Source organism: Lontra canadensis, unplaced genomic scaffold, assembly GCF_010015895.1.
Source record: "Lontra canadensis isolate GAN:19392208 unplaced genomic scaffold, GSC_riverotter_1.0 scaffold5, whole genome shotgun sequence".
Classification (NCBI taxonomy): domain Eukaryota; kingdom Metazoa; phylum Chordata; class Mammalia; order Carnivora; family Mustelidae; genus Lontra; species Lontra canadensis.
Window position 1 is genome coordinate 24,761,006 of NW_022630999.1, and position 121,896 is coordinate 24,882,901.

Consider the following 121,896-nt stretch of genomic DNA (forward strand, 5'->3'; position numbering starts at 1 on the left):
AAGTTTGCACCCTTTCACAATATGGTGTTTCTGAATGACAATCTTGTCTACTGAGTCATGGTCCTCAAAAATTCAAAAGCAAAGCCCCTTTTCTTGCCACTGCCTTGGTCAGTCATGATTTCATCACTTCAATTTTCCCATTCTGTCCAAAATAATCTCTGGGGTGATGTTCCTCAGTGTCTTCTTGAAGGCCACCAATGAAAAAATTTTTCCCAGTTTTAAGTGGGTGCCTGGTCTTTGAGAATCTTCTCTCTCTCTCTCTCTTTTTTAAGATTTATTTATTTATTTGACAGAGAGAGATCACAAGTAGGCAGAGAGTCAGGCAGAGAGAGGGGGAGCAGGCTCCCTGCTGAGCAGACAGCCTAGGACCCTGAGATCATGACCTGAGCTAAAGGCAGAGGCTTAGCCCACTGAGCCACCCAGGCACCCCAAGAGAATCTTCTCTTGAGACAGTCCTCTTTGGTTCCCCCAACACTGCCATCCACATCATATGGCCTCACATTCACAGCCACATTCACCTCCTCCCAGGGGTGACACAGGTGAAAAACCCAAGGCTCCCAGAGCACTTGTTAAATGGGCCTCTCCTTACCACGGAGTCCCTGAGCCGTCCTGACAGTTCAGAATGGCTCCTTGCAATCTGCTGGGTTGTTTCAAAACCCTGCCTCCCAGGAAGAGCTTGTAGAGCCACAGCTGTTCTGCTTTCCCGGAGCCTCTGACTAAGCAGGAAGGCGTTGGAAGGGAAGCCTGTGAGGGTGCCCACTGGCAGTGACCACAGGCAGAAAGTGGACTTGCTGGACTCACAGTCATCACTTCTCTCTTCCTCACTCCTCATTCCCAGCACACAGAGCTGGTCCCCTTCCCCGACTCCTTTAGGGCATGCTGGATTAGGTTTTATCTAAAATAAATTTATATTAACTCTGTTTAAGATATTTACATAATTCCCCTAGAGGACTAGAGACTCTCTTGATGTCCCCCAAACAAGTTTGGGAATCCTCCACCAGAAGCCTTTGGGAGTTTGATGTATTGTTGCTTTTCTGATTTATTCATTGAGTCCATTTTATAATTAATCATGCTGGAAGTTACCATGTATGGTGTCTAGGCATGTGCCAATAAATTTTCACTATTTATCTCTTTTTCTCTTCACAATATGCCTGCAAGGTAGGCATTTTTATGCCAATTTCACAAAAAAGAAATTGAGGATGAGAGAAGTTAAATAACTTGCCTAATAAGGGAACTGAAATTTGAACCCATTCTTTCTTGATTTTAAAGCCCATGTTGAAACTGAAAACCCACAGAACGGGAGAAAATTTTTGCAAATCATATATCTGATAAAGGAGTTATATCAATAAAAAGACAATCCAATTTAAAAATGGGCAAACACATTGGCTAAATATTTCTTGAAAGGAGATAAGCAAATGGTCAACAAGCAGAAGAAAAGATGCTCAAAGTCTTCGACCATCAGGTAAGTGCAAAGCAAAACTACAAGGTATCACTGATACCCACTAGAATGACTATTATATTAAAAAGACAGGAGGGCCTGGGGGACTCAGTCAGTTAAGCATCTGCTGTCAGCTCAAGTCATGATCCCAGGGTTCAGGGATTGGGCACTGTGTCAGGTTCCCTGCTCAGCAGAGAGCCTGCTTCTCCCTCTCCCTCTGCGGCTCCCCCTGCTTATACTCTCTCTCTGTCAAATAGATACCCAAAATTTTAAAAATTAAAAAGACACAGAATAACAGGTTTTGGTCAGGATATGGAGATACCGGAACCCTCATACATTCTTGATGGAAATGTAAGGAAGTCCAGCTGCTTCGGAAAACAATTTGGCCATTTCTCAAAAGTGTAAAATAGAGTTCCCGCATGACACAACAATTCCAATCCCGAGTAAATACCCAGGAGAAATGGAAACATATGTCTACACAAATACTTGGATGTGAAAGTTCATAGCAACGTTATTCCTATTCTCCAAAGAGCAGAAACAACCCGAATGTCTATCAATTGAAGAATGAATAAATAAAAGGTGGTATGACCACACAACGGAATGCTATTTGGCAGTAAAAATAAATGCAGTACCACTGCAAGGACATGGATGGTGTTAGAGAGTACAATACTGACTGAAATAGAGAAAGACAAGTACCATCTGATTTCATTCATATGCTGAATGTAAGAAACAAACAAACAGAAAGGAGTAAAGAACAAAAGAGAAACAAACCAAGACACAGATTTGTAACTGCAGAGAACAAACTGATGGTTACCAGCTCGGAGGTGGGTGGGGGATGGGTGAAATAGGTGGTGGGATGAAGGAGGGCGCTTGTTGTGATGAGCACAGGGTATTATACAGAAGTGTTGAGTCACTATATTGTACCTGAAACTAACATAAGACTCTGTGTTAACTATATTGGAATTTAACATAAACAAACAAAAGCCAGATAAAGGACTGACGCATGCCATAGCCTGGATGGAGTTTGAAAATGGAACGCTAACTGAAAGAAGTCACACAAAGGAACACGTACTGTGTGATTCCATTTACAGGAAATGTCCAGAATAGGCAAGTCCATAGAGACAAAGTTAGATTAATGGTTGCCCAGGGCTGGGGGGTGTTGTAGGGGATGGGTAGTGACTACTGGTGGGTAGAGATTTCTTTCTAAGTTGATGAAAATATTCTAAAATTGATTTCGGTGATAGCCACATAGCTCTATGAATATACTAAAAAACCCTAACCTGTATGCTTTTTTTTTTTTTAAAGATTTTATTATTTATTTATTTGACAGACAGAGATCACAAGTAGGCAGAGAGTCAGGCAGAAAGAGAGAGGGGGAAGCAGGCTCCCTGCTGAGCAGAGAGCCCAATGTGGGACTCCATCCCAGGACTCTGGGATCATGACCTGAGCTGATGGCAGAGGCTTTAACCCACTGAGCCACCCAGGCGCCCCTAACCTGTATGCTTTAAATGGACAAGCGTTACTTGAATTATATCGCAGTAGAACTGTTATAAAAAATAATAATGCTGTGTTACCACCTGGCTTCTTGGGACTTCGTTCCTTATTCAGGGAGCTGCTCAACAAATCTTAATGAGTACGTATCACGTGCCAAGCACTGTTCTGGTCACAGAGGATACAGTGGTTTGTAACGTAGAGAAGGACCCTGATCTCATGAGGCTTACACTCTCATGAAGAAAGGCAAAATATAAACGAATAAGTTTTCGAGATTCTGATACATGCTATAAAGAAACAAATGGGGGTTTTAAGATGGAAAGTGACTAGGTCAAAGGGGAAGTGAGCTTCCCCTTCCAAATAGGATTGCCAAGCAAGGCTTCTTGGAGGGGTGGCTTCTAATTAATTGATTGATTGATTCATTCATTCATTCATTCATTCAGTCGACTCCTCTGAGCTTCCCCAAAATTTACCATAGGAATTTGTTCCATTGCCAGCTCAGCTTCAACCAATGTTTTTTCTGATTGAATGATCTGTTTTCTCGCTCAAGTCAGTGCCCATCTGAGTTGTGAAATGTCTTTATGGCATCTTTCCTTTTCTCTGTCTGGTCGTGGTGGGGGGAGGAATGGCTTTCCCTTGGGACAACAAGTAAAAATTATTCAGCACTTGCAGAGAAAACCCAAATATAAAGCAAACATTTTCTCAAAATCAGTGCCATGGACTAAACACATTGGTTTTGTTGGAATTCCTGGGAATGCCCCTCACCCTCCAACAAGCTTGTCGACAAATGGGAAATGGAGAGCCACAGGGGATGAAACTTGTAGTTGATCAGGCCATGACGTCCGCTCAGTCCCAGGGGCCCTTTTGAAGAGCACTGTGAGTTCAGGGCTTTCCCTGTCATGACGCTACACATCGCCCAGTGGTGCATATAAAACTAGGTAACCTTGAGACCCCTGACCTTGGAAGGCTCACCGCCAAATGGAATGCCACCGGAAGTGGGTACTTCTGAGCTTCAGCAAGCAGTTCTTTTGCCTGAGGCAGAGGGCACAAAATGCAGACTGATCTCAGAAGACAAGGGGAAGAATTGGTTGTCCCAATTCTGGCCTTGGTTCTGCCATTGACCAACCCTATATCTTAAGTACCATTAGTTTGGGAGGTCTTAGTTTCTCCATTTGTGAAGTGAGGGGATTGGACCAATGCTGGGATGGCTAAGACCAGGCTTATATTCTGCCACACATAACCCTCCCATGACAGATGTCACTGACCCATCATGGCCATGGGTGGGTTGGGGAATGGGTGAAATGGGTGATGGGAATGAAGGAAAGCACTTGAGAATCAGTCTCAGAATCCTTTTCTATTTTTTTTAATTTAAAAAAATCTTTAAAGATTTTATTTATTTATTTATTTGACAGAGAGAGATCACAAGTAGGCAGAGAGGCAGGCAGAGAGAGAGAGAGAGGGAAGCAGGCTCCCTGCCGAGCAGAGAGCCCGATGTGGGGCTCAATCCCAGGACCCTGAGATCATAACCTGAGCCAAAGGTAGTGGCTTAACCCACTGAGCCACCCAGGCGCCCTCAGAATCCTTTTCAACACGGATCACTATATTGTAGTGATTTTCTAATCAGCTACCAACAATGGATGGGAGTTAGCACACAGTTTGGTGCCTACTGTCCATGAGCCTAAACTGGGTCATTTCTAAGGGCATAACCAGCTCCGATATTCTGATGAATTTGAACGCTTAGTTTTGTAATCACAAAAGAAGCAAGGCCTGGGAGGCGGTAGGAAAGGAAGATGGGTTTCAATTCCAGCAATGTCACTTACTGGTTATGCAATCTTAGGTGAGCTCGTTCTCTTTGGACCTGAGTTTAGTTTTGTCTATAAAATGGGATCGGAGTCCCTAACACATAAAGGATGGAACACATCAAATTAGGTAATGTTTGTGATGTCCTTTTTACTTGCACCTAAGTGTGCAGAAACACTCAGCATATGTGTACACCAAGAGACTTGACTTCTGTCCTGCTAATGCTACCCTCCCCATCCCACGCTGCATGACAAGTGGTTTCCAACTGGTGCCACCTAGAGTCCCCTCCTCCTAGGCCTGTCTTTTCTGTCAATGTCAGATTGTTCTCTGGCCTCGCAAAGGTCCCTGGGGCCTGCTGGCATGTCAGGGAACTCAGGGCAGCCTCCCAGTCTTTTTTGCAAGGTAGAACCATCAGAGAACCATCAAAGATTAATGAACTGTGGGCTTTGCCTTTGGCTTTCACTCTTGGCCTCTGCTTAATGACAGCAACATCAGATGCTGGATTCCGGTGGGAATATAGTTTCCTAAAAGCAGGACTGTAGCTGGGCTGTTTTTTGTCATTCGGTATAGATACCAGTGGCCATTGTGAAAAAGCTTAGTTTATAACTTCTCTAGGCCCTAGATGGCAAATTTACAACCCAAGTTCCACCAGTCCCTAGCCCCCACCCCTCCCCCACCCTCACCATCACCATGCTGTCTCAGAGCTGGGTTCTCTGGGAAGTAGAGTGTGAGACAGATATGCATGCAGGAAATTTCCTGGAGATGCTTTCAGGAAGAGCAGCTGTCGGGAGAGAGGAAAGCAGGATAGGGGATCAGGGAGAAGTTGCATTATGATGGAGCTCCAGAGCTGGAATGACCCGTGCAGAGTTGCCTCCTCTTGTGGACCCCCACGTTGCCCAGTGGGGTGGTGCTCTTTCAGCCCAGGGCCAGTCCTACCGAGGGGCTCAGCTGAGCTGGCGCTGATAATACTCCAGCACTCCTGGCAGCAGAGTGAACAGTTCAGTCCTAGAGCCGTAAGCCTGCAGCAGCCCCTCGGGATCCACCGCATGGGCTTGTCAGACACTGCGTTCTTCCCTCCAGGCAATACAGGCCTTCAGAATTCTCCCCCGCCTGTGCTCCAGCCAGCCCCCAGCAATCCATGAAGTCTGCGATGCCGGAAGAGACCTATTTGTCATCCCTATCCTAACCTTAATCCTTCATTTTACAAATCGGGAAACTGAGGCTCAGAGAAGGAAAAGCCCTTCCTTGTCCAAAGCCACACTGATGAGTTAAAGTCAGAGATGGGACTAGAATCCAAGCACCTTGACTCTGAAACCAATGCTCTAGACCTGTACAGATTTATTTATTTATTTGTTTATTATTATTTTAAAAAATATTTTATTTATTTATTTGACAGAGAGAGACCACAAGCAGGCAGAAGGGCAGGCAGAGAGAAGGGGGGGAGTCAGACTCCCTGCTGAGCAGAGAGCCCGATGCGGGGCTCAATCCCAGGACTCTGGGATCATGACCTGAGCCGAAGGCAGAGGCTTTAACCCACTGAGCCACCCAGGCGCCCCGACCTGAACAGATTTAGATTTAAATTATACAAAGTTAAATAAGATAAAGAATTTCATTCTTCATTTGTACTTGCCACATTTCAAGTGCTCAACAGCCACATGTGGCTGGTTGGAGACCATGGGTTACTAGAAGAGTTGCATTACCATGGAAAGTTCTATCGGGCAGCACTGCCCTGCATCCACAAGTCATGCTGTCCTTTTGTTCACAACTTCAAAAGTTAGGGCATCCCCCAAACACCTTTGTTTCCCTTAGCAACCCATCTGTCAATAGTTAGTGATGGCAACGTATGACAAGAGATGTCTAAGGTGGATGTTAACAGAAATAACTGCCCAGGTGCAAGCTCTCCTGGGGCTATTAGAGACCCAGAGATGGACAGTTCTCCTCAAAAGGAAGTCACCGTTGTTCTGGAGAGATGGACAGTTTGTACTTCATTTACTCATCCTTCCATCCAACAAATTTTCCTGGGCCCAGTATGGATAGAGCCAGTTACTGAGCCAGGTGCTGGGGACACCAAGGTGAATTAGACATGGTCCTTGCTCTCAGGATGTTCACAGTCTGGCAGTGGGGAAAGGGCAGGGCAAACACAAGAGACAGCTGCATGGGAGCATCCAGTAGAGACACTTGAAGAGTGCGTATGAGTTTGCTAGGTGGGTGAAAGCTTCTACAACCACAGTGGATAGGTGTACGGTGATCTTGTGTCCTAGGGGACCTTTGGCAATGTCTGGAGACATTTTTGGTTGTCACAGTTGGGGGAAGAAGGTGCTACAGGCATCTAGTGAGGAGAGACCAGGGATGCTGCTCAATATCCTACAAGGGATGGGACAGGCCTCTACATAAAGAATGCTCCTACCCCAAATGTCAGTAGTTTCAAAGTGGAGAAGCCTTGGGTTGGAGCTGCATTGGAGATCTGTGCATCCTGATCTTCAGTCCTACTGTCACGGAGAGGGGAAGGTAAGCAGGAACACGCAGGAATGATAAGCCCTTTTGGAGGACCTCAGGAAGACACTGAAGGATCTTAATGGATTCAATGGCAGGCTTAGCCTGGCGCGTTAGCATGCTGGGTAGGAAAATGGGCTGGAGGTGCATGGAAGCTGGGGGACTGCTGGGGAGGCTGTTGATTTTAGCAGCCACAGAGAGCAGCAAAGAAGGGGGACCTGAGAGCTGTGGAGAGGTGAGGGGCTTGGTGACCAACTGTGGTAGTACAAGAGAAGACCCAGCATTTGTCACAGTTGTGACTGAGTAACATTTTGTGTGATTAGCTGCTTAATGTCTTTCTTCTCCCCCCCACTAGACTGGGGAGAAAGCTCCCAGAAAGCTCCAAGAAAGCAAGGATAACATAGCTTTTCACCCACTTCCTGGCCTTGGGAAAACTGATTATTTTGAGCCTTGGTTTGCCCATCTGTAAAATGCAGATGATACTGGTACCTTCCAGTAATTCTATTTCTGGGTATATACCCAAACGAATCGAAAGCACAGAACTGAACAGCTGTTTGTACACTCATGTCATAGCAGCACGATTCACAGGCGCAAAGAGGCGGAAGTGTTCCAAATGTCCATTAACCAACGAATGGATACACAAAATGTAACATATACATATGACAGAATATTATTCAATCTTGTAAAGGGATGACGTTTTTGTACATGCTATGAAATGAATGAAACTTGAGAACATCATGCTAAGTGAAATAAGCCAGACACTAAAGGACAATATTTTGTGTTCTACTTCCATGAGCTGCCCAGAATAGGCCAATTCAGAGACAGACTGTAGAATGATATTTACCAGGGGCTGGCTGTGAATGTACCTAATGCTGCTGAATTGGACACTTAAAAAAATATTTAAAATGGAAGACAATCTGCTGAATGGAAAAAAATATTTGTAGATGATGTATCTGATAAGGGCTAATATCCAAAATAAATAACTTATATACCTCAACACTAAAAATCAAATAATCCAATTAAAAATGGGCAAAGGACATGAGTAGACATTTTTCCAAAGGAGACATACAGATGTCCAACAGATACATGAAAAGATGCTCAACATCACTCATCATCAGGGAAATGCAAATCAAAACCACAATGAGATATCACTTCACACCTGTCAGAAAGGCTAAAACTAAAACACAAGAAGTAACAAGTGTTGGCAAGGATGTGGAGAAAAAGGAATTTGTGTGCACTGTTGGAGGGAATGCAAATTGGCATAGCCACCGTGGAATACAGGATGAAGGTTCCTCAAAAACTAAAAATAGAATTACCATATGATCCAGTAATTCCACTGCTGTGTATTTGCCCAAAGAAAATGGAAACACTAATTCAAAAAGATATATGCACACCTATGTTTACTGCAACAATATTTATAATAGCCAAGATGTGGAAGCAACCTAAATGTCCATCCATAGATGAATGGATAAAGAAAATGTGGTATACATATGTATACATATATAATGGAATGTGTGTGTGTGTGTGTGTGATGGAATATTAGTCACAAAAAAAGAATGAGGTCTTGTCATTTGTAACAACGTGGATGTATCTAGAGGGTATAATGCTAAATGAAATAAGTCGGACAAAGAAAGACAAATCCCGTATGATTTCACTCATATGTGGAATTTAGGGAAAAAACAAATGAACAAAGGGGCACCTGGCTGGCTCAGTCAGTTAACTGTCTGACTCTTGAATTTGGCTCAGGTCATGATCTCAGGGTTGTGAGATTGAGCCCCACAATGGGCTCTGTGCTGGACATGGAGCCTGCTTAAGATTCTCTCTCTCCCTTACCCTCTGTCCCTCCCTACCCCACTTGCACACACTCTCTCTCTAAAACAAAACAACACAAGAAAATGGGAAAAAAAAACACCCAAACAAACAAAAAAGGATACAAGCAACAACAACAACAAAAAAATCAGACTTTTAACTATGGAAAACAAACTCATGGTTTCCAGAGGGGACTCTGGGGGGGGGGAACGAAGAGTACACTTATCATGATGAGCACTGAGTAATTTATAGAATTATTGAATCATTATACTGTATACCTGAAACTAGTATAACACCATATATTAATTATTCCTGAATAAAAGTTTAAAAAAATTTTTTTTCAGCAGTAAAAAGAAAAATAGCTAAAATGGTAAAATTTTGTTATATATATTCTACCACCACCACAACAAAGAAAAATTAAATGAGATCACAAGGCCTCTTAGGAAAGGGCATAATAGATATTCATTATCATCACTTTTTCCCTAGAAGTATTTTTTTTTTTAATTTATTTATTTGTCAGAGAGAGAGCAGAAGCACAGAGGGCTGCAGGCAGAACAGGCAGAGTGAGAAGCAGGCTCCCTCCTGAGCAGGGAGCACAATGTGGGACTCGATCCCAGGACCCTGGGATCATGACCTGAGCCAAAGGCAGATGCTTAACCAACTGAGCCACCCAGGCATCCCCCTAGAAGTATTCTTAAAAAGGGAGGAAGCAGAGCTAGGGAATTGGGAGCAAGCAAGTCAGCCAACCCTGCCTGTGGTCTGCACAGGGACCGTTTCACAGCCGAGCTGACACTGGAATGAGATTTTGCCATAGAGTTGGATGGGGAAGCTGGGGGAGGCCAAAACTACAGCTCCTGTGAGCTTGAAACCACCAGACTGTAAAGCTCTAGAAAGAGGTTCTATACCCTTAGCATAGCTCCTGGTGGCCTGCCTAGCTGAGCCCTTCCGAGACTGTCCGAGGTCCTTTGTCTTCACAAGGAAGGAATTTCTGGGTGGGAGGCGTTTGCACTGGTAACTTGACTGCTGACCTGTTCCAGCAGCTGTTAAATCACTGATATGTTTTCTCCAAAACCCCAGTGCCCAGAGAGAACATAAGTAAGCCTGGACATCCCAGCCTTCTTGCCACAAGGCGTGTTTCACTCCTCGCACATAGACAGAGTAGCCAGAGCACCTGATCTTAGGGCATGAGTTGACACCAGATCTCCTTCGTATGTTCTTCATATGTTTTATTTTATTTCACTTTATTTATTTATTTTTAAGTAAGCTCTATGCCTAGCATGGGGTTTGAACTCACAACCCTGAGATCAAGACCTGAGCTGAAATCAAGAGTCAGACACTTAACCAACTGAGCCACCCAGGTGCACCCACCCCCCACAACCATATATATGACTTCAGAAGAAAGACCTTTAGAAGTCATCTTACTCTAACCCACTCATTTTTTTTTTAAGATTTTATTTATTTATTTGACAGACAAAGATCACAAGCAGGCAGATGCGGGGCTCGATCCCAGGATCCTGGGATCATGACCTGAGCTGAAGGCAGAGGCTTTAACCCACTGAGCCACCCAGGCGCTCCGTCTAACCCACTCATTTTAGAGCAACGTGAACACAACACCAGGGAAGTTATGGAACTTGGAGCACAAGGGAGGTGGTTCGAATCCCAGTCGGCTACTTCTGAGCTTTGCAACAGGGGCAAGGTTTTAAGTTCTGGAAGCCTCATTCATCCTTGGTAAAATAAAGATCATAATACTTTCCTCCTGGAGGTATTCTGAGGAATGCTGGCCATGCTGGAGTGTAAACCCACGGGCAGCCACACTGCCTCACAGAGCCCTCCCCACGCCCACTCGCTGGCAGATCTCACTTCCACGGTGTTTACCCTTACCTGAAATTGCTTATGGAGGTACCTGTTGGTTTCATTCTTCCTCCTCTCTCTGCTAGAGAGAAACTCATTCACTCTGGCCTCACGGCTAGGGCCGTATCCAGCACATAGGGCATTTAATAAACATTTGTGAAATAAAGGGCACTCTAGAGTCACTCTGGGTTGAGATCAAGCTTTGTTTATTCAAATCAGCACACAACAAATGGGCACTTTAGGTGAATTATTTCAGTAGATTTCGAGAAGCCATCAGCCTAAGGGAGATATATTTAGCTGTGTGGACCAAGAGTAGTTCGTATCTCCAGGGCCGAGAAAAGAAGAGAAAATAGAATGAGGGCTTTTGGTCCAGGAGCTCTTTTGCTGGAACCCAGTATCCAGGCAACCCAGAAGTACTGAGGGTAGAAGCAGGAAGAAGAGAGATGTCAGGTGGATAAGCTAGAGTGGGGAGAATAAAATGGCTCAGAGTCAGATTGGCGTTTCTAGGATGTGACTCTGAGCTGCATATGGGGTTGGCATATTGAGGTTTTAGAAATCATTGTGTTAAATAGTGGAATACATAGGCTCTGGGTCCAAAAGTAGCTCCAACCCTTACCTCCTGTGTGCTCTGGAGTCAACCTCTGATCCTCAATTTCCCCATCTGCACAATAGACTGAGAATAATACTAGGTACTTTACAAAGTTATTCTGTGGTTCAGTGAGATCAGTCATGTGAAGGTCGGCACAATGTGCTGTTGAAATCAGCTCCTAGGCCCAGCATGGAATCACTCCTGCGTGGGGGGGCCAAGTCAGTGAGACGAAATTGAGGTGTGTAAATGCTTTGCCAGACCCGAAATGCAGTCTATCCCGGCAGCCAATCCCTGAAAGCCAAGGGAGCTCTGGGCTCTATACTCATTTCCTGTTCCTTATGCATTTTCTATTTTTCTCTTCCTTGTCACATCTTCTCTACCCTGCAAAAGCTTCCTGCCTTCTGCCCCATTTTGCTATTCTCTGGGCCCCTAGGAACAGAGACTGCCTGCTTCATGAAGTGTTAAATAAATGTGCTTGTATCACCTAAATTGTCTCCTTTAATCATTGTAAGCAGTGATCAGCACAAGAGAATGGCTGAATAATTCTTAGCTACACTTTCTTACAAACGAGATGTTGAGATAAAGCAGAGAGAGTGCCAGTTCATGCCAGCCTGGCCTGGAACTCACTGCTCTTGGTTCATGATCTTTCCACCTCCCGCAGTGGCCGCTGTTTCTTGTCCCCAAGAGCCTTAGGTCTAAGAGGGGAGCCTGTATAAGTAAACAGGAAATCTCAGGAACCTACAGGGTGACGACTGGACTCGTATGTACAGCGAGGCAGACCCAGCCCCTGTAGCTATAGGAGCTTGACAAAGAACACCTCACCCAGAAGGAGGGCCTGTCGTTTGCTGAGTGCTTTCTTCTAGGTGCAAGACACGGGTTGAATGCTTCAAATGAATTATGAATGAATTATGAATCTTTAAAGCAACCCTAGGAAGTCGGAGCTGTCCTGACTCCCGTTTTATAGCTGTAGAAACTAAGACCATAAGAAGTTTACCTAACTTTAACTTAGTGTGAACTAAGGTCATGTTAAGAAAGTTCTGAACAGGGAGATCTGGCTGGCTCAGTTGGTGGAGCACATGACAGGGTCATAGTCGAGCCCCATGTGTGGTGTAAAGATTACTTTAAAAAATAATAAATAAATAGAGGCGTAGTCGGTTAAGCGTCTGCCTTCGGCTCAGGTCATGATCCCGGGGTCTTGGGATCGAGCCCTGCGTCGGGCTCCCTGCTCAGCGGGAAGCCTGCTTCTCCCTCTTCCACTCCCCCTGCTTGTGTTCCCTCTCTTTCTCTCTGTCTCTGTCAAATAAATAAGATCTCTAAAAAAAACCAACAACAACAACTTTCTCAGGGTCCTGGGATCAAGCCCCACATCAGGCTCTCTGCTCAGCAGGGAGTCAGCTTCTCCCTCTCACTCTCCGTCTGTGCTCTCTCTCTCAAGTCAATAAATAAAATCTTAAAAAAAAAAAAAAAAAAAGAGTCCTGCCTAAGGATCATAGCCTCACCTCCTGCAAAAACGCAAGACCATACTAAGCCTTGCCAGGTTTGCACACATTCAAGGGACATGAATCTATCTGTTTACAGTAGAAGCTCAGAGTTGAAGGGAGTATTAGCAACAATAATAGTTAATCCTGTGTCAACTACTGTTGTAAGTTCACTTAACCTTTAAAATAAGACTACAAAGTAGGTGCCATTATTTTCCTTGTCTTACAAATGCAGAAACAGAGGCAGAGAGAGGTCAGCTGAGGGGGCTGCTGGCAGGATGCTGCTGATGGCCAATGATGGGGCGGCGGGGGGGGGGGTGCAGACCCCAGGCCATGGGCAGACTTGTGCTCCTCGCTTTGCACTGTCCTGCCTCGTGGCCAGCTACCTGCCCATTTGCACAATAACCTATTTGTTGACTCATGCGAGCCTTTGGGAATCTGAAAAAGAGCCATAAATGCTATCCTCAGACATACAGCTCTTTGTGATTTTAGGGAGTTCCCCAAACCTCCAAATCTTCTCAGAGAACCTCCAAAAAAGTAACTTCAGCCCAATCCAAACTTTCTACCTCTTATCTCCCTACAACATCCCCACAGTAGGCTTCAGTCTTGCTTGGCCATCTCCACGAGCGGGACCTTCTGGCCCTCCCCCCGCAGCTCTTTCTTTGAACCGCAAACTTCAATAAAAACTTATGTCTGGTGAGATGATGTCTGTCTCCCAGAGACCTCTGCACAGAGCCAGCAGCCTCAGAAAACAAGTGGGCTCTCCGCTCCCAAGCAGCTTCTTCACGACAGCCCTCAGTCCATCCCACCTCACCCCTCCTTCCTGGAAGGCTTCTGACAGCAGGCACCCCAGGCCCATCCTGCTGTGGCTGGTCTCCTCAGCAAAGGCTCCCTCTTTAAGCCAGAGGCACAGAGACAAGGGTGATGCTGCTTCCGAAAGGACGTCCTCATCCCTGCTGAGGGGCAGGTGTGGATGGAGGGAACCCAAAGCCCTCTCTATCCAAGAAATACGGGTTCAGATACCTTTCCACTGGCTCGGTATGCATCCTTGGCCAAGACACTAGACTAGATTGCACGTTTCTCAGCCCCGATTTGTCTTTCTGCAAAATTCAGGTGTTGATGAGACTGGGGTTGCAAACCCAAATGCTCACTGGGGCCGGGCTAATGATAGAAACGTTTCTCTTCTGATTTGCTTAAATCAGAAGGACTGCCACTCTGTCAGTCCCTCATTTCCTATTTCTGATGGTGCCATGTAGGTGATCTAAAGTAATAAAAACAAAAATGGCAAGGGTGAAGGAAAATGGAAAGTGGCACTTGGTCTTGGTGGAGAGGACAAAAGGGGACCGTAGGTCCTCCCCGTACACAGGAGCAGCTGACCGTCAGCATTGCCAACTGGGGCCATGTGGACCCACGGGCCCAGTGTTATCAGATCGTAGCTTCCTCAAGAAGCTAGACTGCGAATTTTTATGTAAAATCTCCCAATTTTCAAAATGTTGGCTCAAATTTTTCTTAAACAGTGGGAGGGCCAAATACAACATGTTCTGAACTGTGAGCCGCCAGTCTGCAATCTCTGGAGTTGGTGTTTTTAAAGCACCGTTTTTGCTGGAACATTCTATGTGAGAAGTGAAGGGGGAAGGGAAGCGGGAAGGAGGCCATGAAGGAAGGAAGGATGGCAGGAGCCACAGAGAAATCTCTCTGAGATCCGGTTCAACCTCTGCTGAGCCTCCAAACCTTTGCAGGTTGAGCGGAGGGTTGCGGGAGAGGGAGAGGAAGGCCGGCCTTTCCACTATGTAGAGCTTTGTTTGGGTTAACTGTCTTTTCCTCTTGCTTTCAGCTCTCCCTGGGGAGAAACACAATGGCCCCAAGCCCCAGAAGTGTCTGAACACGTCTGAACAGGATGCTCCAGTTTGTGGTTGAAGTGGCGGGCCCTGGCTCCTAGGGATGGTGGAGGGAGGGGAGGGGAGACTCAGCCACCTAGGTCTGAGCAGGGCCCCAGGCCTCTGCCTCGGGCTGTACTGCTCCCTGTTTCCTGCCTGGCTTCAGCTCCGGAGGAGCAACGGATGTCTTCCCGACTGAGCCTCTGTGTCAAGGAGAGAGTATATAGTCCATGGTCGGCGTGGCTGACTGCCAGGCTGGCAGAGGGCCAGAGTCCAGAGCTCACCGGGAAGGAGCATGAACAAGGGCCCTAGTGGGCAGCTGTGACCCAGAATCTTCCAGCAGAAGAGCAGTGAGGAGGGAGGGAGAATACCAGGGGGACCCTTCCCCCTATACCCTAGGCCAGCCTGGACACAGGCATCAGCCAGTGACAGCACGGAACTCCCTGGGGCACTAGACAAGCAGCTGTCACAAAAAGGGCTTCATGAGCCCATTTTTATGGGGCTTTTTAGCTCCAACCTTCTGCAATTCTGTGATTCCACGACTATGATTCAGCTTTTCTCACTGCAGACTTCTCTCTCTATAAAGGACATCTGTGGTTTTCCCTTGCCTGGAATCCACTCCACTCCTTCTATTAGTAGCACCCTCATCATCCTTCCAGAAACCACCCCTCCTCCACTCTTAGTCCATGCAGTTTGAGTGAGGCTGACCTGGCCTTTTTACCCACCTGGCTCGGCGGGTGGGCACGTGTGCCAGGCCTGGAGTGGCTCGTCAGCTAATTTTTGTGCTTGCTGGATCCAATGAGATCTGATCCAAGGTATTTTGCTGGAACTCTTGGGGAAAAAAAGGAATTGCCAACAATTGGTCTGGTGCACATCTGGAGGTGCTAGAAACCATCTGGCCATGCCATTGGAGGAGCTTTCTTGAGAACGAAGCCATCACAGAAGACAGCATGGGATGAGAGGGAGAGAATTAGAGGAGGAGGAAGGGAGAGTGGAATAGATTAATTAATTAACTGATGTATATAAGAGAGAGACGGAGACCTAAGAGTTGATAAAATGGGTTGAGCCCCTGGATTCAGCTTTAACTGATTCAGTATCTAATTCCTGGACTTCTCTTTTCCTTCCTTCCTTCCTTCTTTTCTTCCTTTCTTTCTTTCTCAGCTAGCTCCATGGCTGATGTGAGACTTAAACTTACAACCTGAGATCAAGAGTCACATCCTCTACTGACTAAGCCAGCCAGGCACCCCATAATCCTGGGACTTTTCAGTGACGGGGTCAAGGATATGCTACTGTGGCACCAAAATTATTTGGGGCAGAAAGCATTTGAGTTCCCAATATGACTTATCAGCTTGAATACATAGCATCCCCAAAGAACTCCATTGTCCTAAATCCCTTCTGGGAAGCAACCAGGAAAGACTGAGTAGAGAATGGAATGACCACACCTAACCAGAAAAAGTCACAAACTATCATCTCATCTGTCTCCTAAGGGCCCCTTTATCTTTCCTTAAAGTCGTTTGTTTTCCCATAAGTGCCTTCTCTCTTCTCCCATTCCCCTAGGAACTTGGTGTGTGAATCCCCAATTCTAACCACTGCCTTGAGTCTTTTTTTTCTGTGAATTCCTGTCTGGATGTGATCAAATCTCTCTTTTTTTTTTTTTTTTTTTCAGTTTAATTTGCAGGCCTCAACAATGAGCCTAACACGGTATAGGAAAAGTTTGTTGTTATTGTTGTTGTTTTTTTGAAGATTTTATTTGTCTATTTGACAAAGAGAGCCTACCATCGGAGGGGAGGGAGAGGGTAAGGGAGAAGCAGGCTCCCTGCCTAGCAGGGCCTGATCCCAAGACCCCAAGATGACAACCTGAGCTGAAGGCAGATGCTTAACCAACAGAGCCACCCAGGCACCCCAAGAAACATTTTAGATAATCGAAAAATCTCCCTTTGACATCGGCTTCCATGACTCCGCCATTCCACATAAGTATGTGATTTACTCTATAAGTTGCCTAAGAACTAAATGTTACTGTATCTATTTTTTAGGGCAAAGAGAAGCCAGCAGAGACCTGGGCCTCCGAAGATCTGCCTCAGTTGCCTGAAATCAGAGGCTTGCCCCCACGAAGGCTCGAAGATCCTGGCTGCGTGCCTGACCTGCCTCTACCCCCAGGCACACCCCAAGCAGTCCCGGTCGGTCCCTAGACCTGCGAAGCAAATGTCACTGGCCCTGGGGCGCCCTTTATTAATTCATCTATTAACTTAACACTCAGTCATGGAGCACATTCAGAAATGAAGTTCTTACCGTGAGAGGTCTGAGGGTTTGGTGAAGAAGACAAACCAGTAAAAAGAATTTCATCAGAATGTGATTAGTGCAAGGCTAGGAATAAGCACAGGGAAGAAGCCCGGATAGCAGGAGGAGAGCAGCAGGCATGTCAAAGGAACTTCCTGAAGGAAGTGACCCGAGCTGAATTCCATATGTTGAGGAGTCAGCCGGATAGAGGGCAAAGGAAGTGTGTTCCAGGTAGGTGAGAGGAACAGCATGAGACCGAGGCTCCAGGAGACGGGAGAGGCTGTGGCCTGTCCGGGGAATTGTCTGGCACAGGGCTGGATCGGGGAGAGGTGTCGGGGATTTCCATCAGGAACAGGGAGGCTAGGCTGTGACACACGGGCCTTGAGGAGGACAGTTTCCCGAATGCACAGATGCACAGACAAGCAACATAGCTCAGCCCCAAACCTGAGCCCAGGGCAAAGCCTGACTCAGGCCCACGGAGTAGAAAACAAGCTGGCAGATCCCTAGTCAGGGTCCTGGGTCTAGGAGGGTGCAACAGAGTCCTTGAGCACAATTACTGGTGAGCTCCTTGCTCACAGAGAAAGCTTGGATCTTCCTGTTGGAAATAAATATAGGCCCCTGAAGGCAGGGCCCAAAGCAAAGTCGGACATCTTCTCTCCCACTTCTCATTCCTCCTAGACTCTCCCCTTCCCACTTGGGCCCTGCTGGGCCTGTGAGGACAGGAACTATCATGGATAAAAGTAGCCTTCTTGCTCAACCTCTCTGTGCTTGACTGTTCCTCTAAAAAATGAAGCTAATGATAGTACAGATTAAATAAAGTAATGCATAACCGGTCACATAGTCATGAATTCATTCATTTACTCTCTTTTTATATTTCCCTTTCCTTGGGATCTAGATTGTTCTACATGGTCTGTTGAGACTTTCAGTCACAGAGCCTTGGCCTCTTCCTGGACCTAGGGATGGGGCATTGGTCATACCAGCCCATTATGATATCCCCTTCTTGGCAACAGCGATTGGTCCCTTCGTTGGACTCAGGATTCCCGCAGGTCGACCAGAGTCGGCCTTGGGGAAGGATCTCTCCTGCCTGAAGTTCCTGAGCTGGGGAACATGAGTTTGGAGAAAGCCCATCTGTCTGTGGATGAAATTACTTCTTAGAAGGAAACAGAGCCAAGATGGTGGCCCTGATGGTGACGACGAAGGTGATGATGGTGTAGTGTACATTGCCATGCACGGCTCGAAACCGAATCCACTCCTGGACTTCCCAGCTCCTGGAGCCAACTCATTAGCATTTTCCTGAAGCCAATCATGGTGGACTTTGTTATACACAGACCCAAAAATCTTAAGTCGTTTGTCATGAAAAACCATGAGCTCGGTATCTGCCACCATAAGAAGCACTCAGTGACTGGTCACAACAATGAAGAAGGTGAAAATGGTCCTATGCCTCCCTTGCCACCACCTTGTTCCCTTCCAGAACACAGACGGTCCCCTTTCTTCCTGAGCTGGGGAACGGGCTGCTGGCTGTGTTGGCTTCTCATCTGCAAAGATGGGCTGGGGGTGAGGGGTACGGTGACAGGTGGGCCAAACCACCCAGGGCCTGCCAGTCAGCTTGGGAGCTGCAGCAGGCCTGCCCGGGTCCTCAGCCTGGCCACCGCATGTGGTCTGAACTGGCGGCATGCTAGAGTGGACATCAACTGGAATCTGACCGGCCTGGTCTGAATCCTGTCGCTACAGCTATGTGGCCTTAGTCCCTCTATCTCTCCGGCCTGTGTTTCCATGTCTGGAAAATCAGGACAACGACAGCCTGGTTCAGAGAAGTTATGATGAGTAGATGGAAGATGGAAAACAAAACAAAAACAAACCCTACTATTATTGTTATGCTTACTATATCCAAGCATTGTTCTAAGCACATTACAAACTATTGGTCGAACAAACCTTGACAATGAGCCAAGGAGGTGGGTACTAGTATCATTCCCACTTTACAGATGAAGGAACTGTGGCATGGAGAGGTCAGGGACTTGCCCAGGGTCTCACAACTAGTATGTGGTTGAGCTGGGATTTGAACCCAGGCCTTCCGACCAGCCTGCCTCCACATGCTCACCCATTCAGCAGTAGTGGTCCAGGCAGGAAATTGAAACCCGGGGCAGAGAGCTCAAGAGAAGGAGTCAAGATAAGCAACCAGTTAGAGAGGCTAGCAGAGAAGGAAACCAAGCACAGGTGGGGCAAGCTAGAGAGTAACAACTATAGGAAACCACCATTCTGAGTCGGTATCACTGCAGCCCATGAGCCATGCCCACCCCCGGGGTGGGAGCAGGGGGCAGCTAGGACCCTGAGGGAAGGGGCCATCCTGTGGAGTCACTGCCAGAGACTGCAGAAGTACTGGTGCTGGGGATACATCCTGCCCAGGACCTCCCATGGGCCAGACCTAATAGGAAACCAGTGGTCAGGGGAGCCTGGGGAATGTTGAGGCCTCGATGCTGAGCCCAGCCAGGGAAGGGCAGGGAACCACTCTGTACAGCTGCCTCATCAACATGCAGGGCACATGAGGACACTTGTGCCATAAATGGGAATAGAAGACACACACTGTGGGAGCAAGGATTCAGGTCCCTGATTCCTGGCTCAGCGCTGTGGTGAGCATGGGAGTAGCACCCAGCCGCTGTGAGCATCTCATGACACTGAAAAGCAAAGGAAGGAGCAACTGGTGCTCCTGATGATACGTCCTCCTCTTGGCCTTTGCACGTCTGGAATCTTCTACAGATAGCTCTGCACCTGCACACAAGAAGCAAGCTCTCATTCTCTTTAGAGGGAGAACAGCCTGATTTTCTCCAACAACTTCTCTGGCGTCTGAGACTGACAGACACAAATGCTGCTCAAGACCAGGGCGCAGATAAGCGGGCGGGGGCCTCCCGGCTCCCCACGTCCTCCTTTTGCAAAGGCCATCATCTCTGTCCCTGCAGAGTCCTCTCCTTCCCGTCCCCGCTGCAGGCCCCCGAACTTCCTACAGGAGGAGCTAGGGGGCAGCTGCCACCTGCTGCCCTCGAAGCAGGCAGGATCCCCCAGGTGACAGCAGAAACAAGGACAGAAGAGCCAGGCCAGGACACAAGAGCAGAGGGGGAGTCTGAGCCTGTGCTGCTGGGATGTAGGAGAGATGTCACAGGAACCCTGCCCTTCCACCTAGACTCTGCCTCTAGGAACTTATCACACAGGTAATCTTACACAAGGCCATAAAGGTCTTGGGACAAGGTTACTCACTGTAGTGTGGATGACGATTATCAGAAGACTGGGAGAAAAAGCAAGTGGCCAATTCGATTAAACAAATTATGGTGCATTTGAACAATGGAATGCTCTGTGCTCTTACAAGGAATGAGACCCCGCTCATACAGTCTGATCTTCTAGATACACTGCGAAGTGAAAAATGCAAGGAACAGAATGGTGTGCCTAGTACGCTCACGTTTCAGGTGGGGGAGAGGTGTTTTCATGTATATTTACACAAGCATCTATTGCTATCCAAATCTGTTTGGTTTCTCAGATAATGAGGGTTCAGATAGCAGAGGATGGTACATCCTTGGAATCTTTGACTCCTGCATTTCATTTCAGAGAGCAAACAGCAAGAGTTTGATAGCAAATAGCTTACCCGAGAGGCTATCTGAATCCATCTGGTTCCTGAGTTTAGGATCGTGTTTGGCTCACCAGAGTAAATACTGTGGATATCTGTGTAGGCAGAGCGCTCGTGTCCTTGTATGTGTGGACTCTCCCTGGGAAGGCACACAGGAAGTGGGTTAGTGGTTGCTACTAGGGACGGTAATTCAGCTCTGAGGCAATGGGATGGAAGGGAGACTTCTTTCTCAGCATATATATATATGTTGTGATTGTTTTAAAAGATGGCCCCAACAGCAGTAGGGTCTGTGTGCCTCCCGTTCAATCTCAGTGGGTTTACATCTGCTGCGACCTATAAAGAATAGTGCGAGTGCCACCCCGTGACATCAAGGTCAGGCAGCTACATCTGGTCCGCTTTCACTGCTTCCTCTGGGACACTCTCAGCCCCCAGCTACCCAAGCTGGGAGAAGCCCAAGCCCCAGGGAGAGACCCCATGTGGGCACTGCGGTCCACAGGCCCATCTGAGTTCCGGCTGACAGCAAATGCCCACTATGTGAGAAAGCCACCTGAGACGTTCAGCTCCTGTCGAGCTTTGGGTGACCGCACCCCCAGCCACAATGTGACCACGACGCCACCACAAGGGAGACCTCAGGTGAGAGCCATCCATGTGAACCGAGTCACACACACCGCGGCAAGAGACGGTAATACGACGTTGTTGTAAGCCGCTCAGTGTGGGGGTGGTTTTTGCCGGGATGGCGGTATTACCTGTAGCCTTCAGATACTACCACACAGATTCACATATGTGAATGGGGAGGGGTTTGGAATAGGTGAGGGGTGGAAAAGTCCAAACCCACTGCAAGCCTGGGAGGGGGCGCAAAGGGCTGAGCAGCAGGGTGGGCTCTGCGGGAAGCCACCTCTGCTCAGGTCTGGGAAAGCCAGCCCAAAGCTGCCAGATCTTTGCATTTTTTAAGACAAACGAGAAATCAGATTTTTATGTGCAATCTATTCCTGTTTCAGTGTTGGCAACTAATCTTTCTTTCTTTCTTTCTTTCTTCCAACTGTGCAGACTGAAAAGCAAAACAAACACAAAAGCCTACCGATTTCCCTCTCTGGACCTGAAGCTTCATCTCTAAGGAATTTTCAGTTCAGACATCTTGACTTTCAGCAGAACCTCTCTAGGGAGAGAGTGCAAATCCCAATCCCAAGCAGTTCCCATCTGGGGAAGGAGAGGGAGGGGTGAAGCTGCAGACTGTCCAGCCTCTCCGGCCACTCCCCTCCCCACCGGGGTGAGGAAGCAGGGGGTGCTGGGAAGCCGAACCCCAGGGCGCCGCCAAGCAGCCGTGGGAGGGCAGCTAAGCCTGCTGGCAATCCTCCCCACAAACTGCCCGCCCGCCCAGAGCTGTCAGTCCGCTCCCTGGGCACCAGGGGAGACTGGATTTCAGTTGCAATGGGAAACTACCCCAGCCCCACCCCAGCCTTTTCCTCACCACTTCTGCTCACGCCCTTGCTTTTCTAAGGGGAACCCTGCCCCTGCTTCCTCTCCCAATCGACCCTCCTTAGCAGAGCCAGGGATGGATCCAGACCTTGACTGTCTCTCTGGGCCTCCTCCCCCTCTTTTTCCCCCCAATACCTTCCATTCCTTCCTGAGCCTGAGGCCCATTCCATCTTCAGCTGACTTGTCTTCCTCAGATACAGCTTAGCAGAGCACGGCGGCGGTGTGATTGATGAGCTCAGAAGCTCTGGCTGGCAGGCGGGTGGACAGCCAGGCAGAGACACAAGATAGCAGAGTTGCCCTGCGATGTGGGGGGCAGGGCAGCCCACAGCTACCAGGATGCTACCTGGGGTCCCCCACTGCACAGGCTGATGGCAGCCATGCTAGGCAGAGCAGAGAACCAGGAGGGCCACTGGGTACAGGACATCACCCACAACAATCCCTCAGTCATTGAGAACGCTCCCTGCTTTTTTCCTGCTTCAAAACAGTGACCCAAGGAGTTAGAGGTGGTGAGCTGGTCTGTCATTCAAGCATGCCACTCTGTCCACGTGACTATCGTTTGCCCATTCCTTCATTCATTCTTACGCCTGGACGGTTTGTTATGGGGATCAGCACATCCTTGTAATTGCTAGTGTGGTCCTGGGAGGCAGACCGGTTTGAAGCCAAGCTCCATGACACCCTCACTGCGTGACCTCCCGTGGGTCACTTCCCTTCTTCAAGCGGCCACTCCTTTCTCAGGGCTGCCACTGCAAGATTCAGTCAGATCCTACTTGCAAAGTGCTTAGAACAGAGCCTGGCATATAAAAGAGAGAAATAAATTCTTTCATTCAACACCCAAACACTGAAAGCCTCTGATGTGCCAGGTTCTGGGGCTACAGCTCTGAGTGAAGCAGATGACTTCTCATATCGTTTAGAGAGCAAGAAGACTGACAGTAAACAAATAACTAAACCAAAAAACAAGAAGGGAACAGCACAGGTAAAGATCCTGCAGCAGGAATGAGCCTCGGAATATGCAAGCATCAGAAGAGAGACAGAGTGATCGGTGCGGCAAAAAAGCAAAGGGGAGAGCGTAGGACAGGAGCTCGGACCCACGCAAGGCCAGATCAGCAAGGATTTGTAGGCCAGGAAAAAGATTTTATTTTATTTTTTTTGCTTTTCAGTCTGCACAGTTAAAAAAAAAAAAAAAAACAACGATGTATTTGCCAACATTCTAAGCAGGGGAGTGGTATGATGGGGAGGTAGAAGAGAGAGCAGTGGAGCAGCTCCCACGGTGGCCCAGGTGACGGCGTGAGATGTTGGTGTCCGCCACAATGCCTGCCTATGTTGGTTGAGTGGTGGAGCCCTTAACTGAAACAGGGCCAACAGGAGAGACAGTGTTTGGCAGCTCTACGGAAGAGAAGTGTCTTGCTTCATGCAGTGAGTCTGGAATCAAGGGTGCAGGGTGGCTGGTGACTCAGTCAGTGGAGCGTGCAGCTCCTGCAGCTCTTGATCTCAGGGTTGAGCCCATGTTGGGTGTGGATTACTTTAAAAAAAAAATGTTTAAAAAGGAGGGGCGCCTGGGTGTCTCAGTCTTTGAAGTTCCGTCTCAATCTCAGCTTAGGTCATGTTCTCACAATTGGAAGATCAAGCCCCCTCTCTGACTCAGCTCCCCCGTCAGAGTGGATGGAGCCTGCTTGAGATTCTCTCTCTCCCTCTGCCCCTCCCCCTCTCCCTCTTTCAAAATAAATTTTAAAAATCTTTAAAAAAAGGAAGGAGGAGTACAACTCTTACAGGAAGAGGTCCTGTCCTTAGGAATTTGTGGTTTCTTTGTGGCGGGGGGGTGTCAGAGAAATGAGCAGTGATGATCCGGTGTGATGTGTGCTGTGATAGGGAAGGAATGGGGGAACACACGGGGGAGGAGTCTTGGCTTCCCCATAAAGGACCTCCAGGCTGATCTGCTCCCGCTAGGCCTTCTCTCCAGCGTCCCGCTTGGCTTCCTCCCTTCCAAAGCTCCAGCACACTGGCCCTTCCACTCTCCTAATAAGCCATTTGCTTTCCTGTCTCCGAGCTGTGCACGTGCTATTGCCTCTTCCAAGAGTGCCCCCACTCCACCTTCTGTCTGAGCCCTGTTTCTGTCCCTCTAACGTTCATTGCGACTTAAATTACTGTATCTTATTTTTTTGTGGAATTAATTGGCTGTTTCCTCCCCTAAGAATCCGTAAGCTCCCAGGGGACAGAGACAAAGTATATCTTGTTCACTCCTGGATCCCAAATTCTTGGCACAGCCTGGCAGATGGTAAATGCTCTAGAAGTAGGGGAGGAAGGAAGGGAGGAAGGGAGAAAGGGAGGAAGGGAGGGAGGAGAAAGGCAGACAAGGTCTGAAAAATAAGTTGAGTTAGACAGGCAAAGCGCAGGGGAGGTGAGACTATTCTAGGCATAGGGAATGGCTTGTGCAAAGACTAGGAGGTGAAAGAACATGGTATCATCAGAAAACTTTAAAAAAAGGAAGATCTCCAGCTCTCTGTTCTTGCTCTGTGCCCTGACCCTGGCAGACAGGAGGTCCTCGGGAAGCCTGGAGGCCTCTCTGCACTCCTCCATTTGCAAAGAGAAAAACTGTAGCAGAAAGCACAGGGCCCAGGAGCTCCTGGGTTAGAACGGTGCTCCTTGGCACACCCAGGCCCCCGTCCACAGTGCCTGGCATAGACCGGCACATTGTAGGTGCTCCCTACTTTGTGGAGGTTCAATGATGCTGGAAGGACATTCAGCTGCGAAGTGTTGGGATTGGATAATTCCAGAATGTCTGCTCTAGCCAGACCTTTACAGCACAACCTTGTATGGGTCACAGATGAGGAAACTGAGGCTCCCAGAGGGGAATGGGTGTGTGCAGGCTCACACAACTGGGATGAGAGCACAGATGTCCTGACTGCTGGTTCAAAGCCTCCCTCATCCTGTCCCTACTTCCATGGAGCCGCCTCCTTCCCTCTCCAGCCTCTGCCTTTCAAGATGTCAGAAACCAGCACATTGGAGCCAACAGGAAGTTCCTGAGTGCCTTTTACCAGGGTGAAGGCATTATGTTGCAGGGAGGGCAGATGGGGCGACCCATTAGTGAGCTAACACTGAGTTCCTGTCGGTTCCATTAGCGCCTCAGCTTAACCCGTTAGCAGCCAGGGGAAGGCGGAAATACAGCGACCCCCGCGGGGATGAGTCACCGAGTAAGCAGAGTAAGCCGGCTTCCGCTTAGAGGGGGCTGAGGCAGCAGAGCTGGAGGGTTGAAAAAGAGGTCTCTTCCTCTTTCCTCGGAAAGTGGGTTTCCTTGGAGACGGTGCCCAGGGGTGTTAGGGATGACAAAGAGCAGGCAGGACTCAGAATCACGGCACTTTGGGGGCTCCTGTGAGGCGCCACCTGAACAGCAGAGAGAAGGAGCTGGTCTCTAACTCACTCCTGGAGAGCCCAGGGTTCCCACCCGCTCCCTGCATCACAGGACTCACGTGTGCTAGTGTTGGCTGCGGCTGAAAATACAGTCGCTCGCCCTCGGGGCACCGTGCTAACAGCTTTACAGCATCTTATTTAATTCTCGCAGCAACCCTGGGAAGGACACACTATCACCCCAATCTATATGGCAAAACTGAGGTTCACATTGGTGAAGTCATCTGCCCAAAGTCACACGGCTAATACATGGGAGTCAATATTTGGGCCCAGGAAGCCTGCTCGCCCAGTCCTTAGCGTCATCCCGCCATCCTGCCAAGCCGCAGAAATAGGCAGAACCACCATTTAATCAATACTGTCTGCAGAGCCCTTCCCACTGGTCACGCACTGGTCACCCACTGGCTTTACTGTAACCACCTGGAGATGATACTATCATCCTACCTTCCAGGTGGAAAACCTCAGGCACAGGGAAGCCAAGGAGTCCACCTGACGTCACCCACACAAATACTGCCAGAGACAGGATGCAAACCCACTGGTCTCCCTCCAAAGCCAAGGCTCTGGGCCATCCCATTGCAGGCATATGACAATCCGACCCTAGGACAACTGTGTAAACGTGCCCACCTCCATGCCTGGTATCCAAACTGATCCTTCACTCGTTCCTCTGTTCATTCACTCATTCGATGCCTATAATGTTGAGCAGCTGCCCTGTCTGCTGGGCCTTTGTTTGCAAGGCCAATGGGATCTCAGCACTTCAGCTTACATTCTGCTTGGGGGACAGGACAGACAGACAAGCAATGCCACCAGGGTAGGGATGAGCATTGGCTGTCACATCATCATCTAGTCCTAGGGCACACAGAAGGCTAAACTGAGACTTCTGGTCCAATTAAGCATTTGTCCAGAGAGAGGAACTGGGACCAGCCCAGCAGAGGCCCAGAGGCATTAAGACAGCTCCAGTGCTCCAATCCCAGCCCCAGCTGCGGCCAGAGCTCTAGCTCCGGTAGGATGGGAAGAGCAAGGTGGAAGTGGAGATTCAGCAAGTGACTGGAACACAGACTTTACCATCATGACACTAGGGAGCTGCTGCAGGATATTACGCATTTAGGAAGCTCAGGACCTGGAGGAAGGGTGCTGTGGGCTGGAGGCAAGTGCCTGGAGGTTGGCTTGGTGGAGTCGCCAAAATAAGGAGGGCTTTGGTGCCGGATTAGATCTGTGAGGCCTGTTTCTGACCGGGATGACAGGCAAATGGAGGCGGGGGTGGTGGTGGTGAAGAGTCATAGAAGAGAATTATGGGGGGGAAGCAAATTCTAGGGACCTGTGGAGTATGAAATGCCTGAGGGGCATCCAGTCGGCTCTGTCCAGAGACTGGCTGGAATTTCTGGCCTGGATTTTGGGTCTTCCTGGTCTCAAGGTTTAGCAGAGAACTGACTCCAGATTTTCTACCATGTTCCTCAATTTTCTCATCTGTAAATTGGGTAATAACATTATGTCATAGAGTTGTGAAGATTAGACGGATATATACAAGTAATGTATATAGCACCTAACATTAGTCCCGGGCACGCGGAGATTGCTTAACAGAGCTTAACTGAATACGTACATGAATGGATGGTTCTCTGGGCTGTGGTGGCTAGAAGTTATTTGGGAAGAGTTGATGAAAAACTCAAGGAACACCTCCCTCTTCACTATTCAGGGCTGGGTTGGAGGGTCAGGGAAAAGTATAGTATTGCCAGTGTTAAGCCCATCTGGTTAGTACTTCCTGAGAGTCTATCTCCCAGTGGTCAGATAGAACAGGGAAAGGAGACGCCAACTTCATCTAGCAGGTCAGGGGAAACAGACACCAGATACACTAGCCGGTAAGAGTCTTCAGGGAAATGTGAGCAAAGCTCAGGCTCCAGCACAGGGAAGAGGCCTTGACTCTGGAGGGGCGCAGCGCTGGGGGACAGGAACTGCTGAGCAAAGGCCCTGCAGCAAGGCTGCAGGGGATTTGGTGTCACTTATTCTGAAAATACTTCCAAAGTGCCTCCTCTTTTCGCACTGAGAAGGTGACATCGGACGGAATGTAGGAGGTGAGGGGATGAGCTTCCCAGGCAGAGGAGACCATTAGCCGATGGCCCTGTGTGGGGAACGAGCATGTGGAAGGAACATGGTAAGGAAGGCCGGTGTGGCTGACTGGGCTAGCAAGAGATGAGTCAGAGAGGGGCTGTGGCCCATGTGCTGGCCTCAAACCTCATGTCGAAATCCTAATCCCCAGGGCTTTGGGACATGCTTAGGTCATGAGGAGAGCCTTCCTGAAGGACACCAGTGCCCTGATAAAGGGGGCTCCAGAGATAAGATTTCCGGCTCCCTTCTGCCATGTGAGACACAGAGACAGGCCCTGAAGAGGACCCTTCGTGGACCGTGCTGCCTCCCTGATCTTGGACTTCCAGCTTCCGGAACCATGAGAAACACACTCCCGCTGTTGATCTGCCCTGCACTTGGTAGTATTTTGTTACAGCTGCCCTCATGGACTGTGTAAGAGGTCACAGGGCCCAGGTCATTAGGCCTTGTGGGCCACTGTAGGGACTTTGACTTGGAAGGAAATGAGACACACGCAGGGTTTGAGCGGGGGGACAGTTTGACCAGACAGGTCCCTCTGGCCGCTATGTGAATAGATTGTAGGGCCTCGAGGAGAAAGCAGAGAGATCAGCGATAATATTGTGATAATCTAGGGGGTGAGTGTTCAGACCTACGGTAGGCAAGGATGCATTTGGAGTTGACAAAGACTCTTGAGAGGCTGGTTGTGGCCATAGAAGGGAGGAGAGGTTTCAAAGATGATGCTTTGTTTGGGCTTGAGCAACCATGGTGTGAATGCCATTTATTGCAGTGGGGGGAGACTGGGGGACACAAGACGGGGGACACAGGGAGAAAATCCTGTCAACACGAAACGAGCAGAGTCACTACGATGAATACATGTTAGCTTTGAGACAACTGCTAGGCCTCCACGTGGGGGTGCCAAGTTAGTGGCTGGACCCCAGAGAAGTCAGAAATGAAAAAAGAAATGTGGGTGTTTCAGCCTAGGGGTGCTGTCACAGCATAGGATGAGATCACCTAGACGTGCCTTGATTTAAGAGATAGTTCAAGGACCACAGGTGAGGAAGGGGCGAGGGGCATGACATTCTGATGCCTGAACGCGTTCAGGAGACTGAGAAGGGTCAGCCGGTGAAGTGCAAGGAAAAGGAAGATATTTCTGCGGGAGAACAAAAGCGTTTCAAGAAAGCATTCTAGGCAAGAGGAAACACTACACACGCAACCAAGACTAGTGGTGAGTCTGGGAAGGAGAACTGGGTGTGTGTGGATGGCGTTGGAAGGAAGGGAGAAGGCGGCCAACAGAGACAGTGGGTTGGAGGTCTGGATGAAGTTGAAGAGATGCTGGAGGGAAGACAAGGGAAAAGGAGGGAGAGGAAGTGCCGGTTAAAGAGAATGAGGACCCTAAAACCGTGATGCTGGTGATGAGAATTAAGGATACCAGGGAGGGAGGAAGAGGGTGAGGTGGGTGGAAGGAGACAAGAGTAGGGGAAATGTTTGACCGGTGAAAGTCACTTTCAAGCAGCTTGCAGGAGAGAGTAATGTAGAGACCAAGGGGAGGTTGCGCCAACATGGGATACTTGGGCATATTGGTGATTTTATTTTTTATTTTTTAAAGATTTTATTTATTTATTAGAGAGAGAGATCACAAGTAGACAGAGAGGCAGGCAGAGAGAGAGAGAGAGAGGAAGGGAAGCAGGCTTCCTGCTGAGCAGAGAGCCCGACATGGGGCTTGATCCCAGGACCCTGAGATCATGACCCGAGCTGAAGGCAGAGGCTTTAACCCACTGAGCCACCCAGGCACCCCATATTGGTGATTTTAAATAAAAGTTACTGAAGGGAGCCTGTGTAAGGAGGACACTCAGAGCCTGCTCTGTCCCCCTTGAGAGCAGGAAATAAACCTCCCACGTGAGAGACACCCGCCCTGTACCAGGAGGTGGAGAGACATCCTTATTCAGAGATGGGAAATTCAGAGCCCAGAAGGCTGTATGAACAGCCCTGGTACTTGTCACTGATTTACTACCCCCCAGCCCAAATTCTGTTTAGCATTCCTTACCGCCTGAAGTTCCCAAAGTTAAATTTTCTTTGTCCTGCTGATTCCTCACAGATTTATTGTCTTTTTGCCTAAAAAGTATAAAAACTGCCTGCCTTGCTGGGGCCTCAATTTCACTATTGGGCCTCTTGGGGGACCAGTACTAAAACTATGGATTTTTTTTTTTCCCTCCTGTCCATATATCCCACCTAAATTTTTAACCCAGCTGTTAGACCTCAGGTGTTTCCTTCCGTGTGGTAACAAGTGGGGCTGGGGCTGTCTGGGCTGGCGGTAGTTAAGTCCACAGGTAGAAATGACTTCGGGAGAAGGGAAGAGAAACGGGTTGCAAGGCTCCCCAAGGAGCAAGCCAGAGAGTGACCTTACCCGCTGCGCCCTGATCTACAGGACTGTGTGGGAAAATTAACAGCTTCCCTTGAAGGGGCTGTAAGGATGGGGCGGCGGCCGGTTTGAGGGCAGTGGGGGTGAAGGCGACATGCAGAGAAGAGGCTGAGTACCCAGCAGTTTGTCGTGGACTGTGGCTCCAAAGGCCCCCGGGGAAGGGTAGTCGAGGGAGGGGCTGGAGATTTGGATCAGATGAGGACTCGTGCGGGGGTTTGTGGCAGCGAGGGTTCCAGGTGACGGTCCGGGGACGCCCTGGGAAGCTCGGGCTTGTGGAGGCAGAGGATCGACCGGTTGCAAAAACGAACTGTGAGCAGCGAGCGGTTCTTGAACCCCGCCCTTAATAAATGTTTGCTATTACATTTCTTATTTCTGCAAGCGACAATTGAAAGGAGCCTTCCGGGGCGGCCCTCCTGGCTCGCCGCAGGGAACTGGGGCGGGGCTCGCCTCCCGGACACCGCGGGAGGCACCGCGCACCCAGGGCTGCTCCGCCCGCCCGCAGGCTCCTGCAAAGTCCCAGCGCCCGCGCTCCCCCGCCGCGCGGGTTCCCCCCCCCCACCTGCTTTCGTAGCCCGGGGAGCAGGGCGTGTCCGCAAGCTTTGCAAAATAGAAAGACAAAAGGCGAAAGACAAAAGAAGGCGGGCAAATCCCTGCGCCAGGTAGCCGCAGGCTAGACACGGCCTCTCCTTAGAGCTGGGGGTGGGTTTGGGGTGGTGCGCGCAGTGGAGGCCCAGAGAGGGGGGTGCGGGCCGGCGGAGGCCTAGCGGAGGCACCTCCTCTTTCCCGCCGTGTAGGCGGGCTGCCCGCTCTCCCCACCCTGCGCCCCGCAGCCCCCCGGGGCCCAACTGAACGGGAGGCCCGGCGCCCCCCACCCGCACCAGCTACTCTTGACTCCTGGTGCTGGCCCGCATCTGCCCGCGGGGAGGGAGGCAGCCCTCCACCCGACCCACCCCTACGCAGCCTGCCCGCCACGTGCTTGGTGGCCTCTGGGGAAGTTGCCGTGTGCCTCTGAGCCTCGGGTTTTTCCACCTAAAAAGCAGCGGCTGGACTCGAGTTCTCCGAGGTCCCTTCAAGTTGGAGGGGTCTATGGAATGACCTGCCTTTTTCGGATTTGATACTCTTCTTCCCGGATGGCCTTCGAGTGGAGCCTGGTTTATTACGGGTGGCATTTATTCTGCCTCCTTGGGGCGAGAACTGTCCAAGTACAGCTGTGCCTCCCAGTAGCGGTCTGCCCGCTTTCTCCCCCCACCCCCACCCCCACAAAGAGCCAGAGTAAATATGGTAGGCCCTACCATGTCTGTCACAACTACTCAACTCTGCCCTTGTGGCAAAAGCAACCATTTAAATGAGCCAGGCTATGTAAAGACCTTGTTAATGGCAGCTGAAATTTGAATTTATCATTCTCACATGTCAAGAAAATTTATTTTTATGTATTTTTTAAAAACGTAGAAGCCATTCCTAGCTAGCCCACTGCACTAAACAGACAACTTCTCCACAGGCAACAATGCACAAAGCCTGGTTTACAGCCCAGGCTTTGCGGTGGGAGCTTTGCAGATGGTTCTTTGGCCTTTCTGGAGCTGTTTCCTCATCTGCAAAGTAGTGACAGATTGCAGCATGGTTGCAGGGATGAAGTCAGACCACAGATGAAGATACTGCATGAATGGGGTGTGATTTTTTTGTGTGTGTTGTTTTGTAGCTGATTATGTGTCCCCAGCAGAACATAGGGACTTAGGGGATAGGCCCTACACTCCCCTCCCCCTTTTTCTGAGCGCTTACTGCGACAGCACTGTGCTAGGTGATCACTGTGTAGTATCTCATTTAAAATCATCTCAGGCCTAGGAGATAGGCATATTCCATATTCCCATTTTACAGGTAAGGAAACTGAGGCTCAGAACTAAGTTTTTAAGTTTGTTTATTCATTTGGGTTTTCTTTCTTTCTTTTTTAGTTATCTTTATACCCAATGTGGGGCTCAAACTCACAATCCTGAGATCAAGAGTCACATGGTCAGAGCTGAGATGGGAAGGGAGTGTTACATTGGCCTTCAGAGCCTCCATTCATCTCGTTTTCCTCTGAGCAAACTTGGAGGTACCTAGTCTGGGTATGGGACCTTAGGACACCTTGTTTTTTTTTTCTGGACATCTGTAATCTCTTTGGTCAAGGTGTTCCAGGACTTTTTTCTGTCCGTGCCTATAATTCTTGGTCACACCAACACTTTGAAGAGGTGGACCAGACAGAATGGTGGGCAGCAAAGCAAGGCTTACTGAGCGATACCAAAGTGATTGTACTGCGCTCCCACGGAGGAGGGGGGACCCGAAAGGGTCGCCACCAGAGTTTCTAAGTCTAGGGGCTTTTATGGGTTACTTGGCGGACTGTTTCAATGTGATTAGCCCTCCCAGCGCCTGTCATCCAATCAGACTTTTGTCACCTATCTAGCCTATGGAAAAGGGTGGAGGGCTTCTTCCAGCGTGGTGTAAAATCCTTTTAAGGGTGGTTTCCTCTTGGGGGGGGGGTGGCATCTTGTCCCTGCCTGCCTTCCAATTATCCTTCATCAAAGGGACAAGCATTAACCCCCTCAATGTGCAACTGTCACTGTAGTTTGTTGACATTTTTCTGAAGAGAAAAACCAACGCTTGAAAACATTAAATACGGATTGAAGTCTGGGGCTATCTGACCCCCAAAACTGAGCTCTTTCTAGTGACAGCAGCTCAAGTAACTGCTACACAGGCCCCAGATCCAGGAACCCTCTAGGACTCCTCCCTTCCTTCCAGCCACGTCCAACATACTGGCAACTTGTTTTCGTTCATTCTTGGAAATATATCCCGAATCTTTGGGGCTGCTGTGATCTTTTAAAAGTTCAGATCAAGGGGTGCCTGGGTGACTTGGTTGGTTAAATGTCAGACTCCTGATTTCCGATCAGGTTATGAACTCAGGATTGTGAGATAACCCAGCATGGGGCTTTGCACTCAGGGGGGAGTCTGCTTGAGATTCTCTCTCTCCCTAAAATCTTTTTTAAAAAGTTAAAGAATAAAAGTGCAGATCAAGTCCTGCCACACCCCTGCTTAGAAACTTGGAAGGTGGGGCACCTGAGTGGCTCCGTGGATTAAGCCTCTGCCTTCCGCTCAGGTCATGATCTCAGGTTTCTGGGATCGAGCCCCATGTCGGGCTCTCTGCTCAGCAGGGAGCCTGCTTCCCCCTTTCTCTCTCTGCCTACTTGTGATCTCTCTGTCAAATAAATAAATAAAATCATTAAAAAAAAAAAAAAAAAAGAAACTTGGAAGGTTTCCTCATGGACTTGGAATAACAGGTGAAACCTTGCCTGGCCTACAGGGTGCTGTTCCCTAGTCCCTCCCTGTCTCTGCCCTGACCTCCCCTCCTGCCCTCCTTCCCTTCACTCCAGCCTCAGAGGCTTTCTTTTTGTTCCTAGGACCCTCCCCTTACCTCGCCCTCAGGGCTTCGTATGGGAGATGGCCCAGGGATACCCTCCTAGCCAGGCTTCCCTGACCACCCCCCACCCCGTTTATCACAAGCCTTGTGTCATCCTCTTCCTCTTTCCCGCAGTCCTGCTATCTGACATTCCGGCACTGGGTCCCTCCCCCAGGGGATGAGCTATAACTCCTCATAGCTGGATCTCTGTCCTCTTCCGTGGGGAGATCATGAACTCGTACCAGAACCATTCAAGAGAACCTGACGGCGTGCCTGGCCCAGTGTTAGCCAGTGCAGCAGGGCAACCACAAAAACATAATCAGTCCCGGGTTAGTGACGCACTGGTCCCCTGGGCAGAGAGGTGCACACGGTAAGACCAGACACTATATATGGGCCCAGGTTCTGCTGAAAGGGGTCCGGGCTCTAAGGCAGCTGGAGATTATTCACATGGCTCCTGAACCCTACCAGAAGTCCCCATACCCTGTCTCAGAGCTGGGTCTCTCACCCAGGCTACCTCTGCACTGCACCCCCAACTCTCCCTGGCGTTGATTCAATCTTTGGACCTCAGTTTCCACACCACTTCCACCGGGAGGCCTTCCTTGGCTCCTCAGACCCCACCTTGATGGTAGACCCATAGTAGGTCCCAGTTCAGCATTTTACACTGTCCACCTGTTTCCCTGTCTACACCTCACACACACGCCATAGGGATGGCTGTTCCAGGGAAGCAGAGAACTTGACCAGCATCCAGCATGGTGCCAAGCACAAAGCAGGAGCTTAAGAAATACCTGTTTCCTGGGGTGCCTGGGTGGCTCTGTCGTTAAGTGTCTGCCTTCTGCTTGGGTCATGATCCCAGGGTCCTGTGATCGAGCCCCATATCAGGCTCCCTGTTCTGCAGGAAGCCTGCTTCTCCCTCTCCCCCTGCTTATGTTCTCTCTCTCACTGTGTCTGTCTCTGTCAAATAAATAAAATCTTAGAAAAGTACCTGTTTCCTGAATTAACAAATGCACAGATAGGGAATTTCTTGGGAAGGCAGAATTTCATATTTCTGAGGCCATGATAAGGGGATGAGACCCAGAGTCCCTCCACCTTTCTAGCATGGGGCCTGCTCTATGTGCCGTTGGCCTGGCCACCTCCCCATCCAGGGGCTCTAGCATCAAACCCCAAACTGGGGCTTTCTCTTCTTCCTCTTTTTTACTTTTTAAACAAACTTCACCCCCAACATGGGGCTCGAACTCATGACCCTGAAAGCAAGGATCTCATGCCAGGCAGGTGCCCCATAAAGATGATTTGTTTGTTTTGATTTATCAGGTGCTTTTTTTTTTTTTAATAAAGATTTTATTTATTTGAAAGAATGAGAAAGAGCATGAGAGGGAGAAGGGTCAGAGGGAAAAGCAGACTCCTCACTAAGCAGGGACCCTCATGTGGGACTCAATCCCAAGATGCTGGGATCATGACCTGAGCAGAGTTGCTTAACCAACTGAGCCCCCCAGGAGCCCCCTGCTTTTTTAAAGTAAACTCTAGGGGCGCCTGGGTGGCTCAGTGGGTTGAAGCCTCTGCCTTCGGCTCAGGTCATGATCCCAGGGTCCTAGGATGGAGCCCCGCGTCGGGCTCTCTGCTCAGCGGGGAGCCTGCTTCCCTTCCTCTCTCTCTGCCTGCCTCTCTGCCTACTTGTGATCTCTGTCTGTTAAATAAATAAATTAAAAAAATAATAATAAAGTAAACTCTTTGCCCAACATGGGGCTCAAACTCATGACCCTAAGATCAAGTTACACGCTCTACTGACTGAATGAACCAGGTGGTGCTGATGCTTTCTCTAATTTTTTCTTGAAAATTGGTCCACTATAGCGCATATCTCAAGAGGTACAAAAGGGTATACATGACGTGTCTCCCTGCATCTCCTCCCTGGTGGTCAGCTGCTGCTGGCCCTTCCCTGGGCTCTTCTTTCTGTGGTACGTGGCCCAGAGAGGCCTGCAGCCTACACCTCCTGGCCTCTCTAGCCACAGACAAGGGAGAACATCCCTGTTGGCAATAGTGGCCTCGCTCTGTAGCTGGGTCCAGGCAGAGTGATGGAGGGGGTGAAGACAGAGGGCCAGGATGATTCATCCCAGGCTGGAAGATTCCCAGGCTCTGGGCCACTGGGGAACCCCCTGCACAGAGAACAGACAGTGCCTGCTGTTCCACATTACAAGGTCTCTGCTGGTCCTCCTGGCCAGACCCCAGGGATGCCACCCGGCTTGACAAAGGGTGGGAAGAAGCCAAGGCCCTGAGGGGGAAGATCTCCCTCCAGTCCCCAGTCTGGCCATCTGGCCCGTTCTGGCTACAAGCCTTTCCCACCAAAGGGTAGTGGAGACGGGGGAAAAAATCTCAATGACAGCCCCTCTCTGCCCAAACATAGGACGCTAGGTCAGTATCATGTGATGTAGAAGCACCCAAAAAAGCAAACCTGCCCGGGTTCTGGGAAAGATGCAGAAGCCTCCTGACCCAGGGGATGCTGGAGGCTCTCAGGTGCCACAGTGTAGCTAAGCCTCCAGCCTTGGGTGGGTTTTTTTCAAGCTGTGGTGATATCTCCATTTTCGAGTCACCACGGAGTTGTAAGGAGTAGAGAGTGGCAAGGCATCTCCTTGTAAAATTCAGTTTCGTGTTTCCCATCTCTTAGACCGGGGAAGGCAGAGCCTCTGCCCCCCTTCTGCTCCTTGTTAGTTACGGCACCTCGTCTAACCAGCAATGCATGTTCAAGACACCACCTGTTTGCCACCCCTGCCCTGGAGGTAGCTCGCTGTAGCCCCACCAGCCCAGAAGTAACCCCCAGGAATGGTGTCCCCCATTTCGCAGAGCACAGCCTGAGCTGCCCTGCACAGGGGCCCCAAGTAGAGAGATGGCCTCGGAGGCTTCATGGGGAGGATGGAAGTGGGGGGATGGAAGGGGCTTTGAGAATCTGGCAGGCTGTTTCAACCTAGGCAGCCCTACTTTATCTCCTGTACCCTGGACTTCCCAGTATGACTTCACTTGAAACAAAGTGTCGCATTGCTAGCAACAGTGACGCACCCTGTGAAATCCCTTCCGTTCACTGGAGAAGGAGGCTGGTTTTGGAGTCTGAGGACCTGCACGGCCTCTCCCTGTGTGACCTTGGACAGGTAGTCCCACCTACCTCGCAGCTGAGAGGACTAAGGGAGCAACACAGCCACAGAAGGCTGCCCCCTGAGTCATGGCAGCGTGAGGACAGCAGTACCTTGGGGAAGAGGACGGGCTCTTCCATTTCTGATGGCAGCAAGCCCACGGAGGGTTGACTTGGGGGCCAGATCCCTGGCCTCTCCCCACTAGATGGCTGTCTCCTTCCCTCCGCATCTGCATAACCAAAATGCTTTCAGAGGCTGCCCAGTGGCCTGAGACAAAACTGCCTCTAGTTGGGAATAGCAGCTCCTCTTGCTGCACCAACCAGGAGGGTGTTACAATAGAGGCAGCAGGAGGATGGAATGTGGAAGCCAGCAAAGGGCTGCCTCCCGCTCCTTGGAAAAGTCCACAGTCAGCGCCTCTCGCTCTGTCCCTGGGGACCCCTTGTTTGTGCTGGAGACTTCCTTCTGACAAGGCTGCAGTAAACTGTGTGTGTGTGTGTGTGTGTGTGTGAGAGAGAGAGAGAGAGAGAGAGAGAGAGACAGAGAGGGAGGGAAGGATGGGGAGAGGGAAGGATGGGGAGAGGGAAAGAGGGAGGAGAGCGAGAGAGAGGAAGGGGGATGCAGAGAGGGAGACCCAGAGAGGAAATGGAGAGCTACAGAAGGCTGAGAGCACCTCTGGTCCCAAAGTCCCTAGTGAACACACCCACCGGCAATACAGCCCTGGGGGGTGGCAGGGGGGGCACCTCTGGCAGTGGAGTGTAAGGTCCTTTTCCCCTACTGGAAGTGAGCTGAGATGACTCAGTAGGCCCTAGACCCAGGCTAGACCCAGGTTGAAAGGGGCATGGAGTGGGAGAGAAGGCACCCATCCCGCTCTCGGCTCTCCCGGCCCCTCCCAAGCAATCCTCCAGCAGGTCCTGTCCACTGCCCACTGACCACTGTGCTCTAAGGTTCATCAGAACATGACTCTTCCTGCCCCACTGCAGAAACCACCTCTGTGTCTCGACACCTGGACTCCCCTCCTAGCTGGCCTCTTGCTTTCACCTCATCCCTTCTATCCTTTACTTTCCACAAAGCAAAAGGCACAGCCTATTAAAGATGCCAATCAGATCTTGCTGTCCTCCGGTTCGGAGCCCTGCAGTGACTACATTAGCCCTCAGAATCAAATCAAACCTCTGGCGCAGTCTTGGAGCCTGTGTGGTTCCTGCCCTCTCTGACCCCAGCTCTTCTTGCTCGTTCTCTCGCCCCACCCTGTTCTTCCTTCTGTTCCTGCCATTTGCTGAGTTGGCCCCCCACCCTAACCCAGCTTTTGTAGAGCTCAACTTTTGCCTTTAGTTCCTGCGCCTGCTATCCGCAGTCCTGCGTCCCAAGCACTGAAGTGTCTGCACCCGGTGTTCTTACCAGGCCTTCCCTGCCCACCAGTGTGAAAATGACCTCCTTAGATGCTGGTGCGTCACCCTGTTGTATAGTGTCCCCAGCACTCTTGACCTTGTCCCTTTGTTGTTTGCCTCTCCCAGCCTGGACTCTGGATTCCCAGAAGTCAGGGACCTTGCCTGTTTTTAATTTCCACATCCCCAGACCCCGTGTGTCTGCACATTGTAGGGATCAATAAGATTTATTAAATAGACAAGTGAATAAGTGATAAGATGGTCTCAGGAGCCCCTTTCTACACTCTGTGTCTCATTGCAGGCTTTGTCCTCTAGCTCAGCGGGGCTCACAGGTTGAGGCTGGTCCAGCCCCTGGTGATAGGGCAACAGATGCTCACCCAGGCAGCTCTGTGAAGGCGCAGAGACGGCATGGGTGCAAATGCTGGGATGTCGCAGGTTACAGTGGAGAGGACATTTGTGAGATTTGTTACACCTTTCCTGTAACTCTGATGCGCCAGTCATGGCTTCAAGAGTCCCCCTTCCTCCTTCCAGTGGTCCCTTTGTGATTCTTTGTGTGAGTGCCTCGTTGTTATTATGCTTAAGCTGACTTTCCTCCAAGGAAGGACACTCCTGGATATAGTGGCAGGCGGGCCAGCCCCCGAGAGATGATAGTGATCGGAAGGGCGCAGCCCCTCTCACCTGGACCCAGACTGCCCCCCGACGGGTGCCTTTCCTGGCCAGGCTGCAGAGTGTGCCACCAGAGGGCGCTCCAGGTCTCGGCATCTGGGGCAGCAGGAGGCTTGAGGCAGGAAAGGGTGCTCCCGGCTTTAGCCCTGTTGTCCTACCTGCTATGGCTTCTCTGTCCCTACCCAGCTTCTCCCCATCCCTCACCTAAACACCTCTCCCTCATCTCCATCAGCCAACCCACTGTGTACCCCGTTCTGTGGTAAGCCCTAGTACCAGATACCAGGGTGCTCACTGCCTTGGCTGAACCACAAAACCAGCGTGAAAAATTGGGAAGACTGCTGAGGATTCAGGCTTTGGGGCAAGAAGTGGAACTTGACACAGTCTTCTCCGTGGAGGAGGCCACGTGCCCACCTGCTCTATCCCAACCAGCTGCTCTTTAAGCCCCTCACTGCACCAAGGCCATAAAACACAGTGTTAAGTCTGGGATCAAATCCTGACTCTGTGATGTAAGGGCTGGACCACCTTGGGTGGGTTCCCTAACCTCTCTGAACTCAGGCTGCAGAAGTGCCAGCTCAGAGCTCTGCCTGGAAATGGCTGTTATCATTATGGAAGGGGCTTGTCTACAGCCCCTTATAAGTGGAGGTGGGAGCCCTGGACCCAGAATCCCATCTCCTAATTTCTAGGCCCCAGCTCTTCCTGCACATGTGGGCAGAGGCCACTGGGCACAGAGGGTGCTGCCTTATCTTGGGGAGAGGTCTCTGTCACCAGCTGATGTCCTAGGACCTTTTCCAAGTGTCTGTCATGTCCCCCCTCCCTCCCTGGGTACACCTCCATCCTCCCTACTGGCCTGGCTATACCTGATCTCCCTTCAAAGACAGCACAGGGGTGGAGCTGGGAGTTGAAGGAGGCTGGGAGGTGCTCTCACCCATGACGGAGGCAGGTGGTGGTGGGGGAATGAACCCTCGCAGGGCATGATCTGCCAGCTTCCAGCACATCCTCTGACCCAACTGTTGTACTTCAGGGGACTTGACCCTACAGATACAATCTTACAGATGTGGAACAGAATAATGCACATTTTCCACTGCTACTTTGTTATACCAAAATGTTGGAAGAAACCTAAACATTCCTTCAATAGGCGACTGCGCGAATACATGATGGAGCCCCAGAATGGAACACCAGGCTGCTGGAAAACAGCAGGAGGACCTCTTTGGCACCAGCATGAAACATTCTTCAAGCTCTACTAAATTTAAAAATCAAAGCATGACCGGCAGGGAGAATATATAAACACATATAAGTGTATACATGTTTGTGTATATGCGTCACATTGCTCTGAAGGATACATTAGAAGGGACTGCTCTGTTGCCTGGGCACGGCATGGGGATCAGAATGACAGAGGGGCCAGGGGTGTGAAGGGGGAATTTGCTTTGTAGCCCTTTTTCTTACTCTTGAATATTGAAATGTAGGAGTATTTTACCTACTCCAAAATTTACTTTATTTATTCATTTATTTTAAGTAGACTCTACGCCCAGCACGGAGCTTGAACTCACAACCCTGAAATCAAGAGTCAACATGCTTTACTGAGTGAACCAGCCAGGCACCCTGATTTTTAAGACTCTCCTTAATGAAAAGGAATTCGTGGCAAAAGAAAAATGATGTGCCTTCTCTCCCTTCCATCCCCCTCTTCTTCACTTCGGTTTGCTCTTTTTTTTTTTCTTTTTATTGTGTTATGTTAGTCACCATAAAATACATCATTAGTTTTTGCTGCAGTGTTCCAAGATTCATTGTTTATGTACAACATCCAGTGTTCCATGCAATACGTGGCCTCCTTAATACCCACCACCAGGCTCAACCATCCCCCCATCTCTCTCCCCTCCAAAACCCTCAGTTTGTTTCTTGGAGTCCACAGTCTCCCATGGCTCGTCTCCCCCTCTGATTTCCCCCCATTCACTTTACCTTTCCTTCTTCTCATGTCCTCCATGCTATTCCTTATGCTCCACAAGTAAGCCATATGATAATCAACTTTCTCTGCTTGACTTACTTCACTCACAGCATAATTTCCTCCAGTCCCGTGCATGTTTTTTTTTTTTAAAGATTTGTATTTATTTATTTGACAAGCAGAGATTACAAGTAGGCAGAGGAGATAGGCAGAGAGAGAGAGAGGAGGAAGCAGGCTCCCCGTCGAGCAGAGAGCCTGATGTGGGGCTCGATCCCAGGACCCCGGGACCATGACCTGAGCGGAAGGCAGAGGCTTTAACCCACTGAGCCACCCAGGTGCCCCCAGTCCCATCCATGTTGATGCAAAAGTTGGGTTTTCACCCTTTCTGATGGCTGAGCAATATTCCATTGTATATATGGACTGGGAAAATTGGACAGCTATGTGTAGAAGAATGAAACTTGACCATTCTCTTACACCATATATTAAGATAAACTCAAAATGGATGAAAGACCTCAATGTGAGACAGGAATCCATCAAAATCTTAGAGGAGAACATAGGCAATAACCTCTTCGACATCAGCCACAGCAACTTCTTTCAAGACACGTCTCCAAAGGCAAAGGAAACAATAGTGAAAATGAACGTTTGGGACTTGATCAAGATAAAAATCTTCTGCACAGCAAAGGAAACAGTCAACAAAACAAAGAGGCAACCCATGGAATGGGAGAAGATATTTGCAAATGACACTGCAGACAAGGTGCTGATATCCAAGATCTATAAAGAACTCCTCAAATTCAACACCCAAGAAACAGATAATCATGTCCAAAAATGGGCAGAAGACATGAACAAACATTTCTCCAGTGAAGACATACAAATGGCCAACAGATACATGAAAAAATGTTCATCATCATTAGCCATCAGGGAAATCCAAATCAAAACCATTTGCTCTTTATAAGGTGTGACTGTGGGATGTTTGAGCATCCTTTCCCTTACCTGCAAAAAGACCCACTGAGTCCTTGCTTCAGAGCTCGCTGTGGCGACTGAGTGAAATTCCAGAGAGGACTCGCAGGGATGGCACAAGGTAGTGCTCCATCCATGTCTTTTCCTCCCTGCTCACCGTCCTTCTGTCAGATTTTCTTTACCGGGAAATGTGTTATGAAAGAGAAGCTGGGGGTCAGCACCACCCTGTGACCAGCCTTGAGCTTGACAGACCCACTGTTTCTGAAGTCCTGTCCTGAGATTTACAGCCCCAAGGGCAGGCCTGGGATAGGAGATCGCAGGTAGAAAAAACCTCCAGATCTCAGGAAATCAGGTCTCCTCCTCTGTGGCTAGCAGTGTGGCTCCAGGGGTATGGAAAAAGGCTGTGCCTTTTGCCTGACTTGAGACCCACAGTCTCCTAGTCAAGGATAAAATCCTAGTAATGATTAGATTGTTACCCAGGCCAGGATTTGCAGGCTCAGCGTGTCTACCCAGAAGTCCACAGCTAGGGCAGGTCCACTCCATCAGCTTTCCCTGCTGTGCGTGCCGCTAGTGCAGGGGGACACGCGCGCCAGTACTCATGGACACCTCTCGTTATGTATGCATGCATGGTGCTCCACACATTGCCACCCGCAGGTACATATGTGCACATAAACAGGCACGCCGGTGTTAACAGACACATGCACACGGACAGACACACACCCACACTCATTTCATGCCCGCAAACAAGGATCCACACACTCAGAAACACCCACCTTTACGTCCAATACATATTCTTCCTGTTGTAGACCACTTCCAAAGATGGCGGCCGTGGATTCCTTTCTTCTCTGCACGTGTGTGCTTTTCTGCCTCTCCAACGGTCAATTCTATTTCTCTCCTCCTGAATATTTGTGGTAGAAGTAACACTCTGAGATTTCTAAATCCAGACTTGAAGAGGATTGGCAGCCTCTGCTTCCTCCTCGTTGGAAGTGAGCTGCCCTGAAGGAAGCTCAGCCTCCGAGGCCACCATGCTGTGAAGAAGCCCAGGTTCGTCACGCGAGGAGACAGAGGAGCCATGCAGAGAAGCACTGTGTCAAACACGGGAGGGAAGCCTCCGCCTTCCAGCTCAGCCCAGTGACTAGTGGAATAGAGCATCATGAGTCAGCACAGATGGTGCCCTGTGGAGAGGACCACCCCCAGGCATACCCAGTCCAAATTCCTGACCCACAGAACTATGGGGACTGATCAGGTTTTGTGTCGGGTTTGGTCAGCAAACCCTGAGACGGCAAATGAAAAGTTCACTCCAGACACCAACGTAGGAGAAAGGAGAGGGCCTGCGGGCCAGACGCTCCAGGGGCAAAAGGCCTCGAGCTGAGCTCTGGCTCTGCTTTTATTGTGAGTTTAATCAATCCGCCACGTGCAAGGCAAGGAGTTCGTGAGGTCCGTGACCGCTGCACGTGCCCGTGTTGACTCCCTAGTCGAGAACCTTGAGCCACGGTAAGAATCTGGTCGCCTACAGCCAAGAAACTTCAGAGGAGGCCCAGGGTTCAGGGCGCTCCTTCTTTGCTTTACCATGAGTCTCCGCTAGGGAGGCATCTATAAGTCAGGTTCTACCCATCCAGGCACTGCGAATCCCCACAGTTTTGCTGTTTTAAACCACTGTGTTTGGGAATGGGTCACTGAAACACCCATACATATTATATAGTCGTTATGTCATACACACAAGCCATGTAGACTCAGAGACGTGCTTGCATACATGCACACACCTGTCTACACAACATCTAATCCCATTTTTCTTTTTTTTAACATTTTTATTTTATTTTTTAAAAGATTTTATTTGAGAGAGAGAAAGAGAGAGCGAGTGGGGGAAGGGCAGAGGCAGAAGCAGACTCCTCGCTGAGCAGGGAGCCCAACATGGGGCTTGATCCCAGGACCCTGAGGCCATGACCTGAACCTAATATAGACCCTTAACCGACTGAGCCACCCAGGTGCCCCTGTTTTTTGTTTTTGTTTTTTTTTTAATTTATTTTTTATGTTTAAAGATTTTTTTTTTTAATTTTTTTTGAGTAATCTCTACACCCAGTGTGGGACTCAAACTCACTATTCAGAGATAGAGTTCCAAGCTCTACCAGCTGAGCCCCGGGCACCCCACCCATTAGCTCTCCTGACAGAACTCTGTCAAATGACTGACATTCCTCTAAGCAGTCTTGTGCTTTTTTTTTTTTTTTAAGATTTTATTTATTTATTTGAGAGAGTGAGCAAGAGAGAGAGAGAGCAAGCACAAGCGGGGGGAGGGGTAAAGGGAGAAGGAGAAGCAGACTCCCTGCTGAGCAGGGAGCCCTATGTGGGCTGGATCCCAGGACCCTGAGATCATGACCTAAGACAAAGGCAGATGCTTACCTGACTGAGCCACCCAGGTGCCCCAGCCTTGTGCTTTAAAAAGCTAATTCTATCCTTAGCTCCAGGAGGGGTGTCCTGATTAGTTTAAGTGGAACTTGGTAGTCTCTGTCCTCTTAACAGAGACTGGTTTAGTTTTGACCGTGTGACCAAGTTCTAGCAATGAGGCATGGCTGCCTGATGGGGGGCAGGGAATAGGATTGGGATTTCTGGAAAAACTTGTGTTTTCCTTCTTAGGAAAGTCACCCCAAAAGCAAAGATGCATTTATCTGTTACTGGATTCTTAGTGTCTCAGTGTGAGATTTGGAAATGCTGCAGTCACTTTGTGACCAGAAGGATACTGCATCCCAGCAGAGAGGTGGAAAGCACAGGTTCTTTTTTTTTTTTTTTTAAAGATTTTATTTATTTATTTGTGATCTTGTAGAAGATCACAAGTAGGCAGAGAGACAGGCAGAGAGAGAGGAGGAAACAGGCTCCCTGCTGAGCAGAGAGTCCGAGATCCCAGGACCCTGGGATCATGACCTGAGCTAAAGGCAGAGGCTTTAACCCACTGAGCCACCCAGATGCCCCAAAAGCACAGGTTCTTAAAGATGTTTTGATCAGTGCGCTCAGTCAGCTTGAGAGTCCTTTCCTCCTTGTCTCTGAAACTCCAGTTATGTGAGATAATAACTATTGTTTGAGGGTTTTTATTTGCTCTATTTGCTTTTACTTGTAGTCTAGGCATCCAATTAATATCTCTCTCCCCTTCAGTAAACACACACTCCCACATGTCTGTGTGCAAACAGATCCAGAGCCGTTCACAGAAAACTACAGCTGAACACACGCGCACTCTGCTTCGTATGTACACACAAGTACATGACACTCCACATGTGTACACACCTTATACACAGGGAGAGCACACATTCTCCCACACAGAGCTACAAGGACACAGCTGTGTACATGCATACACTTTGTCACACATGTGTGCCATTCCTCTTACAGTATCACAGACATACATGCACCTGGGCAATGCGCTTTTCTGTACAGAGAGGCACAAAGACACACATACTGGTCACATTGCTATCAACACAAATTCCCCCATGCCTTCACCATGTCTGAACAGCCATGATGAACATACCCACAGCTCCAAGGGTCTGCTTGGCTGTGAGTGAGATGAGAAACCACAGGCAGAGGCCAACAGCACCTCACCCAGGACTGACAGCAAGTTCTGGAAAGAGTTAGGAAAGAGGGACTTGCAGACCGGAACACAGCCCAGGAAGCAGGAGGTCAATTCCAGTGTGCCTTAGGTGTGTACAGCGGCTCCCTGGTCATGGAAGCCGAACTAAACACAGCACCAAGGAAGGCCGGGAGGAGTCTGTTTCCACCTCAAAGGGGAAGGAAAACCTTTACCCCACCACCCAGCACTTCCTTCCATATTGACACAAAACCTACTTGGCTCTCCAAGGAGTTTTCTTTGCGTACTTCCTAGGCAAACAATGGACTTAGGTATTGCACAAAAGTGAGTTCTCACCATTTATGCCACTGGGCATTCTAGAGAGACAGAAAAGTATGTGTAAAGGCAAGTAGGTGCAAAGTAGCAGAGTGAGTGTAGGTGAGTCCTGTGATAATGAGTTTGTAGCAGAGAAGGAGGGCACAGCAGAAAATGAGGCTGGGGAGGTGGGCAAGGGCCACGTCAGGCCCCTGGGTTTACCTTTAAATTCCCATGGCCCGTTCCCTCATCCTGACCCCTGGTGCCATGTGACTTTGCACTCAGACCTTCCTCCACCACCCATTGCTCTTCTCCTGCCCTTGATATGCACAGTCATGAAGGAGATGCTGTGGAAGATAAGGTAGCAAGAAGCACATTTCCTTTCTGGCTTGTGTATGAGATGCTTTGGGCTTTATTTTCTAAATTCCCCTTCTTCTATATTTTCTCCTAACCCAGAGCAGTTGCCGAGAATATTCTGAAGTTAGTTTTTATTCTTTGACAATGTAAATTCATCTTTCAGAAATTTCATGTTCCCAAGTTTAATAAAAAGCAATTTCCAGGGGCATCTGGATGGCTGGCTCAGTCAGTGGAGCACTGACTCTTGATCTTGGGGTTGTGAGTTCAGGCCCCACATTGGGGGTAGAGATGATTTAAAAATAAAATCTTAAAAAAAAATTTCCCAATAGTACATATACATATAGTATATACAAATATATAGAGTAGAATCCCATTATGAATAAAATGTTCGTATGTATGTTTATATGTGCATATCATGAGGGCTGAAAGATATTTATACCAACTGTTATACAATAGTTCCACCTGAGTGAGAGGGTTACAGAGGATCCTTAATGTCCTTTAGAATTTTCTGCATTTTTCTGAATTTAATGCAAATAGCACAGGTTACTTTTATCTCTAAGAGAAAATTATTTCAAACTTTAAAAAAATTTAATCTACATTTTTTAAAAGATTTTATTTATTTATTGGAGAGATGGAGAGAGAACACAAGTAGGCAGAGCGGCAGGGAGAAGGAGAAGCAGGCTCTCCTCTGCGCAGGGAGCCCAGTGCGGGGCTTGATCGCAGGACTCTGGGATCTCGACCTGAGCCGAAGGCACCTGCTAAACCAACTGAGCCACCCAGGCGCCCCTACATTTTAGCTAAAAGTATAAAGCTGGTTGTGAGAAACCGGGAGAAAATTTCAGGGAGAGGCGAGAAGAGAACTAAATGAGCTCTCACATGAGAGAACACTCCAGGTCTTCAGGGGGTGCGCCCTGCCCTACCAAGGGGGCCTGGCAGCCCATCCTCTAGACCAAGGCCAGTCAAACAGGTAACGGGGTCACAGACACAGCTCCAACCTCAAGGGATGTCTGATCTAGGCAGGAAATGTGAGTCATGTGTGCATGAGAAGTGTGCCAGGCGGTATATGAGAGGTGAGCTGGAGAGAAGGAGCTCACTTGGGGGTCTGGAGATGCGGGTTCTTTTCTCAGAATTTACTTATTTGACAGAGAGAGAAAGAGAAAACAAGCGGGGGTGGGTGGGTGGGTGGTGGTGGTGGCGGCAGGCAGAGGCAGAGGCAGAGGGAGAAGCAGCTCCCCTCTGAGCAGGGAGCCCCATGCGGGACTCATTCCAGGACCCTGGGATGATGACCTGAGCCAGAGGCAGACGCTTAACCGACCGAGCCCCCCAGGCGCCCCTGGAGATACAGCTTCTGTTGCCACTCTGGCACCCAGTGACCTTGGGCAAGTGGCTTCCCCTCTGTGCACTTCAATCTTCTTATCTGTCAAAGGAGTTTAATGACAATAACAGGGATGCCCTGATGTTCAGATAAGATAACCTATCTGTCACCCTTTGTGACCTCTGAGGTGTGGCACAGGTCACCTCCCCCATAGGCAACCGAGCCTCAAGGCCCAAGCATCTCCCCGTGCGTGCGGTGTAAATTCAGATGCAAGCCGGAGACAAGTGGACCGTTTGGGAAGAGGGCCACCTCTGGATGGGGCTTAAAACTCCCACCACACAGGCCAAAGTCGGCGCAGCTCTGACATCCCCGAACAGAAGGTCAGAGAGGGCACCGTTGCCTCAGCGCAAAGACCTGCACAGCAGGCTCCTCTCCACAGGGCAGTACAGCCCAAGGAGAAACAAAAAAAAAAAAAATAGGAGTAGCCACTGGCCAGCCTTCTCCGAATGTCCAATCTTTTCCATAATTTAACTGCCTCCTCCGGATAATTACTTTTCTCCTGCTTATGAGCTTAGAGCAATAGTAGTTTCCAATAACTAGAGACTTAATAAGGCTAAATTATAACGAGTGTCCTGCGGAATTACATACTGCATTAACACCAAATGAGTTCATTAGAAATTCATTAGGAGTGATTCCTATGATGGCCACAGGAATTAATCACAGTTAGCCAGAGGCAGGAGAGGGGAGGATGAATAATTGCACAGGCAACTGGATGAAGACCTTTTGGCACCTGACTTTGGTCTGAAGCCATATTTTCTGAGGGTCATGGCTGCTGGGGTTGCAAGTGTGGAGGTGAGGTTGTTTGGATGTTGCTGGAGCTACTTCCTGCACTTCTCCTCCTCCTTCCCTGCTATGGCCCCAGGCGGGATCAGACCTGCAGATGTCAGGGTCAGCAGCCTTCCTTTCCAGGCCTTAGTAGCTAAGGCATCATAGAGCGGACCTGCAGTTTTTGGAAGAACGTGCATTCCCCTTTCTCCGTAAGAGCAGGTGCCGTCTCCTTTCTGAGCGTCTTGTCTTCATGTACGGGGTTACCAATCCTCCCGGCAGGTGGGTTGGACTGTTAGCCCCATTCTGCCAGCGTGGAAACCCAAGCACAGAAATTGAGTCGCCTGCCCAAGTGATAACGGCCAGTAATTGGCCAAGCTAGGAATTTGAGTCTTCAGTGGAGCGCTGTAAGGATGGGGGACTGTTGAAGGTGAGTCGCTCATCTTACCTTCTTGCTGCCTGGGGTTATGTGCCATCTTGAGATCTGGTGGTTTAGCTTTTCCAACCTTTCTATGAGCTACCCATACCCTCCCCAGAAATTTCTTTTTTGTTCGCTGATCCCTAAGAATCAGTGTCTGTTCGTGTATCTGCAGGAGCCCTGACTAATGTCTGAGTTGATCAGCAAGGACTGGTTGGAGTCCTACCATGGGTCTGCTCTGGGTGGGCTGTGCGGATCACAGAGATGCACGCGGCAAACTTCCTGCTCTCCGGTAGAAAAGCAACAGTAACAGTTGCTGCTTCAATCTCAGGTAGAAAAGCAACAGTAACAGTTCAATCCCCTGCAGGTTATAAGCAGAAGGAAGCCTGGCCAGGGTGGATTACACTGGAGGCAGAAAAAGGCTTCTTGGAGAACACAGCACAGGAGCTGGTAGGATCTTGGGGGAAAGGTCACTGTTGTGGACACTTTCTGGGCACCTGCCTGTTCCCACAGTCCCCTTCCTCAAAAACTGTCCCTCTCCACCGGAGCGAGCAGTGGCCTTGTTAGTGGGATGGAGTGTCTGCAGCCTCATCTATGCAGAACCACTGCATGGTTCTGGTGGAAGGTGGGGTCCACTTCCTAATAGGAAGCTGCAAAGGCCAGATAACTCCTGTGCCCCTCACCCAGTGGCAATGAGGTGCCTGCTTATGACTTCAGATCAATCAGACACTCCCACTGGGACATTTCCTCTGCAGCTGCTGATAAAAAGAAGCAGGGACAAGAAAATCCATTCCCGGGGTGCCTGGGTGGCTTAGTTAGTTAAATATCTGCCTTCGGCTCAGGCCCTGATTCCAGGGTTCAGGGATGGAGCCCCGAGTCTGGCTCAGCGGGAAGCCCACTTCTCCCTCTTCCTCTGCTTGCTGCTCTGTCTACTTGTGCTCTCTGTCAAATAAATAGATAAAATCTCTTTTTTTTTTTTTTTTTAAAGAGAGACTCCATTCTGGTGGGGGGGCACTGGGAGATTGGGAGGGCCATACCCACTGCCCAGGGCAACGATGGTTGCAATGCCAGTGAACCATGTCGCCATCGATAAGGACGCAAACTGCCCAGCCCAGCAGATCCCAACAAAAGCACTGCTGTGATGTCACTGAGGCCATGGTTCTAGCTGCTTATCCTCTTGTGTCTGGGCTTGTTTTCCAAGCCTGACAATTCTGTGATCTAATCTATAATCTTTCAATAACTTTCTTTTCTGCTAAAATCTGTTTCCATTGCTTGCACTAAAGACCCCTGCCTTCCTGCCCCCAGACGGCTGGACTAGAGCAGACATCTGACTCACGATGGACCCATCAGATTACGTCTCCTGACTTAGCTTTTGTTAGTTGCTCAGAAAGCCCTGAAGGTCTGGGTGCAGGCGGGCAGGAGAAAAAGGACAGCAGGAAGCCAGGATCAAGTACACACAGAGAGAGAAGCTGCACATGACGCCGGAAGGGCTGGCTCCTGGAACTTTCCAGTTCCTGGTCCTGGTTCCTCCCTGTCTCCATTTCTACCCCTTGGGTTCTCCAAGTGGGCCGTGCATCCGTACATTAGATTGAACCATATGAAATTGTTGTTTTGTAAGGTCAAGAAGATAAAATATTAGCAATTACGTATGGTTTAATCTAGTAAATTCCCCCTTTTGGCCTAGCCCAACTCAAGTGGGTTTCTTTATTTGCAACCTGGAGGTCTGTGTCTGCAACAGTCAGACATTCCATCAGCTCAAAAATAGAACGGAACCATCAGAGACAGAGCAGAAACAGCAAACAAGGGTTTTCCTGTCTGCCCGATACTGTTTCCAGTGAGGGGCTGCCCTGCAGAAGGAAGGCTATAGGACTTCCCATCTCATCTCTAGTACCGTCTCTGAGGTCACTGTCCTGTGCTAGCTTGCTTATTTATTTGAGAGTGAGCAGGGGGAGGGGCAGAGGGAGACGGAGAGAGTCTTCCCTCAGACTCCCTGTTGCGTCGGATCCCAGGGCCTTGAGATCATGACCTGAGCAGAAATCAAGAGCCAGCCGCTTAACCCATGGAGCCACCCAGGCGCCCTCCCACCCCGGCCCCGGACTGGTTTATGATCCATGGGTATCCTTTTTTTTTTTTTTTTTTAAGATTTTATGTATTTATTTTTTAAGTAGTCTCAACATCCACGGTGGGGCTCGAATTTATAATCCCAAGATCAAGAGTTGTGTGCTCTACCCACTGAGCCACCCAGGTGCCACTAAATTCCTCTTTCAAAGTCTCAAAAATTTTTAGTAACTTACTTAGAGGTATACAAATGAAATGGAAGAGCCAGGATTTGACCCCAGGCCTTTGTGGGATTTAAACTCACATTTTCACTTCACTGATCTTTTTAATAAATTCTCTGGAACTTTCTCATCAGTGCTTATGTTACAAATTATAGACCAGATTAGTGGCCTTTCACTTTTGGGGAGGCCCCCTTGAAACACCTGACAAAAGCCAGGGACCCACTCCAGAACATTCATAAATGTGTTCAGAATGTTGCCTCCTTGCTCGGTTCACTGTCCTCCCTGGAGCTCACTCTCTGCCATAAATCTCAGGACCCATGAACCTCTACCAGAACCTCAGCCTCATCCTGCCTGCCTCAAATAATACTATTCATATTAACTCATGGTCTTCAATAATGTCTTTGTTTTCTCCCCATCGTGGTGTCTCCCATTCATGCATGTACTTTTTCCTGTTGTCCAACAATAAGGACTGGTTGAATAAGTTGGGATACATCCATACTGTGGATTATTATATGGTCATTAAAGTGATGGCTGGGGCTGCAGTGGACTCGGGTGGTGGGAATGATGTACAAGACTTGATAAGAATTGATAAGTATCCAGTGATGAGGGGAAGGACTACTGAGTGTTGGAAACTTGACTGAGGGACAACCATGAATTTGTGGCAGTGTTGCCCTCCCTTCCACTGCACTGGGCCTTTTCTTTTAATTTTAGTCAGCAGTCCTGGAGATGGAAGGTGGAAAAGACAATTTTGGGGGGGGGTGTTCAAGGATGGGGCCCAGGAAGCCAAAGTAACCAATGAACATTGACGCAAACTGCCCAGCCCAGCCCAGTTGATGGTCCTGGCAGAGGACGTGATGCATCAACGGGCTGTATAGGAAAGGAAGTGAGCCTAAAATTAGGGGGTGGAGTGGGGCAAAGGGGATGATCTGGGAGGCTGGAGCTTCATTTATTGGGGGTGGGGACTGCTTTCTCTTGCTGTGTATCGCTGCCCCTAACACACAACCTGGTGCTCAGGAAATGCAGATTGGATGAATTAAAGAACGCATGGGTCCTAACTCTGCCATTAGAACCAGAGACTGACATTCTGCGTCATCGGAGATCTGGCAGGACCCACAGCGGCGTTCAGCACCCTTCAGGTCAGAGAGAACTGAGTTCAAATACAAGCATCATCAACAACAAGCTGTGTGACTTTGGATAAGTCACCTAACCTTTCTGAGCCTAGACTTTCTTTTCTGTAAATAGGGATAATAATAGCTCTTTTGGAATTTCGAGGTGTCCTGTGTCAAACACTCAGCATGGTGCCTGGCGCTTTGGGATCACTCTTAAAGTATGGCAAGAACAACAATGGTCTCCAAGTCCTGGCTGGTTCTGGAAGCTCCGTCTGAACTAAACTGCTGCATTTAGTCAGAGGACATGAGGGCAGGGACCTGAAGCCAGACTGTCATCTCCACTTAACACCTGAGTGTGACATCTCTGAGCCTCTGTTTTTTCATCTACATAGTAGGGATGATATCAGGACCTACCCAACCGCTTGGTTGAGAGAACTGAGTAATAACTCCTGTCAAACATTTAGCACATTGCAGGTTTAGAATAGATGCTGGTCCCTGGGATTCCTCATCAGCTGAGCTGGAGCAGTGCAATCAAGGAGGCTTTGTTGGGGGCTGAAGACCAGGGCTGTGGGACATGTTAAGCTTGAGGTGGCATAAGACATGAGGCAAGGCTATTGGGTAGTCAGTTGGGTGTAAGTCCGCAGGGGAGGTCTGAGATGAGCAAGCAGTTGGAGAGCCATCTGCATAGAGCTGGTCTTTAAAGCCTTGGTCAGGGGAACTCACCAGGGGAGTGAGTGCTCCCAGAACAGACAAGAATGCGAACCAAACTCTGGGGCTTCTGACACCTGGCAGAGAGGGAGAGGACTGTGAATGCAAAGCTGGTGACTAGACACAGTAGCGTTGAAGCCACACAGTTGGCCAGCCCTGGCAACACTGACATAACACTTACACATAGGCAACCCTCACAGACATTGCAGGTTCTGTCCCAGACCACCGCAAGTTGGACGATGTTTCCGGTTTCTGAGCACATATAAAACTTAGTTTACACTATGCTGTGGTCTACTAAGTGTGCAGTAGTGGCTGTCTGAAAAGACAACGTTTTATTGCTAAAAATGCTAGCCATTGGGTGCCTGGGTGGCTCCGTGGTTTAAGCATCTGCCTTTGACTCAGGTCATGATCTTAGGGTCCTGGGATCTAGCTCAGTGGGGATTCTGCTTCTCCCTCTCCCTCTGCTGCTCCCCCACCTTGTACTCCCTCTTTCTCTCTCTGTGTCAAATAAATAAAATCTTTTAAAAAAATCCTAACCATCATCAGAGCTTCCAGTGAGTCATAATTACGAATCACAGCTTACCATCACAAATATAATGGTCATGAAAAAGTTTGAAATATTGCTCGAACTACCAAATTGTGACACAGAGACACAAAGTGAACAAATGTTATTGGAAAAATAGGACTGGTAGACTTGCTTAACATGGGGTTTTGTTAAAAAAAAAAAAAAAGGGAGCATCTACAAAGCAGAATAAAGCAAAGCACAATGAAATGAGATATGCCAGGCTCTGTGAAAAATGCTTTACAAAAATTAACTTATTTTTTTTTTAAAGGATTTTATTTATTTGACAAACACAGAGAGAGAGAGAGAGAGAGCACAAGCAGGGGGAGCTACAGGCAGAGGGAGAAGTAGGCTCCCTGTTGGGCAGGGAGCCTGATGCAGGACTCCATCCCAGGACCCTGGGATCATGACCAGAGCCGAAGGCAGACGCTTAACCGACTGGGCCACCCAAGCGCCTATTAATTAACTTATTTAAGTAACTATGAGAAAACAGAAACACAGGAAGATAAATGATTTGTCCAAGGTCACGCTGCCAGTGAGTGGCAGATCTGGGATTCAAACCCTGTCCTCTTAGCCTCAGAGTCTCCAACACGTCTGCACAGCCTCAGAGTCTCCAACACGTCTGCTTCAAATGGTATGTTAACAAAGTCCTGACTGGGTGTCCCGAGGGAATGCTGAGTTTCTTAGCCTCTGACTCCTGAGAGCACAGCTAGGAAAATCATCATGGAATAAATTGTCCTCAAAGATCCCACTGAGCCTTGACACTCTAGGATCAACTCCAAGTTGCACTTGCAGATTTTTGGTTGAGGAAAGAAGTGGAAGGAGGTTTGGTTAAGGTATGTGTAACCCCAGTCAATCACTTACTCCAAGCAAAGTGCTAGAAGGTCCTGGGGTGGGGAGGTTAGGAGGAGGGCTTCTCCTCCAACCAGGGACTAAAGCACCTGCATTTCTCACTCCCTAGGCTAGTTACTCTCAGAATAATGGTGGCTGATTTGAGGCTAGAGCCAGAGTCCAGGTGGGAAGTGGGGGTGGCTCAGGGGCATTAGCCTTGGGGCTCTTCTTGACCTCCACTGGGGTAGAGTCTCTCTGTTAGCTTAATTGCCCCATAAAACCTCACTGTGATATGGAGGCAGTTTGAGTTCATTTATCCCTCTTGGAAGGTTCACAACGAGTAACTGAAGGACCCCAGCTGAAAAGGGAAAGGGGCAGGGCCTGGGTGGGAGGAGGGATGCAGGGTCAGATGTGCTTGTAAACTCCCACAAAGGGGAAAGGAGCACCGCTGAGTCAGGTGTCCAGGTGCCAATGTCGTCCTGTCCCACACCCCCACCACGCCTGCCTGCATTTGATGCTGACCTTGGATGAGCAGCTATTGAGGAAAAAACAGTTCTGATGATGCAGAAGGAGGTCAATGGGAAAGGAAATTAGGTGGGGCCCTGGGGAGGCTGGCTGGTCCATCCTGCTGGCTCTTTTGCACATCCTCTGGCTTGGAGTTTCTCAGGGTAACTGCAGCACAACCACTGGGAGGGTAGCAAATGCAGATTCCAGGGTTCCCCCCCAACCTGCCAACTCAGAATTTCTGGGGGTCAGAGCCCAGAAATTTCTATTTTTCACAAGCCTTCCTTTCCTTTCACAAGACTGCACTGTGAAGAACACAACCTCAGGGCGCCTGGGTGGCTCAGTCGGTTAAGCGTTGGACTCCTGATTTCGGCTCAGGTCATGGTCTTGGGGTCCTGGGATCGAGCCCCTGCCCCATGCTCAGTGGGGAGTCTGCATCTCTCCCTCTCCCTCTCTCTCTGCCCTACTCCTTCTCCCTCTCTCTGTCAAATCAGTCAATCAATCAATCAATCAATCTTTAAAAACAAAATGTTCCAGATCCCATAACTTTGTGATTCCATCCTGGGGTTTTACTTCAAGGAAATGCTTTCTAAAAAAATCATATAAAGAAACTCACTGTGGTCTCACATTTAATGGAGTAAGCTGGGCCCACCAAAAGTCCAACAGTAAACATTATGCATCTATTTCTAATAATAAACATGGCAGCTCCATGGAAACATGGGACTGTGTTTTCAAACTAATGCTGAGCAAAGAAAAATAGAGTGGTGTATTGCATTTATGTAGTGATTATAGCCCTTATTTATCTGCCATAATTGAGGTCTGTGAGAAAGAAAACAAGGATGAGAGAGGAAACAGAAAAGCAAAAGAGGGAGGAAGAAAGCAGAAGAAAAGGAACACTTATTGAGTCAGGGCGATGGGTTACGGAGGATTTGGAACTTTCTTTAAATGCTGTTGACAGTCGTTGGCACTCTCCACAGGGGCTCTGTGGCTTTGGGCAAGTTACTCCTCTAAAGCCCTGTTTCCTCCTTGGCAAAATGGGGAAAATGACTCTGACTTCATAAACTCCCTTTGAAGAATGAATGAGGTAATCTGTGTAACACACTCAGCAGTGTGCCCAGTGCATAATAAACACCTGATAAATGTAGCCATTATTGCTGTTGCTCTGTCGTCATCAGTATCGAAGAGGGGAAATCCTCACATGCTCGAGGTGCGAGCGGACACGGCTCTAGGCTTTCCGACAGGCAGCAGAGTAACAGATATAAACACAGATACAAACCCCCTTTGTTCCAGGGATTTCCCATCTAGAAATTCATCCTTTAGTAAATAATCTGACATGTATACCAGGGAGTGAAAGAGAACGTTTATTTCAACTTTCCAACCGAGCCCTGGCAGAGCGGCTCCGGCAAAGAAGGGCGGCAGGGGGTAGTGACCAGAGAACACAGCATCACCATTCACAGGAGTGTCCACAGAGTGGGTTTCAGGAAGCGCCCCTCGGGCACTCAAAGAGTGCCATGAAAGAGATGGGAACTCCAGATCCGCACATTCACGCCACGTTCAACAAAGCCATCTGGGCCAAAGGAATAAGGAATGTTCCATTCCGTCTCGGTGTGTGGTGGTCCAGAAAACACCACGAGAATGAAGAATCACCAAACAAGCTCTCTAGGCTGGTTGCCTAAGTACCTGCCACCACTTTTGAAAATCTATAGACAGTTAATGTAGATAAGAACTATTTGCTGACTGTCAAGGGCATAAAACTGAAAAAAATTTTATCTCAGAATTATTTGTTATAGAAAAAGTTTAGAAATAACCTGAAAATCCAGCAATAGCTATGTAAATTACAACATACAGACAATAGAATATGAACTAAAAGGGATACGATTTACCTTCACGTCATGATACAGACATGTACCCATATCATTACAAAAAAATGAGGTTACAGGGCTGCCCAGGGGCCTCAGTGGGTTAAGCGTCTGCCTTCAGTTCAGGTTATGATCCCAGGGTCCTAAGATCGAGCCCCGCATTGGGCTCTTTGCTCAGTGGGGAGCCTGCTTCTCCCTCTCCCTCTGCCTGCTGCTCCCCCTGCTTGTGGACCTCTTTCAAAATAAATCAATAAAATTTAAAAAACAAAGAAACTTGGTTACAGCACAATACAGTCTCATTTACATAAGAAGTATATGTATACATTTAAGTTCAGAAGGATAGATACAAACTATTATCAAGGGCCATCTCTGCCAAGTGACAGGACTGTTAATTGTTCTGACTTATGAAATGTTAATATATATAACTTATCAGAAAATCCGTGACAATGATAAAGATGATGAGGATGTGGGTGTGTGTATGTGTGTGTGTTTATGGTCTTCTAAAAAATAAGGCCCCTGGCAGGAGTAAGGAATTCCAAGACTGGAGACTGAACACTGGCAAAATGGGGCAAAGTAGGTTTCACCTGCTCAGAAATCACTGGGTCCCAGAGCTGTGGTGAGGTCTGCTTTAGACAGAAATGATTGGGATTCAAAAAGAAAAAAAAAAAAAAGAAAGAAATGATGGGGATTCACGAAGAGCTGATTCTGGAAAAAGAGACCGACTTGCAAAAATTTTCATATTTAATAATAAAAAAAGGAAAGTCCTCAGAGAAGTTATGGTCAGTCGAATCTAAGGAGCGGTCCTGTAAGACAGGTGGGACAGGACCTGGAAGTCTGGGGTCTGAACCCCCACCCTGCCCGCTGTGAGATTCGAACAACACAAAATCCACCGAGCTCCTGGCCTGTGGCTGGCATGTGTCGGGTCTTTGGTGCACCCTGGCAGCTCCTGCTCCAAGCTGCTCCCTGGGCCCCTGGGCTGCTGCCTGACCTTACTGGCATTACCAGCACCTTGCTTCTGTTTCTCCTTGCAGGGCTCTTTGCTGCAGTCAAACTCATTTTTCCTTTCGTCATGGCCCTTCCCACCTCCATCACACTGTTCCCTCATCCGAGAGTATTGTCTCCTGTATTTCCCACCTTCTCCAACCCTCTGTCTCTCTAAACATCCAAGTCCTATGGTTCCTTCTGGACCAGCATCAAATGCCATCTCCTAGCAAAGATTCCCCGCCCCCCAGCTGCCGGCTTGCTCCTTCCCTGTGCCCCAGGCCACACATGGGCGTTTGTCTAGGGACTGGTCACATCCTGCCTGCACTAGGGTCCTCCACAGTTCTGCGTTTTGTCTCTGAACTAGACTGGAAGTTTTTGGGGGGGAGGTATATGTTTCGTTCATCCATGTCATCTCGGTGCCTGTCCTGCAAGCAGTAGGTGCTCCAAGCGCTTTGGTGGCTGAGTGAGGGGCTGAACAAGTAAGTAAGGGGTGTGCAGAGCATGGCTAGAAGGTAGGGGAAGGATGAAGGGAGGGAGGGAGGGCAGAGGTGGCTGAGACCTTGGAAGCTCTGGCATTGCCATCGCCCTTGCTGGGAGTGGCAGAGGGAGCACTCCCCCAGGTGAACAACCTCAAGGCTTCGCTGGGCTAGGTCCTGCCCACATTGTAAAACAGCAATTGCTTCCTCTTCAGGACTGGAGGGAGAGGTGGGGTGACTTAGGGGCCGAGCCCCAGCGTGTGACGGCAGAGTTTATAAGCTGGGGCACCGGGCCCCTCAGCACCACGACCCTTCTTCCTCATCCTCCAGCTGTCCCAGCAGCATGGCCTTCAGTGGCAAGTACGAGTTCGAGAGCGACAAGAATTATGACGAGTTCATGAAGTGCCTCGGTGAGTGAGGGCATGAGGACCCCTTCCCTGAATTAGTTTGTCACAGCCAGCTTGGGGCCACCAACCCAAACTCCTTGCGACCCAGAGAAGCTGAGTTACTAGTCTGAGGACACATAGCCAGTAGTTGGTGAGGTGCAGACTTGACTGGTTTACTCATTCATTCATACATACACTGAAGACCTGCTACAGGTGAGGGCCAGCCCGGGTTCCTGATGGGCTGCCTCAGCATGACGTGCCCAAGGTCATGCTGTCAGTTAGAGGCAGAGATCATGAGCACCCAGGACCCAGTGATGAGATGATGAGTGGTGCCTGGGGAGAGGTGACCCAGAGACCAGGTGTGACAAGCCATGCATTCATTTGGCCATTCAACAAACATAGGCCTCTTACTGCACTAGGAACTGTGGGCCAAGATTAGAAAAGCGCTCCCCTTCACCGCTCCTCCGTTTGCAGCGCCCATTGTGAGGAACCCATGGGACCGTAGCTGTGACACTCCTGCAGAAATCCTGGGGCACTCTCTAAGTAGAGGCAGTGCCATTGTCAAGAGTCAGAGGGAGCCCCCAGGGGATGAGAGGCCCTGAGAGCAGAGCATGTGCGCTCTGGGGCCTTGGGGAGACAAGAGCCCTTCTGAGTCAGTTACTGGGAGTGGCCCAGAAGGAACGGTGACTTGGTTTCACCTACAACAGCCTCATGTAGAATTGCAATGGCACCAGTCTCAGTGGTAGACCTGGCTCTGCTGTTAGCCTCCAAGGAGAGGCTGGGAAGCCCTTTTCCTGCTCTGGGTCTTCACTGCCTCATCTGTGAAACACCAGTGTTAGAAGACAGTCTTGATGGTCCCGTTCATCTAGGACCCTGGGAGCGTGGCAGTGTCTGTTATATTTGTGTTATAGTGCTGTCAGAAGAGCAGCTAGTATTTATTGTCAATTATATGCCAGGAGTTTTACAAGACACAATCACTTTAATTTCATCCTCGCAACAGCCTTGTGAAATGGACCTTATTACCCCCATTTTGTTGATGGGAACACTGAGGCTCAGAAAGGTATCCAAGCTCTTGGTTCATGGTAGAACTGGGATTTGTGCTCTTGACCATCATGCTAGCCTGCCACCAGGAAGGAAAGCCTTCCCCCAGAGCCACAGGCTGTCAGCAGCTCTTACATGCTGCTCTGCTCATTCCTGGGCCAGGACTCCCCAGTGATGCTATCGAAAAGGGCCGAAACTTCAAGATTGTCACGGAGGTGCAGCAGGACGGGCAGAACTTCACCTGGTCCCAGCACTACCCGGGCGGCCACTCCATGACCAATAAGTTCACCATCGGCAAGGAGTGTGACATGGAGACCATGGGGGGCAAGAAGTTCAAGGTGAGAGGCCACTAGCTGCCCTTCCTTCTTTCCCTAAGCCTCTGGCTAACTTCTTGGTCTCAAGCCCTGTTCCTTGGGGCTGCACCCCAAGCTGAGGCTCGGCTCTCGAGGCTAGCGTCCAGACTTAAACGCTTGAGTTACTCAGCAAGTTAGCCACTCCCCGTTCTTAATGCTTCGGTCTCTAACAGACACTGTTAAAAACTGTTAACACTTGCCAAGCACTTAATGTATATTCCAGACACCTGCTGAATACTTCACACATGTTAATGCAGTGAATCCTACGAGTTACTATCCCATTTTACAGAGGAGGGAGTTAAGTTGAGCCCTGGGGTTCAGTCACTTGGCCCTGGTCACACAGCACAGGCAGACCTTCACGCCCAGACAGCCTGGCTTCAGAGACCATAATCATTTGCTCGGGCTGCCTTCTTGCATAGCCTACAGATGCATAGCCCTAGAATCAGACTCTCGTGGGTCCCAAACTGTAATCTTACGTAAGAAAGAAGTAAAAGGTGACTGTCCTCTCTTAACCCGACCTGATCCCACAGTTCTTCCACTGATGCTGGGTCCCCTCTATCGCCCCCAGCCATGGCTGCCACGGTACAGAATGAGTGCTCCTAATGTTCATCTTCTGGCACTTGTGGATTTTAACAATTTCTCAGGATGTCCTTCTGTGTCAGCATGGATCAATTTGCCTTATTCTTTTTAGTGCTCACACAGTATCTTACAGTATGGCAATGCTACCCTTCCTTTAACACGCCCTCATTGATAGACACTGGTGGAGAGCTCGGATGGCTGTTTAGGTTGCTTACGATGACAATGCTGCAATCCACATCCCAGATGACATCATCATTATCCTAACAATAAGGATCCTAACCAACTCCACAGTTAACAAGGAGCGATCCTCACGTGTGGGGCACTGTTCTAAGCACTTTCCATATGTCCTATGAAATCCTTCAGTCTTCTTAGGAACTCTGGAGGAGGTACCGTTACTATCCCCATTTCAGAGGTGAGAAATCTGAGGCACAGCGAGGTTGAGGGACTTGTGTGTGTCGTCTGTGTCCTGCGCTTCCGAGCCAAGTCCAATCCCAGAGGGTACTGGTCTGCATCTGGGGGCCTCTGCCAGCTCGGGTTCCGTGTTATGCTTCTCTTCCAGGCCACCGTGCACATGGAGGGTGGGAAGATCACGGTGGAGTTCCCCAACTATCGCCAGACCTCGGAGATCGTGGGTGACAAGCTGGTGGAGGTGAGTGTCTGCTGGCTCCTAGGACGATGATGAGAACACTCTTCTGCCTCCAGCCCTGGCTCTAGGGGCATTTCCCACGTGCCAGGCTCTGTGCTGAGAGCCCAGGGGACATCATCTCGTTCAACCTTCACGATACCCTGCTAGGTAGGGATGTTTCCCCTCCATCTTCCAGGTGAGGGCACTGAGGGGCTGGGAGCTGAGTGGCTAACTGGAGGGCACCTAGCTTCTCTGACAGTGCTGGGAACTGATGCTTGGCAGTGACTCTGCCGCCTCAGTGGCCCAAGCGTGGAAGCCCATGGGACCCTCCCCCGAGTTTAAACCAAGGGGGGTGTCTGGGTGGGCCCCGAAATGGCAGCCACCATGCTGCTCCACTCCCCCAAGGGACTTCAAGCCCTCCCTGCTCGATCTTCTGATTTTTTAAGAGAAGCTGGAACTTTGCACTTTTCTGTGAAATCTTCAGACTACTAAACATTGGCAATGAATTAAACCTTTAAAAAAATGCTGGCAGGGGTAACACACACATCTGTGGCCAGACCCTTTCCACACCCGGTGCTCTGTAAACAGACTGGAGGTGCTGCTCTCCCTTCATCTCACTTCTGTTTCTTCCCCCGGGGTTCCAGAATTTTCCCCAGGTGAAAGAAATGGATGTGAAGTTAAAAGCAAAGGTCGGCTCTTCCACACTTCGTTCTCCCCTTGGGAGCACATGTCCTGGGCCAGAGCTCCCTGGGGTCCAGTCTACCCTCCCCAAGACTCTCCAGAAGGGAAGTGATGCGGGAGGTGGGGTTTGCCACCGCCTTGTCCCCTCTTCTCTTCTTTTTTCTCCCTCGTTTTCTTTTTCCTTCATCTCAAACCCAGCTAGAAGCCGAAGAGTCTCCATGACCTCCCATTATTCCGTTTTTACAGAGGCCATATAGGCTCAGAGATAACACGTAACTTGTTCAAAGCCACACAGCTAGTTTGTGGTGGAGGCAGATTCCAAAGGCTGACTTCTAGACTAGGCTTTTTGCCAGCTCTCCCCAGGCTAGTGGGTCTTTAATTGGAAAAAAAAAAAAAACAAAAACTAAAAATAAAGAGATGCACAGTATTTTAAAATACATATATATAAAAGAACAAAAGTGACTCTCCATTTTTTCCTGGATGGAAATTGACCTCTTAGAAAATCGATAAATGCTTTGGACACATTGTTACATGAAATGTCAGCCAGTGGGTTCTGACTCACAGAAGGAAAGCTCCCAGCTTGTGAGGTGTGTGGGGAGCACCCAGAGCGGGAGAACCAGAAGCAGGTTGTGTCCAAGAGGAGGATCAATCTTCCCGAACTGAACAAACCTGCTTCCTGATTCCAAGAGGCTCCTGACTATGGAGACTGCGTGCTGTGAGCAGTGCCCAGAGTTCAGGGTTGTCACGAGCGCGCACACACACACACACACACACACACACGCATGCACAAGGGCACAGGCATGCACACGGATTAGGTGCCAGAGAAAAGCTGTTTTGCTTGCCTATCTCCCATTTCTAGAGGCCCGGAATCATCTTGGACACCTCCATCCTTCACCAACAGGGATTGCATTAGGCGGGCATCCATCTTCCCCCTCCAGGTCACCGTAGCTCTAGACCAAGTCCCAGCCTCCTCCCGGCTCGCAGCTCCCCCTCCACACCATCTTGCTCCCGGTGCCAATCACATGGCTGCCCTTGACAGAACTGCTTACACAAGATGCCATTTGTCACCCACTCATTTCTTGTGAGAAGGCTTCCTCCTCTGCTGGGTCTCAGGGGCCTCGAGCTGGGACATAGCACTGCACCCTCACTAGACAGCTTCCCCTTGTACCTTCACTGGACAGCTTCCCCTTGCCTGCTTTCCTCCAGGGCAGGAACTCTATCTTCCCACCACCAAGCACAAGTGCCCCATAAATGCCGTGTGGTGAAGTTGAGTGTGGCCTCTCCATCTTAAAGGGGTTACTTGACTCCCTCAGACTGCAGTATTCACATCTCTATAATGGGTACAATCCTACAGCATTGTTGGGAGAATTAAATGGGATAACACAAGGGAAGTGCCTGGAGTAGGTGAACTTCAGTGGACAGATGGAAGGTTACAATACAAAGAGCCCCATCAGCCCTAACATCTGTTTAGCACTTTTGTCTCACTGAATCTACATAGGAGCTTGTGTAACAAATTGGGAAACTGAGGCTCGGAGAAGTGGTGCGACCTGCTCACTTCTACTTGCGGCTGGGACTGGAGGCCTGTCTTCCCCGAGCTGTGTTCCGTCTCACTTAGGGACCCCTGCAGTGACTCCCTCTTTCTGGCTGCTTCTTTCAGATCTCCACCATCGGAGGCGTGACCTATGAGCGTGTGAGCAAGAGGCTGGCCTGAGCAGCCAGGTGGGGGTCACAGGGGGCCCCACAGCCACCAGGAAAGCTGGAATAAGAAAACATTGTTTGCTCTGAACCTCTTTGTCTTTGTTTTTGTTTTCTGGTGTCTTGGGGCAGTTTCTAGCTGGGTAAGGGTGGGAAAGGCCAGAGGATGGCTACACAGGGCAAACCTTGGCCCTGAGACCCCTGTGGGCTCAGCAGTGTGGCAGAGGAAGGCCTGAATGTGGACAGCAATACTCCTGACCCCCTGCTGTTCGAGAAGCAGGGAGGGCACACTTCCCGGCACTCTTGCCCACCTTGCCATCCGCTTCTCTGAGGGTAGAGACACAGGGCTCCTTTAACATGCTGACTCTTCATGTGGGCTGCAGGGCAGGAGTATCAGATGGTGGTGGGGGGCACTTCCAGGAGAGGGGCCTGCTGCTGGCCTCCAAGGCTGGCAGATGAAGGAGGAAGACACCACGACTTGGCCAGAAATGTGTTTTGACATGGCCGTGGCTCTGCTGTTCATTGGCTGTGGAGGCATCCTTCCGGGCCTCAGTTTACCTAGTGGCACAAGAGGGGGCCAGGAGGACCAATAAGGGACTGAGGAGAAATGAGAGAGTATTAGATGGCAAGGGGGCCATGGGAGTGCCAAGAGGGACAAGAAGGACCTGGGATGTCCTAGTTTGGACAGCAGTGCCTGGGAGACACTGTGAGGGGCTTCAGCTGGCTGGGGAAGGTGGTCTGAAGGTGGTCTGACCTCCTGCTGGGTTCCTGGAGCTGAGTCCAGGATTCTGAGGAAGGCTTTGGGTCTTCCCTGCTTGATTTTGTCTGTCCAGGGCATGGGAGTGGGCACGGGGCGGTGGGGGGCGGCTTGTGCCCTGGCCAGAGAATCCCTAACCCAGAGCACTGAACAGTCCTTTTCCCATTCTCCTTCCTCCTTGGACCCCCAAGGACCCCTCCTTGACTTCTTACCCTATATTTTTCTATATGACAATTCACTTATTTTTGCTACAATAGAAACTTTACATCACTTTTACATTTTAACATCTTTTTCCATAAATCGATGAAAACTATCAAAAAAGCCAAAATTGGACAACAGCTACATCCCGTTAGAGCCCCGAGCCTGCGGCCTCCCTAAGTGAAGACAGATGTAACAGGAAAAGCAGCATCAAGTAAGCCACACTGTCCTTGGTGAAATCAAAATTACTGCAAGGCTACTGAAAAGAGAATGTACCCGCTATGAGAGCTGATCATCTAAATTATCTTGATTGTCCAAGTCCCAGATATGGGGCCTTAGAAATTAGGCTTGCTAGTGCCTTGCACAAGGTCTAGCACACAGCAGGTGCCTCATAAGTGCTACCTGACCCAAGGCGCTTCCAGCCCCTGTAATGCACAGCCTTTCACTGTCACAGCCCATCCTTGGTGACATGGCTCAGCTTACTGGCAGCTCCCTCCTGCCTCCTCCCACATTCTGCCCTGAAACTTGTTTATCTTCCCAAGAACAGCACTCAGCCTCCCCCCACCTCCCACCAAGCCAGTACCCGTGCATTCCATCGTTTTGCCAAGACTTATTGCTAATTAAGTGAACTAGGTAAGCATTAAATTAAACTAGCAGTGTTGCTGTTTCCCCTCCAGACTGAATAATTACTCATAATGAGCTTGGATAATAAGTCTCTAAATAACAGAGAGTTAACCATAATTAGGCTGAAAATTGAGAGATTGAGAGAAAGAGGGAGGAGGAGGAAGGGAGAGGAGGGAGAATAGGAGAGAAAGGAAGAGGAGGGAGGAGGGGGGAATGGGGAGAGGGAGGCAGGGAGAGGGAGAGGGAGGACGAGGGGGAGGAGAGGAGAGAGACTGTTCTTACTTTGGCGACTGATTCAAGGACAAATTCAAATGGTTAGCAGGGGAGAAATTCTTAAGCCAGTATTGTTAAAGTCACACACGCATAGAAAAGCAGGACCTCAGAGCTCAACTAGTTTAAACTCTATTTCACAGATACGGAAACAGCAGCTCAGAGAGGGGAAGACAATTGCACACGGTCACATGACAGGGAGTGTCTCTGAGAATAATGTGGGTTTTGGTATTGCCACCTGATGGAGGCTACAGCTTCTCAATCCAGCTTCTGGGGCGGGGGTGGGGGGGGTGGTAGATGTAGTAAAGCAAGCCGGAGGAAAGCATCACTCTGACGGCATCTTGGCAGGGAGGCTTTCTCAGGTTGACAGCTTTGACTCTGGGGACACACTGACAGGGTTTGAAATCCCTCCTCCATGGCCTAGAAGCTTTGTCCCCTTGGGGTAAGTTCACCCATTCCTCTGAGCCGGTTTCTTCACCTGAAAATGGGGATAATAATTGTACTCACCTGTAGAGCTGTCATGCTACAAGCTCACTAAATAGTTAGCTTGACCAGCCACCATCCCACATTCTGCCACCATGAGAGCTATGAGAGCTGATGACCAGCCACCATCACCTCCACCATCACCACCGCCATTCCCAACCAGCAATGTTGAGAGGGTTAGCTGCTTCTTTCACTTGACTCCAGGCACGGGCACAAGCTGCTGGCTTTCTGTGAGTCTTACCTTGTCCGTGTGCAACATGGACCAAAAAGACCTTTCCTTCCTGGGTCATGGGGGAGTTGCAAGGATTAAGGGTAAAAACCCACTTTCATGGGCTTCCAGAAATAAGAGCTTCGTCATTTTGCTGCACTGTCTGAGATGCTATAGTGACTCCCCACTCCACAGGCCTCAACTCGGGGGCCCTGTATCCCAGTCTCTTCGTGACTTCCATCCTGACCCGTGGGAGTCATTTCTTTCACTCTAACGGGGGGGGGGGGGCGGGGGGGCGGGTAACTGCTTCCCTCCCAGCAAGCTCATCCAGCGAAGCGGGGGCTTTCCAAAGCATCTTCATAGACCACCACTAGGTGGCGCTCCACCACCCACCTGACGCGCCGAGGACAAGGTGGGAGTGTCTGTTGGGGGGGCGGGGCGAAGGGCGGGCAGTGAGATCTGAGTGATTGGGTTTTGGTGGCCGAGTGTATGTGTCATCTACGGGTGACATGGCATTGGAGGCTACATGGGTTCCTCAGACAGGCATTTCTAAATTTGAAACCAATTCCTACCACTTGCCCATATTGAGACCTTGAGCCTTCCTGAACCCCAGTGTCTTGGTCTGGAAAATGGTGGTAATAATACAAGCTCTTGAGAGAGCGAGCATGAGCCAAGTGTCAAATACAGGCCCTAGAACATCCTAAGCGCTCATTAAACAGCTCTAAGGGCCTCTCTTGCAGTTCTACTGGGGAGAATGGGCACACACAGGGTCAGAGCATTTAGAGCAGGGAGAAGTGTCCAAACTTGGCTGTGCACGAGCATCTCCTGAGGGTCCTCTTAGAAGGATAGCTAGGCCCTATGCCAGTCCTCCTGAACTGTACTCTTAAGGATGGAGACTAGAGAACTGTCCCTGTGCAGTGCTCCCCAGCCACACAGGACTTTGGAGACTATTCTGGGTCCCAAGCCTCCCATGTTTGCAGAAAGCATGACTTCCTGTGTATCCTGCCCATTGTGTCCATCCAGGGCAGCAACCTGAAATACTGGTCAGAGCTGGCCCAGCAGAAGCCAGACCACTCGAGTTCTTCCTTAGAAGCTAGAGCTAGGTCAGAAGTGAAGCTCAGAAACTCACCTGAGTCCCCGAAGAAGGGAGAGGCCCAATTATTTACACTCTTTCTCATAATACTCACTGTTGAATAATGATACTATACATTCCATGCTTAGTTACCATAAGCCCAAGCTGATAGCCTTCCCACCTTAGAAGTGGGGAGATAAGAGACTCAGAGCAGAGTGGTGGCTTTTTTCAAGGTCATCTAGCTAAGATCAGACAAGCTCGACCTTCCACCTCTGAGGCCCAATGTTCTCACCTATATACCAGAAGTTTCATACTTCCAGCCTAAGAACTATTCTAACTTACAATGCATTTTATTGGTCTTCTATTGTGCTAAGAATTTTTAAAATTTAATTTTAAATTAAATGAAAAATTAGTAGGTTTCCTAGAAAGTACAGATTCCAGTGGCTCTGGAACTCTGAAGGCTCAGCAATGCGGAGCTTATGTCCCTGAAAGGTACTAACTGACCAGAGTGGAGTAGAAGCCATATCCTCTAGGGAGACGCTAGTTTCACCGCAGTACCCAGTGCATCATGCTGTGTCAGTCACCCAGCTGGACTCACTGCGTTACTTGCCTGGTCCTGGTGGGCATCTGGACTTGAGACTCCTGCGAAATGCTATGGCCTTTCTGCGGTAATTCAAGTCACAAAGGTTTTCCCTGAGGAACAGAGAATGAGGTGAATGAGGGCTGGTAAGATTCTTTCCTAGGCATGTGGTGCCAGGGATGGGCAGAGCCAGTCCAGAGGCAGGGTTCCTCCCAGGGGATGCTCTGGGAAAGCCCCAAGCCTGGTCCCAGCTCTCCACCTTCACATGGGGTTCAGGGAAACCCTCTCAGATCCAAGCCTGCTGGGCGAAGACAGATGGAGCCATAAATCACGTTAGCCTAGGGCAGATGTGCAAGAAGCCATTTCTGTATTTCTGTCTGTTGCTGAGCTTGCCTGCCACATCGTCAATCAGGAGAACAAATGGCTGGCAACCATTCTCTTTTATGAACCCATATCCATTATCCTGTCATGTCTTCCCCACCAGGTGAGTGCAGTGGCTAGCTGGGACCGTTACAGAGCCTTTTACTCATCCTAAGCCCTTGACTGAGGTACTACAAGGCGGCAGGACAGATTCAAGCTGCCAGGGTGTGAACTGTGGCTCCTGCCTTCCCCACTGCAAATAACTTCTCCATGCCCCCATTCTCTGACCTGTAAAATATGGCTAATAATAGTTCCTACCTTGTAGGGTTACTAGGATGATTATCAACAAGAGGAGCAAATTCCTTAGCGTTGCATTTTGTACACAGTAAATGCTCAATAAATGCTAACAGCTATGATTCATGCCACCGTCACCTTCATCTTCTACTGGGGGAAAGTAGCTGAGGGCACCACCATCAAACCAAGTAAGCCAACTAACAAGATCATTTCAGATGGCTTTAACAGCTATGAAGAAAATAAGAGGAGTAATGAGTGACTAGGATTCTTACAGACCTCTTTGGGAGGTAACACATGCTGAGGCTTCTTAACCTCGCTACTGCTGTTACTTCGGGCTCGACTGTTCTTTTTTGTGGGGGCCATCCTGGGCTGTAGGATGTTCAGCAGGGTCCCTGGTCTCTACCTGCTATATGCCTGCCACCCTTCACCCCACTAGTGATGACCCAAAACGTCTCCAGACATTGCCAAACGTCCTTCAGGAGGCAAGAATGGGCCCTGCTCTGAGAATCACGGATGGAAAGGATGAAGGGAGAGGAGCATGCTGGTGGCAGAACAGGAAAGGGGGAGTCTGAACCCAAAAGGCACGAGGAAGTGGAACCTTGACCCCAACACCAATCCAGGCATTTACGATGTTAAACCTAAAGGAAAGTAGGTTCTCCTTGGAAAATGGATCTGCATGTCCCAAGCCTCCACACGGCTTGGCAAAAGAAATACTGCACCGAACAAAGAACTAATAAGCATGGAACAAGGTCTACGTTTAGAACTCAGGCAGCTCAGAAATTCAGACAGGCATGCGGTTTCCTTGCTCTGTCTTTTGGGCCAGAAACCAGGCCCTGTGTGAAGTCCTCCGCTGGAATGTCAGAGAAAACATGCGTCTGAGTCACCCGGAAGCCAGCTAGAAATGCAGATCTCCAGGCCCCACTCCTCTTGGAGAATGCCCCACGCCACTGTGCAGGTTGCTCAGGTTTGAAAATCTCTGGAATGAACCAGAGGTCAGCCCCAGAAGGGCCTTTAATGCATCTCTGCACTTTTTCAAGCTTTCCGAACTACTGCCCAGCATGGGCACAAATCAAATCCAACACGGACCGCCCATGTGTGGGAGAAGTACAAAAGGATCCCTCGGGGCGAAGGCGGGCAGGAGCCCAGGACCTCTGTGGCTCAGTCCCCTTCTTGAGCTCAAAACCACACTACTCAACCATCTCTAAAGTAACAGGTGGAGAAACTGAGGCCTAAAGACAGAGGGATAGTGAAGTGGGTGCTCTTGGTAAAGCCATGACTTATCGTCGAATCTCCAAAACCTAGAGCCTCCTCCCTCGCCTGACCTGCACACGGCAGGTGGGGAGTCCTATCCCCAGCCCTGCCCTGCCCTGTCAACACGCATGGTTCCCAAACAGCTCCAGGGGTCGGACCTCAGCCTCATGCCCTGAACGTGTATCTCCCCACACCTCCCGTCCTCACTGAAGGCATCCGTACTTTGTGAGAACCACTCAGCGCCACACTTACACCACATCCCCAGAAAGGTTGACAGCAAATTCCATCATCGATTCTATGGTACACAAATTTTTACTTTTTAACCCTCCTGACAGAAGAGTGCAGTGTTTCATCAGCAGTATCTTAAACATGGTGCCCTGGTCTAGTTGGTAGGTTTTCCTTTAATTCTTCTTACTGGCACATAAGACAATGGTGCATCCTGAAGGGGACTTCATGTTTGGTTCTGACGTGCATTACTTCGCATAATCCTCAGGAGAACCCTCCGAGGTGAGTGTTATCACCCCCACTTCAAAAGGTGAGAAGATGGAGGCTCAGGGCTGTGGAGGCAGCTGCCTCCCGACAGCCAGTAAGGGGCTGTGGTGAGTCATACGTGGTCACCTGGGCAGGCTGCGGTGCACGGCCTTTTAGTCAAACCCCAGTCCAGGTGTCGCTGGGAAGGCACCTGAGACACTTCCGATCAGTAAGCCTTAAGTACGGGAGACTACTCTCTGTGTGTGTGCGTGGCGGGTGTGTGTGCTCATGCTGTCAGGTGAGGGCTGTAGAGCAAAAACAGGTCCCCTGGAGAAGGAGTTCTCCCCAGAGACTGTCGCAGAAGTGTTGAGTTTCTGGCTTGCCCCACACATTTTGGACCCCAGCCTCCTGGCCTTCCCTCCACAGTACCTGACCTGTCAGCCCCAGCTGGGTGAGCCAATTCCTTACAACGCATCTCTCTGGCTACATATATCAACGGGTTCCGTTTCTGTGGAGAGAGAACCGTGACCAGTACTGGTAGAGCTGGGGTGTCCAACCTCAACTTCCGCCGTGGGTGTCCCCAGGGAGGCCCAGCTCCAACTCGGGGGGCAGCACCCAGCTCCACGGTGGCCAGTCTCATGTTGCCCACAACTACCCCCCACCCCGTCAACCTCCCAGCAGGAGGGAAGACACCCCTGGGGGCTGGCGGAGAGGACAAGGGCAGGAAGAGAACAGAGACCAAGAGCAGGTAACATGTTTATTGCAGGACGCCTTATTCTGCTGCTGGGCTGGCTGGGAGCTCTACTGGGGGGCCCCTCACAAGCCCCAGTCCCAGAACAGATGGACATATTAACTTGGAATCCAAACCAGTTTCACATAAATAGAAGGAGGTTGGCAAACGAAAAAGAAAAAAGCAACAAACGATCGTGTAGTTATCCCACACTCGAGTGACAAAGGGGCAGCAGCGCCCTTATGCCCGTCACCTCTTCTTACTCCGCTTCTACGCGGAAGCTTCCACTCACTCTGGAAATCACCTTCGGATCCAACTCAGCAGCACGTAGCTGCCTCCCTGGCAGGCCCTGAGCCAGTCTCCTGGACTGGCTCATAAGCCAAGAAAACCGAGATGGGATCTTCTCCAAACAAACAAACAAACAAACAAAAACTGCTTCTGTGGTTCTTTGCACCTCCCAGTTCTGATGGGTGAACACCATGTCCCCTGACCCCAAACCAACCAAAAAAACAACAACAAAAAAAACAACAAAAATACAAACAAACAAAACAATGAGCACAAGCCATGAGTCAGAATAGAAACATATTGCACATGGTTACAGGAGTCTTCCTGAGAGCCCAATCGCGGCAGGGACCCAAATACTGGCTTTCGATCCAACCAATCGCTTGCCTGTCAGTGGTTGTGACATATACCCATGCACGAGCCCACTCCCCAAGTCAGCTGACATGAAGCAAATACTCCACATTTTTAGCCTTCCCTATTAGCCAAACTCAAAGCCACGGCTGGGTTTAACCTCGTGCACCATTAAGCCCATGGTGGAGGGAGGTGGGGGTTGTTAGTGGTAAACCCTTGTCTACCCTTTAATCACGTTTTCCTCTGGGTGGTTGTTGAAGTTCTAGAGGTGAACACAGCATCCAAGATGTGGAATCTTCCGGAAGTGAGAGCCTGGAAACTGGCTTTCCCCAACCACATGCTTCTGAAAACGCATTTTCTGCTGTTACAAGCTGGGTTCGAACCTACAGCTTGCGTGCGACAGGCAATGTGGCAATCCACCTTTTTCTTCTCCTAAGGAATTTTCAAGTATCATAAAATCCCTGATACAGTATGTAAACAAGATACCTTACCGAACAGAAAGCTAGGTCACTTCGGGAAGCAGCACCGGGTGAAATATCTAAAAAGCCAAATAAGGTTTTAGATTTGACAACAAAGGCAAGACAACCACCCACCATGCCTTAGAAGGCAGACGCTCCGGCAAAAACACACGCAGGCTCCTCTGTACGGAGCCAGGGAAAGAGCACCGAATTCGGCATCCGCTGGGGGTCCCGAGAACACGTCAGGCATTCCCTCCTTGTTCAATGTCACCGACGCTGGCAAGGAATAAAGTCTTTGATGCCAGACACCAGACATGCTCGCGGTCTGACCGGTGTCCAGTCTCCTGGCCTCTCACCAGGTCTTTCTCACTCCACCGGGTCCCTCCTCCGGAGGACTGTGGCCGAGCCGTCCTCCTGCACTCCAGCTGCACATGTGGAAGACGTTTTCCAGAGGAATTCTCTCGGGGGAGGGATGACATTGACTATTTTGCTCTTTTGTTGGCTTTCATTAAAAAGAACATGAACCCTCTGTGTTCAAAGTCAGCGAGGCTCTGTGGGGACGGCTTCCCCGTTGCCTCACTCAGCTGAGCTCCCCTGAACTGTGTCCTCTTCCTCTGCCCAGGTGAGTTTCCAAGGCCTCCCTGTGTGGCCCGAAGGTGCCCTATCTGTCGAAACAGCCTGTGGGGAACGCGTGGCTTCCGCTGAAGTAGCTGCTTCCGTAGCTGGTAGCGAGGCAGTGCCTGGGTTCGGCTGTGATGGCCATCTGCACGCTGAGGGGCGCGGGGAGGGACACGGGGCACACATCCAGGGGCTGGAGGGTGGGGTACAGGGTGTGGAGGGATGAGCCGGAGCCCCCAGAGAGCAGACTCCCGGAGTGGTGGGCCTGCAGTGAGTCCCGATAGGCCAAGCAGAGGTCCTGCACGGGGGTCTGGAATGAGGCCAGGCCCGGCGTCGCCGGCTGGCTGAGGGTGGGGTAGGCGGGTGGCTGGAACAGCACTTGGGTGGGGGCGGGGGTTGTGCTGGGCACCACTGCCAAGGTCTGGCTCTTGACTGCGACAGCGTCCTTGAAGACGTTGTCATAGGCTCTGAAAGGAGAGGACCTGGGTGAGACCTGAGGTCAAAGGCCATAGCAGCAGACCCCTGAGTGAGCCCCTAAGTGGAATTCGAGATCTGTGTGCTGTGACCCCACGGCCGCACCCAGCCCATGCTCACTGCCCATAGCGCCGTCCCTGCTCTTCTCTGACTAAACTCAGACCTCAGACCACGCCTGGATCTGCTTCCTGCGGAAACCCCTTCGGGCCCCTGGAGACTAGCCTCGCTGTCCTCTAAGCCACTACACTGGCCCATCTCAGCGGTCAACCCCCCAGATGATAAATTCCGGGTTACCATCCGGCCCCTTGCCGAGCACAAGCTCCAGGAGGGACGGCCTGGCAGCTGATGAGAACAACCTCTGCCTTCGGGGCACCCCCAAACCGATCTCAAGTCAGCCACCCTTGGGGCCCAAGTTTCACCTTCTGAAAAGGGGATAAACAGGTTTATTTCCATCTTTAAAAAAAAAAGCTTCCCATAAAGCTTCTTGAAATAGCAATTCCATTAATCTAGCAGAGACTCAGATTAAGACTGGAGCACAGGGAGGCCTCTGATCTGAGAAGCTGGGCATCCCAGAAGCCACCACCACGGTGAAGAGGCAGGGCTGGTGGCTGCGAATCTGGGGGCACCTATCTGCATTCAGACCAGACCATATGCTCTGGCTCTGAGCACCTTCGAAAAACACATTTTAAAACAAGGTCCAGGGAGCAGGGTGGACGGTTTGGAACAACGACACAAAGGCAGCCAGCTACCAGCAAAGCTTCCTTCACCAGGAGGCTGGGAGGCAGCTCTGGGTGGGGGAGGGGGCCTGGCCCCTTTGTGAGTGGGGCCAGCATCTAGCAGATGCTGCCACCTGTTGGGTGAAAGAGGAATGGGGTGCAGCTCCGGGGACTTCTCAGTTCTCTCTGTCTCCTCCCTGCGGTCACCACTGAACGCTTCCTCCTTCAATACCAGTTTCATAGTGATGGGTCTATGCTGCCCTTACGCACCTTCTCTGATACACTCACTATGTCCTCCCCAGTATTCCCACTGAGGCCTCTTATGTTAAGCCCCTCTGAGCTTAGCTGGCTAAGAGGTCAGCTTTGTGGCCACGTCTAAGGAAAGTAGCTTATCACGAGTGTAATGACTCAGTGTAACCGTCCATAAGGCTGACTGATGCACCGGGGCTCAGAGCACACAGCCCAGACACTCAGAAGGGTATGTACACAGCTTCTCTTCTCCCCCACTCCTTGACCTTAACATTGCAAACCCAGAGCTACCCAAAACAGGAAGGTTCACCTCTGCAAACCTCAATTCTATCAGGAGTCACCATGGCTCACTTTACAGGAGACACTGCCTTAGGGGAGCCACCACAACCCTCTGACTTCGAGAAACTGTGTAAGGTGGGTCTTGAGAGCAAGTGCCTGGATGTTCTGGAAACACGGAAAGATCGGGGGCGGAACTTACACCAGGAGGATTTCAATGCACGTGCTGAGATGTTCTAGGGTGTAATTTGAGATCCTCTGTAGGTCTCTGGTCCAGTAGGGAGAAAGCTGAAGGCAGATCCTGGCGGCCCCAACGCAGGCCGCAGCAACCACAGAGGGCGGGAATTTGTAGAAAATATGATCTGAAAGAGAATCACGGCAGTCAGCACCACAGAGCCTCGCTCTAGGCTCCCAGGGCCTCTCCGCCTCAGGCCTCCCAAGAACTGGTAGACAAGTGATTCAATTCAAGCCTGTTCACGGCTGCCACATGCATCCAGGATAAAAAACTGGACACAGCGTGGAGTTCTACTCCTGAATCTTAAACACCTTAGCTCTCAGTCTGGGATTCCTGGTGTCAGCCTAGAGGAATCCTTTTCGAAATCTCGTCCAGAGCTTCCAGGGGCTGCCAGGGGCTCGCTGACGGGCTACGGAGAGCACCACAAACCACAGGACTGACACAGCATGGCAAAGGCTCCTGTTTGGGGGATGACTACAGGCTACTTGCTAAAAGGAACAAAGCCTGGCCTACAGCACTCAATAAAAGTCTGCTGAATGAGTGAACAGCCATAAGCATCTGATACTCAGAACTAAAACTAGCGCCTGACTTCCATTTACTGAGGAACCTTCTCCCACCCTCAGCTCGACTGACCTATGACTGGCCAATCAAAACTACACATATTTAAGGAATACATGAGCTGCTCTGATACACGGATACGGTGTGAAATGAATCTTAGTGTCCTACTAACATGTCTGGCACCATGGGGAAGCCGGCCCTTCTCATGTGCAAAGGCCAACTCCTCAGATGCCCAGGATTTTCACAAAGGACACTGGGGATGAGTGTGTCCTCGTTCTTAGGCTGCTTATCATTTCTGACGACTTCGGTGTCGGCCTGTTAAAGTCAGAGTCAAGCAGGTGGCATTATGGTGACAGGAGCCGGCACAGAGCCAGACTCCTCCTCAAATCTTAGCAATGACCTTGCGTAAGTTACTTCACCTCTTGAGCACCCGTGGAGGAAACAGATTTGTAAAACAAGAATAACAGAGGGGGGTTCATGGGGGGGGGTCACTGGGAAATTACAATGACATCATATAACCCAAATCACTAAAATAAGTGGCCTGGTTCACAGTATATGCTCCATTAATGCTCGATATCCTAATTGTTGATCTTGTTACTTGGAACCATTTTGGTTTGGGGCGGGTTATTGGGGGTGGTTGTATCAACAGTATTTCTGACCTGGTATTTTAAGATACCAAGATACTTGGATTTTAAGACAGTGGGACGAGTGGAATTCAAATAATGTCCCCAAACAGGGTAACTTTATTGCTAAACATTATTACTTAAAACTTACCCCTCCCCCACCCTACCTGTACAATGACAACTCTTCTGGAATGACCTAAGACCTAATGATCATAAGAAAAATTAGCAGGTGATCAGTACGTCAGTAGGGTGCCAGCCGCCAGTATCCAAGCTGCTATTTGTCGTTACACAGTATCAGTAATGCTGGAAGACTCGCTGCCCCTTCCTTGTGGACCCCTGTGAGGTAGGAGTGCTCTGGGTGGATGGGCTCCGCTCAGTAAGGACTCCGTGGGTGGACATGCCTCTGTGTGGTTGGGGAAGGGGAACAGGTCCCGCCGTCGGGCCTCACCTTGCAGGGTGACCTCTAGGAAGTAGTGGGCGTACTCCTTGAGGCACTCTTTGGTCTTGTGGGGGCAGGTGGCAGGCCAGCTGTGGCAGTGGTGATCCTTCTGGCTGACGGAGGCCAGGAGGTAGTAGTCCAGAAAATGGGCAGGCGTGGGCAGGCAGAGGTTCCAACTGAAGGCCTCCAGGAGCAGCAGCTCCGTGTTGAGCAGCTCCTTCTTGGTGAGGGTGAAGTTCTGGCCACTCAGGACCCTCGTACTGTTTATCTGCTCCAGCTTGGGGACGTGGTCTTCCCTGTCCTCAAACTTACCTGCGAGAGAAGCAGAGGTTACTGGAAGACGGCACTTGCCTGCCCCAAGAGGTAAAGACCCACCTTCAAGTGCCTGGATGGTGCGGGCAGGGAGGACAGAAAGCCACCCACTGCCAAGGGACCAAGAGCACAGATTCTGGATCTGACACACTAGGGCTTGGCTCCCCAAGCCATCACTTCCAGCTGCGTGACTATGCCCAAGTGTCTCACCCTTTCTGAGCCTCAGCTGCCTCCTCTGTAAAATGGAAACTAAACCTCATAAAGCTTGTCAGGGACAATGAGGATGTGCACACCACATGCTCAGGCCAGCACGTGGAACACAGGAGGTGCTCAGTGGCTGTTAGCAACAGTAGCGAGGGCCTGGGAAGTAAGGGAGCCCTCTCTCAAATCCCGTCTGGTCCTCACTAGTTCAATCTCAGGACTGGTCAGGGGTCAGACAGCCAGAGTCAGAATGACCTTACAAATCTGACCCTGTCCCCCCACCATGTAGAAAAGCCCAACAATGACTCCCCATCCCCTCAGCACTGGGTTTAAGCCCTGTCAACAGGTTTTTAGCTTGGATTCCCTCAGAAACGGTTTGCTTGGGAGGTGAGCCTAGGAAAGACGGGTAGGTGGGGAATGTGGGAAAAGACAAGAAGGGGAGGAAAAGCAAAAAGGGAATATTATCTTGAAGTTACCCATACCCCAACCTTCACTGCAGCATTGACTACAATAGCCATGACAGGGAAATGACCCAAGCGTCCACTGACAGATGAGCAGATAAAGACAACTTGGTCTTTATATACAATAGAATAATATTCAGCCTTACGAAGAAGGAAATCCTGCCATTTGCAACAACACGGATAAGCCTTGAGGGTATTATGCTAAGTGAAAGAAACCAGGAAGAGAAAGACAAATAGTGTATGATCTCACTTATATATGGAATCTCAAACAGCTAGACCATAAACACAAAGAAGAGACATGATTACCAGAGGCAGGGGTGGGGGAAACTTGTGAAGGTGGTCAAAAGGCAAAAACTTCCAGGGGTGCCTGGGTGGCTCAGTCAGGTAAGCCTCTGCCTTCAGTTCAGATCATGATCTCAGGGTCCTGGGATAGAGCCCCGCATCAGGCTCCCTGCTCGGTGGGAAGCCTGCTTCCCCCTCTCCCTCTGCTGCTCCCCTGGCTTGCGCTCTCTCCCGCATGTTCCTCTCTCAAATAAGTAAAACCTTTTAAAAAAAAATTCTCATCACTAGAAAAAAAAACTGTATGTGAGGTGACAGAGGTTAACTAAACTTACTGTGGGGATCACTGCACAATACATACATAGATCAACTGGTTTTTACACACGTGAAACTAATACAATGATGTGCTCGCTTCAGCAGCACATATACTAAACTAATACAACGTTAAATGTCAATTATATCTTAGAGAAAATGGGTGTGGGTGTGACATTACAGACTTCTACCTCCTCCCTTGGAGTGCCATGCTGGGAGTGCCGCGTGAGGAAGAAGGTCTAGCCTGCTGGAGGTGGAGAGGCCACAAGGAGAACAGAGGTACCCAGGCAACAGCCAGTACCACCTCTCAGACACACGAGTGAGACCTTCCAGCCGCGTCCCTGCGGGGCTGGATGAATGAGCGCAGATGAAACTGGCAGAGGAAACGCCATGCAACCCACATCACTGTTGTTTAGATCACCGAGTGTGGGCACAATCTGTTTGGCAGGAACAGAGAACTGCGATATATTCCTATCAATGGCAGCGGCAAAAAGATGTGAAACCCCACAAACAGGCACGTCACACAGCTCAGAAGGTACTGAAGGAACCATGAATAAATACCGGAAGGTCCTGGAAATAAACGGCATGAAACAGAGCTGCATGGGGCTAGACACAAACACACAATAAACACGAGCCTCAGTGATCCCATTCCAGGGTCAAGGGAACCGAGGTTATTTACACAGCAATCCTGGCACTCAGCAGGGGCGGGGAGCTCCAGGGGCGGCCTGCACGGTGGGAGGCTCTGCAGGTGGGGCCGCCACGGGCCTCCCAGCCTTAACCCACCCGGCCCTGCGGAAACCACGCACACCTGGCTGTGGCTCCGTCCGTGCCCTTCTCTGAAGCACCACACCACCCCCCAACCCCGGTTGCCCACCAGCCTTCATCTACACAGCCCCCCGCCTGGGGCACTCTTCCTCTTCCCCTCTTCGCTCTGCCAACCTCTCTCCCTGTCCTTCACCCACATCCCTGCCCCTTGGAAGCCTTCCCCCACCACAGTCCCCGTCCCACCTGACCCCCACAACACAGTGACTCCTGAGCCTGGCCTCAGCGTGGTCGCCTGTGGCCTCTGAGCCCAAGCTGACTGGGGACAGAACACCGCTGAGTGAGTGTCAGGAGAGACAGGGCAGCCTGCTGAGCTCAGAAAGCACGCGTCTGTCTGCGCCGATTAAAAGCACGACAAACCATCTACACACCTGTGCACCACAGTGAGCTCCTAGTGACCCAGTTCCCATCAGACTTCCACCCTTCTCAGGAGAGAGAAGGGAGTAACCACTTCAGGCTGCCTTACAGCGGATATAATGCATATCTCAGGCAGACCTCAAAAAATGTCCTTGAGAAATGAAACACGGCCTCTGGGAAGCCAGCATCTGTCTTCTCAGCAAGCCGTACGGAGGCCACTACGCAGGCAAAGACGGTGTGACACGAAGCCTGGTTTCTGCCGGGCAGGAGCCGAGCTGGCAGAAATGTACAGAAGAGCGAGGAGTGGAGACTGACGGCTGAGCGGCCCCTCCACAGCGAACCGCAAGCCCAGACCTTCTCCTTCCGGAGCTCTACCGTCAGGACCCAAGCCTGGCGGGGCGCCACCTTCAGGGCGCACACCTTCCCATGTCCTGCACGCAAGGGCAACTCAAGCAGGAACAGCAAGGTCAATGCTGCCCAAGGGGCAAGAGCCTCTTGTATGGCTGGAAATCCTGGGGTGGGGCCTGGCTGACGAGGCCTTGCCAGCCCCCTACACCCTCCCTAAGCAGGGGACCCTTCCTCCAGCTGGGAGTACTCACCCCTCACTCACCCTATCATGCGTTCTCTGGTACCTAGTTCCGAGGCCGCCGATGTCATCAAGGCACTTCTCATGCTCAGACTACTTAATATCAACTATTAATATTAATGACTAGCACCTGACCAATAGGTCATTAATAGGTCGAAGCCCGTGAGGACAAGAACCACGTGTGACCCGTCTGCAGCTATGCCCCCAGGTCCCAGCACACTGCCTGGTACGTAGTAACTGCCCCATGAATATTCGTTGAAAGGATGAATGGTATTCTCTTAATAGTTGAATTTTAGGCCATCTTAATTGTCCTCTGATTCTCTCAGATTACCTGCATCCCCTAATTTTTTTCTCCAATGAGCCTATCTTTGTGCAATTTAAAAAGAAAGAGAAAATATTTTTGCAAAATTGTGATGTTTTCCCTGAACCTTGTGCTGAACTAAGCCAACCCTGTTCACAGACACTCAGTGGATACAAGGGCTCATTTCTTCCCCAGAGCAGAGGGTGGCACCGTGAAGGTCACAGCCCCAGCAAAAGCGTCTATCAACCTGGGGGTGGCGCTAAGACCCTCGCCCAGCAATCTGCTCTGACCCGCAGATGTGCTCAATGAGATTAGTTTTCCTCCCGGCCCTCAGAGCTTTTCAAACCTTTCAGAGCTCTGCCTTTTCCCTAGTCACCAGGCCCTAAAGGATTACCCTCCAGTGGAAGGGGCCACAGATTACTAAGGCATCTGAATTCACCTGCTCCCCAGGCTGGAGAAGCTGCTGCAGGCCAGGGCCAGGCACAGTGGGGTCTGAATCCTCAGTGAGTTTGCTCTGGACCTGACATTTGTCAGAGCAAAAGCTCAGAGAACTTCGCTGCTCATCTAGCAGGGACCTGGTAGTTCCTGCTCTTTGCGGCTGGCCGGCAGACCCCAGATGAGCAGCTACTCCCCAGCATGAGACAGTTTGTGGCCAAAAAAGATTTTATGAGTTTCCTGGTGCTGCACGTGTCTGGCGGACACTTCCTCCCCTCCTCCCACGACGAGGGCGTGCCAGCCCTTTGTCCCGAGTGCCTCGGCCACCGAGCGCGGCCACTCAGCTGCTTGCTCTTTATCGACAAAATGCATGGACACCAAATGCCTGGAACTCTTTAGGCAGGTCCCCTGGGGATGCGTGGGGGACAGACGTCTGAGTCTTTCCAAGTCAGATCAGAGCCACACACTCACAGACTATGACTCCTTCAACATGCGTTGTATTTGGAAAACGTTCAAATCCACAGGAAAGATGAAATGATGTTAACAATGAACACAAATGGCCCTTCAGCCAGATTTACCAAGTGCTGACTCTGAGTCACATTTGGGGTGTGTGTGTGTGTGTGTGTGTGTGTGTTTTGCGGGAGGGACCATTTCTAGCCAAGCTGCACACATGACATGCCACCCCTGGACAGCATCCATGCCTGACGTCATTTTCCTACATAATCATAACGCTATTACCAACCCTACAAACATCAGCATTAACGCATTAACATTTTCTTTCCCTTTTTTTTTTTTTTTTGAAGTAGGCCCCACACCCAACAGGGAGCTGAAACGCACATCCTCAACCAAGAGTTGCAGGCTCAGTGGCTGAGCCAGGCAGGCGCCTCTGCAATAGCATTTTCTCATATTCAATCCACATCTGACGTTCCCCCAACAGTCCCCAAAATGTCTTTTTTAACTTTTGTTTTTCTGGATCCAGATTTGACAAGGTTCACACACGGTGCCTGTTACACATCTCTTTAGTTCCATCCTTTGCTTTTCAGGACACTGACTCTGGATGAATCTGTACCCATTTTCTTCTCAAATGTCCATGTTCTGGGGGCGCCTGCGGGCTCAGGGGCGGAGCACGCAAGTCTTGACCCCAGGATTGAGTTCAAGCTCCACGTCAGGCCTAGAGCTTACTTAAAAAAAAAAAGAAAAAAAGAAAAATTACGCCCCATATTCTGGAATGTCTCCTCAGCATCCAACAGGTTGGGTAAGGAAACTACAGAGGCCATGTTCTGTCCCTTCTTACTGGATCCCATCAGGAGTTACATAATGTCAGTTTGTCCCAGCAACAGCGATGCCACATTAGATCACTTGGTTAAGGTGGTGGGGACACCAGATCTCTCCATTTTAAAGGTACCATTTTCCTGTGAAATTAGTAAGTAATCTGTGAGGTGGCACCATCAGACTCCGTGAATATCCTGTCCTCCAACAACCTAACTCAATGCTTTGGCATCTACAAATGAGTCTTTCCTGAATAAATAATTACATTGGGGTTGAAAAAGCATTTTTTAAAAAAAGATTTTATTTATTTGACAGAGAGTGAGTGAGAGAGGAAACACAAGCAGGGGGAGTGGGAGAGGGAGAAGCACACCTCCCCCAAGAAGGAAGCCTGGGATCATGACCTGAGCAGAAGGCAGAAGCTTAACGACTGAGCCACCCCAGCACCCCCGAAAAAGAATTTTTAACAATTCTATCACTCTATCTACATTTTACTTTCTTTTTTTTCTTAAAAAGATTTTATTTATTTATTGGACAGATAGAGGGAAAACAAGCAGGGAGAGTGCGAGAGGTAGCCTGCAGGACTCTGGGATCATGACCCAAGCTGAAGGCAGATGCCTGACGACTGAGCCACCCAGATGCCCCGTTTACATTTTTCTTTTCGGATGGTCACACCCTCCCAAATTTGAGCAGGGGGAACCTTATCGACATACTTTTAAAGACTTTTTTTTTTTTAATCCTAAAATTCCCCAAGTGCTCACCCTGGGTCTGGAGCTCAGGCAGAGAAGCATGTGAGCCCTCAGTGCAGCGGAACCTGCAAAGAATGCTGTTGAGAGCCCTCTGCCCACCTGGCTGACGTTTCCCCCGCTTCTCCGGGGGCTGGTACACAACCTGGAGGGCCACAGCCATTCCACGCAGGTCACACAATTACCGTGCTGACCACGGTGAGTCCAGCCAAGTGGCCTAATCAACCACAGAGGCAAGACAGCTGTCAATTCAGCAAGCCTCCGAAGGGACTCCCCATAGGCCAGCTTTCCCCCCCCCCCTTAAAAAAAAAAAGATTTTGTTTTATTTATTTGTCAGAGAGAGAGAGAGAGAGAGAGCACAAGAAGGCAGAGGCAGAGAGAGAAGCAGGCTCCCTGCTGAGCAAGGAGCCCGACGTGGGACTTGATCCCAGGACTCTGGGATCATGACCTGAGCTGAAGGCAGTGGCTTAACTGAATGAACCACCCAGGCGTCCCATCCTTTTTTTTTTTTTTTAATAGCATTTTTGCTTGTTGTGGTAAAATGTACATAACATAAAATTTACCATTTTAACCATACAGTTCAGCAGCCTTCTGTACATTCACACTGGTGTGCAACTAATCACCAGAACGCCTTTCATCTTGCAAAACTGAAACTGTATCCCCATGCAACCGTAACTCACTGTCCCTGCTCCCCCCTCCCCTGGTGACCACCATTCTATTTTCTGTCTCTACGAACTGACTCCTCCAAAGCCTGGCTTTTCTTCTTCCACCCAAGGTCCTAGCAAACAAGCCTCAAGCAGGGCAAACAGGATTCCTGACTTATCTGAATGAGGGCCAACAGAAACCGTATTTTTAATTGCTGAAAGAATGTTTTATTTTGGAAAATTTTTAAATATACCAAAAAGAGAGAAATGTTATAATGAACCCCCAAGAAGATGTTACCCACCTCCAACAATCATCAACATTTCGACGCCCTTCAGAATTCCGATATGAAACAGCGCATGCGCAGAGTAGAATTCTGTAAAAGGTCAGTGGGGCGCCGTCTGTGATAGCCAGGCACAGGGCCGCTCGTCCATGACGAAGCAGGTGGCTTGCCACACTGCTCCCTGTGAACCCCGCGCCCCACCCCAGTCAGTCCTTCAGGTCCGGCAAGATGCCTGTCTACGGGGGCACCTGGATGGCTCAGTGGGGTAAGCCTCTGCCTTTGGCTTGGGTCATGATCCTGGGACTGAGCCCTGCACTGGGCTCCAGCCCTCCATCAGGCTCTCTGCTTCCCCCTCCCCCTCTACCTGCCTCTCTGCCTACTTGTGATCTCTCTCTCTGTGTCAAATAAATAAGATCTTAAAAAAAAAAAAGGATGCCTGTCTCCTCATTTAGAAGCTAGACCGAGGTTCCAATCTGAGGCCACAGTTTCCTGGCTAAGGAGAACCAGGTTTTAAACAGCTGGCCCCCCTTCCTACCCAAAGAAATGCAGTTCTTCTCTTTTCTTTTCTTTTTTTTTTTTTTTAAGATTTTATTTATTTATTTGACAGAGAGTGCAGACAAGCGGGGGAGGGTAGAGTTTGGAGAAGCAGGCTCCCCGCCGAGTAGGGAGCCCCACGTGGGGCAGGAGGCCAGGATCCTGGGATCAGGACCTGAGCCAAAGGCAGACCCTCAACAACCGAGTCACCCAGGTGCCCCTAAAAATATTTTAAAAAATAGGCTTCACACCTGGCATGGAGCCCAAAGCAGGGCTTGAACTCATGACCCTGAGATCAAGACCTGATCTGAGATCAAGATTCAGACGTGTAAGGGCCTGAAGCACCCTGACACCCTAAAATGCATGCTTTTAAAAACAGGCAAAGTTACTATTCCCCAAGAAGGGCCACTCTCCTATTTTAAAGCCCCTCCCCCACCTTGTCATCTGAGAACGAGAACAAAATCTGGTTAGGAAATGAGACCCCCATGGCTACCCCACACCCCTCTGAAGCCCTCTGCCCTACAGAAAGCCAAGGAATTTTTTTAGTGGAAAAGCTGGTTTGGGTGGGTGGGTCGGGGTGTGGTCCCTTATTACAGAAAGTGTCCTGGTAGCGTCCCCTCCCTCTCTGCTGCCCTTGACCTGCTGCAGAGATCTGGAGGTTAGGAAAGGTCCTGGAGAAAAACCCTCTGATCTCTGGGGCCAGCTGGGGAGACCTGGCATGAAGGTGCACCTGGGACGAGGCCTGGGTGAGTTTCATCCTTCCTCAGGATGCAAAGAAAGATCCTTACAGTGGCTGACAGCCCCAGGAAGACAGCGTGAGTGGCAGCAATGTTTACAGTCCCTGTCCCTGAAGAGGACTCATTCCACACGGATATGTGTCCCAGGCACCGAGCCTCAGAGACAGTGGAGCACACAACAGATCTGGCCCGTCCACAAGCTGTGTCCCTCCTCCCAGCACCTGTCTCCCTCCTCCCTCAGAGCAGACTGCTCCACCCACAGCTGCATCTCCAGTCTGCACAGAGCAGGGCTCAAATACTGACAGAATGAATGAGTGAGTGAACGAAGGAAGGAGTGACAGCACATTTCTGACTGGCTGAGTCAGTTCCCGAGTCCTACTTTGGAACCAGAGACAAGAGGGGAGGTTGTGGGTGGTTGTTCTCTTCAGGAGGAAATCGTAAAAAGGGCCTCCCAGGTCAGAGGTGGCATGTGGCCAGCTGGGTCACACACCGGCTTCCTGTCAGGCTGCGAGGACTTCCCTGTCTCAGAACGGAGCCACTGGTACAACGATGTCACACAGTGGCTCTGGCAAATCCCAGGCTCCTTTGTGCTCTGGTTCATGAATTATTTCCCTGACTGCTTAAGAGCACGGGTGCCAGGGTAAGGCCCCTTATCGGGGCACGACTGGCAACTGGGGCCGTGGCTGAGCAAGGGCTTCCTGCACAGGGACGGCGTTCTCTTCTCTCCAGTAAACAGGGGTCGCTGCTCCGCAGAACGCTCCCCGCCAGCTCGCAGGGACCAGGCCTCATGGGGCTGTGGCTGCAGGGAGAGCAGGGAGCGAGTCCTCCTGGCCTGCAGGGCTAGAGGTGTGGACATCAGGGGTCCCGGCACCTCCGCTGAAGCAGGGGAAAGGAGGAGGAGAGGCCACGTCGGCCACGTCTCTCCAGGTTAGAAGGGGAGCGGCTTCCAGCCACGAGACCTGGTCCTGAAGACCGAGGAGTTCACCCAGGTCAGCCAACACGTGGCTCCGCAGGCTCCACAAAGAGAGCCAGGAGTCTCCTAGCAAACCTCGCCACCTGCTGGCCTGTCTTCCCGGGGGCGGCCACGGAAGGGAGCCATCCAGCCGTAGGACAAAGGCTGCTGCTGTGTGTGGTTGGCTGACAGCAAGGACTCGGGGAGATGCCCGTACCCTCGGGCAAGTCACCTAACCACCAATGGTCTATTTTATAAGACTGTTCTGAGGATCAAATGAGTAAACCCGTGCAAAGAACTCAAAACCCTGCCTGGCATATAAACACCATATTAGCCCTTCCCTGATCACTGGGGCCAGGATCTGCCCTCCACCCCCACATTTTGATTACAGAAAAAAATAATGTAGTGAATTTCCAAGTAATTTATTTTATTATTATTTTTTTAATTAAGTAGGCTCCACACCCAACACGGGGCTCAGACTCACGACTCAGATCAACAGTTGCATGCTCTACCGACTTGGCCAGCCCCTTATTTTAATCTTGATCGTTTTCACTATTTTCTAATTCTCTACAAAGAAGAAATATCACTCTCCCAACTGAAAAAAAAAACCAGTTTAAAATTCTCAGAGGATGCCACTGATGGGACCATAGAAGCCAGAACCAGCAGAATAACTGCCAAAGAAGGTTCCAGAACATGGTTCTGCCTTAGTCCAAGACTATCTCAGTGTGAATCTGCTTTACAAATGCCCACAGTTTCCTAGAAGAGTTCCAGGAACCCCAACATGTCAGTGACAAAGAAGACACTTTTCCTGTCTAGACACTGACATGCCTGTAATTAAACACTCAGGAGGGAGAGGCAACAGATACTCCTTTAAGACAATCTTGAAAATCCAGGCAAACACATCTAACATAAAAATCACCTTGGGACACCTGGGGGGCTCAGTCAGTTAAGCGTCTGCCTTCGACTCAGGTCATGATCCCAGTTCTGGGATCAACCCCAACATTGGCTCCCCGCTCAGCGGGAAGCCTGCTTCTCTCCCAGCCTGCCCTTCCTGCCTGCTGCTCCCCCTGCTTGTGCTCTCTGACAAACAAATAAATACAATCCTTAAAAAAAAAAAATCATCTCTGGAGCGCTTGGGTGGCTCAGTGGGTTAAGCCTCTGCCTTCAGCTCCGGTCATGATCCCAGGGTCCTGGGATCGAGCCCCACATCGGGCTCTCTGCTCAGCAGGGAGCCTGCTTCTCTTTCTCTCTCTCTGCCTGCCTCTCTGCCTACTTGTGATCTCTGTCAAATAAATAAATAAAATATAAAAAAAAATTCATCTCTAATCTCCCCACCCAAGGGTATAATGGGCTGGGTCTGAAAGTTTTAAAACAAATGGACGTTGGTAGGACTCTGAGTCATGCTGACTAGGTGGGGGAGGGGGGGTGCCCAGCAAAGCACAGGCTGCTGGGACCAGCAGAGCAAATGCTCTGGAAAACTCAGCAGTGGCTCTCCCAGAGGGGAGGGGCCCAATGAGTAAGAACCCCAGAGCTCTGCCTCTTCACTTCAGCATTAACAGGAGAATATGTAAACGCAATCCTGGATATAACAGGCAACAAGGTATGGTAAGACACATCCAGAGAAGAGTTCAAGGTTAAAGTAAGTGAAAAGAAGGACGCTCAGCTCCCAGCAGCCAAGCTGCAGGTAAATGTGGAAGATCAGACAGGCACCTGACGTCAATCTTGGTCCTTTTCCCTCTAAGACGTAGGCCAGGCTATTCTGAAAGTAAAGACACTTAGATCTTCTTAGAAGGACCACTGGCTTGGGCTGGAAGGTGCCCAGAGCCCTGCTGGTAATCCCTGGCTTGAAGGCTGCTTCTCTGGGAGATGCCTTCAGCTCCTAAGCAACATGAGGACGGGGACTTGATCTGCTTTGTGCCCCACGGTTTCCCAGGGTGAGCGCACAGTAGGTACCATGTGTGTGGAATGAGTTATCTTCAGTGACAAGGGCTGTAGATATTTCGTTTGCCACCGCCTCCCCAGATATACAACTTTTGGTATACAGCAGAGTCAAATAAATGTTTTTTGAGTGACTTGCCCATGTCGGGGGGGTCAAGGGCTCCTAACACTCCCATTTTCAACTAACCTATGCATCTTAAGATTCCTCCCTTATTCTCCCCGCAACACACACACACACAACCCCGCCCCCCCAAAACCCCACTTGGATCCCAGAACCTCAGGCCCTGGACCAACGGGCCTGAGCACTAAAACTGCTATAAAGCAAACTACATTTCTGAGTTTCCAGCCCAGTCGGCTTTCTGACCGACACATCACCCAAAATCCTTTTGCTGAAAATGGCTCTAACTAAGCCTGCCAGCCTGCAGAGATTGGAACAGGAAATGGAAAGTCACCATGTCCTCACTCACTTCCCTGCAACATCAGAGCCCTGGGCCTGGATGTACTTGGTGTGACCCTCATGAGACAGGCCATTTTTCCCAGTGCGCCCCATGCTGTGTGGCTGCCAGCGAAATGCCACTGATCAGGAGATTCACATCGATGTTGCTGCAGCTTTCTGGAGGAAATAATCGATGGCTGTCACATGAAATGCACATGTGGAATGTCAACACCATCCCGATTCCTGAAATGTAAGGCCATGGCAGGGAGGAAATGCTAGTACTCCTCCTAGCCACCTTTCTTTTCAAAGTTTTTTTTTTTTTCCCAATTTATTTTGTATTTTTAAAAAATATTTATTTATTTGCGAGAAAGCTAATAAGCAGAGGGAGCGGCAGAGGGAGAAGCAGGCTCTCTGCTGAGCAGGGAGCCTGACATGGGACTCGATCTCAGGACCCCAAGATCATGACCTGAGCTGAAGGCAGACGCTTAACCAACTGAGCCACGTAGGCGCCCCTGCTACTAATCACCCTTACACGAATTACCTCTGCAAGGGGGGCAGCCATATTTCTTTCCTTCCAAAGGTTTAATCCTGTAAATAAATCTTAAGCTTTGTCTAAAGTACACCTAAAAAAAAGGACACCTGGGAAAATGGCCCCCTTTGCATCTACTGGCTACAATCAGTGCCCTAGAGGCATCTCAAGCATTCCCAGTTTGGGGGAGAGCTGTGTGCTTAACCTCCTCAGGCCTTCCTGCACTCCTGTCTATCAGGAGGGATTAACACTGCTTTCAAGTTTCCAGATCTCCAACAGAGACCCCATCCCACCCTCCTTGCCCTGCTGTCAAAGAAGCTGCTTGGAAGAAGCAGCAGTTGCTAAGTAATCAAAGCAGGGGGAGGGAGGGAAGGGATGCAGGGGTGACTGAGGGGGGAGTGAAGGTGTTTGACTGGGAGAGATAAGGGCTTCTCCTAGAATTTCCTGAGGTCCAGAGCATAAGCCCTAGACAGGCAATGGCTTCTATCCGTACCTTTGCTAAGAGATGAGGTTATTGATTTCTGGCTTAAGGAGGCTTAAAATCCACTGGGTCTGGGGAGCTCATGTCTCATCTGGGCATGCTGGACAGGACAGGCAGACAGGTGGGACATGAATGTACCCCTTGCTGGGAGCACAGAAGAAAAGCCACAAGTAGACACCTGTGAGGGGCCAGCAAAGGGGAGGGACACTGCTCCCCTTCTGGTGGTTTATTTAGGTGGAGAAGCGTGGTTCCAAAGGCTCCCACAAATTGAGCTCAATTTAAGAAAAAAGGGATCTCATCATCTGTTAGTTAAAGCCTCTGCAAAGCAATTTAGGACTACCCATCCAAATCTTAAATGCACAGAGTGCACACACCTCTGACCAAAGCAACGGCACAGCGGGGCATTCTTCTCACAGACACACTTACACCAGCAGAGCTATAGGCAAAAGGAGAGCTGCTGTCATACTGTTTATTTATAGTAGCGAAAACAATGAACAGCAATCGAAATGTCCACCGACAGGAGTCATCCCACAGACGGCAGTGTTTATGACACGGAGAACTCGGAGATCGATTGAGAGTTAAGGTAAACCCTGCAGACCGACAGGAAAGACGCTCCCTCATGGACTACAAAGAACGGGTTTTTGGTACTAACCCCCTTGTGTAAGGACACGGCTCATTCGGGTTATTCACAGAAGCTGTGTTCTATCAAGGCCCTGGGGACACTGTACCAGCAAACACAGAACCACGTTCCTCTGAGCCTCCGTCACGTTTTCATCAATCGGTCAATGCAGAACCTGTGTATTTCTGGTCAATATACTACTGATTCATTATCACCGAACCCACAGTCGGCAGTATGAGAACTCACGCCCGCACAAACCTTATCCAGCACATTGTTTTCTTTGTATGGCACATCACAGCCTTGTGCTCAGGAATGCTAGACAGCAGGATGCGTGGGGCCTATTTATTTATTTATTTATTTATAAAAAGATCCACTTAGTTAATTTACGGGGTGGGGGAGGGGGAGAGCACGTGAGCACATGTGCTTGTGGGGAGGGTAGACAAAGAGAGGAGAGAAGACTCCTCGCTGAGCATGGAGCCGAGGCAGGGCTCGATCCCACAACCCTGATATCAGGACCTGAGCTGAAATGAGCTAAAATCAGACCCTCAGATGACTGAGCCAGCCAGGAGCTCCTTAAGGGCTGTATTATTTTTTAAGTTTTTAAAGATTTAATCATTTATTTGACAGCCAGCACATAAGCAGTTATAACAGCAGGCAAAGGGAGAGGGAGAAGTAGGTTCTCCACTGAGCAGGGATCCCACAAGCAGGACTCAATCCCAGGACGCTGCGTTAATGACCGGAGCCGAAGGCAGTCGCTTAAGTGACTGAGCCACCTAGGCGTCCCTTGAGGACAGTAAAACCACCAACAAGCACAAAAACGAGGAAGTGTGGCACTAAACAGAGAAAAGGACCCTCGTTTGTAGGTACAAGAGCTGAAAACAAGAAGCCAGAGCCTTGCGTTGTTCGACCTCAGCTGGGGACTTGCACAGGGTGTACGGGGTGACTGCCCGTGTCTGCAAATGACCGCCCAAGTTCTGTAAATACAGATTTTTGAGGTTACAAATAAATTTTAGTGAATAGGAAAATTTGCAAGTACAGAATCTTTGAATCATGAGAACCATGTGCCTGTACATGCACAGAACTTTTCTAAAAAATACACCAGCTCGGTTTTGAAAAAGAGAGAAGAAACTACCACCAGAAGCTATCTTTGGCAAGTGGGATGGGCAACATGTTTTTTACTTTATTCTTTGGATCTCACTGCCCCAGTGAATATACCATTTCTAGTTTTAAAAATCTACAGGAAAGGGGCACCTGGGTGGCTCAGAAAGTTAAGCATCCGACTCTTGGTTTCAGCTTGGGTCATGATCTCAGGGTCATGGGATGCAGCCCCGTCTTGAGTTCTGAGCTCAGCATGTAAAGTCTGCTAGAGACTGTCTCTCCCTCTCCCTCTGCTCCTGTGTGCACGTGCTCTCTCTCTCTCAAATAAATAATAAAATCTCTAAAAAAAATAAAAATAAACAAAAATGTACAGTAGGAAAATGAGCCTTTCTCCGGGTACATATAGCACAGCATGGCAGATTCACTCTGGGCTAAAGGACCCTGCCCCACAGGGGGACCAGTGTCTTGCAAAAAGGGCACATGACCACCCTCTTGCTTGATGCCGCCCTCTCCTGGGGAGAGGAGGATAGCTGAGATGAAGGGTGGCAGAGGATTCGGCCTCACCTACAAAAACCTAGAAGTCAGAACTTTACCCCAAGAGACAGACGTGTCACCCTTAGCTTCTCCTAGAAGTAGTCAGCAAGGGGCAGGATGGGGCTCACGGTCCAGAAGAGAAAGTATGATGGAACTAGGGTTACAGAGAAAGACAAAAGGAAAAGAAGGGACAAAGGGAGAATCTCATAACTTTTGCTTACTGGGCAGTTCATAGGGGTATAATCTAGGATTCATTTTTCCTCCTTGTGAATAAAAATAGATTTATTTTCCCAATTATGAAAAAACACAAGTAAGTCTGGGTCTGGAAGTATACACAGCAAATTGTGGCAACAGGACAACAGGTTTGGGGGAAACAAATTTTTTTATACAAGTGCTACTTATTTGGATTTTTTATAAAAATGTATCTCATACTTTTTTTTTAATCATCATAATAATGTCTTATATTTAAGGCCATACTGTCCTAGCAAAAAGGCCCCCTGGACATACCTCTGGCTCTTCTGATTTTCTTTCCCACCCTCTCCCCTTTCTTAAATTTTTTCAGGGAGAGAGAGAGCACACATGCAAGGGGGAAGGGAACAGAGGGAGAGAGAATCTTAAACAGGTTCCATGCTCAGTGCAGGGCTCCATTCCCGAGGCAGGGCTCCATCCCAGGACCCTGAGATCATGAGCTGAGCTGAAACCAAGAGTCAGCCACTTAACCCACTGAGCCACCCAGGTGCTCCGCCCATCCTCTTTCCTACCTCAGGCTGCTCCATGCCTGGGGCCAAGGACTCAACACCCAGTCATCTCTGAGCCAGGCAAAAGCAAAACTCTTGAGTTTCCTTAAAAAGTTCAACATTGAAGAGCCAATTCTAATCAGCAATTCCACTCTTGAGTTTACACCTAAAAGAACTGAAAACAGGTGTTCAAACAAAGCTGGTAGTGAATGTCCACAGCAGCACTGGTCACAGCAGCCAAAAGGCAGAAACAACACAAATGTCCATCAACAGATGAAAGGATAAGCGGTGGTACATCCTACAACGGAATGTTATTCGGCCGCAACAAGGAATGAAACACTGATGTGTGCTACAACTTGGATGAAGCCTGAAAAGTGAAAAAAAGGGAAGAAACCAGACATAAAAGCTCACAGACTGTGTGACTCTTTCAGAGGAAGTATCCAGAAGAGGCAAATCCAGAGACACGGGAAACAGATGAGGGGCTGCCAGGGACTGGGAGTGGGAAGGAGTGGGAAGCAGCCACTTGGTGGATCCAAGGGTGCCTTTCGGGGTGATGAAAATGTTCTGGAACTAAAGAGAGGGGACGGACAGTTGGACAACAGTGTGAACGTATTAAATAGCACGAAGCGGTAGGCTTTATACCGGTTAAGATGGTAAATTTCACACTGTGTTATGAATTTTAGCCCAATTAAGAATAAACAAAACTCTGAGCTGCGTGACCCTCAGCAAGTTACTCAGCCTCTCTGAGCCTCTAGAATGGGCAGATGATGACACAACCACATAAGCCAGTTGGGAAGATCGTTCGGTGCTTGGCCCAGGGCTGGGCACACAGAAAGGGACCGGTAAAGAACAAAGCTTGTCGCCCCTGGGACGACAGTGAAGGCGTCCTGTCAAAGCCAACTCACCTGAAGTTGTGGGGTCTCCAGGCTGTCAAATTATCCTTTTAATTAAGCAACTACAGCAACACTAACAAAAAGACAGAGGGGGTGGGAAGCTGTATAAGATGGAGAGAGTGGAGAGAGCCTCTCTACCCGAATTACACTTATAGCCAGACTATAATTAGAGTGGGGTGCTCTCCTGTATAGGAAATGCAGTTAACTCAGGCACAGGAAGACCAAGGGGCAGCTGTGCCACTTGTCCGCCATGAAACAACCTATGGGCTCTTGCTTTTCCCACCTCCTTCCATTGGCCTGTGGACATGGACCCCTTGACCGACCCGATTTATGAGGGCAGAGGGACTGTATGTAGGTGAGAAGGTTCCATCTGTGCCAAGGCCCTTATCTGGAAGCAGATAAAACCCAAAGAATTGAAAGGCAGGGACAGGAACCACAGCTCTTCTTCTTGAGAATAATTTGGTACTGAATTAGCACAACTCAAAGCTTCCTGAGGCAAGGTGACCCCCCCTTGTGGCCGACAGTCAGCCTGGGCAGAGGGGAGGGCGCAATGAATAGGATTTCAGGCTGTCATGGAAACTTTTCTTTCCGGAGGCCTCTGAGCATATGGCAGGTGTCCTACGAAATCCGTTCTTGCTGCTCCAGGCTGGCTGCTCCCCTCAGACATGGGGGTGGGGGGGCTGGCGTCTGCCTCTCCGTCTGAAAGGCCCCCTTCCCTCCACCATGGCGGCAGCAGCACAAAGGAGTCTCCAGTGTGTGCCTCACGTCCCAGCTCCCCAGACAGATGCTGGGGGACAGCCTGCATGGCCCCGTGGAAATCTAAGTCCCCTGCCCCCATGGGGCCTCGATGCAGCCCACAGATCACAGACAGCAGCAGGCCAAAGGCCACGACGCAGACTCCTCCTGGGCCATCTGAAACGCGATGCCCGTTCTGCCCTAGGCTGAGGCTGGCGGGGATGCCTTGTAAGCCCAAGATGGAAGAGAGCGGCATGTTGATCTGGGACTTGGAAGGAACAGGCAGGCCGGATTCCCACCCCCCAAGGCTGCCCTCTCTGCAGAACACAGCCAATGCACCTGGCAAAAGGGAAAGCAAATAACAAACAGGGACGGCTATAAACTGCAAGCCACGAAATGACTGGTGACAAGTCACAGCAAGTGGATGGTGCCGTGGCGGGAAACAAGAGTGTTTAAAACTCGAAAGCCATGCTTCCAGAACTGGGTGATCACGCCCGGAGGGGTTCATGGCAGTGTGCCAAGAGCAGACAAAGCCACAGGAGAAAACGGGTACCATCTTCTTGCGGCACCCGTGGGACTCAAGGATTTGGGAGCGGCTGATATAATAAAACAGGACGATTACATATCATGGAGGAGAATGTCAAATCTGACTTATTTCTATGCAGAAAGCACTAGATGTCAAGGAAGAGTCATGACCACAGATGGCCACCTTGGAGAAGCGCAGGACCCAGCACAAAAGGAATCCCTAGCTCCATTCACTTCTTTACTCCATCAACACTTTTTTTTTTGGAGGCCTCGTGATGTACTCAGCTCCCTACCCTCCCTGAAGCTGTTTCTCAGGGGAGGTGGGTATTAATGAAATGTATTTGATGCAGGGAAACATGTATCAGGGCTATCTCATGAGGGCAGTGGGGGGAGGTTCTCAGGGATGCAGGGCCCAGTGACATTTAATGAGGACCACACAGGTGGGCCGGATTTGTGGTGGTGGGGGGGAAGCTCTCCAGGCAGAAGAGAGAGCATGTGCTGTGTGCAAAGTTCTACGACAGCAGGGGGCTTGGCCGGAGATGCACGAGGCCAGACAGACAGGACCTGAACAGCTGATCCCTCTCCTCAGACTGTTGGTAAACCAGGGAAGGACGGCGGGACAAAACCATGTTTTAAGTGCATGACCCAAGCAGCACAGCCACGTGGTCATCTCCACCAAGGCAGACAGACAGAGGTCAAAACCACACTGCGTGTTCTGTGAGGCCTTGCTCAAAGACGCAAATCCTAGGCGGCCAGTGCCCGGGCCTGGTGACCACACAGTGGGTCCCGCTGGGCCCCGGTCAAGCAGTCACATTTCTAAGAAGAGCGGTTGCTCGGGTTTCCCTTCCAGCATATTCAGAGCCCCTATGCCAGGAAGCAGGGGACACAGACTTCAGAGAACAGGTCTGGCACTGTGCCATTCTGGGCTCAAATCTTGGCTGCTATCTACTAAGCTAGATGACCCAAAACAAGCTTCTTAATCTCTCTGTGCCTCGGTAATATGGGGGGGGGGGACTACAAGTATCTGTCTTCCAAGGTTACTGTGCGGATTCATTTAGATCTGCTACGAAAATCCTCATGGCTTAGTCCAGGACATTACTGATGCTGAAGAAAATGTTGACTATTCTGACTACAGATTGCACTCAGCAAGGGACAGACACAGAAGACATGCAAAGACCTCAGAAACGTGAAATGCCTCGGGAGCACCTGGGCTCCAAGGAGGGGGACGGTGGGAAGCCGCGAGGGCACATACTTGCGAGCAGGAGACAGGAGACCGCCACGGCGTACAGCTGCTTGGAGGTGGTGATGTGATAGCGATCGAGGAAGTGGTCCAGCAGGTAGACGGCCAGGTGCCGGGCCGCGGGGCACAGCTGGCAGTGGCTGCTCAGCAGGGTCAAGATGTCGACAAAGAACCGGCGGCTCTTCAAGAGTGGGGAGTGGGCTCGGAAGGCGGGCAGCTTCAGCTCCTGCAGGACAGGCAGGATGGGGGTGGGGTTGTCAGGGCTGCCTCCTGAGCGCTTCGGATGCCCGGGGAAAGCGAGACATGAGGGCCCGCCTGCTGGCTGGTTAGGGGGCAGCAATTCCCTCCATAACCCATTTTCCTTCAAGTACCAGGATGGTAGCCACCCCCCCCCGCATTCCAGAAACCCCTGGACCACCTCCCATCTGTCCTCAGTGAGCACAGGCTTGTGACGTGCCAAGGATATGATGACAGAGGCAGGTGACAGAGATAACAGGCCCCAGAGACAGTCGTTCCCTGGGGAAAGGATGAGTATGTACAGGCCTGGGGCTCGGGGACCAGCACCCAAATTCTGGCTGTACTACTTCACCAAGTTGTGCCTGCTCAGTCACTGGCCTTCCCCTTTGTCACCTCCTCAACAGCTGAGGAGCAGATGAAAAATGAACGTAAACATCCAGAACACAAGACCCTCTTAGGGTCCCCTGGCTTAATTCCCTCTGTGGGTGGGACTGAGAGAGATAACTTTCAAAAAAAATTTAATGTACAAAAAGCTGTTAAAATAAGAGTAAAAGAACTCCTAAAATACCCTTCGCCCAGATTCCTTAGTTTTCATTTTATCTTCGTGCTCTCCGCTTGTACATACACTTTTTTCCCACAAGTAAATTCCAAACATACTTCCCCGCCAGGAGGCAACTTTTACTTTGTAATTTGGACACTGCTGTGTTATCTGAATGTATTTCTCTAACACCAGAAAAGCCAACAAAAGCAGTATCAAACCAACCAAGATTTTTGAGACAGGAAAAATTTCCTTATATACCTACCCTATTTGCAATTTAACTAAAGTAGGCCAGACACGATTTATTGAGAAAATGCTGTAGCTATATCTTGTCCAGTCGAGAAACTAAAGAGAAACAACATGGAGGGAAAACGGGCAAGGAAGAGCTGGCAGAAAAGGAACCGTGGGAGCTCACGCACAGCCGGTTCCTTGGGGGCAAGATTAAAACAAACCGGAGCCCCTCACCTGTGTAATGCAGCTTGCCTAGCCCTGGGGCTCCTTGTAGGGAGCAACAGTTCTGGGACAAGAGATATCTGTTCGATCATTCATTCATTCAAGAGATTTTTTTTAACTTTTTTTTTTTTTTTTAAGATTTTATTTCTGAGAGAAAGAGAGAGGGGCAGAGGGAGAAGCAGGCTCCCCACTGAGAAGAGAGCCAGACTTGATCCCATGACTCTGGGATCATGACCTGAGCTGAAGGCAGATGCTTAGCTGACTGAGCCACCCAGGCACCTTCATCTAAGACATATTAATTCCTTCATCTGACTCAGTAAGTATCAAGTACCTTCTATATATCAGACATTATTCCAGGCACTGGGGATATAATCTAGAATAAGACAGACATGCACCTAATCGTAAGATTAAAACCGTAAGACTCTTAGAAGAAAACAGAAAAAAATCTTTAGGACTTCGACAACAGTTTCTTTGATAGGGACACCAAAAGCAGAAGCAACAAAAGAAAAAAAAAATCTAAATTGGACTTCGAAATTTAAAACTCTCATGCTTCAGAAGATAACATCAAGAAAGTGAAAAGACAACCCACAGAATAGAAGAAAATGTTTGGAAATCATGGATCAGTAAGAGGCTGTATCCAGAATATACAAAGAACTTCTACAACTCAACAATAAAGAGAACCCAATTTAAAAATGGGCTAAGGGCAGAATAGATATTTCCGCAAAGATGACACAGAAATGGTCAATAAGCCCATGAGAAAATGTGCAACACTTAGTCACTAGGGAAATGCAAATCAAAATCACCCTGAGAGGGCGCCTCACACCCACCACAATGGCCACTGTAAAAACAAAAATCAGAAAATAAACACGTGTTGGTGAGGATGTGAACAAACTAAAAACATACAGCCACACAAAAACTTGCATAGGAAAGCTTCTAGCAGCATTAGCCAACATGCGCTAGGGAAACTAGAAGGACCCTAAGAAAGACTACTTTTTTTGTTGCCTCTTCTCTTGCTAGGACCTACCGCCCCACCACACACACACCTTACAGTACAGATAATGGCTGTCCTCCTTGTAAAGGTCAAGGAGTTAATGATTTCTTGAGTCTTTCAGCACAACAGATAACATCTAAAGAGTGATGAGGCAGGGTCATCTTAAACGGTTTTCCAAGACCTATGAGTCACCGAGACCCCTGGGTCCAGGGCATAAGTGCCTTCTGGCAGACACCTAAACACTTCTCTTTGTTCCTGGATGCCTGAGAAGACACTACACCAGACCACCATCCTCAATAAAAACCCAGACCACAAGCAAAGACTGAGACTCACTCTTCTTTCCTTTAAGTCTCCCAGACACACTTTATCTGCTCTAGGTCTCCACCAAACTGCTCTCACTTCCTCTTGGCTCACGTCTGATATCTATCCTGTGAGAAGCTAAGGACCCACTGTGGGACCCAGCCAGCCGGCAGTGGCAGTAGCCTCCAAATGGAAACAACCCGAATGTGCACCAGCTGATGAATGGGTACACAAAATACAGTATATCCACACCGTACAATATTATTTGGCCACAAGAAAGAGCACGAACATGACCCTTAAAAACATGCTATGTAGAGAAAAGCCAGTCATAAAAGACACATATTGTGGTCCTATTTATATGAAATACCCAATACAGGCAAATCCATATAAACATGAAGTCCATCACTGGCTGCTGGGAGCTAGGGGTGGGTAGAGGTTAATGGGGGGGTGACTGCTAGTGGATATGGGGTTTCTCTTTGGATCATGAGAATATTCTGAAATTAGATAGTGTTGATGGTTGCACAATTCTGCATGCACTAAAGGCAACTGAACTGTATACTTGAGAAGGGTGAATTTTATGGCATATGAATTATATCTCAATACAGTTGTTGTAAAAAGAATAAGATGGACACGTCACCCATTCTCACGAGGTTTATGGCCCAGTAAGCGAGAGCTAGAAATCAAATGATAAGGCAATTACACAAGTTCAAGCTGTGACCCATGCTACAAAGGAAAGCCAGGGGCAGTGACTGCCTTGCACACCTTTGAGGAGCGAGGCCTTCCCAGTGAAGGGAAGCCTGACCTGAGCCTGCATGCTGGGACCTCTTCTCCTCTGGCGCGTTCCCCCACAGAGGCCAGGAACCCTGAAGCTCCGCTCTCAGAAGGTGCTCCCAGGTGAATAAATTACTACCTCTCCCTTATGTTTACACATAAAGAAACAGAGGTTGAAAAAGTCCTGAGACCCCAGGCTTTACTTAATCTGCAACAGATATGAGACCACAAGACTTTCAATATATCTTTTTTCTCAACCCTTCATTTTAAGTAATCTCCATGCCCAATGTGGTACTTGGACTCACAACCCGGATATCAAGAGTTGAAAGCTCCACCACCCCAGCCAGCCAGGCTCCCCCATCTTTCTGTTTGTTTAAATAATGGAGATGCCCTTTTATCATCAGTTTAAATTCTTTAAAGGAAAGACTTGACTTGTGTATTATTCATCTTCACTGATGAATTTATGATGAATTTATGAGGCCAACATGGGATTTCAAACCCCCTGAGGGCAGGGTTTGGGTCTGCTTTGGCTCCTCACCATTTTGTCACCACCCTGAGGTGACTGGGGAACACTGTCAGGTGCCCAATACCCAGTTGTGGAAGGAATGAAGGCAGGGAGGGGGAGAGCTAGGGAGGAATGAGGGACTTAATTATGGTGAGCAGCAAATGCCCTGAGCCTCTCAGTACAAAGGAGCAGTCAGTGGTGACTTCAAGGAGGAGAGATATATCCAGCCAAGATTTGGAAGGATGTCTAGGGACTGACCTGCTGAAGATGCAGGAAAAACAGCACTTGCAAAGCTACACAGGTGTTCTGCCCAGGGAATCCAAAGCACTTGGAACAGAGAGACAGGCAGGGTGTGCCTGGACAGAGCGGGCGGGGATGGTGGACACAATCCCATCTTATGTGCCCTGCTAAAATATCTAGCCTGTCCTGAGGGCACCAGAGAGCCATGGAAGGGCTCCGAGCAGGGCATTAAGACCGGCAGGATGACTTTGTGTGAAGACCCGGGCCCCTCCAGGACCACGGCCAGACAGCTGGGAGCAGCAGCCAATGGGGGACCACAGCTCCAACAGCAGTTTCCCTCTCCACCCTCCAGCAGCCCCTACAAGCTTGCAGGCTCTGTGGGTATTTCCTCTCCGCCAAGAGCTCGGAGGCTCCCGACAAGAAGCAACCACACTCACAGGCTGCATAGCCCTCATCAAGGCAGATCAAAGTCCCAACACACAACAAGGAAGACGTGCAAAGTCCGGACTTCCCTCCCCGCTCAACTCAGCCAAACTTAACAGCTTCTAGACTTTTCTCTTGGATGAGTTGGGAGGAGAGAGCTCAGAGCAACACACTGTAGGTCTTCCCTCGGTATACTTTCTGGGGAAGGGTCCAGTGGCTTGAGCAGATTCTCAAAGGAAGCCATTTGTGCATAAAAGAAAAAAAATAAGAAAAAGAAAGAGAAAGTTATGGACTTACGGACCTTTGGAACGGGCAACAATACACATCAAGGGAGTTAGCAGTAGCTGGTGCCAAAGTGGGCAGGATTCTGAAACCTACAACAGCGACCCTGGGAGGCTCTTCAACCCACGTCCTGGTTTAAATGTCCTTTCCTGGGGCACCTGGGTGGCTCACTCGGTTAAGTGCCTGCCGTCGGTTCAGGTCATGATCCTGGGGTCCTGGGATCCAATCCCGCTGGGGCTCTCTGCTCAGTGGGGACCTGCTCCTCCCTCTCCCTCTGCCTGCCACCCCCCTACCAGCTTGTGCTCTCTTTCTCTCTCTGACAGATAACAAAATCTTAAATAAATAAATAAATAAATGTCCTTTCCTAAGAGACGTTTTCTCTGGCCTCTGACCATTCCAAATCAGGTCCCCCTGGTTCTCAGAGCACGCTATTCTTCATGGTCAAATTTTACTTATTTACGTGTCCTCCTGCTAAGCTCTTGCTCCCCAGGATGGGGGCCAGGGCCATCTGGCCTATACCACTGTCCCAGAGTCCGGTGTGTGCCTGGCACCGAGGCAGCTGTTCCAGAACTACGGGCATGAGTATAAAAGGACAGTCAGAAAAAGGCAGGAGGAAACTTAAATGCACATTACTATGGGAAAGAGGATGATCTGAAAAGGCTACATATTAATAGGATTCCAGCTATATGACATTCTGGAAAAGACAAAACTATGGAGAGGGTAAAAAGAGCAGTGGCTGCTGGGGACTGGGGGTTGGTGACAGAAGAGGCCAAGCACAGACGATTTTCAGGGCAACGAAATGACTCTGTATCCTATTATGATGGCGGGCACGTGTCATCATATATTTGTCCAAACCCACAGGACGTGCATTGCCAAGACAGAACCCTGAAGCAGACCGAAAACTTTAAGTGACGACACTGTGTCACTGAGCTCAGCGACTGGAACAAAGGTACTAGGTACTGCCTCGTGGGACATGTGGAAGTGGGGGAGGCTGTGCCTGTGGGGGGCCGTGGGGTATGGAATACCTCTGTACCCTCTGCTCAGTACCGCTGCAAACCTCACACTGCCCCAAAAAATAGTCTTAAAAAAACAGGAACAAGAATGAATCAGTTATGTACCTCTCTGCACCCAGTCAACTCCTGTCCCCACAAACTGGGGAGCAGCCCAGCATAGACTGTGAAGTCGAGCAGCTTGGGGGGTCCCAACCCCACTATTGATTAACCTGGTGAGTTCTGAGCCCCAGTGCCGTCATCGGAAAAAATGGGGGTCACGCTGCCACAACTGTAAAGGACATGGCACTTAAGGGCAATCAGCAAGCTTTAGTGGCCTTTTCCTCGAGCTGGGCAATCAAACTTCAGATAAACTGAGCTTATCTGCCTCTGTGAAAAGCTCTTTGGACTCTCAAAGGAACCTGCTTCTGCCAGTGGAACGAAGCTTCCTACCTGAGGGTTGGTTTACAGGGGGGCCGGGGGGCCGGGGGACCGAAGGGCCTCCACAGGAAAGGAAACCAACCCCCCACCCCAGGTCTTCCAGAGAACCCCGAGACAAATGCAATCAGGGGCTCTGAGCCTGGGTTTCTGCTGCAGAGAGGGGTGATTCCTTGGGAAATGAACAACAGTGTGGGACGCCAGCGTGCCTCCCTGGTTTAGTTGGAGGGCGCAGCTGATTCCTTCCCTAATGCAATTAGAGGGGGAAAGGTCCTCATTGCAAGGGCTTTGCTTTAAAGATCCGCATTCCTCCCCAAGCACTTTTGACCTAAGGCAGCTTAAGGCCCTGGCCGCCAGCAGCCAGGGTGCACGAAGCCAGCCCCTCCTATGGAGGGGCCTGGATTCCAGAAACAAAAGAGCAGCCTGCGAGGGGCGGCCTGTAAAGCCCTCCCGGATTAGGCAGGCACTTGGCAGGCGCTCAGCAGCTAGTGTGGGCGGAAAGGGGCAGGAACCCAGCCAGGCAGAATGACCTTCCTCTCAGCAGCGCAGGGGCAACATCTCTATGGCCAGCAGGAAGTCGGCGGGGGGGGGGGGGGCACCGATGAAGAAGGGCACCAGGACAGGCAGAAACTCCCCCTCCCAAGCCACTGGCCTGTCATCACCTGAGCCCGACAGGAGAGCATACAGTCCTCCCTATACGGAGAGAGGAGCAGGATGGGACACAGGGCAGGGGACAGTGAGGAGTTCAGGTGCGGGAGGTGGAATCCATCTTTACGAGAAACCCCTTCTGTTACCAAAGCAGTTTATTTTGGTTTTTCAAAATAGTAATAATGAAAAAAAAAAAACTGTAACAAAAGACAAGAAAAAAACTATTAGACAACAAAATGTTCACAGCAGTATTCTGGAGGGCTCAGATTTTTTTTTTTTAAGATTATTTATTTATTTATTTGACAGAGCGAGAGATCACAAGTAGGCAGAGAGGCAGGCAGAGAGAGAGGGGGAAGCAGGCTCCCCACTGAGCAGAGAGCCCGATGCGGGGCTCGATCCCAGGACCCTGAGATCATGACCTGAGCTGAAGGCAGAGGCTCAACCCACTGAGCCACCCAGGTGCCCCTGGAGGGCTCAGATCTTATGTGATTTTTATTTTCATGCTTTCAACACTGGATTCTTAAAAAACACTTGAAGTACAAAAACTAACAAGCAAACAAACAAACTCAGAGAATAGACTGGTGGTTGCCACAGGCGAGGGGGTAGGAGATGGGCGAAATGGGTGAAGATGGTCAAAAGATACAAACTTACAAGTACAAAGTAAATAAATCCTGGGGATGTAATGTGCAGTATGGTGACTAGTTAGTAATACTGATTCATACATCTGAAAGTTGCTGAGTCAATCTTAAAAGCTCTCATTACAAGATAAAAATGTAACTATGTGAAGTGATGAACACTATAGTTATTGTGGTGATCATTTCCCAATATATACAAATATTCGGTCCTTATGTCGTACACCTGAAACTACTATAATGTCAATGAAAAAAGATTTCGAGGATGAAAAGTACAGTATGGGGAATATAGTCAATACACTGTAATAATGTTATATGGTGACAGTAACTATACTTATGATGGTGAGCATAGCTTAATGCACAGAACTATCCAATGACTGTGTTGTACAAGCTGGAACTAACAGAACGCTGTATGTCCACCAAACCTTAAAAACAAATTTAAAAATAACTTCCAAAAAAACCGACTGAAATAAAACAAAAACAAAAACAAAAACCATTCAATGTGTAACCAGTTTGAATTTCAATGACTGTGTTTCCAATTTGAAAAGAAAAAGAGGCAGGGACTAGATACCCACTGTACTAAGGCCCCACTCAAAATGTATCCCCAAGGATTCCCTGGCAATCCCACATCATAACTGTGAGAAAATCAGCCCTTTCATAAGACCATGCCCCGCGCCAGCACTATGCTAACTAGCCCACTTCGTCCATACAAGACGCAAGATCCCACCCAAGTCTAAAGCAGAAGCAGTGATCTTTCGTTTTCTTTCCTCTTTACTAGTTATAAATTATATATTCGCCAACAAATTTCCAAAAGTAGAAAAAAGTAACCAACATCACTTCTGATCCCTTATGCACAGAGAAGTCCTGTTAAGTTTTACATGGATTCTTCAGATGTTTTCTCCGTGCAAACGTCCACAAAAGGGGATCATAATCTACAAGGGTATCCAAATTTCCCTTCAAGATAGCCCCGGAAACCATGTTTTCAGCGGCTGCCTAGCGTTTTATCACTGTAAGGTTGTGCCGTGACTTCACCAGAACCCCCTTCTGGACGTTTGGGCCACTTCTCCTCCTTGCAGTGTCTGTGCTGGTCACTTATCAGACAGGTCTTCCCTGACCTCCCTCCCACGCCACAGCAGCCTGTCTTCCCACACTGCGCAGTGGCTGTCAAGCAAGGGGTTTGCTTGCTTATTAACTGTCCTCTTCCCTCCATCCTGCAGAATGTGACCTCTGGGAGAGAGAGGGAGTCACTTTTCCCTCCATGTCCTGGCTGTGCCCCTGGTACTTGGCACACAGTAAGGGCTAATGAGTGTCTGCTGAATGAGTGAATGAATGTTTGAATGAATGAATGGACAGAGAGTGTTTCATGATGAACACAGGAGTGACCTCAGCCAACACCAGCTGGGGGAATGCTTTTTCTGCCTGTGGCCATCCCTGCCTTGCCACAGTTTCCCTTATACAGCCATGCATCCTTCACTGGGGTAACCAAAGAGGGAGAGGAGGGGACTGCTGTGACACAGGACACTTCTGTGACTAGGGGCACCATTCTGGGGGAAAGGTAGCTGGTACATGTCCAGAAAAGGCTGAGTCCTTTAATAAGCACTCTGCTTGTTGAAGAAGAGCTCTGTCTACGGGTTGCAAAGCAGGAGGATTATCTGAGAGGGACAGCGCTCCGAGAAAGGCCCCGGACAAGTGAATCACAAGGCCTACAAAGCCCAAACTGGGATGCACACAGAGGGAGCAGGGCTGCCTGGACAGGCTTCTGAAGATTCCAGGCATAGATCTCGCCACCATTGCTCTCCCCTCCCCCACGGAGGCACTGATCTTGGCAGAGGTGGCAAACATTCTACACCTGGGCTAGGCTCAAATGTGCCTGGGAGAACGGGTGAGGCCAGGCTGAAGTGTAGTTAGTTAAATAGGCCCCGAGCACACAGCCAAGACAGCTGGGCAGGGACCCTGGCCTGTCATTGCTGCAGGACAGATGGGGGAGAAAAGTCAGCCTGTGTTCTTCACACACATGCTCTGGCGGCATTTTGAGGCTAACCTCAGAGAAGTTTGAAGGTCACATGCGCTATAAACATTCAGCCAGTCACCCCTGGTTTCTCCTATTAAGGGAGAAGGGAAGTCTTCATTTTAACCCTTGGTGTCTTGCACTGAGTTGTTTCTAAATGCCTTATGGTTTTACTTCTCATTATTAACCTACTATTCCTTTGGATCTCAGCTCAAAAGTCACCTCTGAAAAGTACATCCTAGTCATGTCCCTGTCAGACATTCCCCAAGCATCTAGAACTTTTCCCCACCCATCCATCCCCATCCCAGACACTTTTAGTGTCTTTCTTTACTCCTCGACTGTAATTACCATGAGGAAAGGGATGGTTTCATCCTGTTCAGCTCTGTGACCCCAATACTTGACATAAAAAAAACACTTAATAATTAACAAAACATTCAAATTTGGACAAAGGCAAATATTTGACATGAAAAGGTAAGTAAAAATTATTTGTTCCTGATCTTAGCTTGAAAGAAACGATCATAATGTGCAATTTCAAATACTGAGGAAGACTAGAGAGGTTGTATAAGAACCTGGGGATGCTGAATTCTAGGAGAAAGCAAGCTCTGTTCTTGCCTTGGGGTGGTGTGTGCCTCAGTCTACCCAACAGCAGCAGAGGGTGAACACAGAGGAAGCAGGTAGTGTTTTACAGGGGAATGGGAACTTCAAGAATGGTAAATTATGCACTCTGCACTCAGTCATTTCCAAGGCAATGTTTCCTAATGTGTGTTCCATCACATCTCAGACCCAAGGTTCACTCCCTGAAGAACAGAGATCTGTGGGCCACACTTTATACTGCATACTACTTTGTTCCTTCCTACAAGGGATCATTTATTACCTTACTAGAAGCCCTGAAACACTTGTTTGGGAAAAAACTTGAACACAGTTTTAGGACACTCTCAATTAAATCTGGCTACCCACAGATCTTCCTTACCACCGTTCCTTTTGGGGTGCAGGGAGAGTAACAACAACCCAGAGAGCTTGGGAACTCCCAGAGTTCTGGGAGATGGTGCTTCAGGATGCTGGCAGCTGGGCATGGGTGTGCTAGGGAAATTAAACCCCAATGCATCTGCAAGGTGAGACTCCAGAGAAAATTCCTGGCTCAACTCCCAATCAGTTGATGATGCTAAACCGAGAGATTTACTGAAAAGCTCGCTGAGATCAAAAACCACTGCTTCTCCCTGCAGAATCGCCCTGGTAAGAATTTCCACAAGCCATGGTATTAGGAGCCTAGGACCAGCACAAGAGGCTACAAATGCCACTAGGACGCCAAGGGCTGAGTGCCCTGCCCCATGTCTAGGGACTTGGGTCCAAATTAAATGCCACCCCCAACCCGCCAACTTCCCCACCTCATATATTATGTACACATATCTTTTCTATATATTCTATAGAAACTCAACTCTCAATCCTCCTTGGAAAGCAACAACTGATTCTTCCTTGGAAATCATCTGCTATTGGGTAGACTGAGGCACATGCCACCCCAAGGCAAGGACAGAGCTTTCTCTTTCCCCTAGAATTCAGTATCCCCAGGCTTTTGTACCTCCTCTCTGGTCTTCACAAGTATCTGGAATCACCCATTGTGATATACATGTGATATACATTGTGATATACATGTGGTCTTCACAAGTATCTGGAATCACCCATTGTGATATACATGTGTTGCACACATCATCTCAAATACATATGTATCTCATTTGCCAGATACTGTGTCCCATGCATTCAGTACTCTCATCCTCCAACAAGCCCACAAGGTGGGGATTCTCCGCATCCTGGTATTCCAGACAAAGACAGCTCAGAGAGGCTATGGAACTTGCTTAAGGTCGTAAGTGATGGCTCTGAATCTGGTCTTTTGACTCCATGCTTGTAACACGGTTTTGTGGCTTCCACGGGATAGTTTAGGTTTCTGTTTTCCTTCCAAAGTAATGTTATCTTCAACCAATTACAAAATATCTCATTACTACAGAAATTTTAGAAAACATATATATGAATACAAAGAAAATTAGATTCACCAGCAATCGCCGCACTGAGAGGTAAGCATGAGCACGTACACAGAGCTGGTTTTCTACAGACATGCATGCCACCACTTCTCTCGCTCATTGTGCTCTCGCCCTACAGACAACTGGCCACCACTTCTCTCGCTCATTGTGCTCTCGCCCTACAGACAACTGTTACTCCTGGGCTCTCCATCCCGGCACTCACCCTGTTGAGGTGGGCCCAGTTAGCGGTACCACCACCAGGATCGGTCGGGGACCCAGAAAACTGGGGCCACCCTGCAGGTTAACGGCAAAGCTTGGACTGGGACATCAGGGGAACTGGCCGGGGACCTGGCGTGTGATGCTGCGTTGAGTGTGACCACCACTTCATAAATGGCCCAAGATGCAGCACGGGGCTGAGCTGTTTTCCCAACCAGCCACCGAGGGAAAACCACACGGGTCTCCTCTGTGCTTCCCGCCATGCTCGTCTCAGCGCCGCCAACTGCTGCCTCCCTAGGGAGGCTGGGCCTCCAGGCACGGGGCCAGCTGGTTGGGAAACAGTTTGAGGGATCGTGTCTGCCTGAGAACAAAGAGTAGCAAGACATGAAGAAACACCATGTGTAACCAAGGTGACCAACAGGAAGTGGAGACTTGCAAATTGAAAGGGAAAAAGAAAGGGGAGGGGGGTAGGTTGGTTCTTCAGAGGCCTCAGGAGTGCACGCCACTGACCTAGAAGGCCCTGTGAGGCCTGAGGCTCACCTTCCTTCCCCTATCCACCCCAATTGCTTCATAAAGCCCTAGGAGGTATTTTCGGTAAAGAACTAACATCTCTGCGAGAAAACCATTTCAACACTCTCGAGAGGGTGGCTTGCGGCACATGGAGCCCACAGTGCCAGTGACATTCCCTCCTGCTGCCCCCTAGCCTGTAGCGTACCTCCAGCGGACAGACAGGTCACCACAAGCCACCGCATGGATCACGGGCCCCCTGAATTCAGGAGAGGGCCAGCTCCAGACACACTTATTCCCAGAAGCCAGATCCTCTGCTCTCCAGAGCACATTCGGTGACAGGCCCCGAGACAGTGGCTGGGTATGCAGCCATGGCCAAACACAGGTGCGCCTGCCTCTCCGCAGTCCCTCTCCCACTTTGCTCCCCGCCGAAGACCTCCCAACGCCTCCACAGACAACACTCATGGCCTTTTATAAAACGTCCCCCAAGTTCTTCACTTCGGCAGCTTCCTGATATGACCACATCCCTCACACCTTCTCAACTGGGGGTGCCCCTCATTCTCCCACACCCTCCTTTATTTAGGTGCATGGGTGGTTCTCTGCAACAGGTCCAACCCTGGATCGATCTTCCCTCCTGGGTCCCCATTTCTAAGTGGTGGCCTCAATAGCTCATCACATGACACTTTCAGGTCCCTTCCTCAATTTTCAGATTCCTTCTAATGGATCCTCCGGCACCCTGACCCAACCATGCAGCCCAAAACAGGTCAGGAAGGTAAGCATGACCACGACCCCTGAGTCTCTCCAGGTGGGACTCCATTCTCTTGCTGACCTACCGTCCAGGATTTTTGCCACTGTGGTCAGCTGATCACAGGCACTGGACCCTTCTGAGAATTCACAGAAAAATGAAGGCTTCCCCCTGTACTGAGTTGGATAATGTCTCCCCAAAATTCCTATCTACCCACAATCTCAGAATGTGACCTTTTTTGGGAAATAGGGTCTTTACAGATGTGACCAAGTTACAACAAGGTTATACTAGATTAGGGTGGGCTCGTAACCAATGACTGGTGTCCTCATGAGAAGAGAAAACGGAGACACACAGACATACAGAGGAAAGACTGGGCAGAGACAGATGCAGGAGGAAGACCAGGTGAAGACGGAGACCAAGAATGGACAAATGCAGCGACAAGCCAAGGAGCACCAAGAGGCAAGGAAGGATCCTCCCTGAGAACCTCTGGTAGGAGCACAACCCTACAGACACCTTGATTTTGAACTTCTAGCCTCCAGAACTGTGAGAGAATAAAATTCTACTGCTTTCGGCCACCCAGCCTGAGGCATCCCTAGTCGTCTAGTGCATTCCCCATTTCCAGACTTACCGTTGTCTCAGACTTCCTGGGGACACAGCTGGACACCCACCTGGGCTCTACATGCGCTTCGCGTGAGGCTGATGCTTGACTACAAGCTCCGTGAAGGTAGAGAACATGGCTGTGTTCACCACTTCTATTCCCAGGAGATGGCACCGCTTGGCATGTCATCAGCTTTTAAACAATGTATGTTGAATCCAAGAATGAACGCAAGGTAGGCAGAGGGAGAAGCAGGCTTTCTGCTGAGCAGGGAGCTCGACGTGGGGCTTGACCCCAGAACCCCGGGATCATGACCTGAGCTGAAGGCAGACGCTTATTCTACTGAGCCACGCAGGCGTCCCAACTGGTCTTTTTTTTAAAGCAACATTAATAATCAATGAGAGAATGTGCACCAAGCATTTAACAGCATCTGGCCTATCATAGGCACCCAAAACACATCAACTCCCTTAACTAAATGAAGTCTTTAAAGAGGAAACCGAAATTAGCGCATGCTAGGAGGAGCTTTCTTTTCTTTTCTTTTTTTAAAGAATTTATTTCTTTATTTGACAGACAGAGATCACAAGTAGGAGAGAGGCAGGCAGAGAGAGAGAGAGAGAGAGGAGGAAGCAGGCTCTCTGTAGAGCAGAGAGCTGGATGTGGGGCTCTACCCCAGGACCCTGGGATCATGACCTGAGCGAAAGGAAGAGGCTTTAAGCCACTGAGCCACCCAGGTGCCCCCAGAGGAAGAGCTTTCCAAGAACCATGTTCACTGTGAAAAAAGCCAATCAGGCTCAGCAATGGAAAAATACTTTGTTCCAACTAGTAAGAAACTTGAAACCATTCCCTCCTTTTGTTAACTGGTCCTTTGACTCTATTTCCTAAAAATCTCAAGTGTCCCCACTTCCTGCCCTAGTGCAGATGCCATTTCTTTGGATCATCACCAGCGAAGAAGACACAGGTCTCCAAGGCAAGGCCATTTCCCAGTGATCTAGCACTCCCCTCCTCCTCGCACTCTGAGCACTCACGGGATACATATGCACATCTGGGAGCCCCACCTCCCCAGAGCCAAAGCTTCTGGCCTCTCCCCTCCCCTTCCCTGCTCACTAGACTGCCCTTCGCAGGTCACCGAGTGGCCATCACACATTGCCCTGGGCTCTGGGAGATGAACTTCCTCCACACCTCCCTCGACTAGCAAGCTTCTGCTTATTCTTTGAACCCAGCCCAAACCGTACCTCCTCTTTGAAGCTTTTCACACATCTCTAGGCAACGAGGTGTCACCATCTGTACAGCCCTTAACAAGGTGAGCTCTGGAGCCAGGCTGCGTGCCTTTCAATCCCGGCGCTGCCATCTTCTTAGCTGTATGGCCTTAGGTAAGTCATTTAACTATCTACACTTAAGGATGTCTCAGCTGTAAAAAGGGGATAATTATAGTACATAATAGAGGGGGCTGCTGAGGACTTGGGTTGTGGAAGGGAATATTTGTCAAGCAAGCACCCATAAATGCACGGTAATGTGGACTATCGTTACACTACTGTTGGGGGTCCCCAGGACATGGCTGAGTCTACACTACCCTGGCAGAGACTCCCATAGGTCTACAGGCTGTATTTGGGGCTCAGTAAATGCTGAATAAAGAGGCTGTCTGCCAATGAAGTCATGGAGATGGCCCAAGGAAATAAGCCAGAATTCTGCCTTCCCCAGACTCATGGTCTAGAAAGGTTACCTGTGGCCGCTAGGCTTTCTCCCTTCTCACCGGAGTGCTAAAATCCCTTCCTCCCCAAATAGGCCTCCAGGGAGGTTCCTGACACCTAGGAAGATGTCCCTAGTGGCCTGACAAAAATGCCCCCCAGAAACCACTTCATGCAATCCCATGCAAAATGAACCCTGAAGAGTTAAGGGATAATGGAGTATGATGCCTACAACTCAGTTCTTTTTTTTTTTTTAAGATTTTATTTATTTATTTGACAGACAGAGATCACAAGGAGGCAGAGAGGCAGGCAGAGAGAGAGGGGGAAGCAGACTCCCTGCTGAGCAGAGAGCCCAACTCGGGGCTCGATCCCTGGACCCTGAGATCATGACTTGAGCCGAAGGCAGAGGCTTAACCCACTGAGCCACCCAGGTGCCCCATGCAACTCGGTTCTAGAAGAAAAAATGAGTAAAGATGGAAGGAGAGAAGGGTAAGGCGAACATGTTAAATAAAATGTTCACAATTTTTGTACCATGCTGGCAACTCTTCTGTAAGTCTGATATTATTTCAAAACAGAAAGTGAGCTCCAAAGGAGATACTAACAAGAGATACCAACTCAGAGCCAAGGGCTTTAGGCCACCAACTCCCACATTCTCAGATCGCTTGAGGGGAAGTTCACGTTACACCATCACTGACTTCAAGGCTGGGTGCCGTTCTCCCACCATCCTAAGTCAGACTCCGGACAGCACGTCCATGGTTTTAAAGTCCCAGCTCTCCCACTTAAGAGGGAAACCCTGGCTGAGGATTTAAGCTCTGAGGCCCCTTCTCTACCAGCAGGATGGAGTTACTGGGAGCCATGCTACCCACCCCGTAAGCCTGTTTCAACAGCGAAGTCCGGGAAGGCAATGTGTAGGCTGTAGGGCACAGACTCCAGATAAGCATCCATGACGTGCAGCAAGATTATGACCTGAGCCAAAATCAAGAGTCAGACGCTCAACAGACTGAGCCACCCCGGCACCCCAAGAGTAATTTTTTTAAGAAATGTAATATGTGGACCTTATCTGGATAATGTTTTGAATAAACCAATGATAAAAGCCATTTTTGAGACCCGTGGAGAAGGTAAATATGGACCGGACAATAATAGATTATCAGTGAATTGTCGTTGATTTTGTTAGGTGTGATAATGGCATGGTTGCTACATTAAAAAAAAGTCTGTTACCAGATTATTTATGGGTAAACTGACATGCTTTCTGGAGAACAGATGAAACAAGTACTAAGCTTGGTGGAGGGTACATGGGGATTCATTTTACTATGTTCTCTACTTTTGTGTATCTTTAAAAATTTCTATCATAAAAAATTAAAACAGAGGGACACTCCAGAGTCAGACATGCTCTGAGTTGTCTGGGTTTTTCACAATGATCAGAAAACCAGCAGTCATTATGTGCCAAGCTGTCTTCCATAATGTCACATCTAATGGGTCCCCAATATTTTAGTGTATTAGACAAATCACAGTAAAACCAATTCCTTTCTGATGGGCATTTAGGTTCTTTCCAACTTTTCCTTACAGTCACTGAATCTACTTCCCGATGCTTCTCTTTTAATGACCCTCCCCTCCCATCCTTGTTGCCTCAGCCCACACACCCAAGTCACTGTCACTGCACAGTCATTTCTGGATTGGGTAGCTCATGGTACCAGTGTGGATGTCTCTATCCCAAAGAATGCCCAGCCTCTGGCTCTGCCTGCTCTTGTGACCTCCAAGACAGCCAATCCTCAGGACAATGCAAATTTGGCCTCAAGAAGGATTCAATTTCTAAGGAACTGCCCCTTGGGGGTTAGTGGCACCACACACGGAGCAGTCTAAGAAGGAGCACGGGGAGTTTTCCAGCCAAGGTAGGAGATGACCTCAACAGCCCTCACCCAGACTGACATGTGTCCCAGGCAGGTTCCCTGCTGCAGACGGGGCTCCCCAGGTCCTGGGAATATCTATTTAGAGTTCCCGTCCCACTCCCCTCCAGCCTCCGGAGCTTCTTCCACTCTGGGTTCCCATTCCTTTCAAACACAGCTAGGAGACACCCTGTGACCTATTCAAAGGGCACTGATTTTTTATTTTTTTTAATAAAAGCCAATACCTAGGTCTCGCAAAGCTGCTGGGAAGCAGGCACTCTCACACACCATTGGTGGAAGTGCAAACAGACACAATCTTTCAGGAATTTTATTAACTGGTAATGTGCAAAGTTCTTAACATTTTACCCTGTCACCAACAATTTCATTTTAGGAATTTATTCCCAAGACCATACCCACAGACAGACTAGGATCACCACCACAGTGCAATTTATAATCAAATGGTACACTAGGAGTGCCTCAAACAAAGACCTGTTGTGTTATACACATAAACAAACGGAGTATTACTCAGCAGGAAAAAAATAAACTCCTAACAGACACAACAACAGGGATGAATCTCAGACACATTATGCAAAATAGAAAAAGGCAGACAGGAAAGAGTCCATGCGGGTAACTACATTTACATGAAACTCCAGGAAAGACAAATATGGTCCACAAACAGCAGACCACTGCCTGGGACTGGGGAGCAGGATGGAGAGTGACTGACTGAGAAGGAGCACAGTGGAGCTTTCCAGGTTGATGGCAATGCTCTGTATCTTTTGGTAATGCTCTGTATCTTTTTTTTTTTTTTTTAAAGGATTTTTTTAAAAAAAGATTTTATTTGTTTATTTGACAGGAAGAGAGATCACAAGTAGGTAGAGAGGCAGGCAGAGAGAGAGAGAGGAGAAGCAGGCTCCCTGCTGAGAAGAGAGCCCGATGCAGGGCTTGATCCCAGAACCCTGAGACCATGACCTGAGCCGAAGGCAGAGGCTTAACCCACCGAGCCACCCAGGCGCCCCTTTAAGGATTTTCTTTTCAAGTTTATTTTTTTAAACAATCTTTATAGCCAATGTAGGGCTCGAACTCATGACCCAGAGATCAAGAACCACATGCTCTACCAACTGAGGTAGCTAGGTGCTCTGGCACTGTTCTGTATCTTGAATATGGTGGTAGTTACATGACTGCATACATTTACCCAAACTCACCGTGCACTGTAAACTGAATGCACTCTTAAGATCTGTACATCTTACTGTAGACTGTAACTCAGTTTTAACTCAAAATGAGTAATAACTCCACCTAAATATCCAAGAAGGAGATGAGCCAACCAAATCCCAGTGTATCCACACAATAAAACACGATGCATGACATCATAGAAAAATAGTTAATGACATAAAAAGTTATTTAATGTATACAGTTAAGAAAGAAAAAAATTAAGTTCTAGAAATATAATATACAATGGCTTATTTTTAAAGATTTTATTTATTTATTTGAGAGAGAGAGAGAAATCATGAGCAGGGGGGAGGGACAGAGGGAGAAGCAGGCTCCCCTCTGATCAGGGAGCCAGTTGGAGGGCTCGATCCCAGGACCCTGGGATCATGACCTGAGCGAAGGCAGATGTTTAATTGACTGAACCACTCGGGCATCCCTACAGTGGCATTTTGTAAGATGAAATATATATATTTAGATTAAAAATGACCAAAAAGAAATATCTCAGCCATTTATTCAATAAAAATTTATTAGTATCTACTATATAACTGAGCAGACAAGACAGAAAAAAAAAATCCCTCCTCATCATGGAGATTCTGTTCACTGGTTTCACAGATAATATTTGAATTATTACAAAATATACATTAAAAAATCAAATGGTACAAGAAAGTGTAAATTTTACTATACCTGTGTTAGAACACACACACACACACACACACACGTGTTCTTGTTTATGCAGAGAATAACTCTGGAAGGATTCACAAGAAGCTGGGATCAGGGGTACTTTTTAGAAAGGGTGACCAGTGCAACGGAACAGGGTGGAAAGAAGCCTATTGACTATCTACCCCCTTTTCTTTTTTCAAGATTTTATTTGAGAAAGGGAGTGTGTGTGAGAGCGAGAGAGAGAGAGAGAGAGAGAGAGCATGAGTAGGGGAAGGGGAGTGGGAGAGAAAAGCAGACTCCCTGCTGAGCAGGGAGGAAGGTCAATCCCAGGACCCCAGGATCGTGACCAGAGCCCAGGGCAGCCGCTCAACACACGACTGAGCCACCCAGGCGCCCCACTACCTACCCTTTTATGCAGCTTAATTTTTGTTACCATGTTCTCATATTACTTATTCTAAATAAGTGCAATCACTTGTTTCTACTTGTTTTGCTAGCATCCAATAACCAGGAATTGGGTACAGAAGAACGATACAGTGGGCACGATATACTGTGAAATGAACAGAGTGTTTAGAGACAAGCTTTTTCTCACTTTCACCAAAAAAACAAAACACAGAAAACAAAATAAAACATATGATGATGACATCCACACAAAGGAAGAGAAGAACCTAACCCAAAGTTTCAACAGAGATTACTTCCAAGTGCTGGGACTGGATGAGGAATTTGACTTTCTTCTGCTTGCTGGTATTTGTTTTTGCAGTCTCCTAAACAAACAAGCAAAAAAACCCCACCCCACTTTGTGTGTGTGTGTGTGTGTGTACACGGTTTAATAACTTTAAAAAAACAAAAAGAGAGAAAACTGCAGACCTACAGTGTCACCTCTCTGCCAGGTGCTCAGATATATGAGAGAATCGTTGGCTGCGCTCGCTTTACCCAAGGGGGTGTGTGGTTTAGGAAGACAAAGAACAAGTCAAGGGCAGAGGCACAGGGCCAGCTCAAAGCCTTAAACGTCCTCCCTCACTTGGCACAGGCTTCCCCAGTCAGCTGGGGCACCTGCCAACCCCTGCCCCACCCCAAAATCCATGAGGCCCCAAAGGCTGACCGACTATGCCCATATTCATGTATTTTCTCTGGGACACCTGGGAGACAGGTGGGGCAGGGATCACACCAACCTGACCGGCAGGCGAAAGGAAGGCTCCAAAACAATGTGTTTCTTCCTCAGGTAAGGTGCAGTGAGACCAAGCCTCAGGTGAGTGGTGTGGGCCCACTGAGCACGCCATTTCCCAATCCGTCTTCCATCCCCTCTATACAACCCAGGGGTTGGGGGGGGGGGAGCCCAATCGCCCTTGTCAACAGTGCTGCAGGGAAGTCTGCTTCTACTAAAAGCCTCACCTCACCCTCTAGGAAGGGGCCCTAAGGGCCAACAGCTTAGGATCTCCCTTGAAGACCACAACCGTAGGCAGCCCTGTCAGTAGGTAAGGGTTTATCCAAACCAGCCAATGGGGTGTGACAGGCTTAAATGACACATTTCTGGAACTAAGCTGGGCAGACACATCTTGTGGCCAGCGTCAAGAGCATTTTCATATTGGTAGATCCAGTCTGGGCTCATGATTTGGGAAGAACTCACCCCTGCGTGTGCAGAAGCCCCAAAGGAGGGGAGGGGAATAGAAAAACCAATGAGGGTACGACCCAGTCAAACTGAGGAGCAGGGATGTGTATCAACACTTTCTATGAAAAGTCAAATGTCGGCCTTGCAGTGGGGAAATTTAAGGAATGTAGGGAAAAGAGTGAGTGGAAAAAAAACCAAAAACCACGGACATTGGAAGAGATACATTAAAGGATGTGAAGCTTTAGAAGCCACTAGAAAACGATGTGGCTTTAACCCAGGGGCAGGGGAGCTGGGGCAAGATTCTCCCACCTCTAGCTGTCAGAGTTCAGGTCAGAGAAGCCCTGGAGGCATCCCTCCCCTGCCCTGACAAGTCAGAACACCCATCATGTCCACCCCAGGGACACGCAACAGCAGAGGCCAAACTGCTTCAAGGTGAGAAGCGTCACCCACAGGTGAGGTGCCAGGACCAAATAAGGAAGGTCCTGGCTGGGCAATAAACCCCTTCCAAGGCCCAGAGCAAGGCCAGAGCCCGGGACTGCTAGCTTCTCAGCATGGTTGAAAGAAAACCCAACGCGGAGAGTCATCGTCACACCGACTGAAACCCAAAGCCTACGGTGCCATGGACGGCAGAGCCTGGATAGCCTCGTGCCACGGATTTCCAATCTTTGTTAAAAGGGATGATTTTGCAATTGAATTTATGTACAAGCTCTGATACAATGATCTGTTTGCTCTCAACAATTACTCACACCCTCTGAGTCTGGTAGGTTCCCATCTGTAAAACAAGGTCAATGCCAGCGCTAGGGGTCAATGCTTGGGGAGCAGAGTGCGCCCGGCACACCGCCGGAAACTGAGTGCTCAACAGACATAGCCGCCAAGATTATCATCACTAAACATCATTTTTGTTGATGGTTTATAGGAAGAGCTTTGTATAAATTCAGTCACAGATCAGTAAAAATGTCCTCTATCAGTCCACCGGCTCACGAAACGTGTCTCGGACAGGTAAAGTTCTCTAAGTATACAATGAGGCAAGCTTCGGGAAGTAGGCTGACTGCAGGTCTGGGGCAGGCCAAGAAGACCCCCAAGATATCACATGACCCCGACCCTAGGAGGTGAAGAGGATGGAGGGAGCCTCTGGCACACAGGTTCCCCAGGGTCCCGAAGATAAAGCTATGAGATCATGCCAGGTAGGGCTTGTCCACATGGCTTTGGGGGGGTGGGGAGTCTTAAATTTTAAACTTAAAGTGGGTTCCTCTTTTTGGGGAAAAAAGAATAGGTGGTTCTCAGTTTTTTTTTGTTTTTTTGTTTTTTAATATTTTATTCGAGAGAGCGAGCAAGAGCAAGAAACCACAAGCAGGGGAGAGCAGTAGGCTCCCTGCTGGGCAGGGAACCGATGTAAGGCTTGATCCCAGGACCCCAGGATCATGACCTAAGCCAAAGGCAGATGCTTAACTGACTGAGAAACCCAGGCGCCCCAGGTTTTAATGGGCTCTCAGCTTTAATCTGAATACTCATGGGGATATACACCTGGTTACAGGGAAACATCACCAACAGCCTCACTGTCACCACTGGCCTGGTGAGGATCTGTTCCCCTCCTCGTGCTCACTGAAGTTCAAGGGCACAGGTGTTACAAGAAAGAAACCTGACCACCACCGCCAGCCCCACCCCAGTACCGGCTGGCAGCCCGACCCCCAGCAGGAAGTAGCTGGGGAAAGGGGTTCTAGATCGGTTCTAGAAGCAATAGAGCCAGGAAGGATGATGAAGGGAGCAATTAAAGGCTGAGCATGGGAATAAAGTAGCCGGAGAGGGAGACATTTCTCCAGAGGGATGTGGGCAGGAGGAGGATTCCATTCTCCCCCACACGGTCAGGATGCTTTAGGCTAACTGCTTAGATTTTGCTGATGATGTCTAGCTGCTAGGTCCCAAGGATGTGACTTTTGGCAAACTGATGGCTTTCCCAGCCTCAACCCCCTGCCACCCAAAAGCCCAATGGGATAATGATGCCTTTCTTAATAAGGATTACCTGTCACACTTGTGAAGCCTTCCGAGGGTGGTCACAAACCCCAAGCCTTACTCTGACCACACACTACGTGAAAGCGATGATCCATTTCACGTTCAGCTTCACATTTAACAATCATTAAGTGGAAAGGCACAATGCCTGTCATGTGACATATCTCCCAAGTTCTCAGGTCCTCACTCACTCCTAACATTCCTATAAAATATCCCAAAGGAGGGGCGCCTGGGTGGTTCAGTCGTTAAGCATCTGCCTTCAGCTCAGGTCATGGTCCCAGCGTCCTGGGATTGAGCCCCACATCAGGCTGCTTGCTCCGCGGGAAGCCTGCTTCTCCCTCTCTCACTCCCCCTGCTTGTGTTCCCTCTCTCGCTCTGCCTGTCTCTCTGACAAATAAATAAATAAAATCTTAAAAAAAAAAAAATCCCAAAGGAGATTCATTCTTCTTGCTACTCTGCTCAGATCAAGGCGACTCTATTCTGGATACTGACACCTGGCACTGAACAAGACAGACACAGGCCAATTCCTGCAGAACATACATTCTAGTGTAGGAGAGAAGATAATCAACAGAAAATAAATCCAGGTACTGGCAAATACTATAAAGGAAAGAAAACAGGATGACCTGATGGAGAGACACAGAGAACAGTCAAAGAGGAATACAGACTTCAAGTACAGGGAACAGCCAGTGCAAAGGCCCGGAGACGCCGAATAAGCTTGACTCATTTAAGGAAGAGAAAGAAGGTCAGTATGGGAAGGAGTGGGAGACAAGGTCGGAGAGCGGGCCAGGGCCCAACTGTGTCAGGTACTACAGTCAGAGGTCACTGTGAGTGCAACGGGATGACACTGGAGGTCTTTAAGCAGGGAACCGACATGATCTAAGTTCTGGTGGTAGTGTGGAGAATGGACAATGGGGGTCAAGTTCCAAGTTTTGAGAAGTTAAACAAGTGGCTCAAAGTCTGACCATGGTAACTAGTTCGCATCCAACACCACAGTTCATTTCCACAGTGTCACATTTTGCACACGATAGTACAATGTTATTCTAGAATTGTACATCTGATAAAGTGGGGCTCCCATTATCTCTGTGATCAGCCTTGCTTCCTACATCAGTCAGGGAGCAGAACCGCTCCTGGTTCAACGACTGACAATTCAACAGCACACGAGCAAACGTGCTTTGTGTTCACCTGGCAACATGTGACAAACAACGAGGGTCGACTAAGTGCCAGACACTTGCAAAGTTGTCCTACAGCGTTAGGAACGTATTACTGGAATAGATGCCTACCAAAAAATTACTCTGGGGAAAATTAAAGGCCAGCCCTCATTCCTTAAGAAAGGTGAGAGGCTGGTGTGGGTTCCCCCTAGTCCTCACTTTTCTCTGCAAACTCTCCATAAAGCCAAATTGTCTTGAGGGGCATCTGTTTCTTTGAGCAGAGAGAAGAAATAAAGGAGAAAAATAGTTAATATATTGGGGAGGTAGGACACCATAGCCAAAGGAACGTGGGATTTGCCCTTAAAAGACCCCGGGCATCAACCCCTGGGTGAGGTTTCTATTTCTAACCTGTAAAATCTGGACATACGTGTCCTCCCTGAGGTGGGTAGCCCGTAAGAAATTACCACGGCACCGCGGTGTGGCTGAGGCACAATTAACAGGGGACTGTCTGCCCCTGCTCCTCTGAGCAGCTGGAAGGCTCGTATAAAAGATGGGGGGTTCTCAGGTAACTGAGCTAGCTCAGTTTATGCTGCTCGCAGAAAGCCTTCCTGCATCAAAGGGACAAATCAGGAACAGTCATTGCTCCCAAGATCTGAGCAGAACTGACTATACTCAAGCCTATGAGAAACAAGGAAGCCCAGTTTCCACAGCAGTTCTCACTACTTCACTTAGCCACCAGCTCTGGGAAAGAACCAAGACTAGACTGCCTGGTACACCAACGGCCATCCCTGCTTTCTACCTGACCACCAAGACCTGGATTCCTTCTCCAGATGACCAGAATGGGCTGTACCCTGGCCATTCTGCTCTCCCAGAAGAGGACCAAAGGAAGCAGAAAAAAACTACAGCCTGGGGAACCAATGTCAGATAGAGGTAGATTAATAGGTACAGGAAAAAAATTAATAATAATAATAATGGAAAACAGCCACTCCCCCCTTGAGGGAAAAAAACCCTCAACAGCTGGTGACTTTTTTTTTTTTTTAAGATTTTATTTATTTATTTGACAGAGAGATCACAACCAGGCAGAGAGGCAGGCAGAGAGAGAGGGGGAAGCAGGCTCCCTGCTGAGCAGAGAACCCCAGGTAGGGCTCCATCCCAGGACCCTGAGATCATGACCTGAGCAGAAGGCAGAGGCTTAACCCACTGAGCCACCCAGGTGCCCCAACAGCTGGTAACTTTTTAAGCAGAACTCCATAGACAATGGATACAAATGTACTGGTTGTGGGACCTGTCTGTGTAGGGACCCAGGTACCCCACAAGGAAGACCTCTCCCTCCCTATGTTGGGCTGAATAGTATCTACCCATGTCCCCAAATTCATGTCCACCTACAATCTCTGTAGGTGGTCCTATTTGGAAAGAGGGTCTTTTCAGACGTAATTAATTAAGATGAGGTCTTACTGGATTAAAGTAGACCCTATTCCAATGAGTGGTGTTCTTATAAGGAGAGAAAACAGACAGACACATAGAACGACCTGTGACAACCAAACTCACTGGAATGATGCATCTGCAAGCCAAGGAACTCCAAGGATTAGGATGGCCCTGCCAACACCTTGATTTTGGATTTCTAGACTCCAGAATTGTGAGAGAACACATTTCTGTTGTTTTAAGTCCCCCTGTCACAGCAGCCCTAGAAAACCAATACACAAGGGGCACCTGCGTGGCTCAGGTCATGATCTCAGGGTCCTACAATCCAGCCCCACATCAGGTTCCCTGTTCACTGGGGAGTCTGCCTTTCCCTCTCCCCCCTGCTCATGTGTGCGCGCTCTCTCTCTGTCAAAGAGATAAATAAAATCTTAAAAAAGAAAGAAAACCAGTACACTCCTCTATTTCACACCTGTTTCCCAAACCACCCTTCCCAGTCTCAGCCCAGAAGCAGGAGGCAAGACACACAGGCCATGCCACCAACCCTGGAAGTTCTACCTTCACCATGCCCAACAGCACTTCTCCCTTTAAGGTAAGGGGAGTGAAAGTAGGGATTACATTTCAGCTGCCCCCAGAGGCAAACTGGCAGAGGGAGGGGAGTGTTTGTTTTCTCCCCACATCCTCCCAGTTTTGCAACCTCTCTTTTAGACTAGTGTTTCTTAAATTTTATTCAGTCCCATCCCAGAGATTTTTTTTTTTTTTTGAGGGGGGCTTAACTATATACCACGTACTTTCATTTACCTATCATTTCTTTACATCGAGTCACAACTTTTTCTATCTTAAACTGCTGTATCGTTACAATCAATGGGAATCATTATCATCTAGCCTATGCAGAACTTGTTAGATATACATTTTTAAATGTCACATTAAAATAAATACACAATCTTTTTTTTTAAACGTACTGTTTTAAAATTACCTCAGCTGTCAATACTATGGGAAACGCAGTTTAGTGACTATCTCCGTTGAGCCGTCTGGGTTCTTAATAAGTAAGACCAGTTAAAGCTCTCCCAACCTCGAATGTCTCCCCCCACGACACTCCGGGAGAAGGGGAAGGGCAGGACCAAGGCAAGGCACCGGGAGTTTGAGCACCTACGCGGGACGACGTGAGAACATCGAATCGAGACCCCATTAAATGCCCAGCCCCACGACCGCGGCGGGGAGGAACTGACCTTCTCGCGCAGGGTGCAGTGGACGTCCGAGGCGACGCGCCCTTCCCACCACGGCTCATCCATCATCGGGTTTGCAGCGCAGCGATCCGACGCTACCGGGCCCTCAGGGCGCACCCTGCGTGGACACGGCAACTCGAGCAGCCGCAGCACGCCCCCTTCCCCGGCTCCGACCCCCGGCACCCCTACCCTAGCTCGTCCCCGGCTGGGGCCCGAGGGGCGCCTATTCCTGCCCCGCTCGGCGGAGCTGGTGGTCGCCTCCGGTCCCGGCGAGGGTACGGTGCCCCTTTGCCCTCTGCTCGCGGGAGCCGGAGCGACCTGGAGCTGTGCAACAACTGGCAGAATTTTTATCTTCCTTTTTGCAAAAGTTGCAGAGAAAGTTGTGGGCTCCGGTAGGTCGCCCGAGGCTGGAGCTCCGGCAGCGGCCACCGGCTCGCCGTCCCCCACTCCTCCCCCGCCGCCCAGCCTTTGTCCTGCTCCCACATCCTGCCCTAGAGCCGGGGCGAAACTCACGCATCCCTCTTCGGCCATGGGGGGCTGCGGGCGCCAGGCCCCTATCAGGGCCGAGCCGGCGGTGCCCTCGGGTGCCTGCACGCGTCTGGGCGGACAAGCGGGGCGCTCCACGCTCTCCGCCGCCGCTTCCGCAGCCCCGCTCGCCCCCGCCGCCGCCGCGCCCCTGTGTGCGCTCGGGTCCCGCCGCGGCTCGCAGCCTCCCGGCCGCCGGGGGCCTCCCTCCCTCGCTGGGGGAATTGGGGGCCGGGCGTCGCGCATGCGCCGCCGGCCCGCACCCCCGCGGGGCGGGGGGCTGGGAATTGGAGTCTTTTCTTTCGCCAGGGCTGGCTCCGCTTCCTGCCCGCCCTCCTCCCCCGCCTGGGTGGAAAGCTTCCTCTCACCTTCGCGGAGTCTCTGGGTGGCCTCCGGGGCGCCTCGTGGGCTTGCAAG

The 121,896-nt window shown here is 49.5% G+C and overlaps 2 protein-coding genes across 3 annotated transcripts; one reads left to right on the plus strand and one right to left on the minus strand.

Moving 5' to 3' along the window:
* Positions 1–57,966: 57,966 nt before the first annotated feature.
* On the plus strand, positions 57,967–63,061 carry FABP6 (fatty acid binding protein 6). Its single transcript, XM_032851258.1, has 4 exons — positions 57,967–58,066; positions 59,246–59,421; positions 60,575–60,664; positions 62,979–63,061. The coding sequence occupies exons 1-4, from the start codon at positions 58,000–58,002 to the stop codon at positions 63,030–63,032; spliced, it is 387 nt and encodes a 128-aa protein (XP_032707149.1). The 5' UTR covers positions 57,967–57,999; the 3' UTR covers positions 63,033–63,061.
* Positions 63,062–70,833: 7,772 nt separating this feature from the next.
* CCNJL (cyclin J like) lies at positions 70,834–121,619 on the minus strand. Of its 2 annotated transcripts, XM_032851708.1 has the most exons (7): positions 121,468–121,619; positions 120,958–121,072; positions 96,616–96,650; positions 94,597–94,809; positions 75,603–75,905; positions 73,941–74,100; positions 70,834–72,490 (listed from the first exon to the last, which is right to left on the minus strand). In XM_032851708.1, exons 2-7 carry the CDS (start codon positions 121,014–121,016, stop codon positions 72,067–72,069), a joined length of 1,194 nt encoding a protein of 397 aa, XP_032707599.1. In that variant the 5' UTR covers positions 121,017–121,072; positions 121,468–121,619; the 3' UTR covers positions 70,834–72,066. The 2 variants fall into 2 exon arrangements, with proteins under 2 accessions (XP_032707599.1, XP_032707601.1); XM_032851710.1 differs by lacking the exon at positions 96,616–96,650 and having other exon boundaries at positions 94,597–94,810; positions 121,468–121,618.
* Positions 121,620–121,896: the final 277 nt, after the last annotated feature.

What these genes read in the sequence shown, in the direction of transcription:
- FABP6 (XM_032851258.1), top strand. Translation starts at nt 58,000, where the DNA reads ATGGCCTTCAGTGGCAAGTACGAGTTCGAGAGCGACAAGAATTATGAC. An exon ending in CGAGTTCATGAAGTGCCTCG is followed by an intron (nt 58,067 to 59,245) that starts GTGAGTGAGGGC and finishes TTCCTGGGCCAG; the next exon opens with GACTCCCCAGTGATGCTATC. An exon ending in TGGGGGGCAAGAAGTTCAAG is followed by an intron (nt 59,422 to 60,574) that starts GTGAGAGGCCAC and finishes CTTCTCTTCCAG; the next exon opens with GCCACCGTGCACATGGAGGG.
- CCNJL (XM_032851708.1), bottom strand. Translation starts at nt 121,016, where the DNA reads ATGAGCCGTGGTGGGAAGGGCGCGTCGCCTCGGACGTCCACTGCACCC. An exon ending in ACTGCACCCTGCGCGAGAAG is followed by an intron (nt 96,651 to 120,957) that starts GTCAGTTCCTCC and finishes TTGTTTTTACAG; the next exon opens with TGGCCATTGTGGTGGGTGTG. An exon ending in GTGTGAGGCGCCCTCTCAGG is followed by an intron (nt 94,810 to 96,615) that starts GTGATTTTGATT and finishes CTGTCCTGCAGG; the next exon opens with AGCTGAAGCTGCCCGCCTTC.